The sequence below is a fragment of the Crassostrea angulata genome, chromosome 8, assembly GCF_025612915.1.
Source record: "Crassostrea angulata isolate pt1a10 chromosome 8, ASM2561291v2, whole genome shotgun sequence".
In the NCBI taxonomy this organism is placed as follows: domain Eukaryota; kingdom Metazoa; phylum Mollusca; class Bivalvia; order Ostreida; family Ostreidae; genus Magallana; species Magallana angulata.
The window spans coordinates 37,757,775-37,901,953 of NC_069118.1; the positions used below are offsets into that span (position 1 = coordinate 37,757,775).

At 32.5% G+C, this 144,179-nt stretch overlaps 11 protein-coding genes and 4 pseudogenes across 12 annotated transcripts; 12 read left to right on the forward strand and 3 right to left on the reverse strand.

Moving 5' to 3' along the window:
* Positions 1-989: 989 nt before the first annotated feature.
* LOC128160933 (uncharacterized) lies at positions 990-3,814 on the reverse strand. Its single transcript, XM_052824221.1, has 2 exons — positions 3,441-3,814; positions 990-1,510 (listed from the first exon to the last, which is right to left on the reverse strand). Exons 1-2 carry the CDS (start codon positions 3,736-3,738, stop codon positions 990-992), a joined length of 819 nt encoding a protein of 272 aa, XP_052680181.1. The 5' UTR covers positions 3,739-3,814.
* Positions 3,815-6,853: 3,039 nt separating this feature from the next.
* On the forward strand, positions 6,854-13,575 carry LOC128157890 (uncharacterized). Its single transcript, XM_052820551.1, has 7 exons — positions 6,854-7,523; positions 7,622-7,699; positions 7,870-8,062; positions 9,159-9,478; positions 10,059-10,316; positions 10,418-12,340; positions 13,485-13,575. Exons 1-7 carry the CDS (start codon positions 7,088-7,090, stop codon positions 13,526-13,528), a joined length of 3,252 nt encoding a protein of 1,083 aa, XP_052676511.1. The 5' UTR covers positions 6,854-7,087; the 3' UTR covers positions 13,529-13,575.
* Positions 13,576-14,536: 961 nt separating this feature from the next.
* LOC128160934 (uncharacterized) lies at positions 14,537-15,648 on the reverse strand (annotated as a pseudogene).
* A 2,808-nt stretch (positions 15,649-18,456) lies between these two features.
* Positions 18,457-24,799, forward strand: LOC128161187 (uncharacterized; annotated as a pseudogene).
* Positions 24,800-27,848: 3,049 nt separating this feature from the next.
* Positions 27,849-34,689, forward strand: LOC128158060 (uncharacterized). Its single transcript, XM_052820746.1, has 6 exons — positions 27,849-28,366; positions 28,555-28,747; positions 29,280-29,599; positions 31,476-31,733; positions 31,830-33,752; positions 34,085-34,689. Exons 1-6 carry the CDS (start codon positions 27,934-27,936, stop codon positions 34,111-34,113), a joined length of 3,156 nt encoding a protein of 1,051 aa, XP_052676706.1. The 5' UTR covers positions 27,849-27,933; the 3' UTR covers positions 34,114-34,689.
* Positions 34,690-43,730: 9,041 nt separating this feature from the next.
* LOC128157673 (uncharacterized) lies at positions 43,731-46,388 on the forward strand. 2 transcript variants are annotated; one of them, XM_052820248.1, is made up of 4 exons: positions 43,731-43,950; positions 44,740-44,970; positions 45,826-46,054; positions 46,290-46,388. In XM_052820248.1, the coding sequence occupies exons 1-3, from the start codon at positions 43,731-43,733 to the stop codon at positions 46,029-46,031; spliced, it is 657 nt and encodes a 218-aa protein (XP_052676208.1). In that variant the 3' UTR covers positions 46,032-46,054; positions 46,290-46,388. The 2 variants fall into 2 exon arrangements, with proteins under 2 accessions (XP_052676208.1, XP_052676207.1); XM_052820247.1 differs by having other exon boundaries at positions 45,826-46,380.
* Positions 46,389-50,876: 4,488 nt separating this feature from the next.
* Positions 50,877-53,152, forward strand: LOC128161215 (fucolectin-6-like). Its single transcript, XM_052824444.1, has 3 exons — positions 50,877-51,176; positions 51,922-52,152; positions 52,495-53,152. The coding sequence occupies exons 1-3, from the start codon at positions 50,900-50,902 to the stop codon at positions 52,707-52,709; spliced, it is 723 nt and encodes a 240-aa protein (XP_052680404.1). The 5' UTR covers positions 50,877-50,899; the 3' UTR covers positions 52,710-53,152.
* Positions 53,153-53,541: 389 nt separating this feature from the next.
* On the forward strand, positions 53,542-56,976 carry LOC128161552 (uncharacterized). Its single transcript, XM_052824863.1, has 3 exons — positions 53,542-54,071; positions 55,546-55,773; positions 56,348-56,976. The coding sequence occupies exons 1-3, from the start codon at positions 53,675-53,677 to the stop codon at positions 56,551-56,553; spliced, it is 831 nt and encodes a 276-aa protein (XP_052680823.1). The 5' UTR covers positions 53,542-53,674; the 3' UTR covers positions 56,554-56,976.
* A 1,967-nt stretch (positions 56,977-58,943) lies between these two features.
* On the forward strand, positions 58,944-61,187 carry LOC128158436 (uncharacterized; annotated as a pseudogene).
* A 9,956-nt stretch (positions 61,188-71,143) lies between these two features.
* On the forward strand, positions 71,144-73,476 carry LOC128158223 (uncharacterized). The gene is made up of 3 exons (XM_052820980.1): positions 71,144-71,363; positions 72,132-72,362; positions 73,231-73,476. Exons 1-3 carry the CDS (start codon positions 71,144-71,146, stop codon positions 73,434-73,436), a joined length of 657 nt encoding a protein of 218 aa, XP_052676940.1. The 3' UTR covers positions 73,437-73,476.
* Positions 73,477-78,284: 4,808 nt separating this feature from the next.
* LOC128160393 (uncharacterized) lies at positions 78,285-80,795 on the forward strand (annotated as a pseudogene).
* Positions 80,796-81,061: 266 nt separating this feature from the next.
* On the forward strand, positions 81,062-84,380 carry LOC128160392 (uncharacterized). Its single transcript, XM_052823705.1, has 3 exons — positions 81,062-81,586; positions 83,065-83,292; positions 83,867-84,380. Exons 1-3 carry the CDS (start codon positions 81,190-81,192, stop codon positions 84,070-84,072), a joined length of 831 nt encoding a protein of 276 aa, XP_052679665.1. The 5' UTR covers positions 81,062-81,189; the 3' UTR covers positions 84,073-84,380.
* A 1,361-nt stretch (positions 84,381-85,741) lies between these two features.
* LOC128161739 (fucolectin-7-like) lies at positions 85,742-88,615 on the forward strand. Its single transcript, XM_052825118.1, has 3 exons — positions 85,742-86,029; positions 87,157-87,387; positions 87,671-88,615. Exons 1-3 carry the CDS (start codon positions 85,759-85,761, stop codon positions 87,874-87,876), a joined length of 708 nt encoding a protein of 235 aa, XP_052681078.1. The 5' UTR covers positions 85,742-85,758; the 3' UTR covers positions 87,877-88,615.
* Positions 88,616-91,822: 3,207 nt separating this feature from the next.
* LOC128160935 (uncharacterized) lies at positions 91,823-92,455 on the reverse strand. The gene has a single exon (XM_052824222.1). The coding sequence runs from the start codon at positions 92,453-92,455 to the stop codon at positions 91,823-91,825; it is 633 nt and encodes a 210-aa protein (XP_052680182.1).
* A 3,841-nt stretch (positions 92,456-96,296) lies between these two features.
* On the forward strand, positions 96,297-98,146 carry LOC128160936 (uncharacterized). Its single transcript, XM_052824223.1, has 3 exons — positions 96,297-96,635; positions 97,114-97,344; positions 97,941-98,146. The coding sequence occupies exons 1-3, from the start codon at positions 96,350-96,352 to the stop codon at positions 98,144-98,146; spliced, it is 723 nt and encodes a 240-aa protein (XP_052680183.1). The 5' UTR covers positions 96,297-96,349.
* Positions 98,147-144,179: the final 46,033 nt, after the last annotated feature.

Sequence of the window (144,179 nt, forward strand, 5' to 3'; positions counted from 1 at the left end):
GTCATGAATTCGATTCCCTCTGGGGATTTTAATTTTTTTACCTTGCAATTTTTTTTAAAACCTATTTATTTATTAAATATTGTTAAATTCAAAACACCTAAATATGTGAATGTATGTTAATTATATTGTACTTTATTCCACATGTATATTGACATGTCCCATACCGCCTTGAATATAGCGCAAAAGAATCTTAGATAAACGTAAGGCACTATGAAAATTTAGGGGACGTAACACTTAGTGAGGCAATGAACGGTACGGGAAATGGAGAGTGGGGCCCACCTGCCTACCCGGGCAAGTGATTTGAAGTGAACCTTAAAGAAGATTCCACGTCAATTGCCAGACTAAGGCAAATCCTGATTTTATATACACCGGGTTCTAGGGTGTGTTTCTCTTAAAGGGGCATAGTCACGATTTTGGCCAAAGTTTTTTTTCCTGATTTTAATGTTAACCATGCTTCAGGAAGACATTTCTAATAGTCAATCAAAATTTGAATGTCATTCGTTGAGTTATAAGCGAGTTACAGAGCTTAAAATTCTTTGCTATGTAAACAAAGCGTTTGTTTACTTTTTTGAATGTTGAAGTGAAAATTCCAATTATAGACCAAAAATGAATCTGTTAAACGTTAGGAATTGTTTATCTATGATAAAAAATAAAATAAAAAGATAAACAAATCAGCTTAAAAATAGTTTAACTCGTATATTGAACCTATGTAAAGAAATACAGGGCACGGACCTTGTTTACATGACAAAGAATTGTGAGCTCTGTATCTTTCTTATAACTCAATGAATGACTCTCAAATTTCATTTGATTATTAAGAATGCATTTTTAAAGCACTGTAATTATTAAAATCAGAAAATTAGAATTTGGCCAAAATCGTGACCATGCTCCTTTAAAAAATCAAAATGACTGACTCGTATTATCCCAAATCTTTACACAATTATCTCTAAACTGTGTAACATTAAAACAATTTTTTCAAAAGATTTTGTCGATCACTTCACTTCACGGTAGTTCTGTTTGGTTCTATACTGTGGTTTCTCCTGCAGAGGGGTATGATTTTTCGCTTCATGTATTACCGGTATTTTTATATCCCTACTTTCCTTTTTCTTTTGATCATCATCTTTAGTACATGTAGCATCATCTGTTTTCTCTTTTGGGAAGGATCCATCACCAATGAACTGGGTTCTTTCGATTTTTACCAATCGAGCCTCTAAAAGCTGCCATTTAACGTTATCGGGCAAGAACTTGTAGAATTTTGTATTTTGATATCTAATCAGATTGTATGGTACAAGTAATTCAAAAGCCCGATGATACAGAATATCCAATTCATTTTTTGTCCCATAAAGCAGACATTTTGCAAAAAATTCTACTTTCGTTTGCGTCTCCTTCACATGCCCAATAACTTCACCAACAATGAACTCGATTTCAGTCAATAGCCAGTCCTCACATTTATGCAGTAGTGAGTTGACTTGAAATTCTTTGGCCAATGGCAAAACCATATCAATGATCCCTTCTATAAAAGAAAACATAACCATTCTAATCTATAGAATTTTTGTGACGTCCTGTTAAAATTTCTTAAATCGTTCTATTGCCGCTCGAAAACTTGAAAAATGGCACATGTACCTACATCTAAACATTACACAGTATGCAATAAAACACGTGCATTATGAAAATTGAAACTGATTCAAACTAATTGATTCAAAATCAAAATAAGTAACATTGAACTAATTGAAATGCTCTGAGAAATACATTGCAATAAAGCGGTGTTATTAATTTGAATTATCCCATCAATATTTACCGGAAAACAAACTTGGCTTTTCATGTGATCATATCCCGTATAGCCTGCACGTATATATATATATATATATATATATATATATATATATATATATATATATATATATATATATATATATATATATATATATATATATATAATAACAACATGTATACTTAATCAAAGTACTGAAGAACTGACGGGAGTTGATTTAGTCGATGAATGTTTATTTTAAAATCAATATGTTATTTCGCAAGTACATGTAGTTTCTAATTTGAATTACGCGCATTTTTATAATATGAATTTTTGGACTTTTTCGACAAGAATGTCGAGAAACCCCCATATGACTCATGTTAAATAATATTTAAAGATAAAATTAATTTAATCAAACTATGTATCAGTAATAGAAATATTCCTCGAAAATAGTATGGATCCAAGCAATATTGAACTCTAGTCTCGTTCAACCAAACGATCGGCCGACACCTTAAATCTCCCACAAGGATTTACGGAGACAGCCGAGCGTCGAGTTGAACGAGAATATATTGAACTCTGGCGTAGGAATACGGAAGACTACAAGAAATATTTAAATTGTTTGTACCATTTAAAATCTGACTATTATAAAAAGTTTCCTTGAAAAACAATGCTTGGGCATACATTACATCGAATTTATCAATTATTTTCAAGAACTAAGTCTTTTCAGCAGTAATGATTTGTGCTGAGGTCCAAACACTGTTTCACTTTCGGTTTGTCTGAGTAACTGCATAGGAGAGTTGATTAACATCAACTCCCAAAGACAATGTTATTCATCGTACTTGCCATTTAATAATGTTACAACTGATAAAGAAAAAGAAGATGAATAAATATGTATGCAACCTTGATTTAGTGAGTTATAACATATAAAAAAAATTAAAAAAATTAATTGAACCGAGTAGATTTAACTTCAAATATATTTAGACATAAAGATTGGGTAAACACATCTAAGGCCAGCAAACAAATTTCAAAAATTGATTTAGTTTAAAAGGTTCCATATCTGAGGTAATTTTACTACATGAAACAAATACTGCTAAATTGTTCCATTTATTTCTCAAATAGTTAATATCAATCACTTCACTGCATCGCATTTTGTATATTGTCACAGTACCCAAATATTGCATATGAATATAGGGCATTAATAGACATTATTGAAGAATATTTATGATACTTCAATTTTTCTACTACTTTGAAAACTAAAATAAAACCTTATTGAGTGATTTACAGGCGCTTATAACATGCAACTATTATTCTTAATGAAAGGGTGCTTCATAGAAAAGTTTACTTATCTTTTAAAAGTAAATAGAACGTTTGTTTTAAAAATTCGATATTTTCATGATTGAACCTGTCTTGAAATCGGCTGTTGTGGATAAACGTTGAACAGTTGCCATATCAGAGAAATGTAGAATTTAGCTATTTCTTCTGTATTGAAATTGATGAAAAACTATAAAAGACGCTCTTATACGAGATTTTAATCAACGAACATATACATGAAAAATTGGGATAGAGAATTATCAGATTCGTTTAATGATTGATCGTCTGTTTTTGCAATACATATATACTAGTAATTGAACTATTTTTCCTGTCTTGTATTTTCTACAAAAGCACGATTAAAAAACTAAATGTCCTTTCTTACCATCCAATTTAACATATTCCATAGGACAGACACATCGAAGGAAAAGAACAACCTCCCTGTAAGATTTATCAGGAAGAGTAACTTCATTCTGGTTTTCTTTCCCGTTAGAGGTCAGCATTTTTCTGAAAACTGGAGAAGCCTGCATTAAAACCCCTCGAGAAAGATGTAATCGTTTGTCTTCAACGCAGAAAACGACATCAGTTGTCTCTTTGTCATAAGCAAAATACTCGAGTCCCTTGCATTCGATGGGCTTTTCCTGCAATTCTAGCATAGGTTCCATTTCTTCAGCAGTCGCCATTTTTTTTAGAATTGTAAAATTGCTTACGGGGTATCAATAATTTGGCTGCAGTTAGAGATCTTTAAATGCTCGCTTATTGATTTCTGTGTTCTTAGAGCGTAGACTACAAGACAGCAATATTTTGATATTATTTAATCCTTCACATACATGTATCTATGTCTTTTATTATAAAACTATATCGTCTAACAAGTAACAACCATCTAAAGACCTGGAAATTGTTGATTAGAGGTTGATAAGAGGTTAATGAATGTTTGAAAAGGAATCGATTTTCATTTGTGATTTTCAAAAATAATTGAGTGATAAACCATTAGAAAATTACTTCTTAATAGGGTTAATGAATTGTTGATCTAAAGAAGTTATTCCTTTCTGAAAACTGGCTATATAATAGTATTTTCCCTGGTGTTTTTTTTTTTTGGGGGGGGGGTCATAGAACATTTCCCTTTGTTATTTCTGATATTCTTATATAAAGAAGGTCTGATATAGATTCATGAATGAAATGGAACTTAATTATAATGTACAGGTGTAAATGTTTGATAAATGTCGAAGTTATTATACGCCATGCAGTCATATACATGTAAAAAACAATCAAATGAAAATAATTTAAGTATTTTTAAATATAGTTTTTTTTCTCACGTCGTCCGTTCGTTTTCTAAGAACGAAATCTTTTCATCGGTAAGGTCCATAGTATCGTCATTTTTCTTGGTCTTTTTGTTACGAAAGTAAATGAATACTGTCAGTTAAAGCTGCTTGGTCCGATTTTATATCAAATTTTATACTCGCTTTTAAACGATGGCTAAGCCTAGTATATGTATAAAAATAGACATTATAGTAGTTTTACCCGTCAATTATGCCAAATTTCAATGAAGAAAAATACGTACAAAATTTGCTAACAAAACAAAACGACATTAAAAGGTGCCGCGTTATTTCGCCTCATGTTAAATTTTACCCCTGACTACGAGACGGGTATGGTTGTATTACGAATTTGACATCGCTTTAAATAAAGGTCGAAATAATCAGACAAATTACAAATAAACATGTGTACGTTTTGTTTGCCAATATTTCTAAAGTCTGCTTTCTTTACAATCGATGCATAGCATGTGGGTCGAATAGCCCCAATCATTCGGGGGACGAAATAATGCAGTTTCCTTTTCTAAACATTCCCGTGATGCATTTTGGTTTGTTTTTTCGTTTGCCCAAAGAGAAATTATTTTTATTTACTTTGAGTATTTCTAACTTTGAAAGGAGACTGATTCTGCTGGTGTAAATAGGGGAAAGTCCATAACTTTCTAAGATAAATGATTTGTATGAAAAAATGTTGATACTGTAATTACAAAGAAATCGGACCAAGCAGCTTTAACAACCTCAATCTATAAATAAAAGACATTATTATTATTCACCTTGTATTTATTTTGCATGTATTCTTCATCGGCAAATAAGATTCATAATCATAATGCGATCAAAGTTGTCTTTAAAAAAAGATACACCAGATATACGTTTGATTTAAACTTTTAATGCTATGAATAGTAAACGACACATCAAACACCGTCATTAATAAGGAATTTTACAGTGATTGCTAGGTGACCAAATCAACTGATGTATATAAAAAAACGGGGTTGCAAAGCCGTGAAATATATTCATACATGTGCGTATTGATGCAGTATTAACAAAAAGGAACTTATAAAATATTTGTTAAAGTGAAAATTAAGAACAACCAACATATATCGCTCTTAAGATTAACTATTTATATAAACATTTTGAGCTGGTTTTTTATGGTAAGCAGGAGTATATTTATTAATTCAACTTTCTTATAACCAAACATTTTAAAACACGCATATATATATATATATATATATATATATATATATATATATATATATATATATATATATATATATATATAAGTCTAATAAAGAAATAAGATAAATGAAAATAAAAATAAAAAGATCAATTGATGACTGCTGTTATTGGCTATGCAGTTGTCTATCAATTTTGAAAAATACATATAAAAATGCATTGAGATCAAGCAACTTTTTATTCACGGAATTATTTATTTCCTCTGTAATTTAAAAATATATTGAATATGTATTGAATAAAATGTTGTTTTCCAGCAAAAAGACGGATGCAAAAAGTATTTGTTCTATATTTGAACGAAACTGGATTAATTAAAAGTGGCTTATCTATAAAACTTATCTCTATCTTTCTATAGAAAAATATCATAGGTTAGTCAGAGTGAGTTGACAGTTTCAACATTTTTTGCTGTGTATTGCAACCAAGATATCCCAAACCCTCAAACTTACACACAATACGTTTACTTGATCCTAAAAAATGACTAGGTAATTATAATTAAATGTTATATGTTCTTCTATCCCTCTCTTACATTGAAATAAAACTCCGACATGCACATGTAAGTGGGTCTTCAAAACAAGACGGAAACGTTACATACTACAAGTATGCGGCTGCAAAGATTATTTTGCATATATAAGCAACTAAAAAAATTTCAACTTTGCATGCATCAGTCTGATCTCGTTAATTTTAAATTAAATGCCTTAAAGTTAAACTCAGATTCTCCAAGTCACTCAACCTTTGGCATTCAGGGGGAACGTTAACTTCGTTAACTTCCCGTATGATGAGAATTTATGTATAGGACTGACAGGTACCGTTTTATATTTGGAACGTTTTATATTTAGAGTGTACATTGATACTTTGCGGAAATTGATTTTTCAACAAGTTAGCTTGGATTAAAACTAGCCTTTTTCCTGAAAGCACACACTGAATTCATATATATGCATGATGCTCTATTTAAATTTTACGTATTTGAATTAGCGGAGGGCGCTTTCCGGAAGAAAAAAACCCGCAATAGAATACACAGTTAAGATAATGTAATGTTTACAGTTACCAGAAATTAAAAACAGCAGCACGATTAATAATATGTAGAATTGATTTTGCATTTTTTATTCAATACTACAACAATAATTATATAATCAAAAGAATAATTTTAACTATCTCGGGATATTCCTTTGTCATTCCAAATAAATTCATAAAAATCTATAATAAGAAGCGTAACTTGGTCATGTATATTGGCATAAACAAATATGATGATTCTAGTATATAATGCATCGTAATAATTATTTGATATTTTTAGCTTGTTCAATGAAAAAATTTTAAAAACTCAGTTTAATGAAAAATAAATATTACTTTTCCTTCCTTTGTCATACCATCATATTATTTGTCTGATTGAACCGGAATTATGTTCAGTTATAAATAGAGTGCATGTTTAGCTTTAAATAATCAGAAATAAACATCATATAATCCAGATTAAAATCATTTAAACATAAGAAGTTTGTTTGAGATGGCGTTTATAAATGTCACACAGATGATTGAGAAAGAGAGACAAACAGTCGTTCCAAAAAACTTTTGGAGATGTGAACGTGAAAAACAAATTAAGGACAAGTGCGATGAGTCTCCTGTTTTTAACAATTGTTTAACTGAATCTGCATCAAGTATCTCGTACGGTGACCAAGTGAGTGATAAGCGCAACGAGAATACTGACAAAGACAAAGGAATCAAACATGATAATAAATTGATGAAAGACCTGGAAGAAGACTCGGACAATATTGGACGAGGTGCAAACATCTCTGGTGACGATTTGGACACGGCAGATTATTTCGACAGTGAGGACGAGTACTGGGATAGTCTCATAAACAAAGACATCAAGGAAGAGTTATGTCCAAATTGTCGCACCTATCACCTACCGAAGAGCATCAAAGACGTCCCCTTACATATACGTAAGTTTTTTTTTTTTATGTTTCATTGCATATTACAACATTTGAAAAATAGTTGGTTTTAAAGTTGTTTCTTTATTAATTTGATCTAATAAACAAAGACATCAAGGAAGAATTTTGTCCAAATTGTCGCTCCTATCACCTACCGAAGAGCATCAAAGACGTCCCCTTACATATACGTAAGTTTCATTGCATATTACAACATTTGAAAAATAGTTGGTTTTAAAGTTGTTTCTTTATTAATTTGATCTCATATATATATATATATATATATATATATATATATATATATATATATATATATATATATATATATATATAAAAGGGCATGTGTTTTATGTATGTTCAGGCCATAACCAGGAAGTTTATGATACATCTCCAGCATTTATACCAGCTGTTCAAAAGTTTGCAAAAGAAAACAATTTCGAAATACACGACGTGTATGGAGATAAAAACTGTCTGTTTCGTGCAGTGGCAGACCAGTTCATGATTAATGGCTGTCCTGGGCACACAGAAATATCGTTACGTGATACAGCTATCGAGTAAGGGAGTTAATTATATCAGTCAAAAAGATCATGTATGTTCCTTGTATTTTTAAAATACTTAATATAACCTACATATTATTAACTGTTTATATATCCTAAATTAATAATCAGTTGCATACGTTAATTAGGGATTCCCTTATCTATCTGGGTAGTATTGAACAAAACTGTCATATAAAAATTCACCCCCTCCCCTTCGAGATTGTGTTTTGCAACATTACCAGAGTACGCTTTTTAGAGTGGCACGGTGACTCAAAATAGATGTTTTACTTTTTGATTATGACAACGGTATTAAGAAGAGCTACTCAAAATTTCTTCATACAGAAGGTTTTACGCATCATGTCATCACCTATCAATATACGAATCATTAAAAAGACACATGAAAATTACACATGTAAACAAATCGAGTTGTTTTGGACATCGGTTTAGTGTCACGTAATTGAAATATCTGTCTAAAAATAGTTACAATGGGTTTGACACACTGAAAAAAGAATTTGAATTTGAAGCTATTCGGTAAGAAATAGGCAGAGAATGCATCTTCATAAAATATATAGTTCTTGAAGACATCATATTTCAATGAGAAGCTAGTGGCCTATGATGTATGCCACGCTGCAGTTTTAATACATCTTTTGCATTTGCGTGGCTATGAAGCGGAAGGAAAACTCAATATTTTCGTGTTGGCCCAACGCCTTATTCTGTTGGTTTTTTTTTTATTTTATTTATTTCCTTTTGAACACTGTAATTTTCCAAGAGTTCATCTTTCCATATGATATATAAAATATGTGGAAATCGTTTAAAAATTCGATATTTGCTAAATCATGGGTTTTTGCGTCACCATGTCCCTTTTCAAAAGAATACTTTTTATTCTTGATAGATTTTACATTGCAAAAAACACAGACTGCAGAACAGTATATTATTACTGCTAGTATTGTTATAAATCTAATATGTTAATTCAAATCAATTGAAACTGAGTAACAATTTTTCGTATGTGTTTTTGATGCATAGATTATTTCGGATCAGATTGTAAATATTACAATTAATATGTGTTCTCGAAAGAAAGTCACACATTATTACTACTGTATGATAATTTTTTCAGTCGCTTGAGATTAAATCCTTCAAGATATGGAGTAAATGAATTAACCTTTCTGCCAGGAGAGTCATGGGAGGAATATGTCCAAAAAATGAATCAAACCAAAAAATGGGGCGTTAATACAATTTTACAGGCGCTGGCGGACGTTTTCCTTCTGCAGATCAGTATTTTCAATTTTGATAACAGCGATATTACACCTTCCAAAATTACTATAAAATCAACTGAGAAGGTTGTACCAAAGCTTTTCCATATTTTCCTTGGACTCATTGGGGACTTTCATACGTTTAGCTTGCGTCCTTTGCAGTGGATGGCAGAACTGCCTTACAGTAAATGTTTTTTCTTGTTTATTTTCATCTCACTTTTTGTTAATAGGAAACGTAATAGTTTGTCCCTTGAGTCTAGATAAATAGATATTCAGATAAATACTTTTTAGTCTATGTATATTTTATTTATATAATGTAATTTAAACTTACTTTCCGGCTTTCATGAAAAATCAAGTCAAACGTTGCCGGTTGCATAATCTGAATATATACATGCATTTTTCTTGGTCTATTTCATCTGTAACACACGTGATTTTTTTTATGTTCCGCATTTTTAAAAAGTTCATTTTTGTCTCGAACATTACGTATAGAATCCTTGTTCCTGAAAATCTTATGTCCAATTAGAAAATTATTTTTAATAGCTTTTGCCACGAAGATTTACTTGTGCAAGCATAATTTTGTTGATTAGTCGATATTTATAAATGAAGTTAGAGATACACATGTAACCTGCACTTGGTGCTTTTTAGAACCCAGTCGACTTTAGAGACCTAAAATAAATAAAGGCACAAAAGACACATAAGTCTGCGAATACTTAAAATGTATTTAGGTTTTACAACATTTAATTATTTTATTTCTTTTCTTACAGAAGCTCAAATATTTCGGATGTTGGTGACATGTACGGACAAAAATATCGACGAAAGAAGAACACTTGTAGACAGAAAGCTGGCACTTATATCTCAAGGACATATTCCTGAATCACAATTAGCAGAACATGTTCAGTTTGTATTGCAGTGTATTTCTCTTGAAATTAGAGGAAGACATGGTCAGCTTTTCGAGAAAACTAATTTTGAATCGATATTCAAGTCGTACAGTGGAAGTGATTTGGAGCTAGAAGAATCAATTGGTATGTATTCAGACAGTCTAATGAAATTGAGCTGATTATTTTGTTCATTATTTTAGCGCTATCATAATTGTTTATTGTTTTAATTTTTTGTTACATTACAGAAATTCGAAATAAACTGGTCGGCAATCATTTACAGTTTGACCCTTTGTCAGGAATACCCTTACCGTACTTAAGTTTTGTCATAAAACTTATTTTTCAATTCAAGTTGTTTGAAGGTGAATATTTTAGGCATCCTCAGACGTCAACAGGTGATATTTATTTTCACTTTCTTGGTTCTTTTATGGACCAAAGTTCTTTCACTCTGAAAGACATAAGTCGAACTAAAAAAATGTCTAAATTGCAAGTAGCGCGAAGAGCTAAATTCCAACCCAGGGCTGTTGTTGTTATAAGAAACAAAGAAGCGGTATATAACACTGACTTAAATAGAACATGTACGAATCATGAACATGTTATTATTGACTCAATCAATTCCCACCCTGGATACTGCAAACTTAGACTATCGCCATCATTTTCAAGTAAAACCGGGGATAATGTTTCCCAAATCGGTAAAACCAGATATCTCAAGGCTTTTAGAATTACTGACGGATTACGCACACAACTAAAGGCAGTACATGTAAGAAAAGTTGAATGTATTGGGGTACCTTGTTACACTTTTCCATTTTTTCGACGTTGGGAAGAAAGCAAAATAGATAACTTCCCTTCTAGGGAAGTTATTACTTCAATAGTTGAACAAGGATGTACCTTAATACCAAAAGCCCATCCAAAGAGCATCTGCCAGGATATTGAATGGCAATTCAATTTCTCAATGGGGGAACACTTGCTATTTAAGAGTCTTACAGTTGCCCAAAAGCACGGATTTTTTGTTCTTAAAGTATTACTAGTCAGCATGGTACACCATGTGCCGTTTAAAACAAAGCATTTGAAGTCAGTTTTTCTAATGGCATGTGAGAAACTGCCTTCAGGATCATGGGAAACAAACATCAGTGGATGTGTACTTTATGTGCTGGGCTTATTACTTTCTTGTTTAAAGGCTAAATTTCTGCCAAACTATTTTATACCAGAAAACAATCTTATTGACTGTCACAGAGATGAAGACATTCACACACTCTGTGTTGTTGTCGAATACATTCGTCTATTCCCTGCTAGTGTCATTCAAATTGTTGCAGAGAAACATGGATACACATTTGGACCAAATCTGATCAAAAATGTTCTGTCAAAGATACAATATTTTACCGAAAGACATATGCACAGAGCATTTGATGAAATATTTGGACCTTTTTCAATTGCTACAGCAAAGATAATGGCCAAAATAGGTCTTTACGATATTTCGTTTGATATTCTACAGGAACTGTTTGAGCAAAGTCTGTTGATTCCACAGACAGGGTTGAGACAAACATCTTTAAGCTTCTTCGATCTTTTTGTATCGGCCCTAATGGAAATGAAACAAAAAACATCCCGAGTCATTTTAGCACGAACATTCGATATGATGATGGGATCAAATGTATCAGAAATGGTTTTAGAAAAAGAAAGAAGGGGGTCGCTTCAAACTTATTTGCCATGGATAGCCGACAATAGAATAGGTTGGATCGAAGTCTCAAATGAAAGTAGTGGCGACCTTACAAAAATAGCAAGTTTCCTGTATGATTTTAGTAAAAGGGAATATTGGAGGCAAAATGCATTGCTTGCCGAGCTTTCTATTACAACAGCAATCCAGTGTATCCAAGAAGCATTGAAACAAGATGATATTGAAGGGGACAACGTTAAAAATATCGGTTCCAAAACAGATGTTAATGTCCGGAAACGAATGTTAAAAAGAAAACTTATTTCCTTCTATATGCATGTGTATAGAATTTCTGCGTTAACTAATTTTGTGTATCCATTAATTGATCACATGGACGAAATTGAAGAACTCTGCCTTGAATTTCCGGAAATGACGGGGACGGTCTGTTCTATGTTCTCGTTTACGGGACAACAGTCAAAATACCAGGAGTATGTTCAAAAGTATTATCATATGTATGGACGCGGTAAGTACAGTTTACGTGTTATACATAAGTATATTTTTATATGTATATGAAATAAGTATAAAAATAGCTATTTTCAAGCGTTGCTAAATCAGAGTGGATATTATGAAAACCATTTTAACTTTAATGTGTAATAGGCTTTTGTTACAAATATTGTAAACCAACTTTATTTGCAACGTCTTTATATTGCAATTTACCTGAGATGAATTGCATGGTTATCAGTGACTTATTTTCGCGACCAAGCCTTATCGACAATCATTTCGTTATTATATTCAGATTCCAAGGACTGGTTCTCGGTAACAATATTAGTAACGACGAGGCTTTCGCAAATCTTTCGATAATTGCCAGCACGCGAATGAACTGGTTTATATATATATTACCTTCACATAAATACCATTTTAATCATTAACTGAGAAAACTTACATTTTTAAAAATGTAAATTTACAGAGTATATATAATAATATTTTAAATTTTGGAAACCGGTCAAAAAATCTTAAGAAGAAAGGACTAAACACATGTATATGGATTGGGCCTAAAATGGCCCCCAGAAATGAACATTGTCATTTAACTGTAATTTTTTGTTTTATTTGTAAAAATATACATTTGAATTTTTTTTCATAATTTTCATTTTGATTTTAGGGCCCACAATTTAAAAATATGACATCATAAAATTTACCTTTTCCCGCCATTTTCGCATTTTTAGCATAAAACGGCATGTTTTGAAGCAGTTTTTCTTTAAGGAAACATTTAGCGACTGCGTGAACAAACAAAATATTTTCACCAAAGATGTATCTCTCCAGTACTCACATGTATAAGTGACAAAAGTTCGTTTTTGTTCAAAGAGTCGCTCTATATTTCCCATTCGAAAAAAAGATAAGAAAAATGTAAATTTTTGACTGATTTTGATTGAATTGTAAAAATAGCGTCACTTCTAATGTCACATACTGTTAGTGAGTGCATATAAATCAAATAAATAGGTGAAAAAAATATTTAATGTTAGCTCTGTTATAAAATAACACAACAAATTATTGTACCTGAATCACTTTAAAAATAGCGATTTATGGGGGCCAAATTTGACTAATATCATATATAATCCTTTTAAGATATTTTTGGACGATTACTGTGTAATTTTAATTTTCTTTAATAGAATTGAGGATTATCTCTCCTGAGAGCTTTGACACAAAGGAATGAAACCAGATGACATATGATGCAGTGTTTAGATTGAAGTATATATATATATATATATATATATATATATATATATATATATATATATATATATATATATATATATATATAATGTACATATTCAACATATTCATGAATGTGAAACTTTTAAGAAATAAGATAACATTATTCATTTTTAAAACTCTGTTTTTAAAATGTATAAAGAATTTACCTGTCTGTATTACTTGTAATTGCAAGTACTTACCAGTGTAACGAAATATCTTTACCCAAATTTCCAAGTACTCAATGATGGCCTTGACATGTTCATTATTTGTAGCTTTAACAATTGAGGTGAAGTGTGATTTAACATGCCATTTAGTGGTCTTTTTCAGTCGCTGTATGTGAATATATATGCGAGATTCAAGCAATATTCTTCATTTTTTAAATGCTAATAAGCCAGTATAAGATTTGTTTTTCCATAATCGATCTCAGGTGGGTTTTAAAAAATATATTTATGTTTATAAGCATCAAGGAGATGTTTGTTTTTAATAATACATTTATCATGTTTTTCATATAATAAAACAGTTTTTTACATGATTAACATATACATTGCTTCATTTTAAAAGAAGATGACACTTCAGTTTGTTACATTAATTAATCCAATGTGTGAAAATGATGCAGAAACAATTTCTAACACAACATTTCTATACCAAACTTCTAACACAACATTTCTATACCAAATTTTCATTGCCAAACTGATTTTTTTGACAATTGGTTCATTTTTAAGTACATGCAGATTTTAGGTGATAGCCAATTGTCGTGTAAGTAATTGTCTCTTTAACTGTCCTTCTGCATCATTTCCAAACATTGGAATAATTAAAGGAACCTGCTGGGGGTCATTGTCAAAATGCTCATCACGTTGATCTTGGTTCAGGATACAAATGTTATGAAGGATGCAAGCTGTTATAACAGCCTTGACAACATAAGAAATGCCATTCATTTCAACAAATTGGAGTCGCTGAAATCTGCCTTTCAATATGCAGATTTTATGCTTATATGTGTAGAGTCATTGCTCCAATCACACCATGGAAGTTCTTTTTTTTTTTTTTTATCTCAAATTCATTGTTTACAGTCTACACATCATTTGGCCAAGTCACAAATTTTTGAAGAAAGTATTTTTGGAAAACATTTAACATCCTTCTGTTGTGGAAATGGAATGTCGATTCAGATATATAAATTGATCTGCAATTGACCGAATTGGTTCTTGTGATCCTATGTACCACGGCATCATCAGTAAATTTTTTTCATGTGAAATTTGAGGTCGTCCAGCAGCTAGTCTCTTAGTAGTAGTTCTGGAATATGCTGAATAATTTGCAGTTTAGCGTCAAATGCTGTTTCTCTTAGTAGTAGTTCTGGAAAATGCTAAATATTTTCCAGTATAGTGTCAAATGTAGTTTTTTAAACACGAAAGAATGTCTTGAATGTGTCTAAAGAATATCTTGAAATAACATCTTGCACAAAGCGTTCCACTTTTTATCGTTTTCTTTGCTCCTGTTTTAAAAAAAGTTATTAAGACAATTAAATTTTAACAAATTCTTGCATATTGATAGGTTGTTGAATAGCTTCAAATACTTTTTGTAGGAAATAGCAGAAATGTAATTTAACATTAGGTGCTATGATGACAGGCCTTAATAAAGTTACAATATAGAATTACAGGCATGTAGCATCAAGGGAAATCAGTGAAATTTAAGTTAAAGGTAGCTCCCCCCCCCCCCTACCGATTAGGATTTTAAGAATTTTGGATGACTATGCCCCCCCCACCCCCAACTTTCAAAAACGATACAAAGTGCCTGAATTATTTATAATTCAAACCAGATAAAGATAAGGCTGATTAACAATATTGTGAATGTTATCTAATTCCTTGTATTATTTGAATGTAGACTACACAAGAAAGCAATAGCAATTGCTATAATGTGTGAATAAATAGCATATTAAGTTAAAGAAAGCTCATTACAAAGTCCCTTTCATATCACTCAAGCTGCAAATAGTGTAACAAATGAAAAATCTTCATCTGGCAAGTCAAAGTCTTCATCCTCAGTCATTATAATTATTGTAGCGCTAACTAAAGATCGTTTCGACGCCAAATTGAATCAGAAGAACACTTTCCGATTAAGCAAGATAAACCGGACGTTGAAAGATGCCATTTTACTCTTCTAGGAGGTGCAAATCGAATATGCCTATCGAAAAAGCTAGTGTTTGCTCTTTCAAATAAATCAATTGATTTGATTGATTGTTGTATTAACAAGATGCCTTACAATCACACAAAAACAACAAAGGTTTATGTTTTTTCCAAGAAATGAGACACGGTTAACCTTCCCAAAAAAAAACTTGCAGACGAAAACTCATTGAATTTTTTTCCTGTACATTTGAATCAAGCGTCGTTAAAAAGGTGTCTTTGTGACCTTCATTTATATTAAAAAATTAATCCATTTCCGTTCAAAAGTTTATTAGATACGTTAACTTTAAAATCCCCGTCAAAAACGTGGCGTTTTAGAAAGATTATAATCTTATGTTTAGTAGCTTGATTTCAATAGCATGTATCTACGTTTTAAATACATTATCGAAATGATTTTTGGAGTTGGAAACCCCGCTGTCGGCGTTTGTAAAATGTTCGCTGCAAATATTTAGAGCTAATCTGACAGAATGCATCATATTATTGTATATTGAGGCGCTTATTTTAGCATAACATGGATGGTGGAATCCTTGTGACCCGGGAAGTCTCAAGAAAGATTAACTCTAGTGTACTGTGATTGGATTTGAAATCGTGCAAAAGTTTTAATAACATCTCAACAAAGCACAGCGATGATATCAAAATGCAGATCGCGATGGCACTTAGTTCAAAATTAAAATATCATAAGTATCTATGACTGCTTAAGAAGTCTTGTCATCTATCAACAAAGCATCTCTGAGTCGTGGCGATATCCACGACAAGGTTTGAACTCGTCCATAACGCTCAACGGTATGCATTAACCTTTACCAAACCCTTTCACTGTATAAAGCACCCTCTACTTTACATATAAACTTTAATAAAGTATCCCATGCAAAACGCCATTGTAGGAAACGCATGTGTACTATGCGCCCCTTCCTTCTAATTACTTATTCTCTATTTACATTTTGGATAATATCATGACTAGAACTGGTAATGTGTACTTGACAGTTTTCTTTTCCTCTGATATGGTTAAGCGTTCATAATCTAACGACTTTTTAAATTATTTTTTGTTATTCCCGTATCCTTTTCTGTAATTAAAGAAGGCTAGATTTTTGATAGTTAAACCAGTCACCTGTATCTTAAGGCTATAAACTAACTATAATATGTACTTTCCTAAAACTTTGATGGCATCATCGCAAAGTAAAGTCATTCCCATTCTGTTAATTTTTAGAAGAATTATTACTTCATAATTATTTAGTATTGTTTAAGGTTTTACAATTCTTCTATTTGACAAGTAATGGAACCACGGCCATCTTGCTCCTTTATCGTTTTTCGCATATCGGTCTACTTGTAAATATTGTCTTCTTTTTTGCATTATAAATTTTATAAACGTGGTTGAAAAGAAATAGTCTTGTGTTAAATCTCTTCATCTAGTGCATTTATTCTCTCCAATTTTACAGAGTCATCAATAAATTCATACACAACAGAACTGACTATCTATTATGCACCTTCGGTCTTCCGGTTTTTTTTGGTTCATCTATCCATACCTTCTGATTTCTCAAGATGGAAAATGATTGCTTTATTGAATTTAGCATAAAATGCTAGGGTAAGCATGTTTCTACAAGTTTCTGTTTTCTTTATTTTTTTCTTCTACTGGTGGACACCAGTATATTAAAAGTTCTAAGAGACCACTTTAGATTTCTCTTGCATAAAAACTAAAAATTTAAAGCAACACTCTTTATTTTTTACCCATATGAATATTACATCAGAATTAGTTTATTTCCAAAGTTTACAGAAAATCAACTACAGTGTTTAGTAACATCCCTTTCTATCTTACATTTAAAAAATACTAAATTCTACTGTGAAATTTTTACAAGTCGGATTCATCTCAAAATATAAAAACATTGCTATATATTTGGATTAGTGTAAATTTATTGGATTCTCTTAAAAATTAAGAAGAATTACCCCGAGGATAGGGGATAGCATTATTCTGTGTATCAAATTTCAAAGGCCTAAGATTCTTTTACTCCTCCTTCATTTCATTTCTTGTAAACAAATGTATTCCTACAAAGCTACAGTTATCATCATGTCATAAAAGTACAACGCTTACCTACCGAACCAAGAAAAATTGTCTAAAAAATTCAGTTCTCTTTTAAAAATCTGTATATGTTATGTTTATTTTGTTTATTGTGTTCCAATTAATAAATTATATTGAAAAAAAATCATAAAAGGTATAACCACACGGTATTTTATAAGAATGTGCAAAAACATACGCAATGAAAACTAAAGTCAGCCTCCTTACAGCTAATATCTAAAGTAAATGACTTCAGAGTGTATTTTTGGTATTAGACCTATTATGAAGTCATAATTTGATCATTTGATATATCTTTTTCCCCGACGTTAGCATTATAAAGGGATTATATAAAAAAAAAACCCAACATTTCTCGACATTCCATTTGAAATCTGGAACAACCACTATAATGCATTGAATAACTTTCTGTCATTAATGTTTATAAAAAGTACTTGATTAACCGATGCTAGAACATATTCTCTAGATATTCTAATCATTAATTTTTAAATCCTTTTGAACTCTTTTTTCATAAACTTTCATCAAATTGAACTATTACTTTTTTCTTTGATTGCTAAACCTTTAATCATACTATAATGGCGCATTGTGTTAAAGACTATTACTTATTCTTTTTTATTACTCATGTTCAAGACATAATATATTTTAGATGTTTCTTTGAAATACGTTTGATGCTATGATAAAAAAGATTAAATACTTCTTTAAAAGACAAAAAGGGATTTGATCCTCATAGTAATTAATCCCGTCTTGTAGTTAGGCAATCACAAAAAAATTTAAGCCGCATGCAAAGGTATACAAGTGCTGTATCAGAATTAGCCAATTTCAAATTTGTACGATGTCTGCTATCATTTTGAACCTGATATTGATATGGTTGCTTTCTCAATGTCTTGTTGGTGATCCACGCATGCTTGACTATTCAAAAGTCGTCCACAACATACCGAGTTTTCCGATGTATTGTTCATCTGGTAGTGTAGTCACTCTGGCAGAATGTGTCTCTATAGCTAGCGGATCGAAATCTGTCAGGTTCTTTTTCAACAAAAATGAACATGCATCTCTGCTATTGGAGCTGTGTTTTTCTCTTGATTGGCAATTGTAACAAGCTTTCCATTTCGCCGTGGAGTGCATATGGTCTGTATTGATTATTTCTTTTTATTTACATAGGGTATTTAATAAGTTTTGATGATTTATTGTTTGATTAGCTTTAATTAAAATCATGGTTTTATGGGTTTGCTTTTTTTTTTATTGAAAATTATTGAAAAATATTAAAAAAGTATTGAAAATTACGCAGAATATTTCTAGGCATTTATAATATCATTGTATTGATATGCATCTTTTTCTATAGTAGGATTTCTTAATTTTAAAGTTATTCTATAAATTTTGAACAATGTAAATCTATAATACATATATAATTATAAAACTCTGTCATGTCGTAGGTTTTAAGGTTTTCAAGTAGCCAGGTTACGTTATTGAATCTCTTGTGCAAAGGAGACAGTTACCGTTCGCTTACACTTGCTTTAGGAATAGATATTGATAATTAATTAACAGCACAGTACCTCAAAGGACTATATGCATTATTATGCATTTCTCGCCCAAAAATGAAGATCATTAGAAAGCTTTAAACAAACAAGGTAAAAAGATATTAAATTCACATCCGGTATAAAAAACTTGCATCCATTTTTTATATCTAGGGTGAGGGAGGGATAGTGTATATTGTTTTTGATATTTTTTGTTTTGTTTTATTTGGTTTTGATAGATAAGATTAATTGTTTTGCATATAGACAAACCGGTAATGCAGAAATAGAACCTACAATGATTAGGTGGGATTTTCATTTTCATGTTTATTAACTGTAATTAATTTGCTTTTTTCTTCATGATATCTACTTGTACTTCATAATGAAAATCTTTCATTTGCCAAAAGTGAAATGGAAAAAGAACTCTGCTTTGAGAAAACCAACTATCGGATTATCTGTATACGAAGGCAGTTATAGTAATTTGGATCCTCACTTTGCAACAGATGGTTTTGTCCAAAATGGCGGTACACAAATCTTTCACTCAGCTTTCGAACCATTTCCGTGGATTTGGATTGATTTGTTAGAAACTTTATCAATATCCTTTATTCGTATTTATATCAGAAGAGATGGCGATGGTATGATATTAATGTATTGCTGGTTTTTATGATTAACGAGGCCGAGCCCAATTATTTCTACCATAGATAGTTTGTTAAAATTTCAAGCAATTAGTTTTACATTTATATTTTTAGAGGATGTTTTCTTATCACCCAAATTTCTTAGGAGATCGTTTTGAAAATTATCAATTCAATTTGGGACCCAAGGAAATTTGTTGAAAATGCGCTTTTTCTTTGAAATATATGAAAAATATCACAAAAAAGCACCAAAATGGTGTTGCAGGAAATATATCAAGGTTGAACCCCCCCCCCCCCCCGAAAAATATTGTTTGTCCTTATGCAGAATATTATTAGGTGAAAAAAAAATTGACGAATTAACACTTTTAAGTCTAATGTTTTGACAACTTTTAAAATCTAAAAACCCCATCACTGCCTCAAATAAAATAGGTCATATTTTTATTTTTCGACTTTATGCAATAGTTTACAATACTGGGAAGCAATGACGCGTAAGTGCCGTTTTGCCATTTCATCTATGAAGGTGTCTCAACTCATACACGTTACATACAGTGTTAATTATACCCGCACTTTCTAAAGAAAGTTCGGGTATATTGTTGTTACCCTGTTCCGTCCGTCCGTCCGTCCGTCTGTCACGTTTTACTTTCTCAAACTGCTCTTGCATCTTATAAACCAGCAAACTCAACTCTTGGAGTTTGATTTGGGGTATCATGTTGTTTTGTAAAAGGGTTTTCAAAATTTCTGTTAGTCCTGGGGGTCAAATAATTGGTCAAAAATGACGTTTTTTCACAAAATACCTTCTTCCTCGAACTCCTCCTACATTTTATAACAGTAGACAATTTTTTTTTTTTTTTTACAAAAAACTGGTTTCAAAAACGTCATTTTTTTTGGCAGTAGCCAAATGATCTTCTAGAATGTGATTGGGGGTGTCATATTGAAGTATGATCAGGTTCCAGAATGTTTTTTTTTTAAGGGAATCAGTGGGCAACAAAAAATGACGGTTTTTTTGCAAAAAAAGTATGGTTCCCAGAACTCCTCTTACAACTTTTGGAGTAGCTACGTCATCTCTTGGGATATAATTTGGGCTGTCCTATAGATGTGCAATAAGGTTTTAAAATGTTAAATTTCATCCAGGGAGTCAACTAGTAGCAGAAAATTGACGTTTATCACTAAAAAAAACATAGATCTAAGAGCTCCTTTTATGATTTAATGGATAGACACATCATATCTTGGGATATGATAGGAACTGTTCCATAGATGTGCATTACAGTTTTGAAAAATTAAATTTAACCCTGAAGCCCATTACCTACATACCTTTTGATGCCCTTTAAGGATCAAGAATATATATTGTTAAGGGGTGGGGATCTCAATCGTTTTCGAGATATTCGTGCACTTCCTGTTCGAGGGGGGTCATGACCACCCCCGGGGTCCATGACCTACATACTGTTTGATGCCCCTTGACACAAGAAACAAGAATATATATGGTTTAAGGGTGGGGATCTCAACTGTTTTGAAGAAATTAAGGGACTTGCTGTTTGAGGGGGTCAGGACCACCCACAGGGCCCATGACCTACATAACATTTGATGCCCCTTGACATCAGAAACATGAATATATATGGTTTAGGGGTCATGATTATAACAGTTTCTTAGATATATGGTAATTTCAAATTCCTGGGGAGTGGGGATGACCCCAGGGGTCAGATCTAATAAACCCTATATATATTGCCAGTAACAGTCAATATATGATTATGAAAACCCTATATTATCTTTGTCCGTGTTTAAGTTACCATTTACAATAGAGTCTACGATTCTTCCTACAAGGTTCAATGTTAGACCCCCCCTTTTTGACCCCCCCCCCGAGAAAAGTGGTTGTCTAACCTAAAATGAGTAAAATCAAACCAGGGTGCACAACTAGATATGCAGGCCTATCATATCCTAGAGTTTTGTACAATTCTGTTCAGCCATCTCTGAGAAACAAGTTCAGAGCGGGAAAGAAGAAGACGAACAATAATAATACATGTATTAAGAACCGTACAAAAACAATAAATCTCCAAATTTCATTCGGGAGACTTAATAATAAAGATTAAAATATAGATAGGGTCATCAAACATCAAAAATTTAAAGATAATTGACAATTTCTGATTCTAAGGGGGTCAGGATGACCCCTTAGGGTCATGACTTACATGCAATATTTCTTTTTATGATCTGATGACATGACCTAAGGAATTATATCTTTGGATTAAGGTGGGGATCTCAATGGTTTTTATGATATTTGTTAATTTCAGGAAGAGCACTTGGGATCATGACCTACATACCATCTGAAATGTCTTGAACAAAGAAAATATAATATGTACATGTACATGATTATATGATTCAATTTAAGAACCCAGATATAGATCAATCATCTATGTTTTTTCTTATGTATATATACATGTGTTAGTTTGTGTTTTGTTCTATACTATTCATGTTCATGACTGTAGTATGGCTTAGTCTTATTTTAAATAACATTAAAAAATTGTCAAATATATGACTTGGAACCCCCCCCCCGAAAAAAAAACAACTCAAATATAAACTGTTCTCCCCCCCCCCCCCCATTCTTACATGTGTACAGTAGCAAATTTTAAATCAATTCTTGATTGCTTTTTCTTTCTGATGCACATTAACATTTTGGAAATTGCTTAATTCAATTTTAAAGATTTATAATCAAAATGTTATATGCATGTGTATTCGCCTATTTCGGGCAATTGTAAAGTCTCCTAAACAATGCCGTGTCAATATGGGGTCAACTCAATAGTGCAAGTCTGACATTTAAATGAAAAAAATAACTTTTGCAATTAAAATGACAGAAACTTTACAAATGCGGTAGGATAGGTAACGATGATAAGCTTATTTAAATATTAAAAGATGATGATACAGTATGCTGTCAAAGGGAGATCACATTTAGAAAGTGAAGTAGAACTTATGTATGCTGGCATCTCATTCTATTGTGCTACTGCTACTACATGTATCATGCTTACCTATATTGGTCAACATCATAATGATAATCCAATTTAAACACAATAATGAATTCCTTTAGCTGATCTTAACTAATCCTTTTCTGCATATGGAAAACACATACATGTGTGTATACACGTGAACCGGCCATCTAATCGAAGAGATGGGTAAAACTAGTACCCGCTAATGAGACCTGCAGACCTGTGTTGTGTACGTAACCTCAGACAAAGATCAGTTTTTAATAACATGCACGTATTTTTATGACCTATTCTTCAAATCCACTTGCACTATTATATTAGGTAAATAACAGCGTTGAGGTGATGCAGGACACCTGCATTTTGTGATGTATACTTCCTATTGAGATAAACAATAAAGTATATTAAATATTAATTAAATATTTACCCCCCAAATAATGTTACCTAACATTGAAGCGCAATGGGTTAGAGCATTTACATGTCTGTAAGACCATTGGGGTTCAAGGTGTATTTTTGGTAATTTTACTATTGATATAAATAAATTTTCATTGGGGGGGGGGGTTGGACCCCTCACTCCCACTTCTTCTCTAAATCTGTGAACACGATGATGTACAAGTAGGCACACAGAAGCAAATCTAAAACTGCAACCGCCATGGGGAGGGGGCATACTTCAATTTTTAATTTTGTATGTAATAATTATATAGACCATTATACTTTCTATGACATAAAATGTTAAGATTATTGATTAACTGAAAATTCACTGCAAACAGTTCAACCAAATTGCACATAAAGTGCTGCTCATATTATCATATGGGAAGGGATCTCATCCTTCAGTTATGAAAATTATAATTTTTAAATGTATTACCGGAGCTTGCATGTGTCCTTCATTTTTAATTGGACTGGTACAAAACAGTGTTATTGAGGGACAAACACTTGGTGCGGGTATTACTGTTTAATGACAGCATCTAGTTTTGTTAAAAAAAAATATAAAGGAAAATTATAATTTGGCTCCTCCATGAAAATAAAAGGATTCGCAAAGTTATGTATACTCAACTGTCCACATCCTCGTAAAGATTTAATGTACATATAACTTCTAAAAAAATTCCAAATTCACAGAAATATGTACCATTAAAAGATAACAAATAACTGTTACAGCTAAATCTCTTAAACTTAAATAAAAATTAATTCAAAATGGTTTTAAAAAATGTTTTGCCAAGATTTTAACACAACAAAAAACTAATAAATAAACGATTTCATGACGTTGCTGTTGAAGTGACAAATAACAGCGATTACGCACAACGTGGCTTCTACAAAGGACCCGAGGTCACGGGTGAAATAGTGGACATCCTTTGTGACTACCCCGCCATTGCTCGCTACGTCCGACTAAAAATAACGGAAGGATCTGGAAAGAGTCTAAATATTCCAGAACTCGAAATGTATACAACTTGATTTAATTACTTCTGCTTAGAAATGTAAATTAAATTCATCACTCTTTAATATTAACATGTATTGTTAACTGTTGATGATTTGTGGTATATGATTTTTACCCACAGACTTGTGTGTTCTCTAGTTCCGAGCCTTGCCGAGGAGGGAGAAATAACACATGGAGTTGGTTAACCCTCATATACAATCGCAATTATGAGAAAATCTTTTACCAGATAGTTTTACAAAACTTCATTTTTTATACCAAGATTAGGTATACAACCGCAATCATGAAAAAATCTTTTACCACATGTTTTTACAAAACTTAATTTTTTTATATCAACATTACAGGTGTAAGCCGCCCAACACATGCATTTTACTGCAAGATATCAGCTATTTATTTTATTTTTTCAAATCAAATAATTTGAAAGACATTTTTTGATCAATAAATAATTACTCAAATATTGTTACCATGCATGAAAAGAACTGAATATTTTAAATTTGTATCTGTTGGTTTTAATAAAATTCTATATAACTCTCTAAAAGTTCTATAAACAAGTGTTTTTTTAATTCTTTATACATGTGTAAGCTTAGGAGACCGACTTGGTGTTTTGCTAAAAAGTACGATAAAAAACTGATACTTAAAAGGGACCATCCTAAGATATCCAAATGCACACTATTTTGCTCTTCATCTGGAACATTACAAACGTAAATTGGTACAATAAATTAATTATAAAAGGCAAGGAAAAATAACCATTAGAATAGAATATGTCACTGTGAAAAATTAATAAGGCGTAAAAATGTTTACTTTTATCTCATACGTGTGGTATATACTACCCGTGTGATAAACCTTTGCTTTATCAAACGGGTGATGCTTCATCAAATACTTTCTGTCCGAACTATTTTTGACACAATCTCTCGCTTCAACGCTTTAGTGACATATTTTCGAAGATTTGCACGTACTTTTAACATAACTATATCTATTAAAAATAGAGAGCATTCGCCACTTTGTGTTTGTCAACAAACTTAATTATTCAAGTCTTCTGATCAGTATTTCCATTTAATCAGGTGATAAAGTAAAATAAAATATTGAGAGCTAAAAAATTATATCAAGGTTTATTTCAGTGAAACATTAAAACCGTTTGATTTATATCCGAGATGACTTACGAAATTTTTTCGTGCAAGGTCACAATAACCGCATAACAAAACGTTGCATCATCGTTTTTAAATTAATTCGGATCATATATGGGACTGTCTCAAAAGCTTTATAGTATGAGATAAATAGAACATTAATTTTATAATTGTGTGATTTTATATTTCCTTTATCAAATTTGTTGTTCGTTTCTTTTTCCCTGTTATTGTTAAGTCTTTATTATCGAACGAATTCTTTGATTCATTATACCCCCTGCAAACGAAGTTTGGGGGGTATATAGGAATCACCTTGTCTGTTCGTCCATCTGTCAGTCTGCGCAATCGTGTCCGGTCCATCTTTCTTATGGAGAAAAACTGGAAGTTCTTACTTCATACAAAATTTGCTTATGACCTAAGGGTGTGACATCACCTTGACACAAGGTCATTTGGGCAAGGTCAAAGTCACTGGTAGAAAAAATGCAAATTCGTGTCCGGTCCATATCTTTCTTATGGACAAATATTGAAGTTCTTAATTCACATAAAGATTGCTTATAACCTGAGGGTGTGTCATGACCTTGACCCAAGGTCAATTAAGGAAGTTCAAGGTCATTGTTTCAAAAATGCTTAATTCCTCTCTGTGTCATGTCATGTATTTATGGAAATATTTGAAGCTAAAATTTGACACAAAGGGGGGGGGGGGCGTAGTATAAAACTTCAAATTCAATCATTATTTCTTATTTTCATATCAATTTTTTACATGCTCCCAAAAAAGGTGCCCCCCCCCCCCGATGCTACTTGTCTGTTTAGTTCCGAAAGTAAATGAATACTGTCAGTTAACGACCTCAATCTTTAAATAAAAGACATTATTATTATCTACCTTGTATTTATTTTGCATGTACTCTTTAACGGCAAGTAAGATTTATAATCATAATGCGATCAAATGTGTATTTAAAAAAGATACACCAGAAATACGTTTGTTTTAATAAGAAAACTTTCACGCTATGAAAAGTAAACGAGATATCAAACCCCCCCAAAAAATAAGGAATTCTATAGTGATTGCTAGGTGACCAAATCAACTGATGCATAAAAAACGGGGTTGCAAAGCCGTGAAATATATTCATACATGTGGGTATATAATGCAGTTTTAACAAAATGAACTTATAAAATATTTCTTAAAGTGAAAATTAAAAACAACCAACATATATCGCTTGTAAGATTTACTATTTATCAAAACATTTTGAGCTGGTTTTGGGGAGTTGATTTCAATCAACTCTCCTATGCAGTTACTCTGGCAAACCGAAACTAAAACAGTGTTTGGACATTCTATATTTAGAGGTCGCGTCATCAAGCTATAACGTGACCTGGTGTACACATTGCCAGGGAGTCGGATATTAACGGAGAGAGTCGAGCATCTCGTTGAACGAGAGTAGATTTCATTATTGCTTGGACCCATATATTAGTTGGAATATTTCGATCACTGATACATAACGTTAGTTTGATGGAATTAATTCTATCTTTAAAAGCATTTCAGTTAATTTCAACTTTACATGCATCAGTCTGATCTCGTCAATTTTAAAATGAATGCCTTAAAGTTAAACTCAAATTCTCCAAGTCAGCCATTGGCATGCAGTAGAAACGTTAACGTCCGTATGTTGAGAGTTTGTGTATCGGACTGATAGGTACCATTAACGTTTTATGTTTATAGTGTACATTGATACTTTGCGGAAATTGACATTTTAACAAGTTAGCTTGGATTTGAATCAACGTTTTCCTGAACGCACAGAGTAAATACATAGATATGCATGATGTTTTATTAAAATTATATTTGAATTAGCGCCCCCCCCCCCCCAAAAAAAGCGAAAATACATGTAGAATGCTCAGTTAATAGAATGTAATGCGTTTATATGTAGGTGATATGTGTTTTGTTACAGTCTTTGGATTCGCGATTTTTAAATCACCCTCACAGTTATGTAGTATTGATTTAGCATTTATTATTAAATATTAAAACAACAATTATATTCACTTATCAAATGAAGAAATTTTAACTTTCTCGAGATATTCCTTTGCTTTGGCGTTCCAAATTAATACATAAAAGTCCATAATAACAAAGGAAACTTTGATATTTGCTTGATCATGAATATTAGCATTAAACGAAATGCTTCATTAGACAATAGACACGGATTATTTGAAATTTTTAGCTTTTCCATGAAAAAAAAAAAAATAACTTATTTTAATAAAAATCAATATGACATTTCCTTCCTTTGTTGCATAGCATCATTATATTTGTCTCTTTGAACCGGAATTATGTTCATTTTCAAAAATAGAAACTTTTCTCCCTTTTTTACAAGGCATCAAATTATTTGTCTGATTGAACCGGAATTGTGTTCAGTTATGCCTGTTTAGTTTTAAATACTCAGGAATAAACATCATATAATACTGATCAAAACCATTCGCATAAGCGATTTGTTAAAGATGGCGTTTATTAAAGTCACACAGATGATTGAAAAAGAGAGGCAAACAGTCGCTCCCCGGGACTTCTGGAGGTGTGCACGTGAAAAACAAAATAAGGACAAGTTCGACGATTCTCTTGTTTTTGACAATTGTTTAACTGAAAATGTATTAAGTATCTCTTCTAGTGACCAAGTCAGCAATACGTGGAACAAGAGTACTGAATTAGATAAAGCACTCAAACATGATGATAATTTGATGAAAGACTTGGAAGAAGACTCCGACAATATTGTCAGTGAGAACATCTCTCGTGACGATTTTGACGCGACAGATTATTTTGACAGCGAGGACGAATACTGGGATAGTCTCAGAAACAAAGACATCAAAGAAGACTTATGTTCACATTTTCGCTTCTATCATCTACCGCACAGCGTCAAGGATATCGTCTCAAATGCATGTAAGTCATTTTTTATTAGATTGTTATCACATTATATTTGTTGGTTTTCAAAAGATATATACCATACTACAACACGTTAGTGAATAACTATGTTTTGAAGTTTTTTCTATACTAATTTTTATAATAACATTAAAAATGATTTCAATGGTAAAAAAATGTAGTTAGGACACTTTTTTTTTCATGTTCAGGTCATAGTTTGGAAGCGTATGATAGGTCTCCAGATTTTACACCAGCTGTTCAAAAGTTTGCGGAAGAAAACAGTTTTGAGATACACGACGTGTATGGAGATAATAACTGTCTGTTTCGTGCAGTGGCAGACCAGTTCATGATTAATGGCTGTCCTGGACACACAGAAGTGTCGTTACGCGATACAGCTATTGAGTAAGACAGTTATATACAGGCAAAAAATGTCATGTGTTCGCGCTAAAATTCCTTGTAGTTTTGAGTTTCTGTTAGTTTTAGATTTTATATTACAAAATATTAATTGTTTTTAGATCTGAATGGATATAAGGTTAACAAAGTTCTAAGATAATTACTTTTTTGCGCCTCAAAAACCTGATTCCTTAATTTTCTCACGAAAATTAACAAATAAGACCCTTGTCCAGTGATAAAGATGACTTAATTAGGGCTCCCCCGAGGAATCTGTGTAGGAACCAATAATGATTGTCTTTGACCAAAAAAATAAGATAAATGAAACTGATTGGTTTGAGTATATCATTTTATCGTGTCTTTTCTTTTGAATGATTTAATCAAATTTACCTTAAAACAGTTTTGGTAGAAAAAAGCAAGAACATCAAAAAATTGATAAAGGGCTGTGATTTTATACAAAATATTGACTTTGTCTAAGATATGCTTTGCGTTAGGCCTAATACATGTATTATATGCATCACTTCGAATATTCTATCTTTTTCAGCCGCTTGAGATTAGATCCTTCAAAATATGATGTAATTGAATCAACATTTCTGCCAGGAGAGCCATGGGAGGAATATATAAAAAAAATGGATCAAACCAAAGAATGGGGCGTTAAAACGATTTTACAGGCACTGGCGGACGTCTTCCTTCTGCAGATCAATATTTTCAATTTCGTTCACAGTGATATCAGACCCTCCAAGATTACTATAAAATCAACTGAGAATGTTGTTCCAAAGCCTTTCCATATTTTCCTTGGACTCGTTGGGGACTTTCATACGTTTAGCTTGCGTCCTTTGCAATGGATGTCAGAATTGCCTTACAGTAAATGTTTTTTCTTCTTTATTTTTACCTCACCTTTTGTTAATAGAAAACAAATACATTCTTCTCGCTATACTTTGTCGGTAAAGTTTTACTAAAATTCCACATATGTGTTGAAACTAATATGTTTTACGGTGCGACCGTTGGGGCGAGCGCAGCATGTGATCAAATAATGAATTATGATAAATCAATGAAAATAAAAGTATCAACATAACTGAATTTGAATGCAAAATAAAATATAAACATGCCTATTTTTTCTAGTAAATTTTTATTATTCAGAATTTATAAGATTGTTTATTTATTTAAATAGAATTTATCTCAGACACAATGTTGTTGAATAATAAAGATTTTAACATAATGTTTATTGCAGTTTATTTCCTCTTTTCTTGTAGCAGACATTTTTTTTTTTAAACTTAGTACATATAAAAAATTGACTTATCATAGAGTCCCCCCCCCCGTTTAAAAAAATGTAATTTACGTATAAAAAAAATTGCTGATCATATAAGAAAAACGGTTTTGCCCCCCCCCCCCGGGGAGGATGTAATAAATGTGAAAACAAAGATACCGTTGAGCAGTTAAAGAGCTAAATGTATACTACGCATTCACCATTCCTTACCCGGATTAGAATTTCCCTGATTTTGAGAATTTCTTTTTCATTTTGCTTGTAAATATTTTTTGAATGATGCTCCGCGCCCCCTTTTAAAAAACGTTCCTGGAAATTACTGTAAATATATAGTGGATAAAATAAATGTGAGCATTCATCCAAATGAGAGCAAGTTACAACTGTTTAATTTCCTATGTAAAAAAATGTCCCCATTTGTTAGCTTTGCAAGATTTTGAGAAGATTTTGGTATTTATATTTTAGCAGATTTACAATAACTACTTAGAGTAATTTCCCCTTATTGTAAAGTCAAAGTTCACGTCGGTCAAGTGTCGTCTGTCTCTTTGAAAAAAAACCCTGAAAAAAACTAAGTGAAATATACTGTTTTGTTTACTTAAAAAGCATGATATTCTTGAAATTACACAATTTATCTGTTTCTCAAAAGTTTTACTTTGATTCTCGCGAGAAGGAATCAAGTCTAGTGAGATTGTCCAACATTGATAAATTGCATTGTGGGTCGAAATTTACTGACTCCGAAAAATTCAGTGGGATCAATGTGCAAGAAATCCATTGTGACGTCAATCGAAGGAACGACAACTCTGTTAGTCTTATGTAATGGAATTATTTTATTTACAATGCATGATGTACATAGTCTTTTATCTTGTTCTCGTGAGAGTGTGAAATGGGAAACCATATTTATAGGGAATTACTGGGACGATTAAAACAAGGCATTACTGGTCCGATTTACTGACGCCAAAAAAATCCGTTGAATGAATGTGCAACTAGTCCGAATTTTCTATTCACACACGCCTTGCCGGTAGAGCTCGCTTCGCGCCGGCGCTGCGCGCTGGTGAGCTGCGCTCGCTATTAATCATATATATCGTTTTATGTACCGTACTTTGATAAAAAGATGTTCTGTTTTAAACATAACTTGCAGACCATGTTTCTAAAAATTCCATCTCCATTTAGAATATCATTTTAAATCGCGTTTGTCTCGCCAATTTACTAATGCAAGATAAGTAACCGTTTTGTCTTCTTTCAAAAACTTTCAAGAATCGGTAGATTTATTGTTGATTAGTTGATATTTTATAAATGTACAGCCAGTTAAAGATACATGTGTAACCCACACGTTGTACTTTTCAGAATCCAGTCGACTTAAAAGGAAAAGAGGAACTGATTTTAATCAGACTTGAAATGAAAAAAGAACGCAAAAATTTGCAAAAAGTTAAAATTTATCTAATTTTTTAATTTGTACAACACTATTTGTTTTTCTTCCAGAAGCTCAAATCTTTCGACTGTTGGTGACATGTACGGACAAAAATCTGGATGAAAGAAGAAACATTGTAGACAGAAAGTTGGCGCTATTATCCCAAGGACATATTCCTGAATCTCAATTAGCGAAACATGTTCAGTTTGTCTTGCATTGTATTTCTCTTGAAGATAAAAGGAAACAAGGGCAACCTTTTGAGAAATCTCATTTTGAATTGATATTCAAGTCATACAGTGGAGGTGATTTGGAGCCAGAAGAATCATTCGGTAAATATTCAGACAGTCTAATGAAATTAAGCTCATTTTTGTTTCTTTGTTGTAGCGCTTTTATGGTTTTTTAAAACCATTTTTCTTTTATTACAGAAATTCGAAATAGATTGGTGAGCAATCATTCACAGTTTGACCCTTTGTCAGGAATACCCTTACCGTACTTGAGTTTTGTCATTAAACTTATTTTTCCATTCAAGCATTTTGAAGGTCACTATTGCAAACACCACCTGCTGGAAAGTGGAGAAGTAATTTTTCACTATCTTGGTTCTTGTGCGGACCAAAGTTCTTTCACTCTGCGAGACATCAGTCGAACTAAAAGGATGTCTAAATTGCAATTTAGTAGGAAGAGATCTAAACCCAGGAACAGGGTTGTTGTAATTAAACGAGACAAAAGGGCGACATATGGCAAAGACTCAATCAGAGAATGTCCCGATCATGCCCATGTTATTATTGATTCAACAGATTCACACCCTGGATACTGCAAACTTAGGCTATCGCCATCGTTTTCAAGTGATACTGAGGTTAACGTTTTTCAAACTGGTGCAAACAGATATCTCAAGGCTTTTAGAATTACTGACAGATTACGCACACAATTAGAAGCGGTACACTTAGGAAAAGTTGAATGTATTGGAGTGCCTTGTTACACATTTCCATTTTTTCAACGTTGGGTAGAAAGTAAGAAAGATCATTTCCCTTCGAGGGAAGTTATAACCTTAATAGTTAGAGAAGGCTGCACATTGATTCCTAAAGCCCATCCAAAGAGCAAATGTCAGGATATTGAATGGCAATTCAATTTCTCAATGGGAGAACACTTATTATTTAAGAGTCTTACAGTTGCCCAAAAGCACGGATTTTTTGTTCTAAAGGTATTATTAGACAACATGGTACACCATGTGCCGTTCAAAACTAAGCATTTGAAGTCAGTGTTCCTTATGGCATGTGAAAAACTGCCTTCAGGAGCATGGGAGACAAACATCAGCGGATGTGTACTTTATGTGCTGGACTTATTGCTTTCATGCTTAAAGGCTAAATTTCTGCCAAACTATTTTATACCAGAAAACAATCTTATTGACTGTCACAGAGATGAAGACATTAACACACTCTGTGTTGTTGTCGAATACATTCGTCTTTTCCCCGCTAGTGTCATTCAATTTGTAGCCGAGAAACATGGATACACATTTGGACCAAATCTGATCAAAAATGCTTTGTCAAAGATACAATATTTCACTGACAGACATATGCAAAGAGCATTTAATGAAATGTTTGGACCTCTTACAATTGCTACAGCAAAGATAATGGCCAAAATTGGTCTTTACGACATTTCGTTCGATATTCTAGAGGAACTGTTTGAGCAGAGTCTGTTGATTCCACAGACAGGGTTGAGACAAACATCTTTAAGCTTCTTCGATCTTTTTATATCGGCCCTGATGGAAATGAAACAAAAGGCATCTCGAGTCATTTTAGCACAAACATTTGATATGAAAATGGGATCAAATTTATCAGAAATGGTTTTGGAAAAAGAAAGGGGATCGCTTCAAACTTACTTGCCATGGATAATCGACAAAAGAATAGGTTGGGTCGAAGTTTCAAATGAAAGCAACTCAGACCTCTCAACAATAGCAAATTTCCTATATGAGTTTAGTAAAAGGGAATATGGGAGACAAAATTCCGTGCTTGCCGAGCTTTCCATCACAACGGCAATCCAGTGTATCCAAGAAGTACTGAAAGAAGATAATGTTGAAGGGGAAAACACTAAAAATATTGGTTTGGAAACAGATGTTGAAGCACGAAAACAAATGTTAAAGAGAAAACTTATTTCGTTTTACATGCATGTGTATCGAATTTCAGAGTTGGATCATTTACAGCATCCCTTAATCGAGCACATGGACGAAATTGAAAAACTTTGCAGAGAATTTCCGGAAATGACTGGGGAAGTCTGTTCCATGTTTTCGTTTTTGGGACAAAAAGCAAAAAGACAGGAATATGCTCAAAAGTTTTATCATCTGTATGGAACAGGCAAGCACAATTACGTGTACTAAATTCTCATGTTCATTAGTGCATGTAATAAGTATGGAAAAAGCTATTTTTTATCTATAAAAAAACATTATGGTTCATATGGTAACCATAATAAAATTTCAATGTCTGATTGGCTTTCTGTACCAGATAACAAGAATTAAGATGAACCTAATAAATATCATATTCATCATTAATTTAAAAAACTTAAATTGTTGGAAAAAAATTTACATAGCTTACTAGTATTTATTTTATTTGAACATGTTTGGAAACCGCGGTCGTTAAAGAAATGTTAAAATATTGATGAACTATAAGAGCATGATTTTCTTTTACAGATATAACGTTTATCAACATGGAGACGTAGCTTTGAACTTCAGGAAGGCAGCAAGATGACGGGGTTCACTGTGTTTATATCAATAAAACTGCGTTGTTGCAAAAGATTCTTAAAAGACTCTTAATAGTTTAAGTACAATAGCATTTTAAAAAAATTATTTAAATGTTCATAACCGTGAGCCTTTCAAATCAAAAAGATAATTTATTTTTTGAATTTATGAATTTTTAACCGTTTTAAAAATATAACAACATTAAGGTTGATTATGGAAAACTTTGAGATAATAGTGTGGAATACATCAAAATATATTCATCCTAAGGTTTACAAAATTTTCAAACCTTAAAATTTGTCGACCATAAATAACATTTATAATACTTTCTCAGAAAAGTAAAAAAAAATAATGTTAAAGCCCCAGTTAGTTGTAAATCATGAAAGATTAGTATTTGACCCTTTTAAATTTTTAAGTTCATTCTTGATTTCGGCCGAAAGGACATGTATGTCACATTATGAAGGTGTCACGTATCTCTTATGTTATAGTTATTACATGTACATCAAATTTGTTTAAATATTGCCGCTGTGATTTAATTGAATGCACAATTTAAACAAGGATTATTATGATTATATTATGTATATAATAGCAGAACATTTTTGCAGACAATATACTGTATAATGTAACTCGCTGACATCAGAAGTTTATTCATTTAACTGCAATGCTAGTTACCTTGAAAAACTTTATAACTACCACACTTGCGTTCCCATCTTTTATAATTATAATTGTAATTATATTTAAATCAACTAGTTTGACTTCTTTGACTATCCCGGGGGGGGGGGGGATGAAGCGGAAAATTTAGGTAACTGTATATGATTGTGCATTTGTCAAACAAGAGCCGCCGCCTTTTTTGAATTGTGAGAAAGTCACACAAACATGCACGGATCAAACTGGTGGTGTTTTCTTAAAAGTCATATCTGAATTTCATGTGGACGGGTCAGTACGACGCAATTGCTGTTTTCATCACTGATTTGTATATCAATTGTGTTGAGTTGTGCATGTAATATGACTTAATAGTAGTCCCGGTTCGATACATAGTGAACGAGCCGGGGGCGAGGCCAATATATATCAAACTCTAACTACATTGTAGGCATTGTTATTGTTATGCTGACTGTTGTATACTGATGTGCCTTGCTGTAAGGAGCTGTGACGTTAAAGTGTTACCTGGTCCCTAAAAGTAATCATCGAAAAAGCAAGCAGATGCTTTTTCAAATAAATCAATTGATTTGATTGATTATTGTTTTAACAAGTTGTCGTACAAACACAAAAAATCAACAAAGGTTTATATTCTTTCCAAGAAACGAGACACGGTTAACCTTACCGAAAAAACTTTTTAGCAGACGAAATCTCATTGAATTTTTTCTGGTACATTTTAATCAAACGTCATTAAAACGTGTTTTCATGACTTTCATATACAATTTATAAAAAAGAAAATTAATCCATTTTTGTTCAAAAGTCTTTACGATACGTTAACTTTAAAATCCCCGTCAATAACGAGGCGTTTAAAAAGGTTATAATTTTTTATTAGTTTGATGTCAATTTTATGTATCTACGTTTTGAATACATTATCGTAATGATTTTAGGGTCGAGAGTACGGAACCCTGCTGTCGGCTCTCCCATTATGTTCGCTGAAAATATGCACAAATAGATGAGTACTGAATATTTAGAGCCAATCTGCCAGAATGCATCATATTATTGTACATTGTGGCGCTCATTATAGCATTACATGGATGGTTGAAACCCTATGACCCGGAAAGTCTCAGGAAAGAACAACTTCAGAGTACAGTTTTTGGATTTGAAATCGTGTAAAAGTTTTCATCATATCTCAACAAAGCACTGTAAGGATATCAAAATGCAATTCGCGATGACACTTAGTTCAAAATGTAAATACAATAAATATCTATGATAGGGTTTTGATGTTTCCCCATCTATGAACGAAACATTTCTGAGACGTAGCAATGTCCAAGGCAAGGTTTGAACTCGTTCATAACGCTTAACAATATAAATTAACCGTCACCAAACCTTATAATAGTATAAAACATCCTCTACTTGATAGCTTAGCTTCACGAAAGTACCCTATGCAGAACGCCAATGTAAAAAACGCATGTGTACTACGGGTCCCTTCATTCTAATTACTTATTCTTTCTTTGTATGTTGGATTACTTCATGTAGTATATCATGACTAGAACTGGTAACGTGTACTTGACAGTTTTCTTTAACTCTGATATGGTCGAACGTTCATAATCTAACAACTTCTTTATCTATTTTATGTTATACCCAATTTTTTTTTCTGTAATTAAAGAAGGCTAGATTGCTGAACCAATCACCTGTACTGTATCTTAAGGCTATAAATTAATTATAATATGTACTTTCCTAAAACTTAGATGGCATCATCGCAGAATAAAGTATTCTGTTAATATTTTAAAAGAATTATTTCTTCATCATTATCTAGTATTGATTAAGGTTATACAGTTCTTCTATCTGCAGATTTACTAAAGTAATGGAGCCACGGCCATCTCGCTTCTTTATCGTTTTAGCACATCGGTCTACTATAAAATATTGTTTCCTTTCATGCATTATTAATTTCATACACCTGGTTGAAAAGAAATAGTCTTGTAATAAATCTCTTCATCTATGCATTTATTCTCTCCAATTTTACAGAGTTATCATTAATTCATACAGAACTAACGCACGTCGACTATCTGTTATGCACCTTCGGTCTGCCTTTTTTTTTTTTTTTTTTTTTTTTCTTTTTTTTTTTTTTTTTGTACAGCTATCCATACCTTCTGATTTCTCAAGTTTGAAAATGATTGCTTTAAATCATTGAATTTGAGCATGTTTTCAACAGTTTCTATTTTTCTCCCCCCCCCCCCCTCTTCTTTTAATAAAATAAGATCTCAAGAAATTGTGTGTTTTTTTAGTGAACAAACGTATGAACAAAAACGAAACCAAAAACAAAAAAACCCGAAAAGAACCCAGACGAAAAATATCTGTTTAAAATTATAAATGATTAATGATAATGTACAATATTGTTTCCTTAAATTTAAAATTCAAAGGCTCTCAATAAAGTATTTGAGGGTTCGGATGGTGGTGGTGGACACCAATATATTCCAAATTTAAGGAGGCCACTTTAGATTTCTCTTGCGTAAAAACTACCAATTTAAAGCAACACTCTTTGTTTTTTACCCAAATGAAAATTTCATCAGCATTAGTTGATTGCCAAAGTTTGAAGAAAACCTACTATCTGATTCTTTTTTTAGGGGGGGGGGTCTTCTCAAAATACAGGTGCATTTACTATAGGAATATATAGGGAATTGTCATATTCTTCAAAGTAAATTAATTAAAAAATACAACATGAACAAGCCATTTTCCTATTGTAATATTTTATAAGTAACATCTCTTTCTATCTTATTTTTAAAAAAATACTAGATTCTTCGTTTTTAGTCGGATTTATCTCAAAAAATTGCTGTATATTTGGATTAGTGTAAATTTTTTGGATTCTTTTAAAAATTAAGAAGAATAACCTTAAGGATAGGTGATAGCATTATTCTGTGTATCAAATTTCAAAAGCGTAAGATTATTTTACTCTTCCTTCATTTCATTTCTTGTAAACAAATGTATTCCTACAAAGCTCTAGTTATCATCACGTCATAAAAGTACAATCGAAACGCTTACCTACCGAACCAAGAAAAATTGTCTAAAAAATTCAGTTCTCTTTTAAAAATCCATATATGTTATTTCTTTTGTTTATCGTGTTCCAATTAATAAATGGCATTGAAATTTTTTTAATTAAAGGTATAACTACACGGTATTTTATAAGAATGTGCAAAAACATACGCAATGAAAACTAAAGTCAGCCTCCTTTAAACCATTATCTATAGTAATTGAATTCAGAGTGTGTTTTTTGGTGCTAGACCTATTATGACGTCATAATTGCATGATTTAAGGTCAAGGTCTAGTAAATGAAAGGTGCCTACAGGTTTATAAGATTTAAAATATAAATTCTTGCAATGATGCTTCATTACAATAACTTTGTTTGATATGGTGTACCGGGCAGGGATGGGATAATGGTAATTTGTAATGGTAACTGAGTGTAATTAATTACAAATTTTGATGTAATTGAAAGTAATGGGTAATTGGCCAAATTTTCAATTACATGTAATGGTAATTTAATTAATTACTTTCAAAAAAGGCATGTAATTCCAATTACTTTTCAATTACTTTCAATTACACACTGGTGTACATATAAATATGAAGCTATCAACTACCCATTGTTCCCCACACTATCAATGGTACAAGATCAAGTTAGGAAGAGTAGTTAAAAAGCATTAAACTATTATTCTATATATCATACTAAATATTTTTCAGAATGAAATTTTTCAGTAATCCAATATTTAATCATAAGTTTCCCAAATTTAATTAAGTACATGTATTTGATGATTTGTTTGATCTCTTTTTTCTTAAAAAATACTTTTTTTCCTTCTTATTAGAATAATTAGTGTGTGAATTATCATTGAATTAGTTAAACAAAAATCACTGTTTAATTTAAAAACAAAATCAGTGTTATCTAAATCATAAGCTATCAAGTTATGCTTTGTAATTGATAGTCTAAAATACATAAAGCTAAAATGTATGGCTTCAAATGGGTTTTACGTTTTAGATGCCAAACATGTCCACAGGGTGTGTTCCCTTATTGCAAACATTTGATTATTAGGTAGAGAAAAACAGGTGTGAATTGTGTTTTGATAACAATTATAGTCTGCCCTCTCCCCGAGATTAACCTGTAGTTTGGCATTGTAATTATAAAGAAAAAAAAGTATAAAAAATGCAAGGAGAAAGTTTTCATTTAATAGTTTTGCATGCGGGAAATACTTTAGTTGACATGATAGGTGTAGGTAAGGGAATATGACTTTCAAATGTTTATTGAATATTAAGGTGGTATGGGACATCTCCATGTTGTGACTACCAGTACCTGAGTTTTGAAATAAACAATAAAACCAAATTTATGTTTTTTCTTTCCAAAAATTGTTACTTATCAAAGTAGTTAGCAAATTCTCAAACAGTGAAAATATTTTGATTATGGCGAAATTTTATTCACATTATAGACATACCTCCTTAAATGTTTATGTGTTGTAGATAAATCATAGTTTTATTAAATTTTTATGAATTTCAAATGTAATTTGTAATTTAATTAATTACATCTGCAAAGTAATTTTAATTTATTTAATTACTTTTGAAAACTCTTGTAATGGTAATGGTAATTTAATTGGAGAATTTAGTCAAGTAATTGTAATTTAATTAATTACTTTCCATTGTAATTGACCCCATCCCTGGTACCGAGGCGAAAAGTTTTGGCAAACACAATGAAAAATCATGTTTTAAACTGTCATTTTCAATGAAATATGAAGGAAATAAGGAACAAAATTCGAAGCTTTGTCCATTTTCGACTAATGAAATATCTCTAAAATGCCTACAGTCTCTCCAAAAACAGAATTAAATAAGCTCTTGACCTCCTCCTAAAAATGATGTCAAATTGAATATAGGTATCGGTATTACTTTTCTCATGATTTAATATAGATTGTCAAGAAATTATTTACTTTTATACATAATACCTTTAAAGCCATAAAGTACGGGGAAAAGATTCTTCAAATCAATTATGACGTCATAATGGTTCTAGCACCAAAATGATCTAGTAAATGATTCCAGAGTGTACTCTGGAATCATTTACTAAATCTTTACCTTAAGGATCACAGGATGAATGACCATCTTTAAGTCCTCCTTAAAGATAGCTTAAAGGTGTTTAAAGGTAGCTTAAAGACGATCTTTAAGCCACCTTTAAGCTACCTTTAAGCTATATGTATTGCTTAAAGGTGGCTTAAAGAAAGCGTAAAGATGGCTTAAAGGCAGCTTAAAGACTATCTTTAAGTCACCTTTAAGCCACCTTTAAGGACAACTTATAGGTCCTTAATGTCCAAACTTCTTTAAGCCACCTTTAAGCCACCTTTAAGCTACCTTTAAGCCACCTTTAAGCCATTAAAAAAATTTAATTCAATGTTGTGCTTAATTTCCAACAAAATGTATTAACTTTATGAAAGAAAAGGTATTAAAACGGTTTTTGTTCTAGAAAGAAAAATGAAAAAAAAAAAACACCAAAAAACCGGCCACGGCGAGAATTGAACCCGGGACCCTTAGTTTACTAGCATCACCACACATCCTCTGCGCCACGCCAACTTACATATATAGGAGCGTTTTTATATCCTATATATCAGTGGATATTGAATCACTGTATTGAATGTGTTTACTTGAAAAGATTTTGACAAACCATTCAGTTTGTAACAATCAATTATATCTAATTTATAAATTACATGCATGCATGTATTTAGAATGAAATACGGAACTTGGTCTTCAGTGAACAAAAATATATTATACCTAAATGGAAACCGTTAGGTTCACTATAGTAGGCTTTCTGACATGTAGTTAATAAATTTAAACCGAGTAGATATACGTTCATCTTATTTATAGCTATAAAAATGTAAGAAAGAAAATGAAATCATTTCTTTTATTAAATGCATTGATACTATTAGGGTATTTGTTCAATTTCCCGCAATTTCCAGGTTTTCATGATCGCGGCGCCGTTCCAATATGTTTAAATATTTACATGTAATTGTATGTACATGATTTATAAACTATCAATTCTATAACAAACAAAATTACCAATTACCGGTGACGTATTTACTGCATGTGGCAATTGCAAATGACTTGTACATACAATTGTTTGATGTGCCAGGCCGGGTATATTTGACATATTTACCCTTATACATATATTTAAATAATCAACCCCTATTTATGATCACCGGTACATTAATTAATTAGCCTCAAGATTTTACTCTTACATACATGTATCGTTAATTTGTAGACGTAACATCTTTGAAACCCAGAGCTAGGAAATAATACTTTGAAAATGAATTACAAATGTAAATTAACTTTTATTCACTAGACTTATCGTATACTCGTACATACTAAAATTCAACGCCTTTAGAAACCCTGACGTGCACCTGGGCACACGACACACCTGTTGTGTATATCTTGTATATTCTGTGTTAGTTCCAGGGGTTTTCTTAAGTTGGACAAACAATAGATTTTAATTAGATATACACAAACATGCACCTGGGCACACGACACAACTGTTGTGTATATCTTGTATATTCTGTGTTAGTTCCAGGGGTTTTCTTAAGTTGTACAAACAATAGACTCTAATTAGATATACACAAACGAACAAAACTATGTCTAGACAAACAAAGCAGTAATATCCTGCCCGATATAACAAAGGCAGTTGAGAGTCTTTTCATCTTTAACATGTATCTAGCAGATCTAGAGTTAGAAATAATGAAAATTGAAAAAAAAATACAAACCTTAAACCGATTAACAAATTAAATCATGCATTTTTGGTTCATTATCTTTATTTTGTTTAATAACCGGATGAACTGAGAGAGAGAGAAAGAGAGAGAGAGAGAGAGAGATTTTTCACCGATTAATTTATAATAGGAAACAAACATATTTTAATTAGTTTTATGCACATATTAAGATACAGAAACTGCGCTCATCCCTACAATAATTTTGAAACCCCCCCAAAAATTATAAAGAATTTAATAACGGCAATCTGTGTCCATCGGAGCGGTGCTGATGATAGCGATCTGTGTTTAATGGAGCGACGATTAAAACCGCCTGGAACACCCCCCCCCCCCTTCCTTGGAAATTATATTATCACTCGGATGACCCCCTTCCATCTCTATAAAAGAGCTTTTGCATTTAATATATGTGTTTATTGTTCAGCTTGATCAACATTGACTTAAAGGCCACTTAGAGACAGTGTAAAGGCAGTGTAAAGAAAGCGTAAATGCCACTTAAAGATGCTTAAAGGTGGCGTAAAGGTGGCTTAAAGGTGGCTTAAAGAAGTTTGGACATTAAGGACCTATAAGCACTTGCTTAAAGGTGACTTAAAGGCGGCTTAAAGGTCGTATAGCCTTTAAGCTCCTTTAAGTCACCTTTAAGCCACCTTTAAGGACTTGCTTAAAGGTGGTTTTTCGTCCTGTGGATGTTGTTTACTCAGGGTTTGAGTTCTCAAATCCGGATTGTTAAAAAGTTAAATTTCATGAGTAAAATATGTTTTAAATACAAAAAGTAGTTATGAAATGAATTATCATTGACATAACAATCGATATTTTTACTTAATTATGGAATTAGACTCTGACAAAGTTTGACTTTTAGTAAAACAGAGGAAATTCGGACTAAATTTTTCAGATTTTGTTTTTCACTGAAATATTTTTGATAGTACTATAATATTTAAAGTAAAGATTTTATTTGTTAGTCAACATTATTTTGCATATTTTCTGTTGGTTTTATCTTGCATTTTCGTTTAGATAATTGTATGGCACACACTTCAAAAATATTGAAAAATGCTTAAAAATGATGAAAGACAAAATATCTCAAAATTTTGATCATTGACCTCATATAAATTTTATGCCAGCAGAAAAAGGTCAATATACTTAGTTTAATACTATAAATGATTTAGCAATATCATCATTCAGTATTTGGTTATATTGAATCAAAAAAGGGCAATAATTTGAAAACTGATAGAGTAAATTCGGACTAGAATATCTATTAAAAATTGTGAATGAAAACTTTAAGCTTTGTATCTATTTGATGTCACTGCCATTCATAAACTGTATTTCATTTCTGAAAGAGTTAAGCAATTTGTATTATTTTCATAATTAAGAAAATTTCAATCATAGTGTACAATTTTTATGGATTTTTCTTCAATTTTCAAAAAATATTCAATGGCCATTAACTCAAAAAGTAGGTCATTAACCTACTTTTTTGAAAGTGAGGAATAACACTACCATGTAAGGTCTATAACACACAATAGCTGGTTTTTCATTATCATCAGTGGAATTTTTTTTCATTCTGAGTAAACGTCATCCTTAATATATCTTTTTCCCCTTCTTTAGCACTATAAAGGGATTAATATATAGACCCCCCCCCCACACACATTTTTCGACATTCCATTTGAAATCTTGAACAACCACTATAATGCATTGAAATACTTTCTGTCATAAATACATTGTATAGATAAAAAGTACGTGATGAACCGATTCTAGAACATATTTTCTAGATATTCTACTCATTAATTTTTTAATCCTTTTGAACTCATTTTCACAGACTTTCATCAAATTGAACTATTACTTTTTTCTTTGATTGCTAAACCTTTAATCATACTATAATGGCGCATTGTGTTAAAGACTATTACTTATTCTTTTTTATTACTCATTTTCAAGAAATAATATATTTTAGATGTTTCTTTGAAATGCGTTTGATGCCATGATAAAAAAGATTAAATACTTCTTTAAAAGACAAGAAGTGATTTAATCCTCAGAGTAATTAATCCCGTCTTGTAGTTAGGCAATCACAAAAAAATTAAATCGCAAAGATATACAAGTGCTGTATCGGAATTAGCCAATTTCAAATTTGTACGATGTCTGCTATCATTTTGAACCTGATATTGATATGGTTGCTTTCTCAATGTCTTGCTCTTGATCCACGCATGCTTGACTATTCAAAAATCGTCCACAACATACTGAGTTTTCCGATGTATTGTTCATCTGGTAGTGTAGTCACTCTGACAGAATGTGCCTCTATAGCTAGCGGATCGAAATCTGTCAGGTTCTTTTTCAACAAAAATGAACGTCTCTGCTATTGGAGCTGTGTTTTTCTCTCGAATGGCACTTGTAACAAGCTTTGCATATCGCCGTGGGGTGCATATGGTTTGTAATAATTATTTCTTTCTTAAATAATCGTGTTTACATAAGGTATTGAATATGTTTCGAGGATTTATTATTTGATTAGTTTTAATAAAAATCATGGTTTTAAAGATTTTTCGCTTGTGTTTTTTGTTTGATTAAATTTTAAATTGTGAAGAATATTTCTAAGTATTTATAATATCATTGTATTGATTTGTATCTTTTTCTATTGTAAGATTTCTTAATTTGAAAGTTATTCAATTAATTTTGAACGATGTGTATCTATAATACATATACATGCATGACTATAAAACTCTGTCATGTCATAGGTTTTAAGTTTTTCAAGTAGCCTTACGTTATTGAATCTCTTGTGCAAAGGAGACAGTGACCGTTCGCTTACTCGTGCTTTAGGAATAGATATTGATAATTAATTAACAGCGCAGTACCTCAAAGGACAAAATGCAGTATTATGCATTTCTCGCCCAAAAATGAAGATCTATAGAAAGCTTTAAACAACCAAGGTAAAGAGATATTAAATTCACATCCGGTATAAAAGAACTTGCATCTATTTTTATATCTACGGCGAGGGAGGGAGAGTGTATATGGTTTTTAATGTTTTTTGTTTTGTTTTATTTGGTTTTGATAGATTAGATTAATTGTTTTGCTTTTGATTACAAACACCATATAGACAGAATGCAGAAATAGAACCCATTATGATTAAGTGGGTTTTTCTGTTTCATGTTTATTAACTGTAATTAAATTGCTTATTTCTTCATGATATCTACTTCATAATGAACATCTTTCATTTGCCAGAAGTGAAATGGAAAAAGAATTCTGCTTTGAAAAAACCAACTATCGGATCATCTGTACACGAAGGCAATTATCGTAATTGGGATCCTCACTTTGCAACAGATGGTTTTGTCAAAAATGGCGGTACACAAATCTTTCACTCAACTTTCGAACAATATCCGTGGATCTGGATTGATTTGTTAGAAACTTTATCAATATCCTTTATTCGAATTTATAACAGAAGAGATGGCGGAGGTATGATATCAATGTATTGCTGGATTTTATGATTAACGAGGCCGAGTCTAATTATTTCTACCATAGATAGTCTGTTGAAATTTCAAGCAATTAGTTTTACGTTTATATTTTTAGGGGAAAATGATATTTTATTATCACCCAAATTTCCTAGGAGATCGTTTCGAAAATTATCAATTTAATTTGGGACCAAAGGAAATTTGTTGAAAATGCACTTTTTCTTTGAAATATATGAAAAATATTACAAAAGCACCAAAATGGTGAATTTATTCTTTTAAAGTTGCCCTCATGGTCTGGTGCAGGAAATATATCAAGGTTAACCCCCCCCCCCCAAAAAAAATAGTTTGTCCTAATGCGGAATATATTAGGTGAACATTGTTTGGACGAATTAACACTTTCATATTTAATGCTTTGTCAGTTTTTTAAATCTAAAAAACCCCATCACCGCCTCGAATAAAATAGGAAGTCATACTTTTATTTTTCGACTTTTTACAATACTGGGAAGCAATGACGCGTAAGCCGTTTTGCCATTTTACCTATGAAGGTTAAACTCTAGTTCTCAACTCATACACGTTGCATACAATGTTAATTTTGTTTAAAAACAAAATTAAAAGGAAAATTATAATTTGGCTCCTACATGCAAATGAAAAGATTCGCGCAGTTATGCACTGTACACAGCCTCGTTAAGATTCAATGTATATGTACAAATTTACAGAAACCATTACCATTAAAAGATTACAAATAACAGTAAAACTCTTAAACCTAATTGAAAAACCCACATAAAATGGCATTTATAAAATGTTTTGCAAGGATTTAAACACAACGAAATGATGATTAAATAAACGTTTTTCTGAACAGGGCAAAGATTTCATGACGTTGCTGTTGAAGTGACAAATAACAGCGTTTATGTACAACGTGGCTTCTACAAAGGACCCGCGGTCACGGGTGAAATAGTGGACATCCTTTGTGACTACCCCGCCATTGCCCGCTACGTACGACTAAGAATAACGGAAGGATCTGGAAACAGTCTAAATATTCCAGAACTCGAAATATATACCACTTGATTTAAAACCGTCTGCTTAGAAATGTAAATAAAATTTTATATGTTTCACTCTTTAATATTTATTACAATACAGGATCGTTGATGATTTGTGGTATATGAATTTTTACCCAAAGATTTGTGTGTACTCTAGTCCCGAGCCTTGTCTAGGACGGAGAAAACACACATCAAATTAGTTAACACTTATATACAATCGCAATCACGAGAAAATCTTTTACCACATGTTTTTTCAAAACTTAATTTTTTTATATCAACATTACAGGTGTTAGCAGCCCAACTAATGAAATCACAAATTTGAAAGACATTGGTCGATCGATAAACTATTACTTACTATTATTGTTTGTTACAATGGAAAGAACTGGATATTTTAAAATATGTATGTGTTGTTTTTAATAAATATCTAAAACATTCTATATTCATGTGGTTTTTTTTAATTCTTTAAGCTTAGAAGACCGACTTGGTGTTTAGCCAAAAAAGTACGATAAAAAACTGATACTTAAATGGGATCATCCTAAGATATTCGAATGCACACTATATTTTGCTATTTATCTAGAACATTACAAACGTAAATTGGTACAATAAATTAAATCAAAAATAAGGGAAAATTACAATTAGAATAGACGATTTCACTGTGGAAAATTAATAAGGCGTAAAATGTTTACTTTTATCTCTTACCTGTGGTATAAACTACCCGTGTGATAAACCTTTGTTTTATCAAACGGGTGATGCTTTTATCAAATACTTCCGGTCCGAAGTATTTTTGACACAATCCCTCGCGTCAACGCTTCAGTGACCTATTTTCGAGGATTTGCACTTACTTTTAACATAATTATATCTATTAAAAATAGAGAGCATTCGCAACTTTGTCAACAAACTTGATTATTCAAGTCTTCTCATCAGTATTTCCGTTTAATGAGGTGATTAAGAACTAAGAAATATTTTTTTAGAGCTAAAAAATTATTTCAAGGTTTATTTCAGTGAAACAATAAAACCGTTAGATTTATATTCAAAAAATGACGTTCGAAATTGTATTGTGCAAGGTCACAATAACCGCATATAACACAACGTTGCATCATCGTTTTTAAATCTTAAAATAAATCAAATCGGGTCATATAAGGGACTGTCTCAAAAGCCTTATAGTGTGAGATAAATATAACATTTATCATTGTGTGATTTTATATTTCCTTTATCAACCTGTTGTACGTTTCTTTTGCCCTGATATTATTAAGCCTTTATTATCGAACGACTTCTTTGATTCATTTAATCATAATTTCCTTTTCTATAATTAAAGAAAGATAGATTGTTGATAGTTTAAGTCACCAGTATCTTAAAGTTATGAGCTAAATGTACTTTCCTAAAACAAAATTGATGGTATGTTAAAGCAAAATCGTTCCCACTCCGTTGATTCTTTTTTTTTTATCTTTGTCATTATTTTGAATGTTTAAGTTTATATAAAATTCTTATATTTGTGGATTTAGTTAAGCGTTATAGCCATGTCCATCATGCTTCTTATACTAGTAAGAAATATTGAAGTTTTTCGAAAAGTGGTCTTCTTTTGAATAATGTATTTTTTAACGCGGATATATGAACAAGATATAGTCGTGTATTAAGGAAGGAGTATTCTCATTATCAAACATTCCTCTTATAATAAGAAATTCATGAAATTTTGACACCGTGAAACGGATCATATTACCAAATGATTCTATCAGTTTAATCAAATTTGACCTTTTTGTTTTTCCATAAAGGTCAGGTCAAGGTCACTACCTTTTTCCTCAACATAAAGGATGAAAGAAATAAGTGTAGCTCTTTGTAGTTCTGTAGACATTTGTTTAAGATTTGAAGAATCTATTCTTCAATGAAATGATAGAATTTCAGAATGTCTATCAGCTTATACTACTTAATTGGAATAAATATTTATACTAAAATTGATATTGCTTAGCCCGCATTTCCTATAATTTTCTTAAATTTTGAAGAAATTTTGATCATTTTTTTATGCTTCCAATAATAAGATATATCTGATTTTTATGTATAATGAAGACTTTATATAAAGATATAAATTGACAGAAAAGCTAATATATTGACCATTTAATAAGAGAGAAAAACTGATTTTAGTGATTTTTTCACAAAATCAATGTATAGAATGGGCCCTTTAAAAAGCTTATAAAAATGTAATTTGATAGGCAAACCATATTTTAATAACAAATTCTGAAACCCAAGTATCATATCATTAGTTCACATTAGTAAAAAAAATCCAATATTAATGTTATTGTTTTTAAAATGCTAAAATAGACTCGTTAACCTGCAGCAATTCTGAATTGCCAAACATGTGATATTTTCCTACGCCAATATTACGCCAAAAATATAGCCCTTGTTAGATTCTAAACATTGATCACCTTTTCTATGCCAAGTTGTAGGATAATAAAAAAGAAAGAAAAATATACTAATTTAATTTCATTCACCTTGATTTAATGAGCAATGAATCAAATTTACGTTTGACAAGTCGAAAACCAGAAAAGACTCCTTCCTTAATTTCCTTCATATCTGCATTTATTTGAATTAATATGGACAACTGCATTGGCGATATTGCTGGCATAACTAAATTCAAGTCTAGATATTCCAATTTAATAGGGTGATCAATAAATTCATACAGAACTGACTATATCTGATACACAACTCCCTAAAAACATGTATTGATGGTTCTGTGTTGTGGTAATTTTTCCCCATATCAAAATGTTGCGTTTTAAGTCATTTTTTCTCCATTCTTCCCATTTGTAATCCTTAATATTTTTTACAAGGATAGATATGAAATAGCAGATATTGTCATTGAGTAGAATCCGTACAAATGTTTGTATACTTATCCTTACCCTCTTAATTCTTAAGACGGAAAATGATTGCTTCCAGTTGAGAGACACGCACGAGCCTGGTTTATATAACAAAGAATTGTTAGCACTGTACCTTGCTTATAGCTCTTCTATATATAATTTGATGCGCATTTCATGCTTTAGAAAAATAAATCTTTGTTTAGTAATGGATGTCGAAACATTTAAATCAGTACATATTTTCCTATACACTAGTGCGGGAGATTAAGACAGATATAAACACTTTAGAAAGCTTGATGTGAATGGGAAATTTATTTCTTTGCATTTTTATTTATAAGACTATATTAGGCATATTACTTCAGCAATTAAATGTTTTCTTTGGTGATTCTTAAAGTTGTTAATGTAGTTAGCATTGCAGAGAAATAGAATTTTTTTAATAAATCACGTATAAAAGAGTTACCCAAAGAACTACTTTACCATTATTGTTCATTAGAACGTTACAAATAAAAAAGGACAATTTGCCATATCTGTGAAGGTAAACATGGTAACTACAGCTACTTGGAGTTCTGAGTGAGGTCAGTGTGGGCAGTCCGTGGAGTATACAGCAAATCAATACACGATGTGAAAGTTACTTGGAAATAAAGTTGTCATTTCAAATATTTAAAAATATCCATCTTAAAGCTTTTTAAAATTCTAGCGTCGAAAGCTATGTCGTTTCACGGGATCGCTTAGATTTCTGTCTTGTCAAATATAAATGATTACAGTCCTTTATTGCAAGAAAAGGAAGGGCTAATACTTCGTGGAAGTATGTATAAAATATTATTTGATCAGAAGGGACGTCGCAATCAATGGCTATTATGTACGATCATCTCCCATCTGACAGTGTTTGCATGATACAGAAATCTCGTAATTTATTTAAAACAATTGACAAAAGCGAGTCGGAGATTGACCTTTGATGTGGCGTTTTATCATCTAATCGCAGTTTACACAAAACATGATAACTGCTGATGCGTTAAAAGCGCACTGCATGTAAAATCATAATAGGTTAAAACGGGATGTAACAAATGACACGTAAATATTTTTCAGCATTTACAATACTTTATGTGCTCAAGCAGCCATGGGTAAGAGTGAGCTGTGGGACTCCGGACCGTGGCTTGAAACGATGAGACAATGCGTGCATTAGGGAGAAATCTATCAAAAATATTTGATGGTGCGTCTTATCTTTTGACTTTATGGTTAATAGAATATGTTTTTCATTCAGTAAATAACTTATTATGAAAAAAAGAATGCGCTCAGCAACAAAAAGGCTTTATTACAGTGTACGACTATTGTCATTTATTTTGGAAAGTATGTAGGAGAATTCGTACCCTAAAGATACATTTCTTCATCGAACTAGAGGTTAAATCGTAAATCGTGATGAATGATTTAACGTTAAGCTCGATTGTTAGCTAATTTGCTGCATTTATCTACCAACTAAGACCAATCAGAAAAACTGTCTTGGGTATAGGGTGTTTATATAACTATATACTTAGTCTACCTTGCGTAGCTTGATCTTGAACACTTCACAGGTAGACTTATAGTGAACACTTCACAGGAAGACTTATAGTGAACACTTCACAGGTAGACTTATAGTGAACACTTCACAGGTAGACTTATAGTGAATGGTTATGATGATACATCTTTTGCCTATTTCTCAAATATTTCATAGACATTCAGAAAAATTGAAATTTCATTATCAATATTATACTTATATGATACTGCTTGGAAATGGTATTAAATCATTCACAGCTTAGATATGCTTGTGATTATGAATTAAAATTTGAACTATAACAGATTGATATTTATATATAATCAATTGATAAACAACCGCTCTAATTACACTTTACATAAGATTGTATCTTATTTTAAATTTTATGTTTGGTTTTCATGAAAAGAGCAAGTCTAAAATTAACAACTAGTATGTGCATGAATAATGTATGCATACGCTGTGGCTAGTTCTATAATTCGTTTATTGCGAAGCAAACCGTCAACAATTGTCAACTGAAATACAAGTATGAGCAATTTAAAACTTATTATACTGATGATGAATGCTGTGTTGAGAGTTGTTGCTCAGCAGTGGTACATGTACGAATTGGTAAAAACATTTGGCTTCACAGTCTCAAATTGTACCGAGCAAAAAGTCGATAGTATGTTATCATGTGCAGCGGTTGGGCGTGTGGCAAAGGCTCCTACATACGTTTTTATTGTTGATAAAAACCTATGTTTATGGGATTGTAAATCTTTCAAAAATGATTATCCGTCTGTTGAAAATCATAAATGGCGTCAATACGGTAAGTTAACACAGTTTAATTTTTTTCCATTGAACCAAAACCTTTTGATCACTTCAATAATCGGGTTTTTAGTTATTTCAATTAAGCTTTTAATGATTTGAATTACAAAATGATCAGTTGCTAACATTATAGGTGTATGTTTTGAATACCCATATTTTTTCCATGTTCACTCAAACGATAGCATAATATCATAGGAAAACGAATCAAAATTATTCATTCCTGCTGAAAACCGCAAAATAAAATGTGTTTTGTTTCATTTTTTAGGTGTACTGGTAGGAATGTTAATTTAGCTTTGTAAATGTCTTTTTATATGTAAACCAATATAATTATATCGTTCAGCTTGAAAATTTTGTTGAGCCAATTTAACAGGATATGCATTTTTAGCCAATTAAATTCTATCAGTTTCTTTTAAAAGAAACAATCCATGTTTCCATTAAAGCTGGGTTTTCTCTCAATTGACACTTGTTCCAGTCTTTGCAATTTACCTTGGATTGCATATAGTTTGTTATTCAAATTTTATTTCTTATCCTTATTCGTATGTTTTGTTAAAATACTCTATATACATTGTCACAAGATGAACCGTAGCATTTAAGTCAACTGAATGAAAACTGAAAGGAGTGGCAGGGTGACTGAAAAGTAGACCTGTATGACATTCAGTCAACTTTTAACTACTTTCCAGTCATCTTACAGTTAACTGAGTAGCGGAGCTATATTCTGCGCTTTTAGAAAATATTTCATTTACTAGAGGTGAAATTGAGGAAGAACTCCGCTTTGAAAAAACCAACTACAGGATCATCTGTACTCGAGGGTGATTATGGTAACTGGGATCCTCATTATGCGACAGATGGTTTAGTCCAACGTGGCAACACAAAAATCTTTCATTCAGCTTTAGAACGATTTCCTTGGATCAGGATCGATATGTTAGAGACTGTACCAATACTCTTTATTCGTGTACATAACAGAGGAGATGGATTTGGTATACTATTTATTATAAGTTTTAACATTTTTCGATTTAATATTTAAGATTCAGTGTAACTCTATATAGAATTTAAAATCCGTTAAAAAAGGTACCCCTGAAGATAAAACCTAAAAATAACGAACGCATGATGAATATATCTTTGTCATTTTGTAGACCTAAGGGTCACTTAAAGATGACAAAATGACTATGTCATTCCGACAATCTTTACAAAACTTGCAGTTAACAGTTCACTAATTGTCAGAGCTTCATCCTGTGAAAACTGTTAAGCATTACATGTACAAAAAGAGTCGACACATTCACAAATTTCTTTAAATGATATTTAATGTTTCTTCAAAACAGGGCACCGATTCCACGACGTTGCTGTCGAAGTGACAAATAACAGCGAGTATGTACAACGTGGGTTTTATCAGGGACCTGCAGCTAATCATGGCGAAGTAGCTATAGTGGATATCATGTGTGACTACCAAACTATTGCTCGCTACGTCCGACTAAGAATAACGAAAGGGTCTGAAAATTATCTTAATATTCCAGAACTCGAAATATACACAAATTGATAACTTTCTTCATACGACAAACGTGTAGTTCATCCCTCGTTTGTTGTGAAACGTTACCACTTGAGGAAAACAAAAAACTTTCAAATATCATATATTTGCATTTTGGTTGATACATTTTATAAAAGACTGATTTAACAAGAAAATTGTCTTGTCAATAACATAATTAATTTCTTTTCGTTAGCATATGAAACTATTTTGTAAGTGTGTTCGATATGTTTTCTAGTGTTAAGCGTAGGATTTAAATAATGCAGATGGATATGCGTGTTATATGTCACAGGTATTTAAAAAGGTGTATCTTACATGTGGTCAATCGAGTTCGTATTCAGCTTTCAATATAACTGAGGGTAAATCGAAATTAATTTCGGCTCAGATTCTTTATTTTATAGAAAACTTCAATAGACAAACGTCATCAAGATGTGGAGAATCCTTAATTAAATGAATATTTAATTTGTATGTTGTCTTACAGAAGACCAGGAAGAAAATAAACTCATTGATATGTGTTTATAATTAAAGCTGAGTAAATAACTCATGTCTATAATAAATTGTTCCATTTGTAATGAGTTTTTGTTATTAATGAACAAAGTGAAGGGGGAAAATAATGACATAATCATAACCTAGCATACATTCAATGGTCTTGAACACAGACTTATTGCGGATTGTTTTGATGATATATCTTGCTTCTATTTTTAAAATGTTTTGTAAATAATGGGGAAAATTATAATTTCTTTATCTATCACTTTCAGAACTTTCTTAGAAATGATATTAATCAATTGATATCTAAAATACGTCCATAGCACTGAATTTAAAATCAATTCAAAACAGATTGATATTCATGTATGATCAAAATGACAAACAACCGTTTCAATAACAGTTTACATTGTATCATGTTTATGTTTACATTAAACGTACAAACATAAACCGTTTCAATTACAGTCTACATTGTATCATATTTATGTTTGGTTTACATGAAACGGACAGGCATAGATTTAACTATGTTCATTCATAATGTATTTATACGCTGTATTTATACCTTCTATAATTCGTTTATTTCGAAGCAAACCGTCGAGCAATTGCAAACCGAAAAAGCAAGAATGAACAATTGGAAATATATTTTACTGATGATAGATATTTTCTTCACGATAGTAGCTCAGCCATGGTACAAATTGAAATCAACCTCTGGCTTTACAGTCTCTAATTGTACCGAGCAGAAAGTCGATAGTATGTTATCATGTGCAGCGATTGGGCGTGCAGCAAAATGTGTAACATATTATTTCAATGTAGATGAATACGTATGTCTATGGAATTGTAAATTTTTTGAAAATAATTCACATGCTGTTGGAAATCATGGATGGCGTAAATACGGTAAGTTAATACATATCACATTTTTTTCAATGAACATTAACCTTTTAATCACGTCAGACATCTGTTTTTTCTTTGATAATTGATTGAACATTTGATAAATAGAAATAGCCAGTACATAATAAAACACCAAAATAAAATGTTCGGTTGTTAAAACTATAAATGTGTATAATACTTGTATTTTTTTTCGAAGTTTTTACTTAAACGATAGAAGGAGAAGAACGAAGCGAAATTTTGCACTCTTTCTGAAAAGAAAGAAATGTGTTGCAATTGTTTTGTTTCATTATTTTGGAGTAGGGGTTGAAATGTTACTTTAGTATTGAAAAGTTTTTTTTTTATAATGTAAATTTATATACTTATATAGTTCAGCTAGAAATTTTGTAAAGTCGATTCGGCAAAATGCGCATCTCTAGCTAGTCAATCGAAGTCTGTTTTGAGGCGATATGAGATACCTGTCGATATTAACATGGATAAAAGTACATAGTTATCAAATTACTTTCATCAATTTTGCACTTTTTAGATATAAAACATTCCTTGAATAAAAACGTTTTAAAAATTTTTGGAAAGGTAAAAATACTGAAAGCCCCAACAGGATTCTTGACTTACAGATTCGTAGTTAACGCTATGACTCATTGCGCTACCGTGTTTGTTAACTATTTTGGGAAAGAAAACATTCATGAAATTATACTTCACTGTATTATAATGTGTATTTATTGTGTAGTTATTGTGTATTTCGATAGGAAGTACGTCACAATACTGGAAATGTTCCATACCACCCTAAGATAGAAATTCTACTTCACAAAAAGGGAAAGCTTTGCAATTGAAGCTGTATTTTCTCAAAAATGACAAATGTTCCAATCTTTTCATTTGGCATGGATTGCAAATAGTTTGTAATGCATATTTTATTTAGATATAATCATAACATAACTATTAGCCATCGCCGTTTTGTTGATTCAATAGTTGATATATTTCAATTCAAATCTATAATTCGATGAATTTTTGTTAGTGTATTTTATATGTTTAATTTTATTTGATGAAACATCTCTACAGTTATCTTAAACCTGGCGTTCATTATAATTTGTTCAGAAAAGTCGAAGAGTATGTGTTTGCCTTTTGATATTCGATTTATTTAACCTATTTGATTTTGATATGGTAAACGCACTGTTTAGCTTTTGAATACAAACTTCACATAAATAGAATGCCAACGAGTGATTGATAATGCTTAAGTATTTTCTTAATTTTTGCTTACAATCTTCCATTTATTTGTATGTTTATTATGATATATCCATGTTAACCATCACATGATTAACCTAGCTATGCATCTCAGTCAACTGAATAAAAACTGAAAGGTCTTGAAGGTGACTGAATGGTAGAGCTATATCACATTCAGTATTTTTTTTAATTTACTTTTCAGTCATCTTTAAATTGACCGAATAGAATAGCTTTAACATGTGCTTTAAGAACTTTTATTTACCAGAGGTGATATGGAGGGAGAACTCCGCTTTGGGAAAACCAACTAACGGATCTTCTGTATACGGAAACGATTATACTAACTGGAGCCCAGATTATGCGATAGATGGTATTGTCCAAAAGAACGATACACAACTCTTTCATTCAGCTTTTGAACAATTTCCTTGGATCAGGATCGATTTGTTAGAAATAGCACCAATATCCTTTATTCGTGTATATAACAGAAATGGCTTAGGTATGTTATTTATCATAAGTCCAAGCATTACTCTATTTGATATTTACAATTACTGGTATTGTGTTCTAAAAATACAGAGTGGACTATTAAATCCTTTAAAAGAATACTCATAATGGTAAAATCTAAAATAACAAACACGGGATAAAGCTCTGTCATTCTCCAACGCTTTTCATCGCTGCGACCAGAGTTCGATCACCGTGATGGACAGTGGATGTATGTGAAATGGTATGGTGGTCACCCGCTTGCACGGACAGGTGGGTTTTCTCCGGGAACTCCAGCTTCTTTTACATCAATGACCCCCTCGGGCTCATATCCGTACCTACAAAATATATTAATATAAGTTGTAAAATTTGTTTATCAATGATTGTGATCAAAAATTCATTTCCATTCACTAGACTAAACGGTGACTTTGAGATGACATAATGGCTATGTCATTTAGTCAATCATTACAAAATTGCAGTTAACAGTCCACTTAATGGCAGAGCTTCATCCTGCTAAAACCTTTAAACATTATAAAAAGTGTCCTCATATTCACAAATTTCTTGAAATGATAATTAATGTTTCTTCAAAACAGGACACCGATTCCATGACGTTGCCGTTGAAGTGTCAAATAACAGCGATTATGTACAACGTGGGTTTTACCAGGGACCTGCAGCGAATGGCGAAGTTGTGGATATCATGTGTGACTCCCATACTGTTGCTCGCTACGTCCGACTAAGAATAAGGAAAGGATCTAATAACTGTCTCAATATTCCGGAACTTGAAATATATACTCATTGATTACTGTCTTCATACGACAAACTTGTACTTCATCCCTCATTTATTGTGAAACGTTAACATTTGAAGAAAACAAAGACTTTCACAAATCATATTGACTTGATCATCCCATGTCTAACACACATACATGTGTACACGTACTTAATGAATGAAAAAAGAAACAAAATAAAAAAAAATAAAATAAAAAAAAGCAATAAACATATTTTTCCCTCACCATCAAATCAAATGTATTTGGTTACATAATAAATATTTTTTTTTTCGTTTCTTTAATTATTCTTCACAGTTATTATTATTCACAATATTTAGACTGAAACTCAGCAAACCACTTTTAACCAATAAATCCAGATTATCAAATGCTGTACAATTCCAGGAAATGCTTATTTTTAAAATACAATACAAACATTGATATATACATGTATCTCATGTTAAAACAAAATAAATTTTAAAAAAAGCAAACAAGAGTTCTGGCAAGCACACATCGATTTTGTTACGTTAGTGCATAAAACAACGGTTGCTTAGGTTATGATAAAATAGCAAATTTATACCCCCTTAGAGCCATATAGAAAGTTATGTCCGCTAATATATATACTAGAATATGCTTTCAAAGATAATAATTAACATTTGCTTTATAGTTAATTTTCAAATCAAAGAAGAAATTGGTGGACTATAAATCATTATCGAAAGGTACCGCGTAAAGGGCTGAATATTTTAGATTGTGTGGATTAGTTAAAATAAATTCTATATACAAAAGAAAGCTACAATGGGTAGCAATAATGATCTTACATTCCTATGTACATGTACATCATAATGCATAGACAAATAAACAAAGTTTATAACATATTGAAACTTGTGGACAAGAGACATACAGTTTGTCAAAAAAGTTTGGGTAAGCCTCTCGTTCGATGTGGAGAGCCCTGAATTTGTTATGTCAGTGGTTTATACCACATTAAAAGTAATACTTGTATCTGTTTCATTTCAACGGGACGTGGAATGGCAATACATATGCGAAGGAGAGAATGATAAAAAAAGATCAATTATCACAGATAACAACATATTTGATTTTTTGTTTATACATTATATTTCATGATTTTAAATTTTAAAATTGAATAATGTACTAGAGTAATTTGTAATAAATGGTAGATATACTTCTTCAAAAAACAAAAATCAATTCATGAAAATTTACCTGATTGGTACAAAGAATGTATTTAAAGAGACAGTACGGCGCATCTTATTAAAAACCCAACTTGAAAAAAATTTCCGATCGGGTTTGGTATTTTTGTACTACTCATGAATGTATAAACTTTCAGAAAATTACAAAGTTCTCCGTGCAATAAATCTAATTATATCATTAAAATTAATAATTACGTATAACCTATCACATAAATACATTGCAACGTGTTCGGGGTTCAGCCTTCTATACTATTACGCATGCGTATTTACTGTAAACAAAATACATGCAGGGCTCGCGAAGAATCTCCTGGGCAGGTTTGTTGATAAAAATATGTCTTTTCTACTTCTCATAGGTAAAAACTGTTCTCAGTTTTTAAAATAACCACAATTATTATTTTGTAAGCATGTATTTATCGTGTTTATCATAGAAGTTGCTACAACCTAAATCTATTTGTATAAATGAGGCCCCTTGAGGGGTTATTTGACATATATATGTCTATTCATTTTAAAATGAACCTGAATTGGTAAACCATTTATAAATTATCGAGAAAGAAAGGATGTGTTTCATTTAGGGAATCGCTTTAACCTCGTTTTCCATGATGACCGTAGTGGGACGAAGATCTTGTAGTTTTCAGCACGTGTCAATTACTGTCAATCAAAGTCCACGTGGTACAAATAAACGATATAAGATTATTCCGGTTTGTACGACCCTTGAATTTCCGGAAGCTCATAATTACGTTAATTAAGAATGTGAACGGGATTTTCATGTATTTTAACTATTACAATCAACGTTATTTCTTATTTCCTAACTATACAATAGGTAAATCTGAAGTTATTCACACATGTGTTTTCAGCTGTACTGTCTCTTTAACAAGACGATTTGTCTTGTCAATAAGATATTTATATGAGTCACTATTATTAACTAGCAAACGCCTCTTGGTCTTGAAAACAACACAGACTTATTGTGAATAGTTTTGATGAAATATCTTAATAATTCTAATTTTGAAATATCTTATAAACAATGGGGCAAACTGAAATTTCTTTATCAGTATCACTGATTCAGAACATTCTTAGAAATGGCATCAATCAATTGATATCTAAAATGCGTCAATCACTATGAATTCAAAATCAATTCACAACAGATTGATATTCATTTATGATAAAAATGATAAACAGATGCTTCAATTACAGTTTACATTGTATCGTATTCATGTTTGGTTTACATGAAACGGACAGGCATAAATTAAACTATGTTCATTCAAAATGAATTCATACAATGTGGTTAGTTCCATAATCCGTTTATTGCGAAAGAAACCGTTGAGCAGTTGCAAACCGAAAATCAAGTATGAACAATTTGAAATTTATTTTACTGATGATAGATATTTTCGTACTGATAGTAGCCACACAATGGTACGAATTGAAATCAACACCTGGCTTTACAGTCTCTAATTGTACCGAGCAGCAAGTCGATAGTATGTTATCATGTGCAGCGATTGGGCGTGCGGCAAAATGTGTAACATATTATTTCAATGTACATGAATACCTATGTTCATGGAATTGTAAATTTTTTTAAAATAATTCACAAGCTGTTGGAAATCAAGGATGGCGTAAATACGGTAAGTTTACATAGTTAATAATTTTAATCACGGTCAGGTAGGTAATAGAGTTGTTTTTCTTTTGATAATTAACGAGGCCTAGTACAGTTCGAGTGCGCATTTCTTTGCGCACTATATAATTTTCTTGCAGCCTTATGTACAAAGTTGTAACTTTCTTTTGTATTGTTTTTTTAATACAAGAATTTACATTGAATGTTACGTTTATGAGATGGGAAATTGTAATTCTATGATATTATTAAGGTAAGTTGCTAAAATGGCGCTAACACGTAATCGTTTCTCGGTATTCAAAGCAATTCCGATGAAATGAATATGACTTACTCTTTATTCGAGGCGGAAATGCATTTTTTGAATATGAATTTTTGACAGGGTATCAAAAGAAACAAAAGCATTTTAAAAATATTATTTTGTGAAAAATTGATTTTTTTCTAAGCCAATATATACTGCAATATGCCAAATTGGACCAAATCAGCAGGTATTTTTTTTTTTTGAAATTTCACAATTTTGTGACTTTTTTTTTTTTTACAATAAATGTCATATATTTAAAAGCAAAAGAAATCTCTAGGCAGAAATACAGAAAAATGGAGAAAATGTTATAATTATCCACATTTTCAACAATTTCCATAGAGTCCCATATTGTTAACTTTCGAGAAGACTCTTTAGGAAATTTGGTAGATAAATAAATTTTTTGATCTTTAAATGATTAATATAGAAGTGAAACTAGTTGCAAGAACTTACATCAAAATATGAAGAGTAGAAACAATTACCAACTCGGCCTCGTAAATTGAACTTTCGACGTTTTGCAGCATCCAAAACATAATCAAACACAAAATAAAAAGGCCCGGTTGTAAAAATTATCAATGCGTGTGTTCGTTACCAATATTATTTTATTTTCACTTTGAATGAAATGAAAACTGTTATTGAAATTATTCCCAGTGGAGATTTTATCAGAAATAAAAAATGTTCTGTTTATGTTTAATTTCTGGGGGAGGCTGTTAATGTGGTATTGCGATTCTTTAAATTCTTATTTCAATATGGTGCAGCTTGGAATTTGATTGATCACAAACTCCGAAATGAAAGTCTAAAGAAGAAAAAATATGAACATTTTTGATAATTTTGATACATTTTTCAGAGCTAAAATGGAAAGAAAACTCTGCATTGGGGAAACCAGTTGTAGGATCTTCAATATTCGGCAACAATTCTGCAGATTGGGATCCAAGCTATGCTACAGACGGTCTTGTCCTAAACAGATGTCCAAAAATATTTCATTCAAACATTGAGCCTTCTCATTGGATCAAAGTGGATTTGATGAATGCATTAACAATATCATTTATTCGAGTTTTTAACAGACCAGACGTGTTATGTATTTATAATATTTATTACATGTATCTACTTAGTTCATGCATCGACATTTCTAAATAACCTTGAGAGGAAATTCAGATTTTTAACAATTCGTTGCAAAAACGAACAGATTTGATTGACACTTTTTTCATTTCAAGAAACGTGATTTTTTAATATCAACTATTAAGTATTTTACAGATTGCTATTACAATAAAATTATTCAACACTAGATTTTGATTATTTTTTTTCCTTTTAAAACCAGACTTATGAAAGTTTTACATATTTTCTCCGTAATTTATTTTAAAAAGGGGAAAGATTTCATGACGTTGCTGTTGAAGTGACAAATAACAGTGATTACATTCAAGGTGCTTCTACAAGGGACCTGCAGCGACTAGTGAAACTGTGGACATCCTTTGTGACTACCCAACCATTGCTCGGTACGTCCAACTTAGAATAACAGTGGGATCTGGTAACAGTCTTCATATTCAAGAACTTGAAATACACACAATATGACTCGGCTTTTATGAATATACGAGGGTTGTTAGAAAAGTTCGCAGACACAGTGATTTACGGAAAAAATACGATGTTCTTTGAAGGATGATATATGTTATATCAAATGACTATCTATTGAATATAAGTATGCAAAAAATCACATGTTTTTAATATTTTTGTTCAAGATATACAGCTAGTTTTATCTAACACGATTTAGATCCACGGAGCACCATTTCATAAATCCATGACGTCAGGTGACGTCAAACAACTAGAAGGCAAATCTGTAACTCTTTTTCAAAGTAAACAACCTTCAGTTCCACGCACTTTTCATGTCGTTTCACCCATTTATAACATGTATCCTCATACCATTGTAGCGTCCTTGCATGCAACACACATGGATTTAACCAGATTTAGGCATGAATAATACAGGTTCGTCATTGAAGACCTTTATTAAAACCGGAAACAACGTCACACATAATACAGGGCCAATAACCCAACATAACACAGTAGGGGGTAGCATAGAGTTATCTCTTTTAGAATACGTAATGTAAATTACAAACACTACATCCCTTCCTTTCTCGCAGTACAACTATGTTCCAAATTAAATAACTTCTAAAAAGTAATCAATTAAACTTTGTGCAAAGCTTGCGACCAAACAATAACTGAGATGGACTAACACCAGTCGTCGTGTGCGGCGTATTGCGAATACATCACAAGAAATTTATCAAGTTCCGCTTTCCAATCTCGACCTTCAGCGGGAGCAATTCTAACACGTTTCAGTATTGATCTATTTTGGCGCTCAACTTCACCATTCGCCTGCAGCCATAAAGGAGTCGTTCTGTGGTGGACAAAACCGTTGTCCAACATGAAATCTTTAAAATGCTGACTCACAAAATGAGGATTAATATCTGTACGGATTGATAACGGCAACCCATGAGTTAGAAAGAACTTTGAAATCAATGCTGTAATATTCCCAGAAGAAATATTTTTCGTTATTGCGACTTCAAAATACCTACTATAGTAATCAACTAGTACTAATATGTTCTCCTTACTCGGTAATGGACCTAAGAGATCTAGGGCGAGATGTTGCCACGGCGCAGAACGCAACTCCGTGCGCTTCATCGGCTCGGGTTTACTAGGTTGACTTACTGACACCCGTAACAACTTCTACAAAACGATTCAACACATTTTTCAATCCCTGGCCAACAAACTTTACTTCTTAATCGCGATTTCATTGCAACGATGCCGGGATGTCCTTCATGCCGGAGTTGAAGAACCTGATCGCGCAATTGTGCTGGAATTACGATTCGCGTACCTCGTAATACTAACTTTCCAATCGAGCACAATTCGCTCCGTATTGGCAAATATTGCTTGAACTCGATGCGATGCCACTGCTGATTTACAAGACATTGTCTAACCGAACGAATTTCTGGGTCATTCTCTGACGCTCTCTTAATGTCGCGAGTTGTCATGGCAATCGGTGTTGCTTCTTCAGCTACAAACCTAACGTAGTCGTCTACAATATCCTGTAACTCCTGCGGAATGTCATTCTTGACAATACGTGAAAGCGTGTCTACTATGCTCTTCGGACCCGGAATTTACCGACCTTTAAAATTGTACGGTTGCATGCGCAACACCCAACGCTCTATTCTAGCGCAAACGTTTGACTTTGGAGAATAAATACACTCAAGCGGCTTGTGATCAGTGAGGAGCTCAAATTCTATGCCGTACAGATAAACATGAAATCTTTCACATGCCCACACTAGGGCTTACTCCTCTTTCTCTGTCTGAGAGTAATGACATTCCGTATCACTCAAACTACGGCTCGCATATGAAATAACACAAAATTCACCATTTTGCTCTTGAAGAAGTACCGCCCCTAGTCCAACGAGACTAGTCGGCGCAGATTTGTCATAGTTGCCTAACGTTTCGGCATCTGCAAGATGACGCTTCAGTTCAACAAAGGCTTCTTGTTCCGATCTTCCCCTTCTAAAAATCGCATTTTACGCGTCAACTAATTGTTGCTAGATCCGGAATAAATCTAGAACTGTAATTCACGAGTTCCAGAAAGCTACGAACTTCTGCTGAAGTTTTCGGTTCGCGCGCGTCGACGACAGCTTTGATTTTAACATCTGCCGGACCTATGCCACGACCAGACAGCACATGACCCATAAAAACAACCTGTGACATGTTCAATTGACATTTGTCCCTATTAAGGTTAAAACTTTTCTCATACAATACTTTGACAGCATTTTCAAGGCATCTATCATGTTCAACTTGACCTCTTGCATGTACAATGATATCCTCCATAATATTGTGTACACCCTCACAACCTTCCAACACTTGTTGCATGACCTTCTTTTACATTTCAGGGGCACAACTAATACCAAACATAAGACGTTTGTATCTAAATAAACCATTGTGTGTTACAAAAGTAGTAATTTAGAGATTCAGGTTTCAATTCAATTTGGTGATTTGCCCAAGTAACATCAAGTTTGCTAAAAATAGTACAAGAGTTCATTTCATGCAAAAGTTCATCAATGGTTGGAATAGGATGACGAACTCTCTTGACGGCGGTATTGGCCTGGCGCATGTCTACGCACATTCTGATGTCATCACCTGAATGTTTCGGAATGCACACAACGAGCAACACCCACGAACACGGCTCTTCAACGCGTTCAATGATGTCCAGCTACCTTCAGGGGCTCTTGACTTCCATAAGCGAAGAGTTGCTTGTCAGCTTTGGATGAAACACATTCAATGCGTTTGTCCTTCAGACTGTTCCATAACGGCATCCCCATAATGTTACAACTTGCTCCTGAGTCGATAATCATAATGAGGTCAACATCCCCAACATTCACAACGAGGCCATCATCTAACACAGAATAACGGACACTAAATGCATAAGCTTTGTCCTCATCGCCTTGATCAGGCTGCTCTGTGATGTTATGAACTCTCCCGTGTTTCCCCTTAGCACTCCAGTTTTTGATTTTACACTGTCGTTCAAAATGTCCAACTTCATTACACTTACGACACTTTTTCCCCTTAGGAGGCCATCTAGGATCATTCCGTAAGTGTCCTTCCTAGCCGCAACTGTAACATTTACTGTTAGTCTTTTTCACAAAACGTCTCTTATTCTGAACACTAACCTTGTTGACAACATTGCTACTGGCTCCTTGGGGCTGATTTTCAATTGATGTGGCTTGTATCTCAGAGTCTTCCATAGCTCTGGCGATTTCACGGACTTGGTCGAGAGTGAGTTCTCCACCCTTCTCAAGTAGTTTACGGCGCAAGTAATGACGTACGCACTTGTCGATAATCTGGTCACGTATCATCTCGTCTATTGCGTCACGGTTCCCGAATTCACACGTTTCTGCACGCTGACGTAATCGAGTTATGTACTGTTCAAAAGTCCCCTATGTATACTGTGCCATACTGAGAAAAACAGATCTTTCATAGGGAACATTTGCTTGGGGCTTAAAATATTTGTCCAAAGCGTTCAGCGCTTTTGCGTAAATGTACAGATGACGGGGTTCACTGTGTATATATTAATAGACCTGCATTGTTGCATTCGAATGCATTTAAAAGGCTCCTCATAGTCTGCGCACAATAGCATTTTTAAAAATGTGCTTTTTATTTCAATGTACATAGCCGTGAGCCTACTAATCAAAACAAGAATGTATTTAACGCTTAAGAATTTTTACCTTTTTTTAAATATAACAACATTAACGTGTATTATGAAAAACCTTTAGATATTAATGTGGAATACATCAACATATATCCATCGTAAGGGTTACAGAATTTTCAAACCTTAAAATGTGTCGACAATAAAAACATTTATGTAATATTGGTGATCTGGCTGGAACAAAACACATGTTTTGAGTGAACATTGTTTATTTATTTGACAGTAAAGAAAAACAAACTAAAGGGATGGTAGATCATCCGACATTGGATGTAAGATCAAATAAAGTACGAAATGTGACCTCCGCTGCACACAACTAAAATGTATAATTTATTTACAACATATGCATACAACCAAATATTGATAAAAACAAAACACAGCTAAAACACCAATTTAGCAGCAATTAATCCTGCTCTGCTGTAGGCGATGAAGGGGAAGGAGGGTGGGTAGATTTTAAATAAACGATCACCTGTTTACAAAAAGTTTTTTGAAGTGGTGCTAAATATATACATTACGTGACATATTAGCCCGCTCTGATTGGTTGATACATATAAGTAACAAAAGGTAAAGCTAAAAACCCGGTATGGTTGAAATTTTCTAAAAATTCACAATACCTAAAATTTCGTTTGGACAAAACATATTAAATTACTTAAATGCTATTATTTACAATAATGCTGTATTATAATACTTTCTCAGAAAAGTAAAAAAAAAAATGTTGAAGCCCCAGTGAGTTGTTAATCGTGATAGATTAGTATTCGATCCTTTCAAATTTTAAGTTCATTCTTGATTTCGACCGAAAGGACATGTACGTCACATTATGATGTATCTCTCATGTTATAGTTATTACATGTACATCAAATTTGTTTTAATATCGACTCAGTGATCTAATTGAATGCATAATTTAAACAAGGAAAAAACAATTTAACACAATCATTATTTTAATGAAACTGAACTTTATTTTTGTAGCAAGATTCAAGATTATTATCTAATTCCTTGACATTTAGATTCTATGTAAATATCAAACAATATTTTGTACTTATTCTCACTTTAGATGAAAAAGTGAAGAAAAAAATAAATATGTTAATATGAAGAGTAAAATGCTTCCTTGGGTGTTTAAAACGGGTTATTTATATAGCAATCATTATGATTATAGTATGTTTATAAAAGCAGAACATTTGCGAAAACAATAAAACTGTATAATGGAACCCACTGACCACAGAAGTTTATTTATTTTACTGCAATGCTCGCTACCTTTATAAACTTTAAAACTTTTTAAAAGGACTGCCATTTTATGAACAAAAACTTGCGTTCCCATCTTTTATAATTACATTGTAAGTATATTTTTATCAGCTAGTTTGACTTCTTTGACTACCCCGGGGGTGGTTGGTGGTGGAATGTAGTGGAAAGTTTAGGTAACCGTAAATAATTGTGCATCTGTCAAACAAGAGCCACTGCCTTTTTTTGTATTGTGAGAAAGTCACAGAAACATGCACGGATCAAACTGGTAGTGTTTTCTTGAAAGTCATATCTAACTTTCATGTGGACGGGACAGTAAGACGCAATTGCTTTTTCATTACTAATTTGTAATATGTTTTGCGGTGTGACCGTTGGGGCGAGCGCAGAAGGAGCCAAACATCTCTCATCATTGTCAAATGCAACGTTAATCCGTGGACTTGCCCCAGGCTAAAAACTCTGGCTTTGTCTCGAAAACTTTTATAACCGAAAGGAACCCAAAGTTTTCAAACAGTTATTACAATTGTCCATTTTAGGCTAATACACTTAAACAAACTACCACTGAGCATAAATATAAAACAGACTTATTAAAATACATGTATGTTGAATCAAAGCCATTTGATTTTTTTTTTATAAAAAGACAATCATGTTTTATCATTCCTTTCCTCTTAAATAATGATCATTTAAATCAGTAAACAATGAACTGCTTGTCTGAGTGTGTTATTTTCCATTTTGTTCCTTGTTGTTATTTTCCTCGGTATCACCATTTCGTTTATAATTTTCTTAATTTTTGTATGCTATATATGCGTTGTAGACATTTTTAAATAAATTTTTGTCACCTACCTCACGCATGCAAATTACAGTTGGATCAATATGACCGTAAATTAAGTATAGAACTTGCATGTGTATTTACTTAGCAAAAAAAATAATGATCAAAACAAAACTAATCAGCCGAAGTGTAACCATTAATACGGATACTAAGTACTTTCTACACGTTACACCCAGTACATATGCTTGATCCGCCTCTTGTGCGAAGTCACTGTGACGTCATACTTAACTTTCTTTGGCGATCGACAGTTCTCGTAAATTGTCGGGTAATTCGGGAAAGGAAATGACTTCATATGTCAGCAAACGTTCAGATAGGTACAGTTTTTTTTTTACGTAAGCATATGTGTTGTTCACTAAGTGTTTTAAAAGGATTTTTGTTGTTATAAATGAAATAGATGTATACGATTAAGAGATAATTTATTGCATTAATTAATTAATTCGTGGATGATGTTAATTCGTGGATAAAATGTACTCACGAATTCCACGAAAATTGAGCCACCACGAAATCTAATGATTCCACAGTATTGGGATATGTAGAACTTTTTCACCTGGCCTCATAAAAATTTCTTTGAACAATGTGCAGATTTCAACTCAAATTTTCTCCGTTCTTACACGTTCTCGATGGAGCTTGCTACGCGAGCGGTGCTTCGCGCCGGCTCGCTGCGCTCGCTATTACAATTGTGTTGAGTTGCGCATGTAATATGCCTTAATAGTAGTCCGGGTCCGATACATAGTGGACGAGCCGGGGCCGAGTGCACTATATATCAAACTCTGACTACATTGTAGGAATTGTTATGCTGACTGTTGTATACTGATAAGCCTTGCTGTAAGGAGCTGTGACGTGAAAGTGTTGTCTGGTCCCTAAAAGTAATCTTCGAAAAAGCAAGCAATTGCTCTTCCAAATTAATCAATTGATTTGATTGATTGTTGTTTTAACAAGTTGTCGTATAATCACAAAAAATCAACAAAAGTTTATGTTCTTTCCAAGAAACGAGACACGGTTAACCTTACCGAAAAAACTTTGAATTTTTAGCAGACGAAATCTCATTGAATTTTTTATGGTACATTTTAATCAAACGTCATTAAAAAGTGTTTTCTTGACTTTCATATACAATTTATAAAAAAGAAAATTAATCCATTTTTGTTCAAAAGACTTTAGATACGTTAATTTTAAAATCCCCATCAATAACGAGGCGTTCAAAAAGATTATAATTTTTATTAGCTTGGTGTCAATTTTATGAATCTACGTTTTAAATACATTATCGTAATGATTTTAGGGTCGAGACTTCGGAACCCTGCTGTCGGCGCTTCTATTATGTTCGCTGAAAATATGCACAAATAGATGAGTACTATATATTTAGAGCCAATCTGCCAGAATGCATCATATTATTGTATATTTTGGCGCTCATTATAGCATAACATGGATGGTGGAAACCCTATGACCCGGGAAGTCTCAGGAAAGAACAACTTTAGAGTACAGTTATTGGATTTGAAATCGTGTAAAAGTTTTAATCATATGTCAACAAAGCACTGTAAGGATATCAAAATGCAATTCGCGATGACACTTAGTTCAAAATGTAAATACAATAAATATCTATGGCAGGGTTTTGATGTTTCCCCATCTATGAACAAAACATTTCTGAGACGTAGCAATGTCCAAGGCAAGGTTTGAACTCGTTCATAACGCTTAACGATATAAATTAACCGTTATAAAACCTTATAATAGTATAAAACATACTCTACTTGATAGCTTAGCTTCACTTAAGTACCCTATGCAGAACGCCAACGTAAAAAAAACGCATGTGTACTATGGGTCCCTTTATTCTAATTACTTATTCTTTCTTTGTATGTTGGATTACTACATGTAGTATATCATGACTAGAACTGGTAACGTGTACTTGACAGTTTTCTTTAACTCTGATATGGTCGAACGTTCATAATCTAACAACTTCTTTAACTATTTAATGTTATACCCATATTTTTTTCTGTAATTAAAGGCTAGATTGCTGAACCTGTACTGTTTCTTAAGGCTATAAACTAACTAAAATATGTCCTTAAATTTTGATGGCATCATCGCAGAGTAAAGTAATTCTAATTCTGTTAATATTTTTATAATAATTATTTCTTCATCATTATTTAGTATTGTTTAAGGTTATACAGTTCTTCTATCTGCAGATTTACTAAAGTAATGGAGCCACGGCCATCTCGCTTCTTTATCGTTTTTGCACATCGGTCTACTTTTAAATAGTGTCTCCTTTCTTGCATTTTAAATTTCATAAACCTGGTTGAAAAGAAATAGTCTTGTATTAAATCTCTTCATCTATGCATTTATTCTCTCCAATTTTACAGAGTGATCATTAATTCATACAGAACTAACGCACGTCGACTATCTGTTATGCACCTGCGGTTTCCCGGTTTTTTTTGTACAGCTATCCATACCTTCTGATTTCTCAAGTATGAAAATGATTGCTTTAAATGATTAAATTTGAGCATGTTTTCAACAGTTTCTATTTTTCTCCCCCCCCCCCCCTTCTTTTCATAAAATAAGATCTCAAGAAATTGTGTGTTTTTTTAGTGAACAAACGTATGAACAAAAAACAAACCAAAAACAATAAAACCGAAAAAAAACCCGACGAAAAATATCTGTTTCAAATTATAAATGATTAATGATAAAGTACAATATTGTTTCCTTAAATTTAAAATTCAAAGGCTCTCAATAAAGTATTTGAGGGTTCGGATGGTGGTGGTGGACACCAATATATTATCCCAAATTTAAGGAGGCCACTTTAGATTTCTCTTGCGTAAAAACTACCAATTTAAAGCAACACTCTTTGTTTTTTACCCAAATGAAAATTACATCAGCATTAGTTGATTGCCAAAGTTTGAAGGAAACCTACTATCTGATTCTTGTTTTTTTTTTTTGGGGGGGGGGGGGGTCATCTCAAAATACAGGTGCATTTACTATAGGAATATATAGAGAATTGTCATTTTCTTCAAAGCAAATTAATTTAAAAATACTACATGAACGAGCCATTTTGCCATTTTCCTCGATTTGTAATATGTTATAAGTAACATCTCTTTCTATCTTATTTTTAAAAAATACTAAATTCTTCGTTTTTAGTCGGATTTATCTCAAAATATAAAAAAATTGCTGTATATTTGGATAAGTGTAAATTTATTGGATTCTTTTAAAATCAAGAAGAATTACCTTAAGGATAGGTGATAGTATTATTCTGTGTATCAAATTTCAAAGGCGTAAGATTATTTTACTCTTTCATTTCATTTCTTGTAAACAAATGTATTCCTTCAAAGCTATGGTTATCATCACGTCATAAAAGTACAATGGCAACGCTTACCTACCGAACCAAGGAAAATTGTCTAAAAAATTAATTTCTCTTTTAAAAATCTATATATGTTATGTTTATTTTTGCTTATTGAGTTCCAATTAATAAATGGTATTGAAAAAAATTCATAAAAGGTATAACTACACGGTATTTTATAAGAATGTGCAAAAACATACGCAATGAGATTAAAACTAAAGTCAGCCTCCTTACAGCCAATATCTAAAATAATGACTTCAAAGTGTATTTTTGGTGTTAGACCTATTATGCGGTCATAATTGGATGATTTTTAAATGTATCTTTTCCCGCGACATTTGTACTATAAAGGGATTATAAAAAAAAACAACCCACATTTCTCGACATTCCGTTTGAAATCTGGCACAACCACTATAATGCATCGAAAAACTTTCTGTCATTAATGTACATAAAAGTACTTAAACGATGCTTGGACATATTTTCTAAATATTCTAATCATTAATTGTTTAATCCTTTTGAACTCTTTTTCATAGACTTTCATCAAATTGAACTAGTACTTTTTTCTTTGATTGCTAAACCTTTAATCAAACTATAATGGCGCATTGTGTTATAGACATTACTTATTCTTTTTTATTACTCATGTTCAAGACATAATATATTTTAGATGTTTCTTTGAAATACGTTTGATGCTATGATGAAAAGATTAAATACTTCTCTTTAAAAGACAAAAAAGTGATTTGATCCTCAGAGTAATTAATCCCGTCTTGTAGTTAGGCAATCATAAAAAAAATTCAGCCGCAAAGATATACAAGTGCTGCATCGGAATTAGCCAATTTCAAATTTGTACGATGTCTGCTATCATTTTGAATCTGATATTGATATGGTTGCTTTCTCAATGTCTTGCTCGTGATCCACGCATGCTTGACTATTCAAAAGTCGTCCACAACATACTGAGTTTTCCGATGTCATGTTCATCTGGTAGTGTAGTCACTCTGACAGAATGTGCCTCTATAGCTAGCGGATCGAAATCTGCCAGGTTCTTTTTCAACAAAAATGAACATCTCTGCTATTGGAGCTGTGTTTTTCTCTCGAATGGCACTTGTACCATGCTTTGCATTTCGCCGTGGAGTGCATATGGTTTGTATTGATTATTTCTTTTATTTACATAAGGTATTAAATAAGTTTTGATGATTAATTGTTTGATTAGTTTTAATTAAAATCATAGTTTTATGGAGGTTTCGCTTGTGTTTTTTTGTTTGATTAAATTGAAAATTATGAAGAATATATCTAAGCAATTATTATATCATTGTATTGATTTGCATGGATTCCTTAAATTTAAAATTATTCTATAAATTTTGAACAATGTAAATCTATAATACGTATATAATTATAAAACTCTGTCATGTCGTAGGTTTTAAGGTTTTCAAGTAGCCTTACGTTATTGAATCTCTTGTGCAAAGGAGACAGTGACCGTTCGCTTACTCGTGCTTTAGGAATAGATATTGATAATTAATTAACAGCACAGTACCTCAAAGGACAAAATGCAGTATTATGCATTTCTCGCCCAAAAATGAAGATCTATAGAAAGCTTTAAACAACCAAGGTAAAGGGATATTAAATTCACATACGGTAGAAAAGGACTTGCATCCATTTCTATATCTACGGCGAGGGAGGGAGACTGTATATGGTTTTTAATGTTTTTTGTTTTGTTTTTTTAGTTTTTGATATATTAGATTAATTGTTTTGCTTTTGATTACAAACACCATATAGACAGAATGCAGAAATAGAACCCAAAATGATTAAGTGGTTTTTTTTTCAGTTTCATGTTTATTAACTTTTAATTTAATTGCTTATTTCTTCACGATATCTACTTGATCTTCATAATGAACATCTTTCATTTGCCAGAAGTGAAATGGAAAAAGAACTCTGCTTTGAGAAAACCAACTATTGGATCTTCTGTACACGAAGGCAATTATCGTAATTGGGATCCTCACTTTGCAACAGATGGTTTTGTCCAAAATGGCGGTACACAAATCTTTCACTCAACTTTCGAACATTATCCGTGGATCTGGATTGATTTGTTAGAAACTTTATCAATATCCTTTATTCGAATTTATAACAGAAGAGATGGCGGAGGTATGATATCAATGTATTGCTGGATTTTATGATTAACGAGGCCGAGTCTAATTATTTCTACCATAGATAGTCTGTTGAAATTTCAAGCAATTAGTTTTACGTTTATATTTTTAGGGGAAAATGATATTTTATTATCACCCAAATTTCCTAGGAGATCGTTTCGAAAATTATCAATTTAATTTGGGACCCAAGGAAATTTGTTGAAAATGCGCTTTTTCTTTGAAATATATGAAAAATATTACAAAAGCACCAAAATGGTGAATTTATTCTTTTAAAGTTGCCCTCATGGTCTGGTGCAGGAAATATATCAAGGTTAACCCCCCCCCCCCAAAAAAAAATAGTTTGTCCTAATGCGGAATATATTAGGTGAACATTGTTTGGACGAATTAACACTTTCATATTTAATGCTTTGTCAGTTTTTTAAATCTAAAAAAACCCATCACCGCCTCGAATAAAATAGGAAGTCATACTTTTATTTTTCGACTTTTTACAATAGTTTACAATACTGGGAAGCAATGACGCGTAAGCGCCGTTTTGCCATTTTACCTATGAAGGTTAAACTCTAATTCTCAACTCATACACGTTGCATACAATGTTAATTTTGTTTAAAAACAAAATTAAAAGGAAAATTATAATTTGGCTCCTACATGCAAATGAAAAGATTCGCAAAGTTATGCACTGTACACAGCCTCGTTAAGATTTAATGTACATGTACAAATTTACAGAAACCATTACCATTAAAAGATTACAAATAACAGTAAAACTCTTAAACCTAATTAAAAAACCCACATAAAATGGCATTTATAAAATGTTTTGCAAGGATTTAAACACAACGAAATGATTATTAAATAAACGTTTTTCTAAACAGGGCAAAGATTTCATGACGTTGCTGTTGAAGTGACGAATAACAGCGTTTATGTACAACGTGGCTTCTACAAAGGACCCGCGGTCACGGGTGAAATAGTGGACATCCTTTGTGACTACCCCGCCATTGCCCGCTACGTCCGACTAAGAATAACGGAAGGATCTGGAAACAGTCTAAATATTCCAGAACTCGAAATATATACCACTTGATTTAAAACCGTCTGCTTAGAAATGTAAATAAAATTTTATATGTTTCACTCTTTAATATTTATTACAATACAGGATCGTTGATGATTTGTGGTATATGAATTTTTACCCAAAGATGTGTGTGTACTCTAGTCCCGAGCCTTGTCTAGGACGGAGAAAACACACATCAAATTAGTTAACACTTATGTACAATCGCAATCACGAGAAAATCTTTTACCACATGTTTTTTCAAAACTTAATTTTTTTATATCAACATTACAGGTGTTAGCAGCCCAACTAATGAAATCACAAATTTGAAAGACATTGGTCGATCGATAAACTATTACTTACTATTATTGTTTCTTACAATGGAAAGAACTGGATATTTTAAAATATGTATGTGTTGTTTTTAATAAATATCTAAAACATTCTATATTCATGTGGTTTTTTCAATTCTTTGAGCTTAGAAGACCGACTTGGTGTTTAGCCAAAAAAGTACGATAAAAAACTGATACTTAAATGGGATCATCCTAAGATATTCAAATGCACACTATATTTTGCTATTCATCTAGAACATTATAAACGTAAATTGGTACAATAAATTAAATCAAAAATAAGGGAAAATTACAATTAGAATAGACGATTTCACTGTGGAAAATTAATAAGGCGTAAAATGTTTACTTTTATCTCTTACCTGTGGTATAAACTACCCGTGTGATAAACCTTTGTTTTATCAAACGGGTGATGCTTTTATCAAATACTTCCGGTCCGAACTATTTTTGACACAATCCCTCGCATCAACGCTTCAGTGACCTATTTTCGAGGATTTGCACGTACTTTCAACATAATTATATCTATTAAAAATAGAGAGCATTCGCAACTTTGTCAACAAACTTGATTACTCAAGTCTTCTTATCAGTATTTCCGTTTAATGAGGTGATTAAGAACTAAGAAATATTTGTTAGAGCTAAAAAATTATTTCAAGGTTTATTTCAGTGAAACAATAAAACCGTTAGATTTATATCCAAAAAATGACGTTCGAAATTGTATTGTGCAAGGTCACAATAACCGCATATAACACAACGTTGCATCATCGTTTTTAAATCTTAAAATAAATCAAATCGGGTCATATAAGGGACTGTCTCAAAAGCCTTATAGTGTGAGATAAATATAACATTTATCACTGTGTGATTTTATATTTCCTTTATCAACCTGTTGTACGTTTCTTTTGCCCTGATATTATTAAGCCTTTATTATCGAACGACTTCTTTGATTTATTTAATCATAATTTCCTTTTCTATAATTAAAGAAGGATAGATTGTTGATAGTTTAAGTCACCAGTATCTTAAAGTTATGAGCTAAATGTACTTTCCTAAAACAAAATTGATGGTATGTTAAAGCAAAACCGTTCCCACTCCGTTGATTCTTTTTTTTTTTTATCTTTGTCATTATTTTGAATGTTTAAGTTTATATAAAATTCTTATATTTGTGGATTTAGTTAAGCGTTATAGCCATGTCCATCATGCTTCTTATACTAGTAAGAAATATTGAAGTTTTTCGAAAAGTGGTCTTCTTTTGAATAATGTATTTTTTAACGCGGATATATGAACAAGATATAGTCGTGTATTAAGGAAGGAGTATTCTCATTATTAAACATTCCTCTTATAATAAGAAATTCATGAAATTTTGACACCGTCAAACGGATCATATTACCAAATGATTCTATCAGTTCAATCAAATTCGACCTTTTTGTTTTTCCATAAAGGTCAGGTCAAGGTCACTACCTTTTTCCTCAACATAAAGGAAGATAGAAATAAGTGTAGCTCTTTGTAGTTCTGTAGACATTTGTTTAAGATTTGAAGAATCTATTCTTCAATGAAATGATAGAATTTCAGAATGTCTATCAGCTTATACTACTTAATTGGAATAAATATTTATACTAATATTGATATTGCTTAGCCCGCATTTCCTATAATTTTCTTAAATTTTGAAGAAATTTTGATCATTTTTTTATGCTTCCAATAATAAGATATATCTGATTTTTATGTATAATGAAGACTTTATATAAAGATATAAATTGACAGAAAAGCTAATATATTGACCATTTAATAAGAGAGAAAAACTGATTTTAGTGATTTTTTCACAAAATCAATGTATAGAATGGGCCCTTTAAAAAGCTTATAAAAATGTAATGTGATAGGCAAACCATATTTTAATAACAAATTCTGAAACCCAAGTATCATATCATTAGTTCACATTAGTAAAAAAAAATCCAATATTAATGTTATTGTTTTTAAAATGCTAAAACAGACTCGTTAACCTGCAGCAATTCTGAAATGCCAAACATGTGATATTTTCCTACGCCAATATTACGCCAAAAATATAGCCCTTGTTAAATTCTAAACATTGATCACCTTTTCTATGCCAAGTTGTAGGATAATAAAAAAGAAAGAAAAATATACTAATTTAATTTCATTCACCTTGATTTAATGAGCAATGAATCAAATTTACGTTTGACAAGTCGAAAACCAGAAAAGACTCCTTCCTTAATTTCCTTCATATCTGCATTTATTTGAATTAATATGGACAACTGCATTGGCGATATTGCTGGCATAACTAAATTCAAGTCTAGATATTCCAATTTAATAGGGTGATCAATAAATTCATACAGAACTGACCATATCTGATACACAACTCCCTAAAAACATGTATTGATGGTTCTGTGTTGTGGTAATTTTTCCCCATATCAAAATGTTGCGTTTTAAGTCATTTTTTCTCCATTCTTCCCATTTGTAATCCTTAATATTTTTTAAAAGGATAGATATGAAATAGCAGATATTGTCATTGAGTAGAATCCATACAAATGTTTGTAAACTTATCCTTACCCTCTTAATTCTTAAGATGGAAAATGATTGCTTCCAGTTGAGAGACACGCACGAGCCTGGTTTATATAACAAAGAATTGTTAGCACTGTACCTTGCTTATAGCTCTTCTATATATAATTTGATGCGCATTTCATGCTTTAGGAAAATAAATCTTTGTTTAGTAATGGATGTCGAAACATTTAAATCAGTACATATTTTCCCAGATATAAACACTTTAGAAAGCTTGATGTGAATGGGAAATTTATTTCTTTGCATTTTTTTTTATAAGACTATATTAGGCATTTTACTTCAGCAATTAAATGTTTTCTTTGGTGATTCTTAAAGTTGTTAATGTAGTTAGCATTGCAGAGAAATAGAATTTTTTAAATAAATCACGTATAAAAGAGTTACCCAAAGAACTATTTTACCATTATTGTTCATTAGAACGTTACAAATAAAAAAGGACAATTTGCCATATTTGTGAAGGTAAACATGGAAACTACAGCTACTTGGAGTTCTGAGTGAGGTCAGTGTGGGCAGTCCGTGGAGTATACAGCAAATCAATACACGGTGTGAAAGTTACCTGGAAATAAAGTTGTCATTTCAAATATTTAAAAATATCCATCTTAAAGCTTTTTCAAATTCTAGCGTCGAAAGCTATGTCGTTTCACGGGATCGCTTAGATTTCTGTCTTGTCAAATATAAATGATTACAGTCCTTTATTGCAAGAAAAGGAAGGGCTAATACTTCGTGGAAGTATGTATAAAATATTATTTGATCAGAAGGGACGTCGCAATCAATGGCTATTATGTACGATCATCTCCCATCTGACAGTGTTTGCATGATACAGAAATCTCGTAATTTATTTAAAACAATTGACAAAAGCGAGTCGGAGATTGACCTTTGATGTGGCGTTTTATCATCTAATCGCAGTTTACACAAAACATGATAACTGCTGATGCGTTAAAAGCGCACTGCATGTAAAATCATAATAGGTTAAAACAAGATGTAACAAATGACACGTAAATATTTTTCAGCTTTTACAATACTTTATGTGCTCAAGCAGCCATGGGTAAGAGTGAGCTGTGGGACTCCGGACCGTGGCTTGAAACGATGAGACAATGCGTGCATTAGGGAGAAATCTATCAAAAATATTTGATGGTGCGTCTTATCTTTTGACTTTATGGTTAATAGAATATGTTTTTCATTCAAAAATAACTTATTATGCAAAAAAGAATGCGCTCAGCAACAAAAAGGCTTTATTACAGTGTACGACTATTGTCAATTATTTTGGAAAGTATGTAGGAGAATTCGTACCCTAAAGATACATTTCTTCATCGAACTAGAGGTTAAATCGTAAATCGTGATGAATGATTTAACGTTAAGCTCGATTGTTAGCTAATTTGCTGCATTTATCTACCAACTAAGACCAATCAGAAAAACTGTCCTGGGTATAGGGTGTTTATATAACTATATACTTAGTCTACCTTGCGTAGCTTGATCTTGAACACTTCACAGGTAGACTTATAGTGAACACTTCACAGGTAGACTTATAGTGAACACTTCACAGGTAGACTTATAGTGAACACTTCACAGGTAGACTTATAGTGAACACTTCACAGGTAGACTTATAGTGAACACTTCACAGGTAGACTTATAGTGAACACTTCACAGGTAGACTTATAGTGAACACTTCACAGGTAGACTTATAGTGAACACTTCACAGGTAGACTTATAGTGAATGGTTTTGATGATACAGCTTTTGCCTATTTCTCAAATATTTCATAAACATTCAGAAAAATTGAAATTTCATTATCAATATTATACTTATATGATACTGCTTGGAAATGGTTTTAAATCATTCACAGCTTAGATATGCTTGTGATTATGAATTAAAAATTGAACTATAACAGATTGATATTTATATATAATCAATTGATAAACAACCGCTCTAATATTACACTTTACATAAGATTGTATCTTATTTTAAATTTTATGTTTGGCTTTCATGAAAAGAGCAAGTCTAAAATTAACAACTAGTATGTGCATGAATAATGTATGCATACGCTGTGGCTAGTTCTATAATTCGTTTATTGCGAAGCAAACCGTCAACAATTGTCAACTGAAATACAAGTATGAGCAATTTAAAACTTATTATACTGATGATGAATGCTGTGTTGAGAGTTGTTGCTCAGCAGCGGTACATGTACGAATTGGTAAAAGCATTTGGCTTCACAGTCTCAAATTGTACCGAGCAAAAAGTCGATAGTATGTTATCATGTGCAGCGATTGGGCGTGTGGCAAAGGCTCCTACATACGTTTTTATTGTTGATAAAAACCTATGTTTATGGGATTGTAAATCTTTCACAAATGATTATCCGTCTGTTGAAAATCATAAATGGCGTCAATACGGCAAGTTAACACAGTTTAATTTTTTTCCATTGAACCAAAACCTTTTGATCACTTCAATAATCGGGTTTTTAGTTATTTCAATTAAGCTTTTAATGATTTGAAATACAAAATGATCAGTTGCTAATACTATAGGTGTATGTTTTGAATACCCATATTTTTTCCATGTTCACTCAAACGATAGCATAATATCATAGGAAAACGAATCAAAATTATTCATTCCTGCTGAAAACCGCAAAATAAAATGTGTTTTGTTTCATTTTTTAGGTGTACTGGTAGGAATGTTAATTTAGCTTTGTAAATGTCTTTTTATATGTAAACCAATATAATTATATCGTTCAGCTTGAAAGTTTTGTTTAGCCAATTTAACAGCATATGCATTTTTATCCAATTAAATTCTATCAGTTTCTTTCAAAAGAAAAAATCCATGTTTCCATTAAAGCTGGGTTTTCTCTCAATTGACACTTGTTCCAGTCTTTGCAATTTACCTTGGATTGCATATAGTTTGTTATTCAAATTTTATTTCTTTTATCCTTATTCGCATGTTTGTTAAAATACTCTATATACATTGTCACAAGATGAGCCGTAGCATTTAAGTCAACTGAATGAAAACTGAAAGGAGTGGCAGGGTGACTGAAAAGTAGACCTGTATGACATTCAGTCAACTTTTAACTACTTTCCAGTCATCTTACAGTTAACTGAGTAGCGGAGCTATATTCTGCGCTTTTAGAAAATATTTCATTTACCAGAGGTGAAATTGAGGAAGAACTCCGCTTTGAAAAAACCAACTACAGGATCATCTGTACTCGAGGGTGATTATGGTAACTGGGATCCTCATTATGCGACAGATGGTTTAGTCCAACGTGGCAACACAAAAATCTTTCATTCAGCTTTAGAACGATTTCCTTGGATCAGGATCGATATGTTAGAGACTGTACCAATACTCTTTATTCGTGTACATAACAGAGGAGATGGATTTGGTATACTATTTATTATAAGTTTTAACATTTTTCGATTTAATATTTAAGATTCAGTGTAACTCTATATAGAATTTAAAATCCGTTAAAAAAGGTACCCCTGAAAATAAAACCTAAAAATAACGAACGCATGATGAATATATCTTTGTCATTTTGTAGACCTAAGGGTCACTTAAAGATGACAAAATGACAATGTCATTCCGACAATCTTTACAAAACTTGCAGTTAACAGTTCACTAATTGTCAGAGCTTCATCCTGTGAAAACTGTTAAGCATTACATGTACAAAAAGTGTCGACACATTCACAAATTTCTTTAAATGATATTTAATGTTTCTTCAAAACAGGGCACCGATTCCACGACGTTGCTGTCGAAGTGACAAATAACAGCGAGTATGTACAACGTGGGTTTTATCAGGGACCTGCAGCTAATCATGGCGAAGTAGCTATAGTGGATATCATGTGTGACTACCAAACTATTGCTCGCTACGTCCGACTAAGAATAACGAAAGGGTATGAAAATTATCTTAATATTCCAGAACTCGAAATATACACAAATTGATTACTTTCTTCATACGACAAACGTGTAGTTCATCCCTCGTTTGTTGTGAAACGTTACCACTTGAGGAAAACAAAAAAACTTTCAAATATCATATATTTGCATTTTGGTTGATACATTTTATAAAAGACTGATTTAACAAGAAAATTGTCTTGTCAATAACATAATTAATTTCTTTTCGTTAGCATATGAAACTATTTTGTAAGTGTGTTCGATATGTTTTCTAGTGTTAAGCGTAGGATTTAAATAATGCAGATGGATATGCGTGTTATATGTCACAGGTATTTAAAAAGGTGTATCTTACGTGTGGTCAATCGAGTTCGTATTCAGCTTTCAATATAACTGAGAGTAAATCGAAATTAATATCGGTTCAGATTCTTTATTTTATAGAAAACTTCAATAGACAAACGTCATCAAGATGTGGAGAATCCTTAATTAAATAAATATTTAATTTGTATATTGTCTTACAGAAGACCAGGAAGAAAATAAGCGCATTGATATGTGTTTATAATTAAAGCTGAGTACATAACTCATGTCTATAATAAATTGTTCCATTTGTAATGAGTTTTTGTTATTTATGAACAAAGTGAAGGGGGAAAATAATGACATAATCATAACCTAGCATACATTCAATGGTCTTGAACACAGACTTATTGCGGATTGTTTTGATGATATATCTTGCTTCTATTTTTAAAATGTTTTGTAAATAATGGGGAAAATTATAATTTCTTTATCTATCACTTTTCAGAACTTTCTTAGAAATGATATTAATCAATTGATATCTAAAATACGTCCATAGCTCTGAATTTAAAATCAATTCAAAACAGATTGATATTCATGTATGATCAAAATGACAAACAACCGTTTCAATTACAGTTTACATTGTATCATGTTTATGTTTACATTAAACGTACAAACATAAACCGTTTCAATTACAGTCTACATTGTATCATATCTATGTTTGGTTTACATGAAACGGACAGGCATATATTTAACTATGTTCATTCATAATGTATTTATACGCTGTATTTATACCTTCTATAATTCGTTTATTTCGAAGCAAACCGTCGAGCAATTGCAAACCGAAAAAGCAAGAATGAACAATTTGAAATATATTTTACTGATGATAGATATTTTCTTCACGATAGTAGCTCAGCCATGGTACAAATTGAAATCAACCTCTGGCTTTACAGTCTCTAATTGTGCCGAGCAGAAAGTCGATAGTATGTTATCATGTGCAGCGATTGGGCGTGCAGCAAAATGTGTAACATATTATTTCAATGTAGATGAATACGTATGTCTATGGAATTGTAAATTTTTTGAAAATATGTCACTGGCTTTTGAAAATCAAGGATGGCGTAAATACGGTAAGTTAATACATTTCACATTTTTTTTCAATGAACATTAACCTTTTAATCACTTCAGACATCTGTTTTTTCTTTGATAATTGATTGAACATTTGATAAATAGAAATAGCCAGTACATAATAAAACACCAAAATAAAATGTTCGGTTGTTAAAACTATAAATGAGTATAATACTTGTATTTTTTTTCGAAGTTTTTACTTAAACGATAGAAGGAGAAGAACGAACGAAATTTTGCACTCTTTCTGAAAAGAAAGAAATGTGTTGCAATTGTTTTGTTTCATTATTTTGGAGTAGGGGTTGAAATGTTACTTTAGTATTGAAAAGTTTTTTTTATAATGTAAATTTATATACTTATATAGTTCAGCTAGAAATTTTGTAAAGTCGATTCGGCTAAATGCGCATCTCTAGCTAGTCAATCGAAGTCTGTTTTGAGGCGATATGAGATACCTGTCGATATTAACATGGATAAAAGTACATAGTTATCAAATTACTTTCATCAATTTTGCACTTTTTAAATATAAAACATTTCTTGAATAAAAACGTTTTAAAAATTTTTGGAAAGGTAAAAATACTGAAAGCCCCAACAGGATTCTTGACTTACAGATTCGTAGTTAACGCTAAGACTCATTGCGCTACCGTGTTTGTTAACTATTTTGGGAAAGAAAACATTCATGAAATTATACTTCACTGTATTATAATAATGTGTATTTATTGTGTAGTTATTGTGTATTTCGATAGGAAGTACGTCACAATACTGGAAATGTTCCATACCACCCTAAGATAGAAATTCTACTTCACAAAAAGGGAAAGCTTTGCCATTGAAGCTGTATTTTCTCAAAAATGACAAATGTTCCAATCTTTTCATTTGGCATGGATTGCAAATAGTTTGTAATGCATATTTTATTTAGATATAATCATAACATAACTATTAGCCATCGCCGTTTTGTTGATTCAATAGTTGATATCTTTCAATTCAAATCTATAATTCGATGAATTTTTGTTAGTGTATTTTATTCGTTTAATTTTATTTGATGAAACATCTCTACAGTTATCTTAAACCTGGCGTTCATTATAATTTGTTCAGAAAAGTCGAAGAGTATGTGTTTGCCATTTGATATTCGATTTATTTAACCTATTTGATTTTGATATGGTAAACGCACTGTTTAGCTTTTGAATACAAACTCCACATAAATAGAATGCCAACGAGTGATTGATAATGCTTAAGTATTTTCTTAATTTTTGCTTACAATCTTCCATTTATTTGTATGTTTATTATGATATATCCATGTTAACCATCACATGATTAACCTAGCTATGCATCTCAGTCAACTGAATAAAAACTGAAAGGTTTTGAAGGTGACTGAATGGTAGAGCTATATCACATTCAGTATTTTTTAAAATTTACTTTTCAGTCATCTTTAAGTTGACCGAATAGAATAGCTTTAACATGTGCTTTAAGAACTTCTTTTATTTACCAGAGGTGATATGGAGGGAGAACTCCGCTTTGGGAAAACCAACTAACGGATCTTCTGTATACGGAAACGATTATACTAACTGGAGCCCAGATTATGCGATAGATGGTATTGTCCAAAAGAACGATACACAACTCTTTCATTCAGCTTTTGAACAATTTCCTTGGATCAGGATCGATTTGTTAGAAATAGCACCAATATCCTTTATTCGTGTATATAACAGAAATGGCTTAGGTATGTTATTTATCATAAGTCCAAGCATTACTCTATTTGATATTTACAATTACTGGTATTGTGTTCTAAAAATACAGAGTGGACTATTAAATCCTTTAAAAGAATACTCCTAATGGTAAAATCTAAAATAACAAACACGGGATAAAGCTCTGTCATTCTCCAACGCTTTTCATCGCTGCGACCAGAGTTCGATCACCGTGATGGACAGTGGATGTATGTGAAATGGTATGGTGGTCACCCGCTTGCACGGACAGGTGGGTTTTCTCCGGGAACTCCAGCTTCTTTTACATCAATGACCCCCTCGGGCTCATATCCGTACCTACAAAATATATTAATATAAGTTGTAAAATTTGTTTATCAATGATTGTGATCAAAAATTCATTTCCATTCACTAGACTAAACGGTGACTTTGAGATGACATAATGGCTATGTCATTTAGTCAATCTTTACAAAATTGAAGTTAACAGTCCACTAAATGTCAGAGCTTCATCCTGTTAAAACCTTTAAACATTATAAAAAGTGTCCTCATATTCACAAATTTCTTGAAATGATAATTAATGTTTCTTCAAAACAGGACACCGATTCCATGACGTTGCTGTCGAAGTGTCAAATAACAGCGATTATGTACAACGTGGGTTTTACCAGGGACCTGCAGCGAATGGCGAAGTAGTGGATATCATGTGTGACTCCCATACTGTTGCTCGCTACATCCGACTAAGAATAATGAAAGGATCTAATAACTGTCTCAATATTCCGGAACTTGAAATTTATACTCATTGATTACTGTCTTCATACGACTAACTTGTACTTCATCCCTCATTTATTGTGAAACGCTTACATTTGAAGAAAACAAAGACTTTCACAAATTATATTGACTTTTGATCATCCCATGTCTAACACACACACATGTGTACACGTACTTAATGAATGAAAAAAGAAACAAAATAAAAAAAAAAGAAAAAAAAAAGCAATAAACATATTTTTCCCTCACCATCAAATGAAATGTATTTGGTTGCATAATAAATATTTTTTTTTCGTTTCTTTAATTATTCTTCACAGTTATTATTATTCACAATATTAAGACTGAAACTCAGCAAACCACTTTTAACCAATAAATCCAGATTATCAAATGCTGTACTATTCCAGGAAATGCTAATTTTTTAAAATACAATACAAACATTGATATACACATGTATCTTTTGTTAAAACAAAATAAATGTAAAAAACAAAGAAACAAGAGTTCTTGCAAGCACACATCGATTTTGCTACGTTGATGCATTAAACAACGGTTGCCTAGGTTATGATAAAATAGCAAAATATACCTCCTTAGAGCCAAATAGAAAGTTATGTTCGCTAATATATATACTAGTATATGCTTTCAAAGATAATAATTATTATTTGTTTTATAGTTAATTTTCAAATTGAAGAAGAAATTAGTGGAATATAAATCATTAACGAAAGATACCGCGTAAAGGGCTGAATATTTTAGATTGTTTGGATTAGTTAAAATAAATTCTATATACAAAAGAAAGCTACAATGGGTAACAATAAAGAACTTACATTCTTATGTACACTTACATCATAATGCATAGACAAATAAACAAAGTTTATAACATATTGAAACTTGTGGACAAGAGACATACAGTTTCATTGTCAAAAAGTTTGGGTAAGCCTCTTGTTCGACGTGGAGAGCCCTGAATTTTGTTATGTCAGTGGTTTAAGCCACATTAAGAATAGTACTTGCATCTGTTGCTTTCCAAGGGGACGTGGAATGGCAATACATATGGGAAGGAGAGAATGATAAAAAAGATCAATTATCACAGATAACAACATATTTGATTTTTTGTTCATACATTAAATTTCATGATTTTAAATTTCAATATTAAATAATGTACTAGAGTTACATGTATTTGTAATAAATGGGAGATATACTTATTCAAAAAACAAAAAATCAATTCATGAAAATTTACCTGATTGGTACAAAGAATGTATTTAACAAGAAGATTGTATTGTCAATAAGATAATTATAAAAGTAACTATTCACTAACAATCGCCTCTTGGTCTTGAAAACAACACAGACTTATTGTGAATAGTTTTGATGAAATATCTTAATAATTCTAATTTTGAAATATCTTATAAACAATGGGGCTAACTGAAATTTCTTTATCAGTATCACTGATTCAGAACTTTCTTAGAAATGGCATCAATCAATTGATATCTATAATGCGTCAATCACAATGAATTCAAAATCAATTCACAACAGATTTATATTCATTTATGATAAAAATGATAAACAGATGCTTCAATTACAGTTTACATTGTATCGTATTCATGTTTGGTTTACATGAAACGGACAGGCATAAATTTAACTATGTTCATTTATAATGTATTCATACAATGTGGTTAGTTCCATAATCCGTTTATTGCGAAAGAAACCGTTGAGCAATTGCAAACCGAAAATCAAGTATGAACAATTTGAAATTTATTTTACTGATGATAGATATTTTCGTACTGATAGTAGCCACACAATGGTACGAATTGAAATCAACAACTGGCTTTACGGTATCTAATTGTACCGAGCAGCAAGTCGATAGTATGTTATCATGTGCAGCGATTGGGCGTGCGGCAAAATGTGTAACATATTATTTCAATGTATATGAATACCTATGTTCATGGAATTGTAAATTTTTTGAAAATAATTCACATGCTGTTGGAAATCAAGGATGGCGTAAATACGGTAAGTTTACATAGTTAAAAGTTTTAATCAAGGTCAGGTAGGTAATCAAGTTGTTTTTCTTTTGATAATCAACGAGGCCTAGTACAGTTTGAATGCGCATGTCTTTGCGCACTATATAATTCTCTTGCAGCCTTATGTACAAAGTTATAACATTTTTTGTATTGTTTTTATGATACAAGAATTTACATTGAATGTTACGTTTATGAGATGGGAAATTGTAATTCTATGATATCTTTTAGGTAAATTGCTAAAATGGCGCTAACGCGTAATCGTTTCCCAGTATTCAAAACTATGCATAAAGCAGATGAAACGAATATGACTTGCTCTTTATTCGAGGCGGAAATGCATTTTCTTGATATGAATTTTTGACAGGGTATCAAAAGAAACAAAAGCATTTTAAAAATATTATTTTGTGAAAAATTTATCTTTTTGTAAGACAATATATACCATATGCCAAATTGGACCAACTCAGCAGGTAATTTTTTTTTTTTTAAATTTCACAATTTTGTGATTTCTTACAATAAATGTCACATATTTAAAAGCAAAAGAAATCCCTGAGCAGAAATACCGAAAAAATCGAGAAAATATGAAAATGGTCCACATTTTCAACAATTTCCATAGAGTCCCATAGTAAAAATTGTTAACTTTCGAGACGAATCCTTAAGAAATTTGGTAGGTAAATGAATTGTTTTTTGATCTTTAAATAATTAATATACAAGTGATACTAGTAGCAAGAACTTTCATCAAAATATGAAGGATAGAAACAATTACTAACCCGGCCTCGTAAATTGAACTTTCGATGATTTTGCAGCATGCAAAACATAATCAAACACAAAATAAAAATAAATAAATAAAAAGGCTCGGTTGTAAAAATCATCAGTGCGTCTGATCGTTACCAATATTTTTTTTATTTTCACTTTGAACGAAGAGACTCTATCGGAAAACAAAAATGTTTTGTTTATGTTGATGTTTAATTTCTGGGGGAGGCTGTTAATGTGGTATTGCGATTTTTTAACATTCCTATTTCAATATGGTGCAGCTTGGAATTTGATTGATCACAAACTCCCGAATGAAAGTCTAAAGAAGAAAAAAAATGAACATTTTTAATAATTTTGATACATTTTCAGAGCTAAAATGGAAAGAAAACTCTGCATTGGGGAAACCAGTTGTAGGATCTTCAATATTCGGTAACAATTCCGCAGATTGGGATCCAAGCTATGCTACAGACGGTCTTGTCCTAAACAGATGTCCAAAAATATTTCATTCAAACTTTGAGCCTTCTCCTTGGATCAAAGTGGATTTGATGAATCCATTAACAATATCATTTATTCGAGTTTTTAACAGACCAGACGTGTTAGGTATATATAATATTTATTACATGTATCTACTTAGTTCATACCTCGACATTTCTGAATTACTTTGAAAGGAAACTCATATTCTTAACAATTCGTTGCAAAAACGAACACTTTTTTTCCATTTCAAGAAACGAGATTTTTTTAAATATCAACCATTAAGTATTTTACAGATTGCTAATACAATAGAATTATTCAACTTTAGATTTTTAATATTATTTTTTCCTTTTATAAATCTTCCGAACTAATGAAAATTTTACATATTATCTCTGTAATTTATTCCAAAAAGGGGAAAGATTTCACGACGTTGCCGTTGAAGTGACAAATAACAGTGATTACATTCAACGTGGCTTCTACGAGGGACCTGCAGCGACTGGTGAAACTGTGGACATCCTTTGTGACTACCCAACCATTGCTCGGTACGTCCGACTAAGAATAACAGTAGGATCTGGAAACAGTCTTCATATTCAAGAACTTGAAATATACACAATATGACTCGGGTTTTATGAATATACGAGGGCTGTTAGAACAGTTCGCGGACACAGTGATACACGGAAAAACATGTACTTTGAAGGATGATATATGTTTTATCAAATGACTATCTATTGAAAATAAGTTTGCAAAAAAATCACATGTTTTTAATATTTTTGTTCAAGATATACAGCTAGTTTTATCTAACTCGAGTTAGATCCACGGAGCACCATTTCATAATTCCATGACGTCAGGTGACGTCAAACAACTAGAAGGCAAATCTGTCACTCTTTTTCAAAGTAAACACCCTTCAGTTCCACGCACTTTTCACGTCGTTTAACCCATTTTTAACATGTATCCTCGTACCGTTGTAGCGTCCTTGCATGCTACACACACACACGGATTTAACCAGATTTAGGCCATGATTAAAACAGGTTCGTCATTGAAGATCTTTAAAACCGGAAACAACGTCACACATAATACGGGGGCAATAACCCAACATAAAACAGTAGGAGATAGCATAGAGTTACATGTATCTCTCTTAGAATACCTAATGTAAATTGCAAACACTACATCCCTTCCTTTCTCGCAATACAACTATGTTCCAATTGAAATAACTTCTAAAAAGTAATCAATTAAACACATAAGCAGTGCCATACTTATTTGTACATTGGCACAAATCAATTACTTGTGTTGACAAAGACATAATAAAATATTCCAAATTTAACATGAAGATTTCCTATTACATTTTACCAATGCCAGAATGCCAATTCAGTTATTTCCCAGGAAAATATAAGTACATAGAAAATCCCTCAAATCATGATGGCAGTTTCTTATTTCTTACAGGTCTACTTTGATGCTCCCCCTCTCACGCACACATTTTTTAAAAATACAATGTTTGCGCTAGCATATTGAAATGCATTCCTTCGAAATGCCATGCATTCATGAAACATACATAGACGCAGTGAGTATATTGGTGTCTCACCAGGCATCGACGGTCATCAATTCAAGCAGCTGTACCTGTCATGTACGATGTTTATTCAAAGACAACCATTTGAACTCCTCAACAAAACAGATTAATTTTATTAAAGGATTAAGAGGAATGACAGTGTTGAGATTAGAGCTCAGTGCTATATAATATAGATTTCATCGAAATTAGAATTTGTTTTCGGTTAAAAAATAAGATATTTTTTTTTTCATACAAGCCTTCTTAAACACACTTTTTGTAGTTTGTTTGTTTTGTTTTTTTACTTTTAGTACCTTTATCACTTTTATCACAGTGCCCTTTATATTAATGGATTTGTACTTTGTTTACGTACCATCTGTAGCAAACAAATATATGGTAAAATGTGAGGGAATATTAAAGTAATGCACAAGAGCAAATCAATATATATAAAATAATATTAATTAGCCATGCACATGAAAATAATGTTTTGGAATAAAGAAACACGGATATCTAAGAATGGAATGAACTATTAATAGAAACAAACGTTAATGCTGTCGATCAAAATCGTAACGCAACTGTAAATGAAAACATGATTGCAAGTTATAGGCGAAAAATTACGCAAAAGCTACGTTACAAATGTTTTAATCCATTATCTTTTAAATTCCCAGTCGAAAAACCATCGGAAAACACCCATATTTTGCTACAAAACATCAATTTATCAAAATAATGCAATCTTCATGACGTCATTTCTACATTATGACGTCACTGTGGTGATAACCTTTAACACCTTTATTTCCAATGTGATTTTAACTATCTTTCACCTTATTTTTAAAGCTCTTTCTAAACCTTTGATTTTGGGGGCCAAAAATGCATAAAACCGCACATAGTCCTTAGTCAATAATTATTAATCAAATGAAATCCATCAAGAGGTAGTGTAGTAACGTCCGCCAATGATCAATACAGATGCGTAGGCATAATGCATTTCTTTGTACTTCGACCTACTGATAGAATGAAAAATTCTCCTTAGAGGGGTGGACAAACATGTCTTTATGATTGTTTTGCATGCCCATTTCACTGGAAAATATAATGCACATCTTGCATTAAGAATGTTGTTTATAAATATTTGATTTCCGATCCCGATTTAAAAATGCGATCCCGAGCCCGATATACGAAAAAACGATCGAATTTTATATACAACCATTGTGAGGTTTTTTTTTATTTTTACATCTGAAAACCAATCCGTCCGCGGACGCTAAACATAGAAAAAAAGAATGGCCTTACTTCTTAATCACGATTTCATTGCAAAGATGCCGGGATGTCCTTCATGCGCAAGTTGAAGAACCTGATCGCGCAATTGTGTTGGAAATACGATTTGCTTACCTTGTAATACTAACTTTCAAATCGAAAAAAATTCGCTCCGTATTGGCAAATATTGCTTGAACTCGATGCGATGCCACTGCTGATTTACAGGACATTGTCTAACCAACAAAGTTCTGGGTCATTCTCTGACGCTCTTTCAATGTCGCGAGTTGTCATAGCAATCGGTGTTGTTTCTTCAGCTTCAAACCTAACGTAGTCGTCTACAATATCCTGTGACTTCTGTGGAATGTCATTCTTGACAAGACGTGAAAGCGTGCATGTCTGCTATGTTCTTCGGACCCGGAATGTACCGAACTTAAAAAGTGTACGGTTGCATGCGCAACACCCAACGCTCTATTCTAGCGCAAACCTTTGACTTTGAAGAATAAATACACTCAAGCGGCTTGTGATCAGTGAGGAGCTCAAATTCTATGCCGTACAGATAAACATGAAATCTTTCACATGCCCACACTAGAGCTAACGCCTCTTTCTCCGTCTGAGAGTAACGCCGTTCCGTATCGCTCAAACTACAGCTCGCATATGAAATAACACGAAATTCACCATTTTGCTCTTGAACAAGTACCGCCCCTAGTCCAACGGGACTAGCATCAGCTATGACCTTAGTCGGCGCAGATTTGTCATAGTTGTCTAACGTTTCGGCATCCGCAAGACGACGTTTCAGTTCAACAAATGCTTCTTGTTCCGATCTTCCCATCTAAAAATCGCATTTTTACGCGTCAACTCGCGTAATGGGACAGCAATTGCTGCTAGATCCGGAATAAATCTAGAACTGTAATTCACGAGTCCCAGAAAGCTACGAACTTCTGCTGAAGTTTTCGGTTCGCGCGCGTCGACGACAGCTTTGACTTTAACATCCGCTGGACCTATGCCAGGACCAGACAGCACATGACCCATAAAAATAACCTGTGACATGTTCAATTGACATTTGTCCCTATTTAGGGTAAAACCTTTCTCATACAATACTTTACAACATTTTCAAGGCATCTATCATGTTCAACTTGACTACTTGCATGTACAATGATATCATACATAATATTGTGTACACCCTCACAACCTTGCAACGCTTGTTGCATGACCTTCAGGAGCACAATTAATACCAAACATAAGACGTTTGTATCTAAATAAACCGTTGTGTGTTACAAAAGTAGTAATTTCTCGAGATTCAGGTTTCAATTCAATGTGATGATAAGCCCAAGTAGCATCAAATTTGCTAAAAATAGTACTAGAGTTCATTTCATGCAAAAGTTCATCAATGGTTGGAATAGGATGACGAACTCTCTTGACGGCGGTATTGGCCTGGTGCATGTCTACGCACAATCTGATGTCATCACCTGAATGTTTCGGAACGCGCACAACGGGCGACACCCACGAACACGGCTCTTCAACGCGTTCAATGATGTCCACCTTCAGGGGCTCTTTACTTCCATAAGCGAAGAGTTGCTTGTCAGATTTGGATTAAACACATTCAATGCGCTTGTCCTTCAGACTGTTCCATAACGGCATCCCGATAATGTTACAACTTGCTCCTGAGTCGATAATCATACTGAGGTCAACACCCCAAACATTCACAACGAGGCCATCATCTAACACAGAATTACGGACACTAAATGCGTAAGCTTTGTCCTCATCGCCTTGATCTGGCTGCTATGTGATGTTATGAACTCTCTCGTGTTTCCCTTTAGCACTCCAGTTTTTGGTTTTACACTGTCGTTCAAAATATCCAACTTCATTACACTTACGACACTTTTTCCCCTTAGCAGGACATCTAGGATCTTTCCGTAAGTGCCCTTCATAACCGCAACTGTAACATTTACCGTTAGTCTTTTTCACAAAACGTCTCTTATTCTGATCACTAACCTTGTTGACAACATTGCTACTGGCTCCTTGGGGCTGATTTTCAATTGATGTGGCTTGTCTCTCAGAGTCTTCCATAGCACTGGCGATTTCACGGACTTGGTCGAGAGTGAGTTCCCTACCCTTCTCAAGTAGTTTATGGCGCAAGTTATGACGTACGCACTTGTCGATAATCTGGTCACGTATCCTCTCGTCTATTGCGTCACGGTTCCCGAATTCACAGGTTTCTGCACGCTGACGTAATCGAGTTATGTACTGTTCAATAGTCCCCAATGTGGACTGTGCAATCCTTCGAAAAACAGATCTTTCATAGGGAACATTTGCTTGGGGCTTAAAATATTTGTCCAAAGCGTTCAGCGCTTTTGCGTAAACGTTATCACCCGTACCTTCCGGTAACGTAAAGAAAATGCCTTGCACTTCCATACCTGCTGTATGTAGAAGCAAAGCTTTTCCCTTAGCCGCATCATCTATCCCTTTCCCTGTTGCATATAATTCAAATGCCCGACGCCATCTTTGCCATTTGGATGCGATGCCGGTCACATCAGAAACATCAAAATGTGGAAGTACATGCGAATCATGCATCAAATACACTTGCCATCGTGATCCTTAAGCTTTAATTATCATCATCGCCAATTTTATGTAGCGTCCTTGCATGCTTCACACACGGATTTAACCAGATTTAGGCCATGAATAAAACAGGTTCGTCATTGAAGGCCTTTATTAAAAGCGGAAACAACGTCACACATAATACAGGGGCAATATCCCAACATAACACAGTAGGGGATAGCATAGAGTTATCTCTCTTAAAATACGTAATGGAAATTACAAACACACTACAACCATGATTTGTCAAGTTTTTGTGTAATGTCTTTTGTGGCATATCGTAGATCATTCAGGTCCAAAAATCTCTGACCACGCAGTGCAGGAATAGAGCAAAGTGCATTGGTGCAAGATCCGGGCTGTAAGGGGGGGGGGGGTCCTTCAAGAGCTCAAAGTCCAGTAAATCGATGTCCAGCATGGTTGATTGTGCAGTGGGCATTGTCCTGGTGAAATATTAGGGAACTTAGATCAGCAGCAACCTCCGGACGTTTCATTCTTATGGCCTGAACCAAGTCACGTCGAATAATCTTCAATTTTCATAATATCGCTCATAACGATAAATTGCTCATAGTCAAGCATTTGAAAAAATAGTTTTATTAAGTTCTAGTGGATTTTTTTCACTTCAAAAATGTGTTATCTATTTTATTTCAGTTAATTTTTTAAACAATGTGCTTTTGAATAATTGTTAGCGTTGACAGTCTGTCCACTCGGTACGGCATGCGTCAATATCATTCCTCTCATGTCCATAAACATGATAAACATGTGTTTTCCGGCCCATTTTGTCACTCTAGCTTTCTTCGGTGGCGGTGACCCTCTCCTCTTCCACATACCCGATTGTTGTTTGGTTTCCGGAGTCAAAATGGTATAACCAGCTCTCATCCATGGTGATTATAAGGCTCAGAAACGTGTCACCTTCTTTCTTCCATCGTCGTAAAAACTCGCTGGATGAAGAAACCCGCCTCTGTTTTTCATCCAGAGGCAGCAGTGTGGGCACCCATCGTGCACACACTTTTTGAAAGTCAAGATTTTTTGTAATGATCTGATGAATTGTCGGGACACTAAAGTCGAATTAATCAGCAATCTCACGCACAGTGACTCTCCTATCAGTCACTGTATTCAATCCCTTAAGTACAGCTTCAGTTACACTAGTATCCACTTCTTGTGGCCTTCCTTTTCGCTCGTCGGTAAAAATATCAGTCCTTCCATCTTTCAACCTTTGATGCCATTTGTATACCATTGACTTGGCACATGTGGGCCATCTCCAACAGCATCTAATAGTATGAACCTTTTGGTCTCTATCGGAGATTTTCCTGCCTGCACACAAAATTTTATGACAGCGCGGTGCTCCAAGAAGTTGATTGACGTTAACGTGTTAGACTCAATATTCGAGGGTTGGTCGTCCATAATCGGCGGTAAAAAGGTAAGAAATTCTACAAACTGGTTGAAACTTTCACAAAATGACGTTTATAAGTTATTATGACGACATATGATATATCGTGCAATTTTTATGTGCTTAAACGGTACATTTTTTTAATTAGAATAAAGGTGTGCAAAATATAAAAAATTAAAAACGGACATGCTCCGTGAAGCAATATTTAGCATAGGAAGTAAACTGTAAATATTTCATGAGGCACTTAAATAAAACAAATCTTTAAACATTTGTTTGAAAATACGTCAAATTTAAATCTTTAAAGTTTCGCTGGGATCACGCAAATAGTCCGCTCACAATGGAACTTGTCCGCGAAATTTTTCCAACAACCCTCGTATGGATCTAGTTTATCCTTCAAGTTTTAGAATGAAAAATATTTTATGTAAATACTTTATTAAAAGTGCCGAGGAAAAACACCGAAAACAAATTTTGTTTGCAACGAAATCCGCTGATCAAATCTATAGGTTCAAAACCTACGCTGTTACTCAAGAAACCCAAAACTGAGTACAGTTTCATCAAAATTTAATTATATCTTTTAACATTTTTTTGTAAAAGGTATGAAATTATCCACACTCAATCAACTTGAAGTTCCTTTTCATTCAAGATGTGGCTTATGATCACAGGCGTTTATCCTTCCTAATCTCGATACTAATTTGCTTCTGATTTGCGTAGTACATGTATAAATTGACCATGAACAGTTTATACTTTTGAATCATTTAAATTCGTGGGGTGGGGCAATTTTCGTGTGTTGTGGGTTTTTTGCTTAGGCCATTGTAAGTTTTTTCTTTGTTTAGCGTCCACCCAAAACTCAAAAACCTGTCTTTCTATCAGGAAAAAAAACCACAAACCTTAGAAAAAAACACAACTTTAAAGGTTCAACAAAATAAAATTTGTTATATATTTTGAAGTATTTTCTTCATTTTGTAACAAAAATACAAAAATAACAAATACCTACTATATGATTTCCATTTTTGTGATATCTTATTTCTGATCCGGATTTAAAAATGCGATCCTGAGCCCGACATATGAAAAAGCGATCTAATTTTATGAACAACAATTGTGTGTGATTTTTTTTTTATCTTTACATCTCAAAACCAATCCGTCTGCGGACGCTAAACATAGAAAAAACTTGGAATGGCCTTATCCGGGGGATGTAAATTCGTGAATGCATCGGTTTTCAGTTTAAGTTAAAAAAGTAACTCTCATAATTTGTTTTCGTCGAGGATGTAAATTCGTGGGCGAGGAATACCCACCAATACCACGAAAATTGAGCCACCACGAATTCCACTGTTTCCACTGCAGTTATATGCCTTGTTATTTTGATTCATGAATACATATTGTCAACAGCATCTGATTTGAAACGTCATCCGTGACGTAATGTTCACAAAGTAACATGTCTATATACATGGATGCTTTTTAAGATTAAATCTTCACACTTTTATGATGCAATCTCTGTTAATCATACTTACACTCTTCAAACAGAATGCCATGATTTTATTAAAAAAATATTTTTAATACACTCTGTACCCAGAGATTGACGAGTTCCGCTTTGTCGTTAGTTGTTTGAGAGAAAAAGAATATTTGGAAAACGAAACAGATTTTTTTAGTTTGTGAGGACTGGTCTTACGTTTCTGACGACGCTATTTACCAACCAGCTAGAGAGTACATAGTTTAAAGAGTTATATTTCATTCATAATTTTTTCTCTGTTAAATGATGTCATTTATCTGCCCCATATGCTCGTCTTTCGTAGTGTTTAAAAGTAGGTGGATTAGACTCTTCATTTATTTGTTACGAGCGCCAAAGTGATAAATTTTGGGAAATAGTGAATTATTTTCTCACCACGAGTAAATTTCTCTCTTCAGAAATAAAATCAAATTGTTGTGTACGAAAACCTAATCGTTGCTAGCAACGGCCCAGTGTCAAGTTTATTTATTGGCATTTTTCCACTAATTTTTTTATGTATTTTTTTTCGTCAAATATTATTCGAAACAAAAGGTTTGTACAAAAAAATCATTCCCTTTTGTCAAATGAACCTGAGGTAATTGATTTTGATAATGGAAGCAATAAATTATTCAATTCTATTAATTTAATCAAAGATCAAATTCAGTTTGAATGTTTCTTTTAAGTAACGTTTAGAGTTGTAGGCAATGCAGATGGTTTGACTTCGTGACTAATATAAAAAATTCTTTTGCAGATAACAGATCGTTTAAAAAAAAAGAGAGAAAGAAAACCGCTGATATAAAACGTGCTTGAATGAGATAAGCACAGCTTGATTTTATTTAAAAGAATGTCTGCTCTTATTTTGAAACTCGTACTAATGTCGTTGTTTTGTAGCTATATAACATGCAAATCGTACTTGTACGAATATTCAAAAATACAAAATAATTTACCGCATTTTGCGATTTCGTGCTCAACCGCTCGACATTTCAGTTTGTCGCAATGTGCATCTATTGCAAGTGGAACAAAGTCCGTAAGATTCTTTTTTAACACTATCGAACATCTTTGCCAGTGGAGCTGTGTTTTTCTATTAAGTTCCGGTTGCAACCTTTGTCAACTTCCATGGATTGCGTACGGTTCGTACAACTGTCAGTTTTCATTTTTGACCAAGTGAACTTTGTTGAACTTTTGAATTTAAAACTAAACAGTTATAATTTATTAAGATATGTTTGTTGCTTATAATTGATAGATATTTTAAGAATATCAAACAGATATCTATTTCGTATCTTATTTATTACAGCCAATAAGTAATTTTACGTTTGCTTTAATGAACGTATTAGCTGTTCAAAGAGCACTTCTGCTATATTATACCTGAGTTGGTAGGGTAAAACTTGGTGAAAATCCTATGTGTTTATATTTTTTGAGTGAATTCATAATGTATGCATGAAATTGAACAGCAATTAGTGATTTTTTTTCTTTTGCTGATTTAGGGTATTTTGATTGTTGTGATATAAGATATATTTTCATAAATTAAAAAAAATTAATAACTGGGCATCAGTAAATAATCACGTATTTAACAAACCATTTTTTGTTACTGTTATTTACATGTACCAGAAGTTAAATCGAGGAGGAATTCTGCTCTGGAAACTCCAATTACAGGATCTTCGGTAATGAATAACAGTTACGGAGATTATCATCCCTACTATGCAACGGATGGTCTCTTTCCAAATGGCTATACAAAAATGTTTCATTCAGACTTTGAGTCGTCCCCATGGATCAATGTCGATTTGTTGGACATACTTACAATACTCTTCATTCGCTTCTATAACAGAGTAGATGGTTCCGGTAATATCTTTATTTTACTTGTACTTTCTTTCAAAGGTGATAATGTATGAGAGAAAATAATGACTTGCTTAATATTAGAAATATAATTATATTGAATGGGTTTTGTTGCAATTCGAATTGAAAATGTTCAAATCTTTTTAAATGAAAATTTGTTTATAGATAAACTGCTGAATAAAAATTACCATATTTATAAAAATTGAAATGTTGAAAAATGTTAATTTTTGTTCATTACTAACTTTTTAAGGAAAAAAAATATCTGGTTTAATCTGAGATAATTTTTAAAAGATTTAGTTACATACGAAAGAATTGTTATCACTAACTATGGCATCCTGTATGAAATATTTGCTATTTAATGTTTAAGTTTTTCATTTTTAGGAATGCTTATTATTCATTCATTCACCATTAAACACTTAAAAAAGATTGATATGAAAATTTAATAAAAAGTTTGAGCTCAAATTGTAAATAATGATTCCTCAAAAAAGGTATATAAATTTGAAACTTAAGTCACTATGAGAAACTATAAATTGGCATTTCAGGGAAAATTTTCACCTATCATACATATAAAATATTGGGGCTTTTTTTCTTTTCAAAAATAGGGGAGAGATTCCATGACGTTGCAGTTGAAGTGACAAATAGTAGCATGTATGAACAACGTGGGTTTTACAAAGGACCTGCAAAGACAAAGGAGGTAGTAGATATACTTTGTGACTACCCCACCATTGCTCGCTACGTCCGACTAAAGATAAAGGAAGGAACCGGAAATAGTCTCAATGTACCGGAACTCGAAATATACACAGCCTGACTTCCGTTTAACGACATTTATTTACAATTTGTTTTAAGCTATGCGTAATGTCACAGTACAATACGTCGAAATCGAACCTTTCTTCGACGATAGAAACCTTTAAACAGAAAGAGTGATTAGTACATCATATGAAAACGCAAAATTTTTACTTTAGTTGTAGCATATGGGTTTTTTTTTAAAGATCATCTCACATGCATGTAGTTATATTGATATTTTTAAACAGGTTTACAATAATTTTGGATTAACTTTTGAATAAATGATGTAAATAGAATTGATTTTGTTTTATTGAAAAGGATACGAAGAGATCGAGCTGCCTCGTGTTCGGCAAAATACTAAGGATTTGCTTCAGATGAACTACAAGACAAAATTAGTAATTTAAATCAGTCTCTAAAGACAAAAACACTCTCTCTTGTCCAGAACTCACGACATAAATTACGAGTGACACTAATAAAGCCAAAAAATGGCTGGATCAGGATCGAGATCAGGCCGAGGACGTCAACGAGAAAGTCAAGCTCGCAACCATACCCATAGCACTAAAACTTAACGTGCTCGCGAAAATAGCAGCAAATACGAAGATGTTGAAGATGCCGAACCTGAGACAATTTTTGAGGCCTTAGTAGATGCACTGCACAATCCCGAGGTCATTATTAAATTTGTACGATGCATATGTGCATCAAATGTTCTTGTTAATTCACTAACTATTCACCCAATCCCAAACCTACAAGACAGCTTACAGTCAGTATTACAACTCTTTAAACCTTCCATTTAAAATCTAACAGAACAGCTTAAAAATCCGAACAGAGGTGTATAGAACTAGACTCAAACAATGATGATCTCGTACAATACACATGGAGACAAATTCTGCAAATATCCGGAATCCCGGATAATGTTGGGGAAAATTTTTATCCCCTCGCGCAACTTGTTGCGAAAGGGATACCGGTATAGCATCGCTGTTGTGCGTGCGTGTATGTATGTGTGCCCCGTTCAGTTTTTTATGAAAGATTTTAAGAAAACCCTTGCATGCATGTTTATCAAACTTCGTAAACTTTATAAGCATGGTTAAAGGACAAACAATATTTATTGTTAAGCAATTCTGTTTCAAATTTATTAAAATATCGTTAAAATTACAACACTTAAAATAGAAATTTTCTGTACGACTTGACAACAGGCATTTTTGCCTCGCGAAAGTCAACATTTTCAAATCAAATAATGGTACTGAATGGAATAATTGCTAACAATAAAATACAAATCTCTTAGAAAATGTCCCATGGATACTTAGGGAATGAAATGATTAAATGTTCAAAATACAAATTTTTATATGTTGATTAATTGTAATAAAACAAATTAAGTTATAATTGCAGACGGAATAATCGTAATAAACATACAAACTGAAATACATTTTAGCTTTCAAGTTTTATTTGTTTTATATCTCTACAGTGGTTTAATCTGGCTACTTTGGCGACCTTATAGATACACGTTTTCAATACGATTCCATATATTTAGCTATCGATGTTTTTTCCCACGCCTCTACATATCCCAACAGTAGCGACGACCGAACGGATCGGCAAGACTGAATACCCCTGTAGACTTACACTTCCTAATGTCAAAACACCAACAGGACAGTTTGGGTTTAAAGATTTAAATTTTAAACACATGGGACACCGTTAAACATCGATAAGTTGCTATTTCTCGGCTTCTGGTGTATCAGTCAGGTGACTTTTCTTTAGCCTTGAATTCAAAAGAGTCAAACAAGAACATGGCAAAAATATTGAATTATTCATTTTCGAAAAAAAAAATCTTTCATATGGCATTGGGTAAACTCATCGATTATTTTTTCGGTTCGTTTGAATTATTCATGTTTTTCTTGATTTAATCTTTCCCACTTTCTTGGTGCAAATCTTGATTAATCATAAACTTACGAGGGCTTCCATTATTAATAGCATGGTTTCATAAAAGTACTTTGTTTTTTAGTAAATTGTATATTCAGATACAGAAGAGTTCGCTTTCTCACTGGTTGCTTAAGAGATAAAGATTATTTTGAAAACGAGACAGTTTTAGTCGTTATAATGAGTTGGTCCGAACTGGCCTTGGGTTTCTAACATTACTATCTATTTAGATATTACTTAGTTAAGAAACTTAAGTTATATATCATTCATACTTACCGAGCGCAGTATGATAATTTAGTGTGTTACAGGACCGACGACATCCACAAATAAGCAATGCCATTCAATGCTTTAACCTCTGTATCTCGCTTTTAACTTGACTTCCATCATTAAAAATTTGTTCAATCATTCAAAATGCACAAGTTATTTCTGCTCCTACATGCAAGATAAATTATGTCAACATGTAAAAACATTAAGTGAAAATGCAAGGTAAATTGACTATTCTAGACATTAAAATTAAAAAATTAAAAATTTGATAATGTTCAACTTAACTGTAACTAGGTCCCTTTAAAATGAAAAAGTTAAAGTTTATTTAAAAATTAGTTTTTGCTTTGTCTAGAACGCTTAATTACTAAGCGTATGGAATATGCGTTTTTCTACGATGTGAGAGTCTTCACAAGTGAATACAAAAACGAAAAAAAAACACAATATTGCAGGGGAAATAAAACATTATTAAATATTTCAAAGCATTCTGAATGTCTACATGTGTTATAATATTGCGTTAATTTACTATATGAATGGGTTAGTGAAAAACTCGGGCATCAAAACAGTCATTCGAGAATAATCAGTTCCCCCCTCCCCAAACAAAACAATTTCGAATTCGCTGCTAAAAAAGCAACCCAGTCATTTTTGGGAAAGTGAAAGATGTTTCAACTAAAAAAAGATAAACAAAAGAAAAATACAAATAGAAAATGAAGCATTAATGCTTCATAAAATTTTGAAAATCAAATTTTAAGTTACAAGCAAGATACAGAGTTTGAAATCTTTTGTTTTGTAAACAAAGCTCGAGTTTTGTTTTTCCTTACATCGTATTGGTATGTTTAAAAAAGGTTGCTTTCATTTGTTCATGATGTACGGAAGACATTGAACCAATTTATCTTGTTTGCCACGAAACATTTTGTCAAAGAAATGGTTATTCCTCGAAGTTACTCATGGTACAAGACTCGAGCTTTGTTTACATAACAATGCATTCCTACTACTTCTCTATCCGTATTACTTGACTTCTAACATTCACATTTTGGTCAATCATTTAAAGTGTGTACACGTAAAACAATTTATTCACAAAGAATAAAAAAATTTAAAAAAATGTTTGTTTCAAATCGTGTCTAGGTTTAATTAAAAAAAATAATCGATATCCTTTCCTGGCCTCAAAATCTTCACAAACATGGGTCCATTTATTTTGTTTGGCAAAGTATAATTTTCTTGAATACATTCATCCTTATATGGCCAGTAGAACCAAACAACCAAAAACAACTGACCCCAGGGTAACACATTTTTTAGTATGGTACATATACTTGATCATGATAAATATAAAACCCATGCCTTCAGCATAAGAAATCTTTTTTAAAGGAACGAATGTAATAACAATTTTAGAACCCTGCTCTTATTAACATCAATACCCTTTCGCCTAGGGGCCAAAAATATAGAAGATTATAGTTTCAAAACCATGTAGGACGTTGATTTCGCTTAATATGTACCCAGCAGTAGAAAATTTTTTTTATCCATATTCACTCAGTGATCAAAGGAGCTTAACCCTTCATCAGGGACCCTGACCCTTGGGCCATCAATATTATAATTTGAAGTAGATACATGTAACGCTGCGATTAGTTTGTTTTTTTTGTGAAAGAATCCCAGAGGTAGCCAAAAAATATTTTAAAATTGTCTCAATTTAAAAACCTTTTATGCAAATACCTATGACCGTTCGTAAACTGGGAATATAATATCACATCAATTTATATTTTCCTTTTTCCTAAAAATGCCAAAAGACCAAGGCTGGTCTAATAGTGTGTAAGGAGGAGCTCTAGAATATTTTTTTGAATAGGTGGGAGTGAAGGAGAATGTGCAAAAAGAACCAGCGGCACCTTCATCGAGTTATCTCTCTTTATCTATGAAGTGTAATTGCCTAGTTGAAAATAAGACGAATGTCATAAATGTAAGTTGTACATGTTGGTGAAAATGTTCAGGTTTTAAACACGGTAAAAGAGAAAGTTTAATGACTGTGTAAGACTTTTGCAACCCATAATGTTGGATATATTGTGGGAGGATGGGGTGGGGTGGTGGGGTGGCTAATGGGGGTTCCGTTAAAGGTTTTTCGTTTAGGGTAGACCAGAATTTCACATGAGGAGAAGTTGCGAACCCTTTACCTCCCAACTCGTTAGATCATTACATATGTCTCTGTATCTTTTAAGGAGCAATGTATATGTTAGACTTATATTAGCAAGTTTGCTTATTTTACGCTTACGCAGAAAATGACAGGTACAGTAACTGTTTTATTTCGAACGTTAAATCTGAAGGAAATAATACACTCATACATTGTATCAGATGCCTAATAATGCGTGGTTCAATAATTTTGCACGTCAACTTTTTTTTCTTAAAAAAGAAAATAACCAATTGAATACAACAATGGTACTAATGAGCTCGTCATCTGTATGCAACTAAAATTATATATGTATAGACATTGATAAGCATCTACATAGAGCGAATATGTTTTTTTTTTTAAGTTTTAGACACAGCCTTAATATTTCAAACTTTGAGAAAAATTATATAGCATTAAAAATGCACTTTCGAAATGATTTGTTTCATTTTCAACCTTTAGTACATACCAAATTTTTTTTCTGGCGGATAAGGAGAAATAGGATAGAAAATGCAGTTAGTTAGAATTATGTGGAAAGAATTTGTGCAAATCAACATTTGGACAAATTGCTTGAAGTGAATGAACGATTTTGAAATATCAGGGTTGTCTCTAAGACCCGCCTATAATGCCCTAATTACCGGGCTATTATTGCATTTCAAACACAATCTAGCTATAAGCAAGACCCCCCCCCCCCCCCCGACCCTTCTTCTACTTTTTCATTTCCTCCTTCTACTTCAATTTTTAGAGACAACCCTGAATATACTGCACTACAAAAGTTATCTTTATATTTTAAGTCACCTGAGTCACTCATGTGACATATTGCCATTGGTCCTCGTCCGTCTTCGTGCGTTGTTCGTTGTCCGTTAACAATTTAACATTTTTTACTTCTTGGAATTCGAAACTATAAGGCAAATTGTTTCTATTTTTGATTTTAAGCATCTCTAGGATAAGAAGAATATAAATTGTTGAATTTTTGAATATAATTACCCACAGGACTCATTAGAGGCCAAAAAAAAGCCAACCAAAATAAAAGCCCAAATTTAAATCAAGTATTTTTTCTACTCCCACACATTTTGGAAAAAACCCTGGCCACGCATAGTAACCGATTTCCTTTATATTACATACATGGTCACACCTAGGTGTAAAACGCAAAAAAACCACTTAGTCTAATGGTTGGGTGCTTGGGTTAACCGTTGCCGTGGTAACCGAGGCTAAAGATGGAAAAATAGCAAAACGTACCTATTTTAAGGTCATATTAGAAGGGTTTGCCCACTAATGTAAACTATAAAAGACATAATACAATCTTTGTTCTATTGTCAATTCTTATTTCATAGAAAAAAACTGATGGAGAAACCAATACTTTTGAAATGAAACCATGGAAACCGTTTGAAATTTTTGAAATTGGTCTTATGTATTTTTTATAAGCTGAACAGGTAAATTAATTATATTTTTCTATCATTACCAATGTCCATGCAATATGTATTTTATTTATGAAAATTGACAACCGTTGCTATGGCAACAAGGCCAAGAAACAGAAAAAACTGAAAAAATAAAGATGATTTTATATGCTGTAACTCCTGATTTAAAAAATATTTTGCAATTTTTTTTTTGTTGGAACTCGTAGAAATATATAGTTTTTATTGTACACCACAAAAAACTTTGTATTTCAACACAGAAATGTTGTTGCTAAGGAAATTGAATTTGCGTAGAAAATCACACAGAAATCTAACATTTTGAAAAGCCCATAACAACGGCAATATTTTTTTGCAAATGCCAGATTTTTTTAAGTTGTTTTCAAGTTCAAAACATACTTGATATTTTCTCATCCATTGATATAAATTACCTATACTTTTTAAACGAATAATACCCATTCAAATATACCTCAAAATATTACAATATGCTTTTTTTTAGCTTGTTACCATAGCAACGGTTCTCAATTTTTATTTATAAATTCGTTATTGCACAATCATAATAGTGTTTACTAAAAAGTTTCAAGATTTGGATTTTTAATTTAAATTAAGTGAAGAAATCATATTTTGAAAATTCTCGATAGTTACCATGGAAACACTTTAAATATATGTGTTTCTCCATAAATGTTTTTTTTTCTTGAAAAATGACAATTTTGTATAATAATATATTCTACCCTAGAGGCCCAAAGTTGTGCACATTACTTACGATATGATCTGTAATAAGCATTAAAATGTCATTTTTACATCTTTACCCTTTGTTACCATGGCAACGGGACCATATAGCAACAAGTAAACCTTTTTTACTCACCAAAGTCTATCAAATTGTAAAGTATGAGGGAAATCCGTGATTATGCGTGGCCACCGATCGAATTTTGATTCTTACATAGAATTAATCTTAATAGTGAAATTCATGGTCCCTGCTTCGGGTCCTAGGGCGGTACCAATATGGGCATATAGTGATATGTATCTGGCCAATTTGTGGGGATGTAGTAAATCTTTGGAAATCTTATCCACTTCCACTGTAAAATGAGATAAACTGAATACGTGAATTTGATAATGTCCACCTAAGTTTTTAAATACACGGCTCCTGTGTCAGGGGGTTTGGGTATTGGAGCGGGGTCAGTATTTCCATATAGGGAAAGTATATTAATCTTTAATAATCTTCTTCTCTATATATACAGCGGGAAGAGTTTGAATACATGGTTATGATATTCAGCTATTTAAATTGTGAAATCCATGACCCTTGGGTAGGGCCAATATGGGAACATAGTGAAAATACATTGAATTTTGCATTTTCTTTTGTACTTTCACAGTCATCATGCATTGTTGTAATGTACAATGTCATTATGTCCTGTTCTTAACTTGTAAAATTATTTGCCCATGGGGAAAAGATTGTTGGTTTTTTTTTTTTAATAAGGGGGTGACTAATATGGCTGAATAGTCAACAAGTATTTAATATCATGAAGTCACTTTAATAACATGGGTAATCTACGGCCATTTATCGTCCGTTCACAATTTTACATTTTTAAATTCATCTTGAAAACCACAAGGTAAATTCTTACTGGGCATAATAAATTAAACGTGTGTTTCCGGTTTAGGAAATTTACTTTTATTTTCTGTAAAAATAAACTGTATGAATGTTGTTTGCATAATAAATAAAACTGAATATTACTGAATATTATAAAAGATTTACTATTACAGGCCTGCAGGTCGCTTTTAACCAAATATCTACATTGTTTTGCCTTTTGAACTAAGTTATAAATAATGACCCTCTGACGACTTAATTATTTAGTACTCAGGTGACCATCAAGGCCTGTAGGCCTCTTGTATATCGAATAGATGTTTATTCTAACATTACACCTAAATTCTCTGAAAAGCAGTTTGCAGAGTCATATTTATCATAGAGGTTTATTTAACATACTGATGATGCCTTCAACGCAGGCAATGCTGCGGCCAAGTATTGTCCATTTTGGTTCAAAAACGTACACTAATGTATACCGTGAAGCTGCAAACGTTGTAATATTTAAATCTGCAAGATGGTAGCTGAATCTTTATTAAACAAAGCAGCTTTCCATAATTCTCGAAATTGTTTCATTTTGTTTTTACGAAATATCGATTGCTATTTTTGTCCATAATGTTGATAGTCGTAAACATGACGTCAGAAGTGACATTTATTCCTTTATTTTTTGTTTATTCATTATTGAGATAACAAAAATTTGCAAACAGGATTCAGATGAGGCTCGTTCACATAAATACAATAAAGGTTACTTTTCAAAGAAAAGTGTCCTTTAAAAAAAAATAGGATTTTTTTAAATCAAAATTTGTACATAACAAAAAGAGTCATAATGTCATTTACCGAATTTTATTAAATTAAGTATACGACTATCAAATAAAATTCAGTCAACGACCTTAACTCTCAATTTATTTATGAACAATTATTTGTCGGAGAGTTGATAGTATGAACTGTTTGTTGACGGCATGTCTTTTCTTTATTTTAATTTGTGATGCTTGATAAAGTGACAGACAGTTGTGTAAGTGCCCGGAGTAACCTGTGTTGAAATGGTTATTGGTTTTATAACAAATTCGAAATCATGAGAATCAAAAGAATTTTACACATTCAACAAATTGATATACTAAACGTAACTTGTCGTATCAAGAACAATTGTAATAGTTTACAAAAAAAATAAAATTAGTCTTTTTAAAGCTTCAAATAATATAAATCTTATGGCTGAATTTCACAGACATGTATTTTAAAGATACCAAATAAAATGCAATCAAAATTACGGGGGTATGTAATAAAATTGTTTATATTCTGATTCCATGCAGATCTTTTTAACTTTGTTGTAATCAGAAGATGAAATCGTGCCTTTTATGGGGAGAGAGAGAGAGAGAGAGAGAGAGAGAGAGAGAGAGAGAATTCCAATGTACATGAATGAAATTCATATCAAAGATGACGGCATTTAATGAAAATGACCAGCTGATCAAGTGCATGGTAAACTGCCAAACAAACACCTCGTCCGGCAACTAAGGACTGTGATAAGAGTAATTGAGCGAAGTATCTCCCGCGTTTATTTACTCGAAAAGGCTCTTTGTTTACATCGGAAGCAGGAAGCAGCAGTGTATGACGTCATTTGGTGAGAATTACGTTTTGGCTGCCTTGTCCAGCGCTTAAGTTTGACATCAACTTGATTAATCTAAGGAAGAAAAACATAATTTCTAATCGGGATCTACTGGCATTTTAATAAAAGGCAGAAATCTAATTAGAGAAGTCTAGATTTAATAAATGTCTATAATGGGAGATTCGTGACTTTGGTTTATCATACATGGATACAATTTTTGGATAGGTATAACACGTTTTTCGTATTTATTTTTAATTTGGAGGGGGTATCTCCTTTCCGTCATGTAATCTAGAACGCAATAAATATATTTTCATTGGAACAAAAGCAATTGCAAAATAGCGTGACTGCGTTTCTTTAGTAGATGTAAAAAAAAAAAACATCGAATGTCATCATCATCTATGTCTGTGAGAAAATTATGTGTCTTTAATAAATTGTCCTTTTTTAAGTTAAAGAATCCATGCTAAAGAAAGAATTTATGCAATATGAAATGATTTCTTCCGTAATAATAATGGGGGCGGTCGTCGTCTGATAAGATATCCATCATTTTTGCAAACACGTAATTACGTAAACTAGTAATTATTCCTATTTAGACTTTGTCTGATACGTTTTAAGAAGAAGAAAATGATACTGTAATTCACTCAATAAGTCATCATTAATTTGAAGGAAAACATGTTTTTTAATCGATCTTAAATTGTTTGAAAATAAGATTTTCATTATATCATTCTGTTTGGATGTAAGGTGTGCTAAATAATGTCAATATTTTAGAAACATTCCTCTGCGTGCACATGGAAAATTAAATTGCATGTATTTTAGAATGTTTTTACTTATAAATGTATTAAGTAACCAGAATTGCTTTAAATAGCTTGCATCAAATTCCAAACTTGTTGCTCTTCTCAAATATTTTAATCCCTAAAATTTAATGACTTGTATGTAAAATTTAGTAACTTTATGAAACATGAAAAATAAATTAAGAAAATTTTAAATTAGTTTGAACAAAATTTCAAATAATAAGAATATATCAAATTAGTCATGTCTAAAACACTTTATTATAATAAGTCAAGAAGAAAAATGGCGTTGGATTTTATTTTAGGCAAAACGGAATATTCCAATCGTATTTCAGTATTTTCGGTATTTTTAGGGGAAAGATTTTTTTTTCACCATGAAAATAGACAGCAGAAATAAAGAATGAAAATTAATTTTTTTTATAATTCATATATGGATATTCATCTTAAAAGACATCGAAGGACATGAAATTAATCATAATGACATCTCTTTAAAACAGTTTTAGCTTAATCTAAACTAAAAAAAAATATTGCCCATGCATTCATGTACTTGCAACAATAGAGAAACGAAAATAATGTTATACAATTTAGCAATGTAGGATTGTCAACAAAGTCTATCATTATAAAAAAAAAATATGTTTCCATGTTAATAGACAGCAAGATAAATTTTTTGGGGTATCACTTTCAACAACACCAAAACTTTGAGAGAAGGAGGTCCCTGACATGCATTTTAAACATCAATTTCTCACCTGAGCGGAGGTCAGTTTTATTGCTTAGTTATTAACTGTTCTGCTAAAATCTCATATTTCATAAACCCCCGTCTATTACAAATAGACCGGCCGTTGTCAGCCAAGGGAGTTATATTCTTTATCACGACATGCTGATGGCGGTATAAGGAAGAATGGAAGCAGAAGGGACGGTGCTGTAATTTTTTTTTTTGGAGGGGTGTAATTGTCGGTGAAATATTGATAAACATCGCGACATATTTTTTCCCCTCCTCCATTCCATTCTTTGGGGGGTAAATCACTTTTTGATCATAGTGAGAGGAAAGCTTTGACGAGGTCAAAATACCGAATACACATTGAAAAGGTGACTGTTCCTATCTACTAAAGAATCTCTTATTTGGAATTTGATATCACGCATTTTCTATTCCCTCTGAAAATATTATTATATACATGTAACATTTTTTGTATGCGGACTTCTCGGCCTCCGATTTCAAACAAATTCTATCTCAAGCACATGTTCCACAGAGATTGTTGAAAAAGATAAGCTTCTCCTCTCTCTCTCTCTCTCTCTCTCTCTCTCTCTCTCTCTCTCTCTCTCTCTCTCTCAAAAGTATATTGAAAAAAGCTTCTTTTAAAAAAAGGAAAAAGGAGCTACATTAATTTTTAGATACTTTTTGCGTAAAAATAAAACAAATATTTATGAAATGTACAACATATTAAACTAATTGACAAAAGCCCGATTTTCGTAAAATAAAATCCATCAATGTACGAAGTATTATATTGTACCACGAAATTTAAATCATTGCTGTTGAAGTGTTTTGTTGAAGTTACCCTTCTTTCGTCTAAAACAACGCACGTCTTTCAATAGATAGATAGATAGATAGATAGATAGATAGATAGATAGATAGATAGATAGATATATATATATATATATATATATATATATATATATATATATATATATATATATATATATATATATATATATGCTCGATGTTTGTAAAGCAAATTTGGTAGAGGCACATGATAGTGCTTTAATCTGGAACTGCCTCCATGTGAATTATGACAGCATACATAGGATATAAAATTATTCCACTGAATGTTGACTGAAAACTGATTGGCAGAGTCACTCAGTCACATTTAAGTTTGCTTTAAATTACATTTACATGTAAGTTGATATACCTTTCAGTAACCGTTAATTCACATTTATGTGACCTTTCAGTTGTAAACAAAAACCCACACAAATAAGAGATCGGTTAAGCCTGCAAAATATAGTTTTAGACTTGTGTTTATTAAATGTTTTCTAATAAAAGTTTGAACAAAATGTCAAAAGTTTTACATGCTACATGTACATGTAGGTTGGAATTGTTTTTAAGGAAGCCATTTAGACATAAAATACTCTGCCTGCTGTGAAATTATAATCATGTAGCAGCATTATTATTAATAGTACATGTTTGTTAACATAAAGTGCAAAAAGAGTGTCATAAAATTTCATTTTGTAACTCTGGGCACATTAAAGGCCAAAATACTGCGGCTTCTTGAAGAAATTGATTCCAAAACGAAGAAGAGTATATCAATAAGAATTGTCGCTGTCAATCATAAAATGACACAATATACATTCATTAATCCAGATAACATGCTTTTTTCTTCTTCTTTTTTGGACAATGACAATATGATATACTGGTGGCAGAATTTATAGTTTATATTTTGATGTTAAAATATACACGCGTACATGGAATTCATAAATCAAGTCTTGAAATGTCTGCGCATGTGATTTACAAACCCGATCGCTTTAATAAAGATATTTGATTCAAGTTTTCCAGAACTAGCGCTTAGCCTTTTCCTTTTTTTTTTTTCTTTTTATGCAAAGTCGATGTGATTATCAAAGATGCCTCAAGCATTGGAGCAACAAAGAGAACAATAACATCAGAAAACATCATTAAGATTAATATATTTAGCAATATAGGCCAAGGCTGTGTTCAGAGAGAGCGAGAGAGAGGAAGGGGGGGGGGGGGGATTAAGGGAGGGGGAGGGGAGTGGGAGATAGAGTCAATTCATTGAAAATAGAAAAAAGTTTAGAAAACACTGCAAATCTTAAAACCACAATTATATTGTTTCGCCCAGTGACGCATCAGCAACTTTGTGATCGTCGTCACACCTTTAAAAAACAGAAAGAAAAAAAATCAAAGAAAAAGCTGTCGTTATATCAAATATATAACTCTTCTTTGACCAAATGAATGCCGTGCATTGTTAGCTTTGAAGTAAACAAAACGTCTTGCAAAGGTAAAAATACACAAAAAATGAAGATAACTTTCAGCAATACAGTAAACAAATTTATTTTATGAAGGCTGGAGTCTGTTTTGAATTTTTACCTGCCGCCTGTGAAACTGCATTTTATTCTAATTTTATTTTTTTTGTCGCCAAGACAATGATTTTTATTAAACAAATATATTAAATAAGAATACATTCATTCATGCTGTAATTTCATACATTAAACGAGTTCTGTAACCTTTGAAAATCAAAGGGCGGACAACATCTCTATATAATTATATCAATTCTGAAAGTTTCAGTTGAATTTGTCATATGATGGTCGTAGTTTAGAAAGGTAATCGTGAATTCTTTTTACTCTGCTTTAATGGCTCAATATCTGGGGACGTTAAGTTCAAGGATACTGGATTTAGGAAAGTTGGGCAAGAAAATTATCAATTCATGACACTTGAAAAGAAAATATCGTCGAAATAAATAATAAATTAAAATACTGAGCTATAGGGAGAAGTTGAGCGCAAAAAAAGAAACATCGAATTGATTGCTGAACTTAGTAATTGTTGTAGCCTAGTTTATTAAACGTAGCTAATTAAAACATGCACATGTAGATAACATTTAGTTATCAACTATATGAGAATTGATAAATGAAAAGGTTATAAGCTATAAACTCTTAATGTTGTTCACCGGACGCTACGCTATGTTGTTTTTTTTTGCATATTCCATGGCATGGTACATTTAAATATGCCATCAAAGCATTTGGAGTTAATAATGTCATATTCACTCAGAAACGTTGTTCATGATCAACACTTATTGTTTGCAAAATTCGGGGGGCTTTTCAAACCTTCATAAGGTATCTGAGAGCTTTTGCGTTTATAGGGCTATTAACGCATCTGGTTGGTACATGTCCTTCGAACCACCCTTTTTAACCTTATATTTTAATGTACTTCGTTTTCTTGTCTTCACTATTGATTATCAAACTTCTACTTGTACTCCGATCGTCGTTCCTGTATTTGACAACTGTTTTCACTTCCTGAACATCATAAATGTAGGTGGCTAAGCGGTTTTTTATTCTAACATTGTTGGTGTTTTGTTGGGGAGGGAAAAGTGACTTAATTTGAGGATAGCTGTATCAGCGGCGTGTAAAATTGTTAACGATAACCATCTACCGATGCCGGTGTTTTCATAACTCATAAACAACGCCAGCAAACTGAGTATTAAATTTATAATGACAGGCCTCTTTCATAAATGTTGCACATTCTCTTTTACCCCATTTGTATTGTGACGTGACGAAACGAATTTGGACTTCCAGAGGAGGAAAACTAAGTCGCTGATTAAATCGGTATGAATTATCTCACTTTTACCAAGTGTACAATGGAATTTGTGGTCAAAGTTGAGTCTCAAAAGAAAAAAAAATCCCTATCATAATTGCTCGCACCTGCACAAGTGATCAATGGTGGGACAATTTGCTTGAAAAGGGGTCGCCATATTCTTGGCTGATGTGAAGCTCACGGTTGCTCCTGATGTCTAGAGTTTCTCTTTACGGAAGACGGAATTCCATTCACTTCATTCGACTCCTGATCTCTCTTTCCACTGCAGTATGGCTTTCTTTATTTCCTTTGACTTTCTCATAGTCAAAAGTTCACTTGCCAAATGTTTAGAAGTTTAGAAAATTGCTAATAGGTTGGTTATGGCGATTAGTAACGCGGCCATCTGCATGTACCCCCACTGGGATGTATGTGCCGTGCCTTTCCCTTTGTTAGACCCCCCATATCACCCCACAACTATACAAGTTAAGGGTAGGTAATATGAATCATAATTAAGAGAAAGTGCAAAGAAAAATATTTGTCCCCACAGTCATATATATTGGTATCTAGCACCTTTATGCACCGGAGAACTTCAATAATGGAGGCGATTTATCCAGGTGCAAATCAATAGATCTGGACGCATTACTATCAAATGTATCAAATTTGACAATTATATCTAATGAACAGGACAAATATCTAATAATACCGTGTATACCCGTGCTAAACAATTGAGATAACATATATTTTATAGTGGAAATAATCCGCATCCATCAATTGTTATGTGTAAGACCTCTTCACATGTCTTTGAAATTGCTCTTTTATCAATTTACTGGAGCTCAATTAAACATCAATACCGAGTTAAACCTCGATTGAATGGATTAGGATTATCGATTACCTACATTAGTTCTATAATATGAATTTGTAGAGTTGTGCTTCGCAATCAAAAAATCTCACCAAGTTCAAACAATCTTCTGAAGCAGAATTGATATATATAACAACAGTCTAAAGGCTCTTAGAATAACTATTTCATACCCTTTGCTTTGCAGCATTGATAAGGGTAGCCCATTGCAAAACTCGTTAACAGCTGGCTACACTCGAAAACCTTGTTCATTTTTTTTTTATCAAAATTGACCCTTTAAATAACAGATCATTTAAAGCCTTACATACAAGGAGAAAAAGATAACATTATTCTTTGTGCTTATAGCGAATCTAGATTAAACAATAAAAAAAAATTAAACCGTTTAGCAGTATAGGTAGACAAGGATCGTTGCAATTGTTCTCAGCAGTTATGTAACAGTACTGCCGGTCAAAACAAGCCCCCAACAGACTGCCCACGTCTCTATTTTTTTTTTTTTATTTTCAGATTTTTTTCTTCTAAACTTGTTATTTCAGCAGGATCGAACCTTTTTGATATAAAGACTGATAAAAACAAGACGAACAATAGACGCGAACTGGGTTTCCTCCATGCAGGGATCTCTTATACTTCTTGATCGGAATAATCGTCGTATTTCATCTGTGAATGGAGTGGTGGAGGTCATACCACCAACAATGAATTACAACTCTTTTAAATATAAACAAACAGTCGAACATTTAGCCACCCCGCATTGATCGTGTAAGTTGTACTGCAATTACTAATTTTCTTTTGCGGTGGCCACTGTTTTGTCAACAAGCTTACACCCCATGCAGATAATCTACATGTATTATTGAGAGGCTCAGCGATTTCTCTGTTTCTCTTTTACACTCCACACTTACGATAGCACTTGTCACTCATTTTAAGATGTGGTCACCTTGTTTTGGCAATAAACCTATACCCCATGCAGATAACCAGTCATTTTGGGCCCATCATTTATTTCCCCTAAAATAGCCTTTCACTATTTACAATTTTTATCGCAATCAAAAATAATTTTATGAATCAGTTATTTTCTTATGCCAACAAGCACATAACCCAATTGCCAATAACAGGTATCTAGCGAAGAAAAAAAAATCCACCAACGATGCCAATTAATATTCTGTTCGTCGCTTTTCCATAAGTACATCACATTTCCTTTTTTTTTTACCCTATTACTTGGAGTAAGTTTACTTAATAACTGGAATATTTGTACGAAACATTCTTAAACACTCGTTACTTTTCCATGGGAAAAAAATAACTGTGGTTTGAAACCTGTCGATACCCGGAAAAACGATGTCAACCGAGTTGAATATTATCTGCGATTTGTGGTTACAGTTCAGTTCTCATCTACGAGGACGTTTAACGCCACATCATTCGATCATCGTCCGATGTTTTTATACCACTGTTCTTATTGCACTTTAAGCCCTTTAGATGTTATTTGATGCGGTTTCTTTTGTATGATGTGTCGAGATGTCCGCATCAAAGAGATAGTGGACGAGTTGTGCATTTGACTTGATCAGCTGGGTACAATCTTGGGGGGTAACCTTCCTGGCTTTTGGCAAGAGCAGACTGCAACTGCATTTAATTTTTATCTATTTATTTATTCATCTACAGAGTTAACTTTATCACAATACATTTGATATTGGTTAATGAGTCCAAAAACAACACGATCATTAGTAAAACAACAAATTTTCTGGCGACTCAAAAAAAGCAATTCAGCGTTCACAGGAATTTAAGTTCATTTATTTTAAAAAAGAAAGATAAAAACGACTTTGTAATTTTGCCTGGTCGATGACAAAACAATTGACGATTTAAAAATAAAACAGAAAACTTCAGAACTGAAAGGTGGAAAACATGAGAGCTATGAAAAACATCATAGAAAAAACACATGGATAGCTCTCAAAATATGAATTGAAAACGAGCGTCGAATTTTCCCGTATTTCATTTTGTAGGTTTCTTAGTGCTTTTACACTTCAGGGGTATAATGTTTACATCCCGAAAGTTCACGCAAAGTGGAAATAAAGCCCCGTTGTAGATAAACCTTTTTTATATATATAATTTTGAAGCCTTTCGACAACTGTACGTTAAAAGTGCGACAAGGAAACTTTACAAACCAATCATACAGCGATTTTTCGTCGTCGTTTCTTTCTACAACTCGAGTTATTCATAGAACTCTTAACGCCGAACAACAAAGAGTCATTATTTAACAGCTGTTTACGAGTACATTTACAAGAAACTTTGTATTGTGAGTTTCTAAATTTAACACTACATTAATCTTAACCGTTTGGTGGGAGAGATAACAGCGCCCCCACCTCAATGGTAGCGTAGGACACAGTGCAGTGGGGTTTGAATCACTACAGCGATCCGGGTGCGTGAACAAATGCCAATATATGTGCTTTGAATTTAATCTGTTTACAAAATAAAAGTGAAAAGAGATATGGCGGGCACCGTTGTGTTGATTTTGATAAGTCTGCTATGTAAAGAGCCATGATTCACGAGGGGAGATGATGAATTTGTCCAGCACTGGAGGGGGTCTATGTCAATTGCACTTTTCAATGGGGGGAGAAGGAATTACTTTCGATAAGTAGATTTTATCTGAAGATTATCTTATATCGTTGGCTGTGCTATCAATTGTTCTCCCTTTTCTGTCCGTCTGTACAGGCATTGCGGGAGGCCTATTCTCGCCGATCAGGCCATGCTATTGTAAATTAAAGAGTCCGGGATGCATGGAATACTATCAAGACGATCGGTGTCAAACTCTCGCGGCGCGGGAGACTCACGCAGGAGAGAAAGGAAGAGGGAGATCGTGAGACAGAGGGAGAGAGAGAGAGAGAGAAAGAGGTCTTCGAGATAACTTTCCAAACAGAATTTTTGTTCTTGCAATGCGGGAGGTTGATTTTTTTCGGTAGATGATTGAAGGCTTTTCTCCTTCAAATCTCGTCCAGGGATTTGTCATGTTAAGTGTGATTGAGGGAGGTTTGTGATAACATTTATGTAACTCAGTCACGATATAGACATTGTCTCTGTTTTTGTGTTGCAGATCCAGAGGCAGTCTGTGCTTTTACCGGCAACGAGAGAGAGAGAGAGAGAGAGAGAGAGAGAGAGAGAGAGAGAAAGAGAGAGAGAGTCTAAACTACTGCATCCAACAAATAACATGGTTTCCTGGTTTCTGTGAAGAAGACAAACGCGGAAACACAGAGATCGTTGCTCTTAAAAATGCCTTTTAACAATTTTAACATATCCGAAGTATTCTTCGGCGTCAGCATAAGATATTTTTGTTTGTAAATTCCGTATGAGAAGGTGTCAATGCGTATACCGTTCGTAACAATTAAAAGATTTTTTTAAAAAGTAACTTTTGATGAAAAATATCAAAAGAATTGTCTTTTATCATACCAAGAGACCTGAGGAATTTTAGCAAGGGCAACTTTATGTTTTACTCCATTTCACAGGATATTTGAATTTTAAAAAAGGACCTTAATAAGGTACACAAATATCCATATATACCGGTATCGGTTTATTCGAATCGTTATAAACCCAAATGCAACATAAACTATTGTTGTACAAAATTTGTCTCCTTCTTTTGATTAAATATTGTCTGTTATGTCGTTTTTTAAGAATATCAGGCTACTGCTATCGTGTCCCATTGTGAAATTAATAAAAGAGCTAGGTAATATTGAATCCAATCGATGATGTCTAAATAATCAAATTCTAAAAAAGAAAACTATTCAGTCTGGTTATCACTTCTTTTAATTAAAAAACCATGATTTATTTTTATACCGGAGGTACTTCATGAATATTTGTGTTGTTGTTTTAAAAAATGGAACCTCTAAATCACAGGGTACTTTTGAATAAAATTTACAAATTACATTGTTTACATTGTTTCCATGAAAAAAAAAAACAACTTCATGTTTTGTTATAATGTAGAAAACATGCGAACTTCATCACGACTGCCGGAAAGCGAAAAAAGGTGATTACTTTACCTTTATGATATTCTCACTGTTCTTAGAAAATTCTGCAAGACCGCAAATGTAAAGAAACAATTAATATCTAATGGAAATGCACGGTATTATTAAATTTTTTTTATTTACAGAAATATCCGAGGCAATTTCGACGTTTGTTGGATTTTGTATTGTAGATAATGGTAAGGAATAAATGCCATAAGGGGGGGAATGTGGTCCGAAGAAGTTAAATAGATACTAAGCGGCAGGTTAATGTCACACTGTACTTTGCAACCTTTGTCACAGGTCATGATATCAGATTGTACCGATTTGATACAGTAATTATGGATTATATAAATATATACATTATGTATAACCTATTTATCATTATCGCATACGATTTTTTATCTTTACTCCCTACCCCCTCCAAAAAACGGTAAAGGAAAACAAAAACCTTTCAGTGCATTCAAATCCGTATGTATGCAAAATTTGTTGCGGTTTTTATTTATCAATTTGCTACATTTCAATATATCTTCTTTTTTTAATCGGTAAATACTGTATTTTTAGCCATGCTCCCACATTATGTCAACCTGAGTACGGAGTTTTAACTTTAGATGCATTTACTTTTTATACAGGATAGATTGTCTGCACATAAAAGCAGAATATACAAATTTTGCAGTTTGTCTAGGAAAGTTAGATAAGAGGAAACCAGTGCAGTCTGAGTCTGTCATGTTTAGTAATCGATTATTAAAGCCAATACTAGTATAGAATTCAGATTTAAGTTTTGAATAGGATGTACAATGTAATAAAAAATGAAATTCGTATATTTATATATATATTTGTGTGTGTGTGTGTGCGTGTGTGTGTGTGTGTGTGTGTATATATATATATATATATATATATATATATATATATATATATATATATATATATATATATATACACACACACACACACACTAGCACTTTCATGCCACATAATTTACAAGTTCAATAACTCTATATCTATATTAAACGGGCCTTAGGCAAATTTTATTAAATGACATAAAAAAAAAAGATATCGGAAATGTGACAATTTGAGATTTACAGCCAACCTTGATATAATGTTGATCAATGTGATAAATGATTTATTTGAATTCTACAAACATGCAAATAATGGCAGTGTATTGTTAGCAGATAGCCAGTAACGAGGAAATCATTTCAATTTAACCCGTTTACAAAAAGAATAGCGAGATTGGAAATATTTTCTGAACCATAAACACATTTTTCATCCGGCAGACAGCGTTAATATAAAGTAACTCATATTTTATGTGAAATTTAACTTTCGATGTATTTGTTGATTTCATTAATATTTTTTTCTGTTTTGTTTTGAGGAATTACCATAAATATCTAGGTCTGTGATCTTTCGGTCAATTGCAAATAGAGTGATGTTATTGAAAACAAATAACGTATACATATGTACATCACAATATGCAATTATGAAATAAGAGTATTCCTCTAGTACTTTGAAATTATAAAAAAAAAAATTATTCCATGCGCTCCACCATTCTATTGTATCTGCGGGGTTGAAATACGTGTTAACTTGTACGAAGTGGGTGTTCTGAAGGAAAAAGGAAACGGGGGTGGAAGACAAGTTGTTTGACCTTGTATAAAGGTCAAATGTTTCTAAACTTTCTTGTGTGTTCTTTCCAGTGCAGACAATAACCTTCGAGATAAAAACATTTATTTATACTGCACATTAATAAAAATAAGACAAGAACCCATTGATTGGAAATACCCGATGAACCCAGTGTAAAAGCCATTATAACTTGCATAATACTTTTTAGAAGATGCCTTTGGCACACTGACCTAAATTTATTTTCACCATTTCATCAGCACTTCTGTTTTAAAAAAAAAAACAAAGCAAGAATTAAAGTGTAATATTGCTTTAGTGAACCAGTAAATCCTTGCTTTGTATCAAGCTACGTCATAGAAGCAGACGTTGCATTTTTTCGTGTCGCCGCCTTGAGAATTGTTCACATTAAATTTGCTCACAGTAACCTTAAAATAAATATTCTTTCCTAAAATTAATTTTTTTGAATAGAAAAGTTTATCTTGATCGCAAGGTCTTACAAAGTGGACGTCGAGGCGCAGCTTTGATTTACGGTAAATATAGCCCCCATGATGCCGTTTGGAGAATATTTCGTAATTTACAGAGAAGCAACGAACTCCGAACGTTTTGTGTATATCGGTGTAATGCTAAGAAGTAACCTTGTCAGAACGAGCGAAGACATTGTTTAACACCGGCCATTACCCATGTAATGAGTGAAAGACGGTGTATATACTTCAGCGCTTTACATTGGGTGATTTATATCAGCGTTGCATAACGTTCACTCTAATTTTTAAGTCACAGTTTTTATTTTTCCAGAAGAAAATTCTGTGTCCAGAAAAAAAAAATTGTTGCTTTGGTAATAAGTTCTTGACAGTTTGTTGCATAAGAATAAGGAAAAGAGCGCCTCGAAAATGATGTATGATTATTCTATTTGTTGATTGTAAATTCGGCTAAAAAGTCGTCACAGTCAAAATTTCCAGCGTTAATTTTTTTTTCAGTTTTAGAACTGAAATTAGTTGATATGACATTTATTTCTTTCTCTATGCTAGGAGATCAAAAGAAGACTCATTTTGGGTATGGTTAAGATATGAAGCTTTTCATGATTGGATATACATTTTGAGACCGTTGACATTTCGAAACATTGAAATCTTTTGTAAACGATGAACACCTTTTCTTGAATTGCGGTCATACGATGAATTATTAGCCCTTATAGTATTAGACGTCCATAATTTAAGATATTTTTGTAGAAGGCCGAAGCCCTTGCCTTCAACATTTGACTTGGGATTGATTCACAGATTGGAAATAAATTACGAAAAGGTGATATGTAAATCATTGTTTTCTGTTCGTAATCAATAAATCTCGCAATAACAAACGCTTACATGACTTTAATTTGTGATTCTTTTTCGCGTTTAGAATATGGTATGAGAAGCCGGCTCTTCTAACTGGCGACATTTAGCAAGGCCAGGCACCTGTCAGATTTGATAGTTTTATAGGGTTACTAAGCTAATTTCAAGAAACATAACGAAACAACTATTCAGGTATTATTTTTACAGGTAGGTAAATGAGAATGTGGAACGTATAGTACAGTGGCTTTTGAAGAATGAGCACTAAAATTTTTATCAAAATGTTAAGTATTTTAATTCCATTCTGACAAATCTACTTAGATATGAAAATATGGCAGCATGCTTGTCATAAATAACTCGGATCGTTAGCAGAAAGGAATGAGGAAATAGTGAAAATGTTTTGTAAAACTTTTCGAATTATGTAATATTGCGATTTTGAATTTGGACTGTTGACTCACAGTGTCCATATACCATACAAAGGCGTCTACTGCATTTAATTTTTGTTTTAATAATTCAAATCAAAAATCACACATATTAGTTATTATATCCTTATTATATAAGGTCATGTTATTGACATCGATCATTATCATTTATATATTATTATTTGATCTACTTAATGACTGTATTAAAAAAAAACAACACACAAATTCTCGTTAGCCTACTTGTAGGTCATCAGCATTGGCGGTTTGAATGTAATTTGTAATGCTGTGTGAAAAGTTTACATTATTACATGTAGGTCGCTACATCTGCTTTGGCTGTCGTACACCTGATTTGGAGGGTTTTTTAAAAAGATTGCTTACCTACAATTTTACTTATACGTCTAGACAGTTATTATTTAAAATCATCTATAAATCAGCTAGAATGACTTTTCTCGAACAATTTTAATTTCACCTGAAAGAAAAATTCTTGATTTATTCACTTCAAATCTCAGAAGATGACTTTTTTGTCCTCTGTAATCTTTATCAAATTTAATTGATAACAGTGATTGTGAGGCTAAGTTATCAACAATTTATACTCTGTCCACTTTTGCATCCGGGCTAGTGCCACCTATACACACAATATAATTGAACGGTTTCCAAATATTCGTGTTGTAATTGCAGCAGATATTAAAGACTTACTTTTAAAAAATCGCAACATCAAGACATAAGAAATATTTTTTCTAGATGAAAGATAGCGAAAGACTTCATGAGATATGTATTTTATGGAATAATGAAACCTACACAAGTTGTTTTACAAAAATCTGTGTATTTACTTTTTTGTATCCTTTGTTACGTTCAACGTGCAAAAATTCTATATGCATCTATGATATTTAATATTTTTCCTTTCAATTTTCTTTAATTGATTTCCAAAGTATCAAATAAAATGTGTATTTTTTGAAATAAATCTATTTAATAAATGTCTTAAGGAAAGGGGATAAGGGTGTGAGAGACATCTAAAATTAGCATTGCAAAACGTATCTGACTGGTGATAAGTATTAGCTTTGTACCTAAAATGCAGAGCAAGTCTATTTGGAACTATAATTAATCAAACAGTTGTTCTTACATATTGTATGATTACATCAAATGGGAAAGAAGCAAGGATTGTTTCTCCTTTCAGGCCTCAGGTTCATGAAGGAATTTCAGACTTAAGTCAAAAATTCAGTCGGTCATAAAATGATTGTTTATCATAATATGACAATTGAAATTTGTAATAAACAGCATTATATTAAGACACTTTTGATAGCCTATGAATTATGTCCGAATTTTTATTCAAGAGACACTTTGACAGTGTCCAATTTTAGACTTGAGTCTAAGATTCTTTCATGATCCCGGAGCCTGAGATCTTTGACTTGTTGTGTAGAATGAGGCTAGTACATACTCACCTATAAAAATTAATGCTAACTCATGTCAACAGAAAATATCGGGACACGGTAAAAGAGCTAGTCATGTAAACAGTGGTGAATCAGGGTTTATTTGGATTGAATAATTCCGCACTGCAATTCAAACTTATAGATGGACACCCGATTAAAAACAAACCGAGATAACAAAAACCTTTTGATTTATTCCCCCCAAACGGGCATTGTTGTGACGTAGTGTAAATTAAGTTCATTTAAACATTTCGTTACCATTTCAGCACTGACCAACATTATTATCACCGAATGAACTTCGTTATCAGGTTTTTCTAATCAGAAATTCAATAAATCGCACGCCGTAACTTTTTGATAAGTGTATATATAAATACGTATAAATAGGTTTAATCAATATTGACTTTTACATGAAAATAAAAAAAAAATCTGTGATTGTTTTGGTAAGGGTTTCGGTAATCCCCGGCCACTTACCAGACTTACACATACCCCCCCCCTTCCAAAAAAAAAGTCAACAAAAAAACAAAACATGGCGGCCGACCTAATCTAGTTCGATTGGTTGGGTGCGTATGAAGTTAAATAACCTTCACTCAGAGGGAACCAATATCAAAGATTATTAAACATAATTATTTCGAATTAGTAAAGTCAATATTATATAAATAGTGCTTGTTTGGGAGGGTAACAGTTGAAATTGACACCCCGAGAAAACCATTGTCAACCGACGCGAAGCGGAGGTTGACAATGGTTTCGAGGGGTGTCAATTTCAACTGTTATCCTCCCAAACAGGCACTATTTATTTTGTTATACTGAATGTCTTAATTTTAAGAAAATTTTACTGCTTTTATATAGGAATAACGTGAATTCTACAGCGAACCGTACGCGCATAATTTTCGCGCATGTAACATTTTTTAATGTTACCCGTTGCTCAGTGCGTTGCTAACGCTGAGGGTAATAGAAAATATTATTAACTGCGTCTTAACCAATCAGATTTCAGTATTTAACATGAAAGTATAACAATGTATATTGTTAAATGTATTTAAAGATTTCTATAGTGTCATTGTTTTTCACCGCTGATTCATCTATTATGACAATTCTTGGTGTTACTGGGGTAAAATTGTCATAATGTACGGGATATTGAAATCGCTGTTTTAACGAAGGAATCTGGACTGCGCACCGCTATGGGGAGTGGCGTCCTACCCGCTCTAGGGTGTAAATTCTTTACCCAAGCTCTGAATATAGAACAACACAGACAAGACTTCGGTTTACCACTCATTTATTAAATATTATTAACCTTTTATTTTTATAATTTATAAAACATTCCAATTTTAACCATTAAACAACTCAATATAATACATAATAATTATAAAATATTGAAATCCTCTGAACAACTAATAATATGATCTTACCTGAATATAGAACAACGCAGACAAGACTTCGGTTTACCACTAATCCAAAAGTCCTATCTCCGCCGTCGATATGCCCTAACCTACGTCACTTCAACCTCCGTACCCTGATATGTTTATCTCACAACGCGTTCACTTACTCCGACGCGCCGTGGTCAGTTTATATCGTACTTTACATTTAACACTTAGCCACTAACTCGGTTCATATATCAGCAATACAATTCCCCTAATGATGTAAACATAACCCCTAGTTCATCTCTTAAGAATTCTCTATCTACTGACCAGCGGAAAATAATCTTATGAATGAATCTGTACACGTGTTTCTAATCATTGCCGCGGTATATTTAGCCTATATTTACCCACATGTACTTTAAGCAAATTTAATGTAAAATATTATTATGATACATCCAGGGAAAAGATCCATTTTATATATCACAAGTAGTGAGTTAAAGCATCGTTCATTAATTACTATATAATAGCTGATTGTTTACTTCATTAAATGCGACTAGGTTGTCAACAACAAATAAATCATCATTAGATGAACCTTAAAATTTTGTATATTTCTCTTGCTCAAATCCATAATTTAATTTTTTTTTTTAAATCCTACATGTAATATTTGAGCTTTTAAATTTGAACATTTCCTTTATCTTTATACACTGTTCAATGTTATAAAAATACAATTTATACAATGACACGTGTTCTTTTTTTGTATATGTGTCTCTTTCTTTTCTTTAATTTTCAAAAATAATTGTGCTGGAAATATAGTAATATGATAGCAGTATACAACATTGCTGCAGATCGACCTCATAATCTTACAGCTTTCATTATATACATAACAATATTCAAATCCCTCAGTGAGTTCGTCTTAAGCTTGGAATCAGTTGTAATCAGGCGTGCCCTTCACAATTTTTTTTTCAGATTCAGTGTATGTTATACATACATATAACATATTACCAATGAAAACAGGCGGATTGTATTGTTTCGTTAAACAATGTATTATAATTCCGGCGATGCATACGCTCATCTCTGTGATTGTAATAATACATAGTTACTGGGCGTTCACGACTTACTGCTTATAACAGGATGAGGCAATTCCCGGGCGAGAGGAGAAAGAGGTAAATCGTTGCTTATTACTGATATATAATTACATCTGATCTGAGTAGTTAATGCAAGGCAGGATCGAGGATAGTGCTGGCAAAATCTCGTAATCAAAAAATTATTCACTGAAAAGTCGCCCTGTATTTGCTTCACTCAGACATGACAATTTGCCTCGAAATGGTTGGTTTTCGTGTATGTGATAAAAGGATAGAAGACAACATTTAATAAATTACTTTATTAAAATGTGCACGTGTCCAAAAGCAATCCTAGATTGAACATATATATTATTTATTTGTGTACAATGTCTGAATCCAACGATTAATATTGCAATTACGAAACCTGCTTTATTCATTAATTTCATTTATTGTTCACAGATGAGGCTTTGTGTGAAAGAGTTGTGACTAAACAATGCTTCTACTCTCATCTCTGCAGATTACGTAAGCAGCCCCCATGGAAGGTCTTCTTTGTCAACACAGCGGTCTATTCTTTACGTACATTGTACATGTCCTTCTGCAGACTCCTTCACAACAAAGCGACACAAAGCAAAGATTACAGAAGTCATCCACCTGTATTGTATTTCGATCCCGAAGCAGACATTGTTTACGGAAATTACTCACTGTAAAATCTAATCCTTCTTTCTTTTCGTTGCTCGAATTTGTAAGAAGATAATGACATGCACGTGTTTATACAGGTAAGTATGTACTATTTGTCATGCAAGGCAGGTGGGAACAGGTAAATGAGATTCAATTACTTTTTACTCTCTCGACATGATGCGAGGTTGTCAAACAGAAGTCATCGTATTGTCGTGGAGTTGTCAGCCCCTCCTGTCACCTGTTTGATTGGCGGTCATCGAAACTCATATTTAATGGATTATCAAAGGATGAAGAAATTTGAGAATAGATCGTTTCATCTCATTCAATTCAGCAGCAGTCGCGTTTATGAGACTATTTTGGGAGCCCATCAAAGAGCCTTCATTAGTGTCAATTTCTCAAAGACGTCGACATGATTGTTGTTTTGTTAATTTATGAACACGGTATCAAAGTAGCATGGTTCTACAGAATCTCGTTCCTGGCACATTGACCTCATTTTTTTTCACAAATGACCCCCCCAAAAATCATGTTTGTATATGAAGATTTATGTGATTTTTTCATTATCATATTTCTTACAGTCAGCCTTCATCTCCTTATGTTCTAACGCGCACCTGTTTTGACAATGATATATTGTTAAATATCAAATTGTTTATTAATTCGAAATTATGAAACCATACTTCATAATTTGTTGTTTTTTGGGGGGTAATGCAACATTTTTATTTTTATTTTGGCAGGGGTGCAATTTATGTTGTGGGTTACAAATATGAATGTTCAAAAACGTGATACATTTAAATATAAGGAGTAGAATTTCAAAACGCTGAAATTCCCGTTGAATTTTGGTTCATTTTAATATTTAATTTATATAAGATCGTGCAGCTCGAAGATTGATTTTTTTAGCCACTTACAAAACGAATTTAAATCAAAATTCGACCAAAAATTAAAAAATAATTGCAACGTATGAACAACGACCTTCCGATTTGATGAAAAACTTTGAACCTGTCAACTCACGTATGAATGGATCTGCCATGTCGCTGACAAGATTAAGAAAGATTTTGAGTCCATCGACTGTAAGTTGTGAGGAATGCTTCCCTCTTTGACATATCATTGTGTTGTCATGCTAACCTAATTTCTTACAACAAAAATGCATGAAAGATCTTTTTCCCTTATTTGCTTCAGGTATTTCCAATTATATATTACCTGGTAGTTTGCATATTAAGATGTCCTAAGTTAGATAACAAAAATAATATAATTTTTGATTGACGTGTCTCAAACCTCAGTGGTATGTTTGAAAGAGGAACTACATAAGATAAGGTAGAAAAAGTTCTCATATATAGGGGAACACGATTATTTCAACCTGAATTCAAGATACGGTGATGCTTTTCACACGAGTCCATGTCGCATTAGTTTTGTTTCTCTGGACTGTAAACGAATTTTATCTAGCTTGTACGTTATTTTGCAAGAATTGGGTTTTGTTGTAAAAATAATCACTTGATTTTTAGATTTTATTAGCGTATTTTGCTAACTACCAAATATAACATTTTACTTGCATAGAGTAGGCCGCTTTCCTCGTAAAAATGCTTAATAAAATATGTTGACAACATAGAAGCTATATAGTTCTTTCGAATTAAACGAATCCTATAAAACCTTTCTTCATACGACCAGGAAGTTGTAAATAATTTAATTATCATTTGGCCATCACGTTGCTATGAACAATGATCACGTGACTTGCAAAATATAAAAAAAAATCCAACAAAGTTAAAAAAAGAAAGATACGAAAAAATAAAAAAAAAATGAAACGTAAATGTAACACATTCCTTTTACCAGGAAACAATGAAAGTATTAACCACAAAACCAACAGATGCCAACCTAGGTTTATTGAAATGCAGATTTGATATTTGTATAAACATCAATAAGATGGAATTTTCCCATTGGAATGCAGTGTGCCTCGATGTGATTATAACTGACCATAATCTGACAAGGTTAAATATTTAATTAACAAAAGGTTTGCAAAGGTTAATCATAATTTACTACTCCTTTCATAAACATTTGCTTATTATATTCGAATTAAACGCGACAACTGTTCCATTAGTTACATCATTGTCACAACAGATGTTTCTGTCGTTTTTTGTTTTGATTGATACGTTCACATGTGTTAATGAAAAATGATTTTTTTTTAATTGCTTTAATTGTGTCATGTAATGGCACAACAATATCGAAATTCTTTGGTTTCTTATTTTACATATTAAATTGAATACATTTTATCTATCACGATTAATTACACTGTACTTTGTCTGTTGTCTTATATCTGTTTGAATACTTTTGAAGTGATTTTTTTGGTTATCAAATCACTAAAATATATTAACAGAGAGAGAGAGAGAGAGAGAGATTATTTTGCTGCTTTTTATGACATTTTTGATTTGTAAATTGCAACAGTGTTATTCACAAAGTACATACTATAAAATGAGAAGCAGTCATGCATTTTGCACTCGGATTTACTGTCTTATTTTAGTTAACATCGCTAGTGTTTACAATAAAAGAAACAAAATCCATGCGTATATTGACGCAAATATAGCATGCAAAATTTGTAAGACGAAAGTACGTTATCTGTATATATATAATATGTATTTTCCGTATTTCGTTCTAATTGTGTAAAGGGACAGTAATAGTTTTGTACAATGACATTTTAAAAAAAAACGCCTACGTATTCAGTACACCTGATATGGTTAGGCCTTCCTTTCATTTGAACTGTACTCTATTTATGTTTAGTGTTAGGACACCAGTGGTACGCACTACGCAGAAATATCCTCAAATATACTCAAAATGTTGAAATTATCTCTTTACATACTATCTTTTTTAAATTTTCATTCACTACTCTGCTTTATTTGCGGGAAAAGTAGGGCCTTACCCCCAAAAAATTAATCTTACCCAATTTTGTTTACAGACACAAGGTCGGCCAATGAATCATTGCAGACTTAATTTGATACAAAGATCGCTTCTTTAGAAAATCAAATGACAACGTCTTTTTAAAAAAGTATCTAAATCAATCAACCTTTTAAATCCATGTGTCTTTGACAAGGGCCAGGAATTGAACAGATAAAAAGGGCCGCACCCATTTATATTATCTATGGATCTCTTTAGTCTATTGTGTTAACTGTTAAATAGGTTATGCGTAGTGTATACCCAAAATACACATCTGTCTTACTTCCGGTTTTCAAGGACAGATCTGTCAGTCATACTTATACCATCAAGATGAGACATTCAAAACATAATCTTTGTACCTTTTTAACCTCTAATCAAGATTTTTGCTTTAATTTTAAGAAAATTAAAATTTGACGTGATATATTATTGATAGATATCTATCATTTATATAGAAAGAACAGATATATTTCTCAACAGATGGCAATGTACTTTAGTTTGGAGCTGTCGATTAATTGATCAACATGACATTTTTTGTATTTGGCTGATACATTCTTTTGTTGCATGCACTCTTGTAAATTGGAAATTGGTTAAAAACGTGGACAGTTTGACGTTTATGACCCAATGCTTCAAAATCAAATCATGTGCTATAAATGTAGGCATAAATGCACTTTATATATTGTACTGGTTTCGATATGCACATAGTGAGGCACATCTCTGTTAATGGCATTCATCTTATTCTTTGATAAACAGATTTATAATTCATCATCAATGTGATATTAATATATCAATAGAGTTAATTGTCACAGATAAAAATTTTAATATTTTTCACTTCATTGAACTTATGGTGTAAAAATAAAATAGTTCCTTGAAGATGGTGATGAAATGCATGATCCAATGGTATGCAATACTTTCATAATGCATCTCATGTGTGAATACGCTTACTCTTATATATTTTTTTACAACTAAATATTAATATGTTTTAAAATTTTGTTTTTCTTCTACAAACTTTTTTTGTTGCTGATGAATTTGCTGTCTCGCTTTTGATTTAAATGCACAAGAAAGCTGAAGGCTGAATGTTGAACCGTTTTCTATTGAAAACTACTGTACCAAACCGAACGATTTACATTTACTAGATTCTTCTACTTTTTCGTCGCAGCATTGTCGATTAAAATCGACACATACGCATGCACCAAGAAAATGGTATCAACTTAATCCAAATGATATCATCGTGGTACTCTAAAGTACTTCAGACTTAAGTGAGTGCAACTTGGGTCTGAATGGCGGGTGTGTATTGCGAGGTTATCAAATGATTTCTAGAGATCTCTTGAAGAGGGATGTGTATTGTTAGCCAGCACAATCCGAACTGTCAATACGTATTTAAAGATCTACCTCAAATGTGGGTTAGCGGGGACATCTAAAACCCTTGCACTATAACACACGGAAAGCACAAAAACTTACTATAAAAACAAGTTTTACGCTTGAGAGATGTCGTCTTCGACTGGTGTAGTGTTATTGTGTTAACCGAGTGCAACAAGCTTGCTGAACGACCTTGAAGGCAAATCCGTTCGGAGGATAATGGATATAAAGTACAAAAATACGAATACACAGTACAAATACTATCTTCATACACCATGCGTGCTTGCATAGGTATACCGGGGAGTCCAACGATTTTTGGAACCCTTTAACACACTTCATTTGACTTTAAAAATCAAGACGGACTGAATTGTTAAAGAGACAGATATGTACCAGTATATTTAATATTCATGTTGATATATAAATCTCATTGTTCCATTGTAAACTATGTTTAGAAGAACAATTCGTAAAACATTTAATATTGCATGCATTGTCATACTACTGTTGCATTTTTTTTTTTGCAAACTTGTATTTGTTTTTTCAGATATAGAGTAGAGTACATCTGAGCGGAGGCGGAGATGATACTTCACCAAGTTTAACATTACGATATGATACTGCCTTTTCCATGTATATATGCTGTGTAATGATTATCTTGCAATTTTTCTTCAGGTGGCCAATCCAGGTTCGTCCGATAAAATGATAGCCCACAAGCCCAATATGTTCTTAAAACAAAAAAAAAAAGACCTCCGCTAGCCCCATCTTGCGTATTTTAACTACAGAATGGTATTTAGAAGCACTGAGTGCAATTGTAAAACCATACTACATGTATATTTCCTTTCCATGCAAGCAAATCATGATGATTTGACAACTTCATGAAACCAAGTCTTGAACTCGGAGGTTCTTGCGTGATCGTCTGAGAACGCCTTTCGATGCCAACCACATTTCGCATTAAGTTGCAACAAGTATTACAAGATGGGGGTTAAAAATATCTCGCTCGTTTGGGAGGACACTTTGGGGTGCACCAAACAAACAGTTCTGAGTTCTTCAAACAATCAGTTGTTATTACAGAAGGATGCTTTGAGAGAATATCATATTGACTGTACTATTTTGACAGTTTAAAAACCACCAGACTATCTAATCATGATTGTGCAAAAAGTAAGAAGTCTCCTTAGACAGTTTGCACTCTATCATTAGGAGATAATCACAGAACACAATGTGCCGTTCTGTAGACAAAATGGGCTAATTTATGCCGCGCCATTTCGCTTTTTTCCCCAATTCTCTCGTTAATATATAAGTCTAAGTGTTCTCTTTGCAATACTTTGGAATATAATATTGCAGGATAATAGTTCTTCCAACACAGGTGCCATCTAGATAAGCTTTGGGCATATTAATAAAAGGCTTCCTGGAGATCGTCATTATTTAGTTGATAAGGATTCACACAATATCTCTCGCAACCAGACTAGATTGTATCACACCATGGACAAAAATCTAGACCATTAACATTTGATGGTCAGTATTATTAAGCAAAAAAAAGTTTCGAGGGAATATTTTTAGGGGGGATAATTACGATGTAAACCATTTAGCAAAGAGACAATTATTTAAAAAAAAAAATGAAGAACATTTGATTGAAATTTAGACCCAGTATTATTTCATAAAAGGGGGTCACCGTGTCGGAATGTTTTATCGGTCGGGTTTCCGTTTGATCTTTTAATCAATCAGACAAATTTGGTCTAGTATGAGGTGGCTTATATTTTTTTTTAAAAGTCATTTACTATTTAGGCGTTGACTTTGGTGTCGCTGTGTCATTACGGAAAAAAAAATCAAAAAAAAAAAGAAAAAAAAAGAAGAGCATATCGAATTTCACAACAATTTTATCTTGCTGTCAAATAAATATGGTAGTCTAATGGGTGGCATTGAAGATTGGGACTTTGTACAAATCATTTCCCATTGACATCCGTATATGACAAATGTTGCAATTATGTATTTTGTTCAACAGAGATTACTAAACTTCTTAATAAGGTAATTCAATATCTGTATGATATGAAGGTCATAGTTTGATCAATTAAAAGAAATCAACAGAGCAATCTCCCAATGTTATCTCTCCTTCATATCCATTGGGCGTGGTACTTCAATGGGCCCAAAATAACCCTTTGACATAAAGCGCGGATTCTTTTTTATATATTGTCTGGCCTTTTATAAGGGAATTACAATGGATCGTCTCCATTTTCATAGTCCAAAATCACTGCCAATTTAAACCCATTCAGAAACAAAGTAAATATACGCAAGTTTCGTTAAAGACTCTCAATTGACAACTTTTATTAATATTTAATGCAATCGGAAGTTTAAATGTAGGATGAAAGATCACGTGTATGCGTCAAAGCGATCGGTGGTCCAAGAATAACATCCGAAATTGCCGAAAAAGTTTTTCAGAGCTCTTTTTTCAGTTGAAATAACATTTATCTAATTAGAAAATATTATGTGTGGCCTTAGCGTATTTGGTACAAAAGAAAATAATTATGGATAATTTGCCACCTACAATAGTCCAGATGCATATGGGTTTGGCAAAAGGACGCGAAGAGTAAATAGGAAATGGTTAACCAACATTTTGGCAAATCTGTCGTCCTAGCACCTGACGATATCAAGATATGGTATGTTTAAAGATCTAAGACATAAAGTTTAAGTTCTGTAAAATATTATCTCTCTAAGATCAAAAACGGCCATCTGCTTGTGTATGCTTAAAAAGTTCTTTTGCTAGTTTATTTGTTTTCAAATTTAAGCGAGTGCATGGTCCTGTTTTGTATTTCATTCTACAATTTCACGGAAATTTGATTTTTTGTTCAAATATTTTTTTCTTATTATCGCTTTATCTCAGTTGCAAGGGTTTTTTTTGTAAAACAATTTGAAAAGAGAAATTCCAAAAATTAAAAAAACATTTAAATCCCTCTGATTTATACAAGTAGATCTATACAGTGTAATATGAAAAATCTTCATAAATGTGAAAAATTTACGTTTCATGTGTACGCGTACATGTAACTATATTTTCTATGTCCAAAATTTCTTCTCCATAATAATTGTTACTCTATTCAATTTACATGGACTGTTTATATAAATCTTATATTTTTTAAAGCCTTGCTTTCTAATGCTTAAATTTGAGTCAGAAATGCAACGGTACGCGTGCACTGAATAAATACTGCCCCCGTTGTCAGTATATTAGATTTATATTCAATTATACGCATACTAAAATAATGAAAGTGTAATTTATGGATAGAATTCTGTTACACGGTTCTATGCTTGGGGATACCAGAGGCTTGTCACATTTTTTAATTGAGTCAAGGATAAAAGAATTGCAGTGAAAACAGTTACAGTATAGACACTCAATATACAGGAAAACGGGTTTTTAAAACACGATGGGTATCTTTGGGCCTCGGCTGATCTAAACGATAAGCTACATTATCAGATGTTGGAGATGTAAAATAATTATCACGTAAACCACCTCTATTCTGGCGAAAAACGACACCGTCCAATTGTTATTATCGCTATACTGTGTAAGGTAGCGAGCTCATTCTCGACCCTTTTCTTTTCTCTCTTCATTGGGTATTTAGATCGGGTTCGGCTTTCATTTATCCATTCTCTATTAAAATGAGCTCAAAATCTTGTTGGGAGGTTGTTTCGTGTCCACACCAATTGTGTTATTCATTTTCCCGGCGATTTAGTAATCTTTTTTTATTCTAATTACATCTTCATCATGTTAACATTTGGCGTACAATGGGCTCTTTAAAATTCCAAATATTCAAGAATGCCTTCTTGCAACAAAGATGAAAAGATATTACATTAACCGAGGCGATCAATAGAAGAGAAAATCCATTATTTAAACTAAATCCTTAAATTTCACGCTTTTCACTTGTAACATCACATGCACAATTGCTTCAACATGATTTCTTATTTGTTCGCGTGATAGGGTGTGTTAAGAATACAAATTTAATGTTTAACTTTCGGTCATTATGTGAGTGAAATGAAATATATTGGTCTAATTCTTTTGCCATCCATTTTCCTGAGAACACACACACGTTCCGTCTAAAATTAATATTTTACTTTGAATATGATAGGAAAGGCCAAACCCACATCATTAAATCCCCTGTTAGGCTGTTACTAACCGTTCAAAATAATTTTGGTTTTCCTTTGCGTGATTTTTGTATGCAAAAGGCAAGCTGTAATTATACCCGATTGTTTAGAAAACACGGGAATAAAATATACATTCAGTCATACAAAAGAGATAAATGCTTAAAGAATTCCAAACAATACAACGTATGTAAAGAGACAGAGCGAAAACGATTATAAAAGAACTTGTACTTTTCGGTAAATTAAAAATTGCCACTCAGAATTTTGAGACGTGACATTTTGCATTTTCTGGTTTGCAGTGAGCTTTCCCAAACCTTTATTTCCGTTGAATAGTATGCGCCGTATTGTGAATGAAGTTATTTTGAACATTAACATTTTGCTTTTAAAAATAACATTTTGTTTGAAGGTAGCAGCAATGGAAAATGCATAAATGATATAGTCTGCAGGCAAAGCAGTCTTTTGCAGTATCCAACATTATTCATGAGAGGCATTTATTTCGAGAGATGAATTTTCAGCCTATGCACCTACATTTACAATAATCAGGCGTTTGAACCAAATGGCCTCTTTTTTATTTTGATCTTAAGTACATATTAAAACTGAAAATTTCCTGAAAATGATACCTTAACTAATGAAAATTTATAGTAGATTCAAATTATATTTTTAAATGGCAAATTGAATTAATCGAATTTGATGAAGAAAGTTAATTAATACGACCAAAGAGACAAATGAATAAAATGATGAAAACGTTTAATGTTTCGTCTACGTAATATCATATATTTGACCTTGACCTTACCTTGTTTGGATGTATTGTTTTCATACGAGTCAGACACATTATTTCATAATTCGTGGTTAAGCGAGTTGATTGTGCTTCATTATATAAAAACACCTTTATTTTAAATAAAAGCAGATTTTCACCCTATTTATTACACGTGTATACACTGACGGAGTTATTAAAAATCCGTTTCCGGTCGAAAACTCATCTGACATCAAATGAACCCGACGTCTTCAATTTCTCCTTTTTTCAAAGAGTGTGATATCTGCTACCCTTTTAAGAATAAATAAACATTGTGTTTAATACTCAACACCAAAAACCACGCGCCAAAAGTGTTATGTTGTTCAATACACAATAAGCTCCTTCTATATCGTAAAGATAGATCTCATTTCTGATATCTTTATTAAATATGAAATTAAATTGAATATCCTTGAAAACTTAGGTATGGGTTTGTTTCTCGATTTCTCACATTATATTTTTTCTTTGCGTGTGACTAGAAGTGTTTCCTTTGAAAGCTGATCTTAATCGTACAATTGACTGTTAGGTGTTAGCATGGGTAACCTTTCACGTTGGATAAGAAAATAAGATGCTCGACAATATATCAATATCTCATAAAGCTCTGCAATTATCCGACATGCATTTTTTAATTAAAATCATTGATAGATAAACACGTTGTATAATCAATTAAGTCCTAATAAGATGTCGGACTGAAGGTGCGCCATAATAATATAGGTATGCATCGATATATAAACGCTGAAGGGTTATCTAACATACAACTAAAGTAATTAAAAGTTTAAAAATTTTTTTTAGAACCATGGCAATTAAAATTCTTACACAAAATGAATTAATGTTACCAACATGCAATATATAAAGCTAGGATAGTAAAATCGCATGCCAAATGAATATAAGAAACACGATGCCTAATCTTCAATTATTTATTTAATTTTTTTCTTTGCTAATTAGGACAATTTAAGGTATTTCTGGCGAGTCCTTGATATTGTTGTGTTACAGTCAGGCACAAGCAGGTACGAGCCTTACCGTCTTGACCTAAATGCACTGCAAATCTAAATAAAAAAGGAACTTCTGCTCCGAATTGAACGTTAGATCATAAAAGTCAGGAGCGATTAGAAGCGTGTTTTTTCTAGGGAAATGTCAAAAAAAATTGCATGTTATTTTTGTCCACCATTATTTTTGTGCATATAATTGCAGATTCTTAATCCTCAAAACATGTCTTTTTATTTATTTAGCTTTTCATCATTTTAACGGGGAAATAAAGTACATAATGTATTATAGCAATGATAATTTGGTCAATTTTCTCCGAGAACCCACTACTCACTAAAATAGTACCCTAATATAGCAATTTGACAATGGTGAATACATTTAATGAATATCAATTTTATTTGATTATCAATTAATCAATTTCAAAGATAAGGCGTAATCCTACCCCCCCCCCCCCCCCCCATTTAAAAAAAAATTGTGGGTATTTTAAGATTGTTAAACAACAACAAAACAAAATTTTAATGCAAATCTCTGGAGGACACAGTTTCTTTGAAGTGATAAACTCGAAAATCATCGAAACAAAGTAGATAAATCACCGAAGATAAGCATCTGGATTAGGATCAGGTTTCATTCGCCAATTTATACCTGCCTCATGTATCCGATTTCAGAGAAAACAAAATGGCCGACCGTATCGTCTGCAATCTTTGGCGGTATTAGTCACCTTGGTGTCGAGTTTAAGCCAAAATTGTTACAAGGAGTAACAAAGACAAAAAGTGGTGACCCGCTATGTAAGCATAGCAGTAGTGTTGTTCATTTTTTTTTTTTAATTTATTTTGTTGGCTTAATCCAAAATAACTGTCGCATGAAATCTATTTGAGTAGCGTGCATGCTATACCTTATTTCGTCTGTGACAAATACAAAATAAAACGTTTAAAACTCCTAAATGGACAATTTTTTTTAATTCTTTCGTTAACACGTGATACTCTTTTTATATAGATATAGATGAGATGCATCAAATCGATTTTTCTGACTTTTATCTTGAGCAGACAACACTTAATTAATGACGAGCTTAAAATATTTTTTGAAAAAGATTAATTGTCTAATCTTTGATCTGTAAACTCAAAAATAAATGTTCTGTAAATACAAGAATGCATGAGCATTATTGTTTCAGAAATGAAACAGCAAATTTCATTTGCACGATGCATATTGAAAAAAAAAGCTTTCATAATGGATATTGGAAAGATTACATAAAGAATACTAAGTGTACTTTGTCTATTTTTTCTATAACTTGGTATTTTTAGAAACGCTGAAGGTTTAATGCATTGCGTTTTACATCTATTACAGCTAAAAATATTTCCGAGCTTTGTTTTTAATATCGCAAAAATTATTATTGTCTGTTCGAGTCAATGTAGCTTAGTTTCAATTTTTGTTGCAGCTGCAACTTTACATACGGACTTAAAGAAGATTAACTGCTTAAAACTTTGTCATTTTTGGTTGACTTGCTTTAAATATTAATGAAAGAAATCTTACATGAATATTCAACAAAATAGCGCAGGTTTTTTTTTTTAATAGTAACAGTCTATGAAGAACTTCCTTATACTCCAGTAATAATGAATATCGAATTCAGTAACATCACTCTAAAGAACATTTTGTGTTTGCCTTCAGCCCGGAAACCCGATTCTCATTTTATTTTTAAAACGAGGGTTTTGTGACCTAGTTTGCGTCAAGTTTACCAGGAGGCGCAGTTTCCGCTCAAGAAAAGAAAGCGGAAAAGAATATTTTCTTCCCGGCTATTCGGATGATGTTAATTTCGCCTACCGCAAACTTGACGCAGGGTCTCGTGCGAACGGGTGGAAACCGTTGGTGGATGACCGTGGTGAAAATGTCGCAAAGTCATTGATTTGATAGTAGATAATGAATATAAAGGCCTCTCCGCTGGCTGAATTGTGAGTAAATCCAAGATCACAGTGTTGTAAAATGAAAATTACGATCCTTGAAACATAACCATATATGGTAATGATGCAAATGCTATTGAAAGAATCGCAGAAAAAGCGACTCCGTTAAAAAATAATAATTTTGAATTTCATGGCTCGTTTCCCCCGGGAATCAAGAAATAGTATTATACGTATAATGTTTTTTTAAACTCTAAAGGCTACCTCAAAATTACAGCTTTCGCACGGTGAATTGCTAACTGTAAATGGACTCATCATCTTAATTATATCAAAGCACATTCTATTAGATAAAATTATTTTTTTTCAAATCAAAACAAAGCGTCAGCATATGAATACAACATAGATATACGTAAGAAAATCCTAGTCAGCACTAATAAAAATTAAGAACAGTTTAATCTGTGACGTCATGTTAACTCCCTCGATCTAAGTCTGCTCGCAGCGAAATTCTCGAGTCGCGCTTCGTCATGCGTCACAGAGAAACAAAAACTAATGTGAAAGCAGACTTTCGTTTAATTAAAAATAATCATCCCTATGAAATTAATTACAATATTTGAAAAATGCGAGGGAGGTTTTTTTTTTAATCAGAAGCTGTGACGGGCACTGGCTATGACGTCATTAAAAGTGGTGTGGCGGATTCTCTGAACGCCTCATTAATCAGTAACCCCAGGAAAAAAACAGTTGGCATAACACCGGAAATTACAATCATGCAGAGAAATGGAAAAGTTATTTTTTTCTAATAGCACATACTTATTTAAAAAACGAAATGAATTACATATCAGCGAATTGTTTTGCGCGGCTCAATTCAATAGAAGTGTGTGCACTGCCATGGCAACAGATTTTAAATTAATTAAACACCGATATTCTTTCGTAATTAGCTTTAGCAGTAAAAGAATAAATAACGCCACAATGATTTATGCGAAACATCTCCAATAATTGACAAGGTTGGTAAATGATTATTTGATAATTAATTCATCACATTGCGGGTAAAATGTTATTATCTATTGCAATTAACAATCAAGGAGATTTTGTTGATATATTAACGTTTTCACCGGTACATAAATTACGAACAATAGGAATTCGTTTTTTATTGAAATTTTCCAATAACGTTGATTTATTTTTCTTGACGAAACATAAGAAAGAATTCTGTCAGGGTTATATTCATATTTTTTGGATACTTGCAATATTTGGTCGGTCGAGAAACTGAAATGTTTTCTTGCATAATGAGTCAATTTCTGTCAAAATGAGCCCTTACTTTTCCCAATTCATTATATTTATTGGGTTGATCTTTAGAGTGAGTAAAATGTTTACCATTCCGTGCATGCTTTCATGATATTCAATGCAATTTCTGTCACTCCCCTAGATTAACGTGTTCAGGTGAGAAAACACGTTTACTATATTTGGGCAAACGCTGTGTAAATTTTCCTGAGGGAACGGATTTTTTTCTTTTATATATTGATTTATACCGGAGTCGTTCCAGCTCTTGACTTATGTGTGTGTTGTTAATTTGGATTCTATGATTGATGGAAACATCTACCCCAAAAAATGGGATTTTCTGTTGTTGAATTTTAATTTACTAGTTCGATGAAGTTAAGAGTGATTTTAAAAAAAAAATATTTGTTTACATTGTAATTAAATATTTTTAGCAAAATGCTATTTACACTGGTTGAAGGAAAATAACATCATGTACATGTACAAAAAGTGATGCACTTAATGTGCATTTACGTAGTACATAAACGTTAACCTAGAGAAATTCAACGATTTGCCTTTTAAATCATGGCGGGTTAAAGTTATATGCAACATTATCATAACAGGAGATTTTTGTTGCAATTTCAGTTTTTCAACATAAAGCCCAAATCACTTTGGTTATATTGATATATTATATCATTTGTTAATTCCCAGTACTGGGTGTTTTAATATAAACCGTTTTATTTATAAACTTTTGTACACTATATTTCATACGGAATTTTTTGTAAGGTTTCATACTGAGCAGACACAAATTCAAAATATTAATGGGATAAAGAACTAAGAAAATAAACAAAGTGGTAAGTTTATCATTTAATTACAATTAAAATGATAACGAAGACTTCAATAACAAATCGAAATTATGCGATAACCAAAGATTTATGAAATATTTTAAACTATATCTATGGCTGACAAGCGTGAGAAATTCAAATTCAAATTAAAACGCAAAATAGAAGGGAGAATCGAACATACTTCATTTCAAAAATTTCCCCAAAACATTTTGTGGTTTTTATTTCAATGTAATTTAAGTACAGGAGACCAAAAAAAAATATCAAACGAAAATGAAATAACTGAAGAACCACGTCTTAAATTTAAAAGTCAATTTGACTTTCAGGAAACATCGCACAAATTTTCGTCTGATATTGACAAGCTGTATAGAATACATTGATTAATATTTCCGATCAACTTGTTCATGTCGATGGAATATAATTGCTTAATAAAGACAACGGTTAATGTGTGCGTATACTAGTATGACAGTTCTACAGATATACTATAAGATTGTGTCGCAGAAAAAAAATTGCTGATCTATGCATGCAGTTATTATAGCCTTGACATGTATTTTATACATTTTGAAGGCCAAATAGAAAAATTAAGTAGGTTCAATTATATATTCATCTTTCTGGGAATTATATAAAATATATGTTATCAATCTATTCATCTTAACGGAAAGACGGAAGTGGAATAAATTCTTCGATTTGTCGTGCTGTAAATTGCGATAAAATTTTTGATATCGATAATTCTATAATTGATCATGTCTGCTTCGTATAACCTTTTTTATCAGTGAAATTAAGATGTGTTTTTTGTATATATCTAAGCGAAAATCTTAATCACGTCAGCTAAATGTCATTGCAATATTTTTTGCGGTGTCATTTCTTTGTTAAATTGCATGTCTATTATATTCTGATTGTGCAGATAATGATTATTGTTGTAAATCATCTCTCTCTCTCTCTCTCTCTCTCTCTCTCTCTCTCTCTCTCTCTCTCTCTCTCTCTCTCTCTCTCTCTCTCTCTCTCTCTTCAATATTTCCAAAACAAAATTGAAGCCTGTTTTTGTCCTGTATTAATGTCCTTTAATTTACAATTATTTTTTAAAAATAAAAGATAACCTAACAATTTTTCTATGTGTTTAAGTTGTTTGGGGTAATATCAAATAAAGAACTGTGCATATCAAACAGAAATTTAAAAAAATGCAGAATCTAACATCATGCATAGCTGATAAACTGTAGCTGCACGAGATAACGGCCCGTCAACCCGAATTTTCTCTTGGAGCTATAGTTCTGCATTCCTAGAAGAAAAAAAATTTCATCATAGAGTAAACTGATAATGATACATGTTTTTTTGCTTCGACCGAAGTAAATATGTATCAAAATACATAATTATATAGATAATTATATATATATTTAGCAACATTATAGAACAATTATTAGTTTTATTACTGTTTCCACTCACACCCAAACTTCTATTCGAATACGGACAGATATCTGTACCTTCAGCCCGATCCGATTATTGACTTACATTAAACAGTCTAATGTTATGAAAATTACTTTTAACTGTTTCCATAAAAACAGGTATTTTATCTCGGATTAGCCGTCATTAACATGGAAAAAATACTCGAAGCTTAAATGCAATAGAAACTGGTGACGTCACTGCGATATCCAAAGAGAAAATTTGGATTACTCTAGGTATATTTTTTTGTTTTATTCTCTTTTTCCAATGCATCCACCAACATATAATATTTATAGTATTTCCATATTCAGGGGGTAGATAACTTCTATGTTATCCGATCAAGCACTAATATCTTGTATTATATGGTCTAACTTTTATTTATGAAAATAACAATTACTGTTTCCATTAAGACGAGTCTCATCCCAGATTAACGGGCATTAACTTCCAATAATCTGTACTATAAACACTGCTGCTGCCATAGAAACAGATGAGGCCATCTTATATCAGTACAAATCTCAATTGATACCATCAAAATTCCGCAGTTTTAATTTATTTTTATTTTTTTTTGGGGGGGGGGGGTGGCTTTTTTTAAAAGTGTATTTCATAACTTAATAAGATGAGAACATTCATGGATGTTAATGAAAATTGTCTATGTAAAACATACAAGTGTATGTATTGTACGCAGTGTATGTGCAATGTACATGTATGTGCAATGAAGTGTGAAGAAGGACTGTGCAGTAAAAGTACTTGTGACTATTATAAATTCTTGTTTAGCAGAAATTTTAAATAAATATCAGATTAATATTAGAAACAGCACACTTACAGAAACTTAAAGTCTGAGTTTGCAAAAACGGGAACAAGAGAACCTATAGCATTTGCAACCATGGAATGCGATGTCACCTTAATTCTAACGCTGTCCTTGTAAAGTTTCCATTTTTTTTTATATCGAAGTTTGATTTACAGCTACTTAGTAATTAATCACTGTAATTAATAATATCACGAGGCTTCGAATTCCCTTTCCAGGTGTAAAATGTATATATAAATATATTTACATTAAACTTTCAGCAATACTGTCGCGTTTTGAATCCCTTAAAATACATTTATCACATCATTGACAGACTGGGTATCATATTTGTTTCCATCGGTCCACAAAGGGTCCTTTCCTATGAGTTAATATCTTCTAAATCGTTTCTAAGAATCGGATAATCTTTACGAGAACTTAGCATTACCAGGTTCAGGCTGTACGTACAGCATTTCTTTAGCTAATGGAAAAATTATTATTAACATGGGCCCTAACTTGAAATTCATCGTAATTAATGAGAGAGAGAGAGAGAGAGAGAGAGAGAGAGAGAGAGAGAGAGAGAGAGAGAAGCAGACAGATAGACGGACACAGACAGACAGACAAGACAGACAGCCCGGGTCAGTCAAGTGATAAATTAAAATGCTAAATGAGTTGACAAGACAAAAAAGTTATTAAAGACAGTTGTCGAATTACAAAACCATCGTTGCTATATTCTGAAATATAGGTAAGCCCCTGAAAATCCAATTTGACCTATATAATCTATATCGAACGATTTCTTAGACTAGAGGATAATCATTGAACCCTTTTATCGAAGATAGGCGTGAACAGAAACTGTTCATTAATCAGAGTTTCTCCCCGAGCATGAGGTGGCGTAATTAATTAATTAACGATGTGATTTAGCCTTCTGTTATTAAGACAAATTGGTATTTGAGCGAACGTGAGTTTTGTCTTCAAGTATTCAGTGAATGAAACTATCTGATTGTCAAAGCTCAGGAGCATGGCCCTCCGTAAATTAAAAAAAAAAGGATTTTTCATAAACAATTCCGATAACACCCTGAAGCATCCCCCACCATCCATCCCAAAACAAACGAGTTTGCCCCCCCCCCCGCCCCGCCCACGATGATACGTGCCTGCTCCTCTCCCAAACAAACGCCGAATACCAATTTTGATGGTCTGCACAGAAATAATTGAAAAGCTATTTGATCTCAGAACGTTCAAGATATTTGGTCAGTCTTATAAAGATTTGATAAATTTTGAAGTTGATCATTAATTTCATCAATTAAATTATTTCTCCATTGCAGAGGATTGGTTGTCGTCAGATATTTTACAACATGAAGACACAGGCCGAAAATGGACACGATTTACGATGGGATTGTGTGATAATGAATCAGTTTTAAACAAAGAAACGACAACCAGCATGATTTATGGCGGCCAGACCGCGGTCCGCGTAACAACCCGACATTTGATTTGTTGAATTTCAAGCTGACGTCATCTGACTAGGGTAACTCGTTATGGAAGCGCAACCGGAAGTTTAATTATCTGTTTACTTTACCGGACCTTGTTTGCATCCTTGTTACTCGAATTTATTTTAGGATTGTTTTTCGGTTGCAATGACTGGAATTTATCAATCAACTTCAACTCGTATTTGTTCCAGGGCTAGACTAAATTTTAAATGCATTTGTTAACGCTGTCGTTGTCTGATCAACAGAACACAGTAGAATGGTGTGTTAAACTCTGTAATTGATTGGGAAAAAAAATTAAAACTCAAAATCTGACTTTGGAAAACAATATTTTCTTGTCCTATGAAAATTAATCCAATTACATAACAAAGATAAATACGCCTTCAATTTACGTCAGACCGGGGCCTCGGTCGTTTTTGCAAAAACCACTACAAAGATGTCGCTCGGCTGGGAATCCAATTTGTGGTCTTATTAATATAAAATGTCTAAGAATTCCTCATGTGGAAAATTCAATGACCTTTTTCAACGCGCTAAAACAAGCCATTTTTAGACTATATTTTTGTACCCTCTTTACGGCGGGGAACCCAAACCGAGAATTTTATGAATCAGAAGAGTGCCTTAGACGTAACGTTAACTCCAAATCTGAGCATTATTTGCTATGACATTCATGTTTGATGTAAAACAATGGACTATTAATGCCGGGAGTAAGTGCGCAAAACAATGAAGTAAAAAACACTTAGAAAAGATAATTTCATCAAATAAAGACGTTTGTTGATCAGAGTTTGTTGAAATTAAATTAGCTCTAACTGTGAAAGGGGTAGGAGGTTTTGTGATCAATGACCTAAAGATGTCATTGACCAGAGCGGACGCGCTCCATTATTTGTGTTAATGAACAGTGGAATCAAATCAAAATTGTCTTTTTGAGTAATGCTGTAGAAACGATTTGCCGATATGTATCAATCACAGTATATATATATTTTGTTCTCAAGCATTTTTTTTATCGCGAGTCCTTTATTTAACACATGCCCTCAAATTCAGAAACTGCGTTATATTTTAATTACTTTTTATTTTGAAAAAATCTCGTATACAGTCAAGCTTTATTCTTGTTTTTTAAAAAATTCTGCTTTTTATTCATAATTTTTACTCATCCTTTCTTCCTTATACCTACGGTTTTGTTACCGTTAATAGATATTTCTTTCCACATACTAAGATATATCACACAATTCAAGTGACTGATCAGAATAAGAGAATCTTTCGACATTGCTAATGAATTGATGACATTCAAATTAGATAGCTTTGTTACGAGAAAAAAAAAATCATTAATTGTATTTTACAACAACAAAAATTGATCTCGCTAGTCTTGTCTCAAAATAGATGATACTATGTTACATCGTAATTAATTCTATAACATTTCAGTTGATGTGTTGACGAAAACCATTTTGATGGAATGTGGGACAGTGGTTTTAGATTTAGGTCCCCCATTCATCGTTACCGGGGGCCATTCGATGTAGAATTTATATGTCTGCTTGTGTAGGT

Coding starts and splice junctions, on each gene's coding strand:
- LOC128161215 (XM_052824444.1), top strand. CDS start 50,900: ATGAGCAATTTAAAACTTATTATACTGATGATGAATGCTGTGTTGAGA. Junction 51,177..51,921: donor TCATAAATGGCGTCAATACG/GTAAGTTAACAC, acceptor TTCATTTACTAG/AGGTGAAATTGAGGAAGAAC. Junction 52,153..52,494: donor TAACAGAGGAGATGGATTTG/GTATACTATTTA, acceptor TCTTCAAAACAG/GGCACCGATTCCACGACGTT.
- LOC128161739 (XM_052825118.1), top strand. CDS start 85,759: ATGAACAATTTGAAATTTATTTTACTGATGATAGATATTTTCGTACTG. Junction 86,030..87,156: donor TCAAGGATGGCGTAAATACG/GTAAGTTTACAT, acceptor ATACATTTTCAG/AGCTAAAATGGAAAGAAAAC. Junction 87,388..87,670: donor TAACAGACCAGACGTGTTAG/GTATATATAATA, acceptor TATTCCAAAAAG/GGGAAAGATTTCACGACGTT.
- LOC128158223 (XM_052820980.1), top strand. CDS start 71,144: ATGCTTGACTATTCAAAAGTCGTCCACAACATACTGAGTTTTCCGATG. Junction 71,364..72,131: donor TTCGCCGTGGAGTGCATATG/GTTTGTATTGAT, acceptor TTCATTTGCCAG/AAGTGAAATGGAAAAAGAAC. Junction 72,363..73,230: donor TAACAGAAGAGATGGCGGAG/GTATGATATCAA, acceptor TTTTCTAAACAG/GGCAAAGATTTCATGACGTT.
- LOC128161552 (XM_052824863.1), top strand. CDS start 53,675: ATGAAACGGACAGGCATAGATTTAACTATGTTCATTCATAATGTATTT. Junction 54,072..55,545: donor TCATGGATGGCGTAAATACG/GTAAGTTAATAC, acceptor TTTATTTACCAG/AGGTGATATGGAGGGAGAAC. Junction 55,774..56,347: donor ATATAACAGAAATGGCTTAG/GTATGTTATTTA, acceptor TCTTCAAAACAG/GACACCGATTCCATGACGTT.
- LOC128160936 (XM_052824223.1), top strand. CDS start 96,350: ATGTCTGCTCTTATTTTGAAACTCGTACTAATGTCGTTGTTTTGTAGC. Junction 96,636..97,113: donor ACTTCCATGGATTGCGTACG/GTTCGTACAACT, acceptor TACATGTACCAG/AAGTTAAATCGAGGAGGAAT. Junction 97,345..97,940: donor TAACAGAGTAGATGGTTCCG/GTAATATCTTTA, acceptor TTTCAAAAATAG/GGGAGAGATTCCATGACGTT.
- LOC128160933 (XM_052824221.1), bottom strand. CDS start 3,738: ATGGCGACTGCTGAAGAAATGGAACCTATGCTAGAATTGCAGGAAAAG. Junction 1,511..3,440: donor GGAATATGTTAAATTGGATG/GTAAGAAAGGAC, acceptor TTTCTTTTATAG/AAGGGATCATTGATATGGTT.
- LOC128158060 (XM_052820746.1), top strand. CDS start 27,934: ATGGCGTTTATTAAAGTCACACAGATGATTGAAAAAGAGAGGCAAACA. Junction 28,748..29,279: donor TTACGCGATACAGCTATTGA/GTAAGACAGTTA, acceptor TATCTTTTTCAG/CCGCTTGAGATTAGATCCTT. Junction 29,600..31,475: donor GATGTCAGAATTGCCTTACA/GTAAATGTTTTT, acceptor TTTTTCTTCCAG/AAGCTCAAATCTTTCGACTG.
- LOC128157890 (XM_052820551.1), top strand. CDS start 7,088: ATGGCGTTTATAAATGTCACACAGATGATTGAGAAAGAGAGACAAACA. Junction 7,700..7,869: donor AGACGTCCCCTTACATATAC/GTAAGTTTCATT, acceptor ATGTATGTTCAG/GCCATAACCAGGAAGTTTAT. Junction 8,063..9,158: donor TTACGTGATACAGCTATCGA/GTAAGGGAGTTA, acceptor TAATTTTTTCAG/TCGCTTGAGATTAAATCCTT.
- LOC128157673 (XM_052820248.1), top strand. CDS start 43,731: ATGCTTGACTATTCAAAAATCGTCCACAACATACTGAGTTTTCCGATG. Junction 43,951..44,739: donor ATCGCCGTGGGGTGCATATG/GTTTGTAATAAT, acceptor TTCATTTGCCAG/AAGTGAAATGGAAAAAGAAT. Junction 44,971..45,825: donor TAACAGAAGAGATGGCGGAG/GTATGATATCAA, acceptor TTTTCTGAACAG/GGCAAAGATTTCATGACGTT.
- LOC128160392 (XM_052823705.1), top strand. CDS start 81,190: ATGAAACGGACAGGCATATATTTAACTATGTTCATTCATAATGTATTT. Junction 81,587..83,064: donor TCAAGGATGGCGTAAATACG/GTAAGTTAATAC, acceptor TTTATTTACCAG/AGGTGATATGGAGGGAGAAC. Junction 83,293..83,866: donor ATATAACAGAAATGGCTTAG/GTATGTTATTTA, acceptor TCTTCAAAACAG/GACACCGATTCCATGACGTT.
- LOC128160935 (XM_052824222.1), bottom strand. CDS start 92,455: ATGGAAGTGCAAGGCATTTTCTTTACGTTACCGGAAGGTACGGGTGAT.